We start from the raw sequence: 141,751 nt of genomic DNA, 5'->3' as shown, positions 1-141,751 counted from the left end.
CAAAGCCTTGTGGCAAATGTCAAAGTGCCGCTAATCACCAAGCCTGCTGGTGCATCGCAGGGGTGTGTGTTCTCCACACTTCCGCGTGTATTTTTCACTTTTGCAAAATAAAAATAATTTAAAAATCAAGGTCAAAGGAAGATAAAACAAGAGCTTGTGCAACACATGGAAGGAAATCCCCCAGAGAGACCTGGGCCCCTCGAGGATGGGCCCCCAGTAGGGAAGCGAGAGCCAGGTGGGCCCCACAGGTACCCGGGGCTTTGCAGCACTGTCCACCATCCCGGCCAGAAAGACAAACGGAGAGAAACCGGTGGCCGGTCTCACTACGCAGACTGAATGGAGGCCCAGTGATGGCTATGGGGTGTCCTCTGCCCCTCCGAAGGCCACTTTCTAACCAGGTCTGCCTTCCCGGGGGATCTGAGGGGTCTCCGCATGGTCACACCCCCACCCCTAGTGTCATCAGCAAGAATGTCCTGCCGAGAGGGGAGGGCGCCAGGAGACAGGACGAGTGTGCTCAGGAGACGTCCCAGGGGAAAGACAGAACTGTGGGCTCGGGAAGCAGGGGGTGAGGGAGAGAAACGACAGGCCTGTCGGAAACCCAAAGTAAAACTGGTGAGAAGGCAAATCCCGAGCGGATTATGAGACGTTTTTCTCTTTCTTCCCGGTGCTTTGCTGAGTTTCACATTTTATGAAGTGAGTGTATGTTACTTCAGAAAATGTGAACTTTAAAAAAAAAAACAACCTATCAATTCAGAGTAAGTGTTCTAGTTTGCTAATGCTGCCAGATTGCAAAACACCAGAGATGGATTGGCTTTTATAAATGGGGTTTATTTGGTTACACAGTTACAGTCTTAGGGCCATAAAGCAATTGGGTACCTTCACCGGAGGATGGCCAATGGCGTCCGGAAAACCTCGGTTAGCTGGGAAGGCACGTGGCTGGCGTCTGTTCCAAAGTTCTGGTTTCAAAATGGCTTTCTCCCAGGATGTTCCTCTCCAAGCTACAGTTCCTCAAAAATGTCCCTCTCAGTTACTCTTGGGGTATTTGTCCTCTCTTAGCTTCTCTGGAGCAAGAGTCTGCTTTCAGCAGCCACCTTCCAACTGTCTCTCATCTGCAGCCCCTCTCTCAGCCCCTGTGCGTTCTTTGAAGTGTCCCTCTTGGCTGTAGCAGCTGGCTCCTGTCTGAGCTTATATAGGGCTCCAGTGAACTAATCAAGGCCCACGCTGAATGGGTGGAGCCATATCTCTGTGGAAATTATCCAATCAGAGTCATCACCCACAGTTGGGTGGGTCACATCTCCATGGAAACACTGAAAGAATTACAATCTAATCAACACTGATATATCTGCCCACACAAGATTACATCAAAGATAATGTGTTCTGTGGGGCATAACACATTCAAACCAGCACAGCACCTGTCTCATCTGATCCCCCATCTGTGGGAACCCCCCTGGCCAGTCTATGGGCATCCCCTGTCCTGTCTGCGAGGACCCCTGTTCCGTCTGTGGGGACCCCCTTTTCCTTCTGCAGGAACCCCCTGCCCCGTCTGTGGGGACCTCCATCCTGTCCTGCTGCCTTCCCCCTCCCACGCTGTTGCCCACCCAGGGCCTCTCCTGCAGCCCTCCCCGCACACCCAGGGCAATGCTTTTCCCCAAGAATTTCATGAAGTCGCACTTGGAAAGTTCAAACTAATACAGATTAAGAAAAATTGTATGAGCCCAGAGAAAATACCAGTTGGAAGAAAAGCTTCCACTTGTAGAATCTCGGGTCGTTAAGTCTATTTTGCAAGTGGCTTTCAATGCGTGTCGGAAAAAGCACGGCTGAGGAATGTGTTTTCAGAAAGCGTCTCTTCCGGAAGGTGCACGGACGCTGCCAGGGTTCAAAGCAAGTTACTTACTTGGTGTCAGTTACGTGGCAGTCAGGACAGGCAACATGCAGCTACTTTTATGGGGCTTTTAGGCCAAATTGAAGGGGGCTATGTCCTTAGAAATGAGTCTCCGGAGTTGGTTTTAATTTCTCTGATCAGAACAGGTAGCGAGGGGCTCCGGGCCTGTCCGCCTCCCCGCGTCCCTGCAGCTCCAGGTCCCGGCTCGTCGCGGTGGCAGTGTCTGAGGCACAGTCGATGCCTCTTCCCCCACCCAGGAGGGGCTGGAGAGGGTGGGCGCCCCCTGCCTCCCCCATCCAGATCCCCCGGGGGCGCAGGTGCTGGCTGCAGGCGTGCGCTGCGGCACCGCCGATCCCGCACCTCCGGACAGCACCACTGGGGACACTCAGGCCGGTTCACGGGGGTCAGTTCAAGCCCTCTCCAGAGGGGCCGAAAGCCCGGTGCCCGGCCGCTCCGGTGGGCACGGTGGGGACATGGGTGCAGGACATCCCCGACGGCCCCATGCTGAGCTCCCCGGACGCCAGCTCTGGCGCCTGCGGAGAAACGCAGCAGTCGCAGCTTCTCTCCCTCTTGGGGTTTGCTGGGTCCGTGCGGGGGGTTCCCCTTCGGCGAGCGTGTCCCTCTGTGGACGGGAAGCAGATACCGCGCGGGGTCGGCACCAAGGCTGGCTCAGCCCCGGCCCCGCGCCTTCCCTCACTCCCCAGGATCGCGTCCGCAGGGTCGCCCCTAAACCGCCCTTCAGCATCGGGTGGGGTTTTCAGGACTCTGGCCTCGGAGTTGGCTTTGTGGGGAGGCTCATAATTTCAGGTGCGGTCCTCCTGGTTGTAGGGGACTATTTATAATTTTTTTGGTCCATCTTCGTAAGTTGTATTTTTCTGAAACTGTGTCCACATCACCTGAGTGCTCAGATGCATTGTTGCGGGGCCGTGACAGCCTCTTACTATCTTTTTAACGTCTGTGGCTCTGTCGGGAGTCCGTTTTCGTCTCTAACCTCGGTTATTCTCACCCACTGTCTTGTCTTCTTCGTGACACATTCGCCAGGGGCTCAAGGTTTCACTAACCTGCCCTGAGCGGTCCGGGAAGCCGGCTGTGACTCGGCTCTGCTCCTCTTGCTCACCGACCTCCTCCTCCGTCTCTCGCCTCCTCGCTGCCCCTCGCTCTTCTCTCACGTCCTGACGAGGTGCCCCCTGTGTCCTGCCTGGTCCCCGGCCCCGGCGGAGCTGCCTCCAGCCACGTCTCCACGGGCTGCTGCTCCATCCCACCTCGATAGCCTGCGCCGACCCGTCCACCCAGGGGGCTGCCGACGGGCAGGAGGCTCCACGCAGGCCCCGCCAGGCCCCCTCCCTGTCTGCATCAGGGCTAAGCCCCGAATAACCCCACCTCCCAACCCCCATGCGGCTGTGTCCCCGCCCGGCCCGGTGAAACCCTGAGCACGTGGCGGTCAGCGCCCTGGTGGCCCGCAGTGACCGTGTGGAGGTGGGATCCCAGCCGGCCTGGTGCCCAGTGGTACAGTCCTGAGAGGGGGGTCCAGGCTCCGCCCCGTCCAACCCACTGAGCAGAGCCCCAGCCGGATAGGGCTGACGGGCCTTGCGGGCTGGGACTGGACCCTCGAGTCAGCAGGTCTCCAGGGGTCCGGCGAGCATGCCCGGGTGCCACCCCCAGCCCCAGCAGACCCTCGACTGGGTGCGCTCGGCCTCCGGGGGATCTGTGACCACAGTGGCCTGGCCCCCGAGAGCTGCACCCTGAGGTTTGCCCCACTCCGCACCCTTGGCCGACTCAGGAGCACATTTGGGAAAAGACCAAGAAAGCGGCCGTTGCTCCCAGCCTGGTGGCAGCACAAACACACACCAGTGAGAGACCTGCTCTGGACCTGTGGATGTGTCACCAAGGCTCATCAGGGCAGGTGGGGGGACAGGAGACCCAGCGTGGTGTCTCCTCGGGCCCCTGCACCCCGGGAATTGCCATGGGCTGGGGATCGGTCAGCACCCCTGGTCCCCTTCCTGGGGCGGCCGGAGGCCAGGCTGGCAGGGGCTGCCCCCAGGGCCGCATGTACTCGAGACAGGCAGGGAATCGGGCAGCCTTGAGCCCAGCTCCTCCCCTGGGCCCCACAAAACAACCAAGGGGGGACCCCAAGGTCAGCGAGTGTGCGTGGAAGGTGCCCTGTGGGGACGACTGCGTGGTGACTGGGCTGGGCCTCCCCTGTGTGACAGGATGCCCTCCGTCAAGGCTGGGGTGCCAGTGGGGGCAGGCAGCACCCCGAGCTCATGCATCCTCCATGTCCTTGGCTCCCCCAGGCTCAGCTCCTGGCCAGGCAGCGCCAGCCTCCCCGTGCCCAGGGGACACGAGAACGACAGAATCGCTTTCGTCACCCGCATGCTCCCTGCCCGCTTCCCTGCAGCTGTCGGGTCCTCGGCCACCGCCTTGTTGCCCACGGACAGGGGCTCCGTCTCCGAGGGCTGAGGGGCCACCGGCCCCCCCAGGGCAGCCCCGGGCTCCCTTGCCTCGCAGACTGCAGCATTCCCCACCCTGAGGCTGCCTGGGCACCGCAGGGCTCATAATCCTGTCCTTCGATGCCCTCAGAGGCACATCCTCGAGCAGGAGGCCGTCAGTGGTACCCGACAAGCCTGGGAGCCTCAAGGCAGTCAGGAGAGAGAGCCAAGGCTGGCAGAGAAAATCACCTCCCACCCTTTGGAAACGTCCCCGAGTTCAGATCATGTGAGCAGAAGTGTGTGGATGGGGCCTCAGTGGGGGTGGCCTCCAGGCACAGACGCCCTGACCCGGGACGGACCAGCCCAGGCCCGGCTGTGATGGATGCAAGTCAGGCAGCCACCCCTGCTCCCCCCGGGGTCATGCCTGTCTCCTGGGGGGCACAGCTCAGGCCCTGCCAGGTGCCCGCAGACCTGCCCACAGTACCCAGCGACGGGCGCATGCCCCACAGGGAGCCGGGAGGTCCTGAGGGGGCCCCGAGCCTGCCCCAGCACCCAATTTCCTTTTATGCCTTGGGTTTTGATTTTCTTATTTTTCATGCATGTATTGAAGAACTTTCAAGGCGTTACTCAAACATGACAAATATAACAAAACCAATTCTCAAACCAACCTTCTTCTTCTCTCCTAAACAGCCGTTAGCTGAGAAACCACTTCAATCCAGGGCCTTGACATCAAATGTTTGCTCTAGTTTTGTGGGCACAGTCTGTTGGCTCTGCAAAAATTTCATGCGCTGCCTTTTAAAGCAGGAGTAAGTTTAAAATATGATAGTTTACTTAGCAGGTTTTCTTTTCCTCTTGATTTTTGGTAGAAGTCATCTCTGGTTACTGCAGTTGATATTTAATAAACATTATAGTCAATTTAATAAACATTATAGTTAAAGGGAATGCCAACCCACTCACCATGAAGCTGCGAAGCAAATGGAGAGCCAGGGAAGAATAATGCCAGAACATAGTTGTTAAAAATGGTAGAATTGGGAATGTTTAAAATAAAGGACTCCTTGAGGCCTTGCAGAGTGTGTCAATCTTCTAAGACACACCTTCAGGGAAAACTGGTGCTACTTCCTCTTTCCAAGACCTGAGCCCATTCTGGTCTGGGAAAACCTGACTGGGGTAACCAAGGAAACCAGAGGCCTAGACAACAGAAAACTACAACCTAAACTAAGAAAAACAAAGTTATGGCCCAAAGGAACAACCTTACACTTCAACTGAGATACAGTAATTGAAACAACTAATGCTAAATCAATTCAAAAAGTTTAGGGAAGATATGGCAAGAGATGACATGTATAATGAAAACACTGGGTGTACATAAGGTAGAAATCAAAATTTCATTAAAACAACTGGCAGAATCTATGGAAATGAAAGGCACAACATGAGAGTAAAGACACAATGGAGACATACGACAGAAGATCTCAAGAGACAGAAGAAAACACTCATGAACTGGTGAGCAAAACACCTGAAAGCCTACACACAAAAGAAGAGACAGAGAAAAGAATGGAAGAATATGAGCAGTGTCTCTGGGAACTGAATGACAACATGAAGCGCATGAATGTACATGTCATGGGTGTCCCAGAAGGGGAAGAGAAGGGAAAAGGGGCAGAAGCAATAAGAGAGGAAACAATCAATGAAAATTTCCCATCTCTTATGAAAGACATAAAAGTACAGATCCAAGAAGCACAGCATACCCCAAACAGAATAGATCTGAATAGGCCTATGCCAAGACACTTCATAATCAGATTATCAAATGTCAAAGATAAAGAGAGAATCCTGAAAGCAGCAAGAGAAAAGTGATCCATCACATACAAAGGAAGCTTGATAAGACTATGTGTGGATTTCTCAGTAGAAACCATGGAGGCAAGAAGGAAGTAGGGTGGTATATTTAAGATACTGAAAAAGAAAAAACACCAACCAAGAATCCTATGTCCGGCAAAACTGTCCTTCAAATATGAGGGAGAGTTTAAAATATTCTCTGACAAACAGTTAATGACAGAGTTTGTGAACAAGATACCTGCTCTGCAGAAAACACTAAAGGGAACATTACAGACAGATGGGAAAAGACAGTAGTGAGAGGTTTGGAACACAATTTTGTGTGATGGTAGCACAGCAATGTAAGTACATTGAACAAAGATGACTGTGAGCCTGGTTGAAAGAGGAAGGTTAGGAGCATGTGGGACACCAGAAGGAAAGAGGAAAGATAAAGACTGGGATTGTATAACTCAGTGAAACCTAGAGTGTTCAACAATTGTGATGAGATGTACAAATATGTTTTTTCATGAGGGAGAACAAATGAATGTCAACCTTGCAATGTGTTAAAAATAGGGAGGTATTGGGGAAAAATAAAATTAATGCAAACTAGAGACTATAATTAGCAGAAACATTGTATTATGCTTCCTTGAATGTAACAAAGGCAATTTACCAAAGCTAAATGCATATAAGAGGGGGACATAAAGAAGGGGATGAGACTCTTGGCATTGGGGATGTTGTCTGGCTCTTTTATTGTACTTTAGTTTAATTCTCTTTCCTTTTGTTGCTTTTTAGTTGTCACTTTTTTCTTTTTCTCTTTCTTTTATCTCTCTACCTTCCTTGACTCTTCCTCCTTTTTTGTAGAAGAAATGTAGATGTTCTTATTTAGATAGTTGTGATGGTGGTAAATGCATAAATACATGATTATACAGGGAACCACTGATTGTTTACTTAGCATGGAATGTATGGTGGGTGAACAAAACCATCTTAAAAAAAAAACAAAAACAAAAACAAAACAAAAAACAAAAAAAAAAAAGGGTTGATGAAGAAACCTTGAGGGCACCATATTGAGTGAAGTAAGTCAGACACATGAGGACAAATATTGCAGGGTCTCACTGATATGAACTAATTATAATATGTAAACTCATAGACATGAAATATAAGTTACCAGGATATAGAACGAGGCTAAAGAATGGGGAGCAGTTGCTTATTATGAGAAGAATGTTCAACTAGGTTGAACTTAAATGTTTGGAAATGGACAGAGGTGATGGTAGCACATTATGAGAATAACTAACAGTTCTGAATGGTGTGAGAATGTGGTGGAAAGGGTGAGCTCAGAGTCACGTATGTCACCAGAAGGAAAGTTGGAGGTTAAAAGATGGGAATGTATAAAACAGTGAATCTTGTGGTGGACAATGTCTGTGATTAACTGTACAAATATTAGAAATCTCTCTCATGAACTAGAACAAATGTATGACACCATAACTAGATGTTAATAATAGAGAGGCATATAGGGAAAAAATATATACCTATTGCAAACTATGTACTATGTTAGTAGTAATTTAACATTCTTTCATCAATAGTAACAAATACACTTTACCAATACTATGAGTCAATAATGGAGGGGGGTGATTAGGGGTATGGGAGGATTTGAGTTTTCTTTTTCGTTTTTCTTCCTTTTCTGGAGTAATGAAAATGTTCTAAAAATTGAAAAACATTTCTTGTGATGATGTATGCACAGCTGTATGATGGTACCAGGGGCAGTTGATTGTGCACTTTGGATCTTTGGATGATTGTATGGTATGTGAGCAATCTCAATAAAATTGAACTAAAAAAAAAAAAACCAACCAGCCAAACAAATGGACGGTGATACTGATTGAGAGAGAAGAACCGAAGGGGACGAGGCGGCTGCACGGGGCCTGCGGTCTGCTCACGTGCCAGCCTGCGGGACCTGGCAGCGGCCGTCACGGGGAGAGTCCATCGAAAGGGGGTGAGGAGACCCCGGGGCTCTCAGAACGGAGGACGGGGGGAAGCTGTGGGCCTGCAGAGCTGCTCCTGCGCCCCTCAGCCCCTTCCCCCTGCACCAGGGGGTGGAGGGCCGCCCTGGGCACAGGCCCCCTGCTCAGGCCAGAGCCACGGCCCCTGCTGGGGACTGACTCGCGCCCCCACAGGAGGCACGTCCAGGTCCCAGCCCCTGGTCCCGAGGGTGGGGCCCGTTTGTAGAGGCGCTTTGAAGGGGTGATGAGTTAAGGTACCCAAACCGAAGGAGGGTCCTTCTCCCAACGGTCCTTAGGAGCAAAGGACACTAGACACGGAGAGAGCAGCCCCGGGGGGCAGCCAGAAGCTGGAGTCAGTGGACCCCGGAATAGAAAGGAGAGGGCACCACCACGGGCATCGCCATGTGACGGAAAAGCCAAGGAAGCCCAGAGACGACACCGACCCCGGGAAGATAAACCTTCTAGCTCTGAGCCCATGAGCCCGTAAATCTCTGCTGTTAAGCCAGCGCATCGTGTGGTATTTGTTTTAGCAGCCGGGAAATGAAGAGAGCTCCCAAACACTGCATTTCACACATCCCTCGTGGCCCTCAACCTCCTGCTGGCCCCTGCTGCTCAGAGGGCTGGAGAGCTGATTATCTTCCAGCAAGAAAGAGTCATCTGGATGCTCACCTGGAGGCCCGATTCCAAACAGGGTTCTCCACTCACAGATGTGCACACAAATGTCCATCGCAGCATCATTCACAATAGCCGAAAGGTGGGAACAACCCATGTCCACAGACAGATGATGGGGGGACGAGAGTTGGTCACAGCCGGTGGAAAGCGTTCTGACACCTGCTGCAACAGGGACACACCCTGAAGACGCTAAGTGAAAGAGGCCGGACACGAAAGCCCACACGCTATGTGGTCCCATTTGTACGCGGTGTCCTGAGCAGGGACATCTGGAGCAGCAGGAGGTGGACTGTGGCTGCCAGCGGCCGAGGGGGACGGGGGTGGGGGCTGCCGGTGATGACACGTATCGGAATCTCCTGAAGGCCACTAAACTGTACCCTGCAGATGCTGAGCAGGGTGGCAGGTGTTTCAGTTTCTTGGCTGCTCAAGCAAATACCATGCATGGGTTGGGTTAAACAATGGGAAATTGTTCACCCACGCTTTGAGGCTGTGGAAAAAGTCCAAGTCAAGTCGTCATTGAGGCAATGCTTCTTTCCCAGAGACCGTGGGGTCCTGGGCGGCTGCCGGCCCTCCTTGGTCCTTAGTCTATCGCATGGCGACGCACACGGCGGGTCTCCTGGCCTCTCCCTGCTCTTCCGCTGATTTGTCTCTGGGCGCTCCCTCTGTGCCCCCCACCCCCCACTGTCTGAATTCCATTCGCTCATAAAGGATCCGGCAATAGGGTTAAGTCCAATCCCGCCTGGGCCGGGCCCCACCTTGGCTGAATTGTCCTCATCCGAAGGTCCTATTTGCAGGGGGTTCACACCCACGGGAATAGATCAAGTTTAAGAACATGTTTTTCTGGGTGCACCTGGCTTCAAACCACCACACCATGTGAATTACGTCTCTTTGCAGCTGTTTTTAAAGCATTCCTCTTAGTTTCTACAACGTGCTCAACGTGGGGGACAACTTACAGAAAAGGCAGGCTCCAAACCTCACTGTCGTTTCATCGCATGAGAAGTTGGGCTGTTCCCAGACATGAGGGTGCACAAGGGTTTCTGGGGTTCCCTCAGGAGGCCGCACTGCCCAGTGTCCAGTGCAGGAGTCCTGGGGGCCCAGGTGGTCCCAGTGCAGGCGGTGACACCGCTCTGAGGAAGCGGTTAAGTCCCCTCAGGGCTGCCTGCAGCTGTACAAACAGAGCAGAGGCAGCAGGGCTCGGGGGGCTCCTTGAAGGGGTGCCTTTGGGCTGGTGCAGGGAGAAGGGCCAGGGGCCCCTCCAGGCCTGGGCATTGCGGAAGGGCACAGGAGGCTGGCAGGCCAGGAGGAGCTCCACCCGTCCCCTGGCTGCCCCCTTACGCCCCGGCTGCCCCCTCACCCGCAGCTGGCCGGGCCCACGTCTCCGCTCTGCCCCTCCAGCCCTGCAGCTGCATTTCTCTCCCTCTGGGGTGCTGCCCCTGGGCTCTGTCCCCCTTTCTCAAGGCTGCCTTTGACCCCATGGCCGCCGGGATCTGTCCCTGGTGCTGGGAGGTCCCAGCCCCGACACAGGGTCTCCTTCGGCCTCCCCCCCCACCCCCAGGAGCTTCCCCACCGCCGGGCCCTGGCAGTGAATCCCCCCAGCTCCCCAGGCCTCAGGGTGCAGGTGGTCCCCTGGGGACGCTGCCGCGGGGTCTGGCACCTGGCTGGCCCTCTGACCCCAGCCCCACCCGCCCCTCCGTGGGGAGCCGTGAGCTCTCCCGCCCTCATCTCGGGAGGCGCAGCCGGGGGCTCAGCCCCAGCCGTGGACACACAGGAATTCTCAGCACACGTTTATAAAGCAGTGAAGAGCTACAAATGTTAACATTCTGACTGATTTTTTTAAGCCTTTTTGTGATTAAATGTGTCCCACGGTTCACACTCACCTGGGCTGAGGGCCACGTTCACGGGGGCGGGTCTAGGGTCCTGGGGCCACATGTGGGTGACCATGTCCTGACCACGCCGGTCACCCTGGGGGGGGTTGGCCCCCTCGGCCACCAGCCTGGCCGCCCCGCAGCACCTCCCCCCAGCCCCGGGACTCAGGCACCCTAAATCCCTCGGTCACCTCCAGCCCCGTGGGCTAAGTCACTCGTAACAGCCCCAGGGACACACCAAACCCCTGGCAACCCCCACCCCCACCCAGTCACGTGCTAAATCTCTGGTAACCCCCCCAGGAACATGCCAATCCCCGATAACCACCCCACCCCCACCTCCACACCCGCCCCCACCCCCACCTCCACACCTGCCCCCACCCCCGCCCCCCACCCCCACCCCCACCCCCACCCAGTTGTGCTAAATCTCTGGTAACACCCCAGGAACATGCCAAATCCCCGGTAACCACCCCACCCCCACCCCCACCCCCACCACCTGCCGGGAGAGCTGCCTCCTGCCTGCCCCTGGGCCCCGGGAGACACTTGGGTCTGTGTCTAATGGGGCCTTGGTGGGCCCCCTTTAGAAGCTGCTCGTCATCCTATTCTGTGCCGTGCCCCTCGGCCATTAGGCCCTTCCTCTTGCCCGGTCACCACCATGGCAGGCGTGGACCCCACAGTGGGTGGGATGGGGCTGGGGGTACCATCCTACGGGCAGGTGCCGGTCACCTCAGCAGAGCCCCTGCCCAGAGAGGAGCCGAGGGCGGGGGCAGAGGGCAGGGCCAGGCCATGGGGTGGGGGTGGGGAGTGGGGGGGTGGGGGGGATTGGGGGGTGGGCAATGGGGCAGGGAGGGGGCAGCCTGGCAACTAACTGCAGAAGTAGCCAAGGGGAGTTTGCTCCAGGAGGGGCTCAAACCTGAGCACCCAACCCCTGTGCCGTCGAGACGGGGCCACCCTCTCTGCTATGGTGGACGTGCGAGGACAGTGGGGCCGAGGGACCAGGCCTCGCCGGCAAAGCAGAGTGTACCCCCTTAACTGTCAGCCCTTGCTGTTGGGGGGAGTCTCACCCACGTTTCTGATTTGAAGCATCAGCATCCGTCGGGGAAGCCTGGAGGCCCACGGGCTCTTCTGAGACATTTAAAAGATATTTTTAAAGAGCAGTTCTCTTTGGAAGAGAAAGTCACGATTTGCCAAGAACAAACACACTCCACACAACTTGGTCAAAAAACCTCAAAACTGCAAGCCCTCGAAGTGGAGGTGGTGCTTGATCTTAGTAAGACGCACCCACCTGCCTCAGACCCTTTGAACTTGGCATATTTAGAGCTTAGAGAAGATCCCAGTGAGTTCAAGTTCAGGTTAAGGTTTGGCAGAGTGTGGGGACGATCCCCATTTAAATCAGAAAGCAGGGGCGCGGTTGCCAGCTGTGGATCCCGTGTTACCCGCCTGATTTCTGCCACCCCCCGGGATCCCTCCCCCAACTCTCCTGCTGTAACTGGAGTGGGGGGCTGGGGGTACAGGGCGGCCTGGGTGTAGGCCTCAGGGCGGGGCCAGCAGGTGAGGCTGGGCTCCTGCTCTGTTGGTGCCTGGACACATCGCTGCACGGAGCGTGTGCACCGCCTGCCTGAGGTATGCAGCCCACCTGCCCCAGGTGCACACACCCCGACGGCCCCAGGTACACACCCCGACTGCTCTAGATCCCCACACCTATGGCCCCAGGGACAGACCCCACCTGCCCCCTGCAGGTCTGTCCGGTGCGGCGGACATCCCAGGAGACCTGTCCTGCCTGCCTACCTCACCTGAGGTGGGGTGCGAGGATCCCAGTGGGGTGCAGGGTCTGAACAGAGGGCGAAAGCCCAGGGCGCTGCCCCCCAGAGGGCCAGGCCATGGGGACACGGCGTCCCCGGGCTCCCGGGGCCTCGGATGGCAGGGGACTGCCGCTCTGAAGAGACTCGGGCGCTGGCTGACGAGTTCCCCCAGGCACAAGGCCCCAGGCCCCTGCCAGCTCCGGACCCCCACACTGTCTACTCCAGGAGCCGAATGCTTCGGGGACGTGCGGCAGCCACTAGAGTAACTGGGATGCAGGGGGGACGCCCTGCTGGGCCGGAAGCGGGGTTGTTAGCGGTTTACTGGGACCGAGGAGACGCTGAGGAGGAAACTGGGGGCCCCCATCGAATGGAGGTTTAAAAACAGGTTTTAGGGGTGCCCTTCCAGCCTTCAGGACAGCGGGCATGGGGGGCACTTCCAAACAGTGCCGTCTCAGGAGGGGCTCACTTTCTCTAGGGCACGGGGGGCCTGGAGGGGCGCTGGGGACTTGGCCGAGGTTGTGAGTGGCCCTGCCAGGGCTGCTCCCCAGGCTCGGACCCGGGTCCCCTCCTGCCTCGGGGCCCAACACCAACCGCAGGGGCACTGTGGGGTCCCAGCCAGGTCCCCTGCTGTCTGTACTCGGGGTGCTGCTGGGGAGGCTGGTGGTGGGGGGAACATCACCATCAGCTGCCCTGAACCCCAGCAATGTGGGGTGAAGCCTTAGAGCAGAGACTGCATTTTTCCAGAATAAATTCTGCCTGAGACCCAGCTCTGCTCCTCTTGGGGTTCCTGGCTGCCACCCCCCTGATTTCAGACTCAGCTGCCCCACGGCCGCCTGGGCCAATGCCTTAAAATATACAAATCTCAGTTCACCGTCGGGTCTGCGTCTCTGCAGAACCCTGATGGCACGAGCAGGCTCAGGGGAAGCCGGACTCCCCTCCGGGGTGGCTGTGGTGTCAGCCCCAAAGCCCCCCAGGAGGGCGCGACCCCGGCCAGGGTGGCTCCCGGCCCCCACCTCTGCTGCTGCCCCCGCCAACCCAGAGCACCCCAAATCACACTCAAAGCCGGGATCAGGGTCCGCAGTCGGTCCACACGCTCACTGGGACCCCCCAAGCCCAGGAGCCTGCGGGGACCACGCAGGAGAAAAAAAAGACTCCCCAAACCCTGAATTTCCACAGAAAGCCAAGAAAGTCATGAGGATATTTAGATAAAAAGAGAACACTGCTACTGTTTTATTAGTGGGTGTGCAGCGAAAAGAAGATGGTTCTGTGAAATCAATCATCAGACCTGCCCCCGCCCTCCCCAGCTGGGGCTGCTGCCCCCCAGCCTCTGATCGGTCCCACACCTCCCAGCGGCCCCCATGCCCCCCGCCAGGCAGGGCCCCCAGCTAAGGGGACCCCACCAGCACGGTCACACCTCACGCCTGCCCCTGAAACAACCCCTCGCCCCACTCCCACCAGCGGATGGCCCCTCCCTCCCAGGCCCGACCCCACATGGAGCCATGTGGTTCCGTGTGGACCTGTGTGGTTCCGTGTGGACCTTTGTGGACCCATGTGGACCCATGTGGTTCTGTGTGAACCCCATGTGGACCCATGTGGACCCTGTGTGGACCCATGTGGTTCCATGTGGACCCTGTGTGGACCCATGTGGACCCATGTGGACCCATGTGGTTCCATGTGGTTCTGTGTGAACCCCGTGTGGACCCATGTGGACCCTGTGTGGACCCATGTGGTTCCATGTGGACCCTGTGTGGACCCATGTGGACCCATGTGGACCCATGTGGTTCCGTGTGGTTCTGTGCGAACCCCGTGTGGACCCATGTGGTTCTGTGTGGACCCGTGTGGTTCCGTGTGGACCGTGTGGTTCCATGTGGACCCATGTGGTGTGGTTCCATGTGGACCTATGTGGACCCTGTGTGGACCCATGTGGTTCCATGTGGACCCTGTGTGGACCCGTGTGGACCCATGTGGTTCCGTGTGGTTCTGTGTGAACCCCGTGTGGACCCATGTGGTTCTGTGTGGACCCGTGTGGACTGTGTGGACCCTGTGTGGTTCCGTGTGGTTCCATGTGGACCCATGTGGTGTGGTTCCATGTGGACCTATGTGGACCTGTGTGAACCCATGTGGTTCCATGTGGTTCTGTGTGAACCCCGTGTGGACCCATGTGGTTCTGTGTGGATCCGTGTGGTTCCATGTGGACCCTGTGTGGACCCGTGGACCCATGTGGTTCCGTGTGGTTCTGTGTGAACCCCGTGTGGACCCATGTGGTTCTGTGTGGACCCGTGTGGACCGTGTGGACCCTGTGTGGTTCCGTGTGGTTCCATGTGGACCCTGTGTGGACCCATGTGGTTCCGTGTGGTTCTGTGTGAACCCCGTGTGGACCCATGTGGTTCTGTGTGGATCCGTGTGGTTCCATGTGGACCCTGTGTGGACCCGTGGACCCATGTGGTTCCGTGTGGTTCTGTGTGAACCCCGTGTGGACCCATGTGGTTCTGTGTGGACCCGTGTGGACTGTGTGGACCCTGTGTGGTTCCGTGTGGTTCCATGTGGACCCTGTGTGGACCCATGTGGTTCCGTGTGGTTCTGTGTGAACCCCGTGTGGACCCATGTGGTTCTGTGTGGACCCGTGTGGACCGTGTGGACCCTGTGTGGTTCCGTGTGGTTCCATGTGGACCCTGTGTGGACCCGTGTGGTTCCGTGTGAACCCTGTGTGGTTCCATGTGGACCTGTGTGGACCTGTGTGGTGGTAGTGTGTGCACTGTGTGGACACTATGATGACCCCATGTGGATCCCTTGTTGACTCACTCGTGGACACCAGGTGGACCCTCCATGGACACCTGTCTTGACCTGACTTGATCCTGGGTGGACACCAGTGTAGACCCTGTGATGACCAGTGTAGACCTCTGGTGGCTCAGCGAGGCCCCCGTGGCCGCCTGCTCCCCGTTTCCCGGCCTGACTGAGCCCAGCACGGCCGGTCTAGTGGTCACCGTCTCGTCTTTCAGAGCAAGCACAAGCCAGTGGGTCTGTCTCCCTGGAGTACTGCAGATGGGATCCAAAATCTCTACATTGTTCCTCTCGGCTTTTATTTATGAAAGGACAAATAAATTTATTCATTTCTAAGTAGATAAGCATTCTGGGAAGAATGTTTTAGAAAACATGAAATTAAAAATGTTTCTTGTGATTTAAGTCAACACATAGAGATAAACAAGCCAGGCTCTTTTACCAAGAATCTTTCCAAACAGTAAATTACGTTAACATAAGTCATTAAGACACAACTTCTAATTGTTTCAGTAGAAAAATGTGCAACACATTACAAACACGTCTAGGGCAAATCTCTCAGTGGTCCCATAATATTTCCTCCAAGCAAAATGGAAGATGCTTTTAAATCTGTCTTTTAAGGTTTGTCCTTTTCCTTTTTTTCCTTATAACTTTATTGAGGTATAACTAACATGCAAAAATGATTATATTTAAAGTGTACAATTTGATAAGTTTTGACTTAACAGAGTTTCTGTGTTGGGTAATAGAAAGTTTTGGTGTGGACGGTGGTGATGGTAGCATGACACTGTGAACATAATTAGACTGAATTGCCTATTTGAATGTGGTTACAGGGGACGTTTTAGGTTGTATGTATGATACTACAATAAATTTTTTTTAATCCCATAGGACTGTACAACACAGTGAACCCTAAAGTAAACCATGGACTATCATTAACAGTACAATGATAATAATCTTCTTAAATCAATTGTAACAAATGTACCAAACTAATACAAGGGGTTAGTAACAGGGGGGATTTATGGGAACTCCATATTTTCTGCATGATTTTTTCTATAAACCTACAACTTCTCTAATAAAAATATTATATTAGAAAAATGACATTATTGTACATATAAAAAAATTGAAATACAGACTGTAAGCTTTAAATCAATGTTAAATTTCTTGAACTTGACAACTGAACATAAGTGAATATCCTTGTTCTTCAGAAATGTACCTGGCAGTATTAAGTGTTAAAGGAGCTTGATGTACACAACCTACAACCAAGTGTGCAGAAAATGCATTGGTAAATTCACAGACAGACACAGACACATAGATGGACAGAGAGAGAGGTGGATTGGTGGAATGATGGAGATATATATATATGTGTGTGCGTGTGTGTGTGTGTGTGTGTGTGTGTGTGTATATGCACTAAAGATTAAAATACAAAGAGATTTTTTTAACAAGGCTCATGGTGTTCCTGGGAAAATCGACTGTGAACAATCAATGCTGAGATGCCCCAATAAAAGTATCAGACTTTAAAGATAAGGGGTGGGGGGGATCCTTTGGACAATCAAGCAGAAGAAAATCCAATTTATTTCCAAAAGAAAGAACACAAGATTAGCATCAAATGTCTCAATACCAATTCTTTGTTAAAAACCAATGGGGTTGAGGAAGAAACCTTGAGGGCACTATATTGAGTGAAATAAGTCAGACACATAAGGACAAATATTGTGTAGTCTCACTGATATGAACTAATTATAATATGTAAACTCATAGACATGAAATATAAGTTACCAGGATACAGAACAAGACTAAAGGATGGGGAGTGGTTGCTTACTATGAGCAGAATGTTCAGCTAGGGTGAACTTAAATGTTTGGAAATGGACAAAGGTGACGGTAGCACATTGTGAGAATGACTAACAGTGCTGAAAGGTGTGTGAACATGGTGGAAAGGGTAAGCTCAGAGTCACGCATGTCACCAGAAGGAAAGTTGGAGGTAAAATATGGGGATGTATAAAACAGTGAATCTTGTGGTGGACAATGTCCATGATTAACTGTACAAATATTAGCAATCTCTTTCATGAACTAGAACAAATGTGTGACACTATAACTAGAAGATAACAATAGAGGGGCATTTAAGGAAAAAATATACCTGTTGCAAACTATATACTACAGTTAGTAGTATTTTAACATTCTTTCATCAACAGTAACAAATATACTACACCAATACTATGAGCCAATAATGGAGGGGGGTGGTTAGGGGTAGGGGAGGATTTGAGTTTCCTTTTTTGTTTTTATTTCTTTTCTGGAGTAATGGAAATGTTCTAAAAATTGAAAAAAATTAATTGTGGTGATGGATGCACAGCTGTATGATGGTACTGGGGGAAATGGATTGTACACTTTGGATCTTTGGGTGATTGTATGGTATGTGAACAATCTCAATAAAATAAAAAAAAAAAAAAAAAAAAAAAACAACCAAGGGGGAAAAAGTTAAATATACTCCAGGGAAGGAAAGAACAGTGAGCCGAGAATTCCGTGTCCAGCCGAGCAGTTCTCCAAGAATAAAGGCAAAGCCGGCCACAACCCTGCAGGAACTCGGGGAGTCCCTGTGAGCCCTTCCCCCAAACCCACAAAGAACCAGCTTCAGACAACCACAAAATAATTGGAGACACTTTAGTATAAATTCTGGGGATGGGCCTAGAAGATATTTACGTGTAAAACTAAGACTAAAGGATTTGGATAAGGATGACAAATGGAATGCAAATGGTTTAGATTTTGAAATATAGAACCAAAGCGACCTACAAGCAGAGGAAGCATCATGGGGGCCTCCCCTGGGGCAGGGCGGGTGCCCCGACGCTGTCACTCCTGTGGCAGAGGCTCACGTGACCGAGGGGAAAAGACCAGCACGAAGAATTCTAACGCCCACGCCAAAACGGTGAAAATAAATTAAAATTGAATACTATGAAATGATCAAATAGCTCAAAAGAAGGCAGGAAATGGGAAGCAGAAGAATGAAAAAGAAAGGGAAAAAACAAAAATCAAATAGTAAAATGGTAGACCAAGATCCAAATGTATAAATAATGAAGTTAAATATAAATGTTCTAAACATGCCAATTAAAGACAAAGATATTCAGAACAGATTTAAATAAAAGAACCAAATATATGCTATCTTTGAGAGGCATACTTGAAACATAGCAACATAGGTAAGTTAAAAATAAAAGAAATTAAAAAGACATACAATGCAATCACTAATCAAATGCTGAAGTGACTATGTTAACATGTGACTGAAGAGCAGACTTCAGAACAAAGAAAAAGGGATACTGAGGACATCACGTAATATTGAAAAGGTCAATCCCCCAAGAAGACATAACAGTCCTAAATGGACATGCCCTGAGCAAGACAGGGTCAAGATACATGAGGAGGAACTGATGGATCTGAAAAAAGAAAGAAAGAAATCCACAATTGTGGTCGGAGACGTCAATACCCTTCTCTCAAAAATTGATAGAAACAGTAGGAAGAAAATCAGCAAAGCTATAGAAAATTGAACATCATCAACCATTTCCAGTTGCCAGTTGCAGGACACTCCACTCACCAGAGGCAGAGAGCAGCTCTTTTCGAGTGCGCCTGGAACAGCCACTAGGATAGCCCATATCCTGGTCGTGAAACAAACCTCAGCAAATTTAAAATAATTCAAATCATATGGAGTGCGTTCTCCAGCCACGACGGAATTAGCCCAGAAATCAATAACAGGCAGATAACAGAAAAACCTCCAAATACACATAGATTAAACAGCACTCTACTAAATTATCCATCGGTCAAAGAGCAAGCCTCAGGGAAAATTTTAAATGTATTACATTAAATAAAAATGAAAACATAACCTATCAAAACTTGTGCAACGGAACAAAAATAGTGCTCAGAAGGAAATTTACCACATTAAATGCTTCCATTAGAAAAGCACAAAGGACTGATTTCAATAATCCAAGATTCCACCTCAAAAAATAAGGAAAAAAAGAAGAAAAAGAAAAGAGAAAATCGATGAAACAAAAGTCATATTTTTAAAAAGATCAATAATTGATAAATTTCAATCAAGACTGACAAAGAAAAGAAAGGAGAAGACACAAACTGCCAATATTTGGACTGAAAAAAAGAGTATCACTAGGGACCCTGCAGACATTAAAAGGATAATGCAGGATACTATGGCAGCCTGGAGCGTATAATGGAATAACTTAGCTGCAGTGGATCAACCCCTCTAAAACTACAATCCACCAAAATTCACCCAAAAAGAAGAAAATAACCTGAACACTACTATAACTATTAAAGAAATTGAATTTGTAATTTTAAGCCTTCCAAAAAAAAAAAATCTCTAAGCACAGTTGGTGAATTTTACCAAACATTTAAAGAATTAAGACCAATTTTATACAATCTATTACAGAAAATAGAACAGCAGGGAATTCTTTGCAAATCATTACATTAAGCCAAACTTACTGATACCAAGACAATGGAAGAAAGGAAAACTTACAAGAAAATAAAAGTACACAAGAAAATAGACACAAAAATCCTTAATAAAATAATAGCAGATTGAATCCAACAATATAAAAAAGAAACACAGCATAAGAAAATGGGATTTGTTGCGGGACTGCAAGACTGGTTCAATATTTGAAAATCAAGCAATATAATAAGCCATATTAATATCAATAGGCTTTAAAAATGATGATATTGATTATTGAAGAAAAAGCATTTGACAAAATTTAATACCCATTCCTGATTAAAACTCTCAGCAAACTAAATATAGAAAGTGTGCCCCCAAAACGTCATGTTCTTTGATGCAACCTTATGGGGCCAGTCATATTAGTGTTGATTAGGTTGGAACCTATTGATTGTTTCCATGGAGATATGATTCAGTCAATTGTGGGCGAGACCTTTGATTGGGTAATTTCCATGGAGGTGTTACCCCACCCATTCAGAGCGGGTCTGAATTAAATTGCTGGAGCCAAATAAAAGAGCTGAGAAACAGAAGGAACTCAGAGCATCTGTTAGTGACATTTTGGAGAGCAACTGAGAGAGACATTTTGGAGACAACCATTGAAAGCAGACTTATGCTAGCCCAGAGTTTGCTCCAGAGAAGCTAAGAGAGGACAAAACGCCCCAAAAGCAACATTTTGGAGAATGCCATTTTGAAACGCAACCTGGGAGCAAATGGACGCCAGCCACGTGCCTTCCCAGCTAACAGAGGTTTTCCGGACGCCATTGGCCATCCTTCAGTGAAGGTACCCGATTGCTGATGTGTTACCTTGGACTCTTTATGGCCTTAAGACTGTAACTGTGTAGCCAAACAAACCCCCTTTATAAAGGCCAATCCATCTCTGGTGTTTTACTTAAGAGCAGCACTAGCAAAAGGGAGCAGAAGGGAACTTCCTTAACCTGATAAAGGGCATCTGCGAAAAAACCTCCTGCTAACACCCTCCTCAATGGTGGAAGCCTGAAAGCTTTCCTCCTAAAATGGGGACAAGACAAGAATGTCCTCTCTCCACTTTCACTCAACATTGTATTGCAGGTTTGAGCCAAGAACTGGACAGGACGAAGTTGAAGTATCTTTAATTGCCGACAAGATGGCCGTCTGTGTAGAAGATGCAACGGAATCTACACACGCGCAATAAAGCTGCTAGAACTACTAAGTGAATTTAGAAGAGTCACAGGCTATACGGTCAATAAACAAAAATCACTGTATCTCTAAACGTCATCAGTGAACAACTGGAAAACAAGACTGAAAAAACAATACAGTTTGCAACAGCTTAAAAAATTAAATACTTAGATATAAATCCAACAAGACCTGGTCAGGATCCGCACACTGAGAACACCAAAACGCTGGTGACAGAGACCCAAGAAGGCCTAAGTGATGGAGGGGCACGCCGTGCTCCCGGCCCGGAAGGTCCCACGGGGAGAGGGTGCTGGTTCTGCCTGCAGGAGCCCATAGGTTTAAGGCACCTTCAATTCGAAAAACCCACAGGGGTTTTTTTGGAAGGTAAAGAGCAGCTCATTCTAAAAATTACACGGAAAGGCAAAGGAACTGAAATACTCAAACCATTTGAAGATAAAGAATACCATTCCATTTTTTTTTATGAGTAAGCAAAGAACTTCTAGTTTTTATTTTTAAAAAATCATTTATCAAGAAAAATATTCAATCAAATTTAAAAAAATCAGAATGGATTGATTTACAATAAAATAGTCAACTTAAAACATCAGCCCTTTTATTTAGGACCAAGGAGGCCAATAGTTCCCATTTGAACAGCAGAATTGCACAACTGATATTTTACCTATAGTTGATGGCACAGAAATATAAGTCACACAACTTCCATTGAGAGCCTCCTCCCCCTCCAGAACAGAGTTCATATAATTGCTTCTTAGGCTTTTTAAACTCATGTTATATTTTGAAATATACCCGCAACTACTCTGATAATGAGAACACTTTTAAAACAATTCTTACAGAAAACAAAAGATCTTAAAATAAGAAACTTAGGAAAGATGAAAAGTAATGTACAAGAATGATAGTTCCTTGTTTATAGCAACCACTCAAATAAAATATTTTCCCTAATTAATTATCCTCGCTTCCTGTAATTTATCAGCAAAGATGAAGTACAGGAAGCAGAATGCACCATTTTTTGGTTTCTGGTTGTAGCTGCCAGCTACTGTGTTCATGGCTGTAAATGTGAAGCAAAATACAATTATGCTCAAAAATTCTGGAATGGGAAAACCCCAAAATATCTCTTTAAAGTTTTTCTCTGTCCTTGCTTTCAAGTCAAGACAAAAAATTCACAGCAGTTGAAAGGATGGTGAAAGACTATGGGGCCCAAGAAAATAAAATCATGATTAATTTTACCTGTTATACTCCTAAAGTGCTAATTGTAGTTAAGTATGAAATTTTATTACCAAGTAACATTCTATAGTAAGCTTTGAGTAAAACAGCACTTAATAGATTTATTAACAGATTAGTTATGGTAGCCTTTAGATAAACAGAACATCTTAATTTTTACTCTTTAACTTGCAACCTTAAAAAAAAAAACCATACATGAAGGAATATGTAATTTATGACAGCTGGCCAGGCACTTAACTTGCGGAAAGAGATTTTCAGATTTCGAGGTAAACTAACATTGTTTTCAGCAATCACAAACATATTCAAAACACCACATTTTATGCCACACTAAATGAAGTTACTCAGCTCTTTTTTAAACTATAGTTTTGTCACACTATTGTGCCAAAACTCACACCCAAGTTCAACTTTTTAAGATGATAATAAAAGAACATTTTCAAGTCTGACTTTTGGCCCTATTTAGATACTTCTGTGCTTAGAACATACTTGAGAAAACTATAAGGAGATAAAGGCACAAGAGCCTGAAATGAATCACTATCTCTTTCTCCTTAGTTTCACATTAAATTTAACAGACTTTTTAGGAAAAGAGTCAAGCTACCAGTCATACAGACACTTTAAAAAAGACGATTGGTTGCGGTGGTGAGCCTCAATCAAGCCTCAAGGAAACAGAGAGCGATGCTCCAAAAGGAGCAGAAATAAAGGAGAGAGCTTCTGTTTTCAGGTGCTGATGGTGCTGTGCAAGCCCCCAGAATCAGCACTGGGGAGCACACAACTCTCCGGGTTGATTTTGCTCTGGGCACAGTATATTTCTTCCCCTCTTCTGAATTCCTTTCAAGGTAATATCAAGTTTGCTTATCAAATGAAGATTCAAACTAGATGGAGGACCTTAGTAAGTATTTAGAATTAGAAAATCAGAACAGAGAGTGGCCATTTGGAATTATTCTTTTATCAAAAGTTATCCAAGTCTATTTTGTATTTTCTCTTCCTTTCTCAAACAGCAATTTCAACTCAAAGACTACTTATTTTGAACAAACTCATCAGCTTTGGCTATCGGGTATGCATAGACTAATCAAAATCTGTTTTAAATCCTTCAGAGGACATTATGTATAAAGAAAAACTTTTTAGTTTTGATTTGAGGCATTCTCATTCTCAAAAAAATATTTAACACGAAAAAACTACTGGCTTAATTTAGAATTTCTACATGGCTTAAAAACTTGTCTAAATACTTTATTCATAAAGAATTCTAAACTGACCTTCCTTAGTAAGCCAAGTCACGGTGAAGGATTTGTGCTGAGCAACCTCTTTCCTTGCAGGGCCTACAGCATCTGGCAAAACTACTAGCTGGAATTACTGGTTCAATGTGCTAATGTGGAAGAATTTCTCTCTCTGTGATGCTAACCAGCTTGTTCAAGTTTTGAAACTGTGACCCTGGTTCATTAGCGCCATACTTAACCCAAGTGAAATAACTAATCAAGTACCTGTTGATGTGGGGTGAGGGTCACAGGGTGGGATGAGAAGGAGATTGAGAGCAATAGTTATTACATCATCAAGACACCATGATATGCAGTGAAAATGTAACTTGTCTGTTAACATACTGCATTTGAGGCTTGAAAATAATTGATCACAGATATTAAACAAAACTGCACCCAACTTTTTTACCGTATCTGAACACCTGCAAATGTTGAGCTCTCTGGTATGACCCAAATTTGAATACAAGTGGAAGCTAGAAGAAACAAATAACATACAATTTATAGGTAGTAGCCTACAAAAAAATGTGGAGATTAAGTAACAATTAAGTGAGATTATTCATAATTGTTTCCAGTTACCTTTTTCTCTTTGGAGAGCCCAAAAACAGGCCTCTGGAAGACCAACTTAATACTGTAAGAAATGGCATCTGCTACCATATAGATGTATGTTTCCTTCAAAGGACAGACTGATCATAAATGTATCTCAGTGTGAGAAACAGGCAACTATTTCTAAAAAGGAATAAACGCTCACCCGATTGTGGAGAACAAAAGAATTTATTCACAATCTTGCAAGAACGGGCTCAACCAAAATGTGTGGGGGTTGGCGCCCAGAACAATAGACCCAGCAGTATTTATTCCCTACACCTAACTGCAAGTCCCTCCCCTGTTTCTCCATTGGCTGGATACTTCAGAGGTTACATTCTATTCGACAAGCCTAACTAGCTCATGCAAATTTGAAACATGCAGCCCGCCCAAATTGGAAACATTTGAAAGAAAACTCTCCTGTGCAAACTTGGAACATTTGAAAGAAGTCTCCACCCCTCTTTCCTTTGTTCTTGAACTGCAGAGCCAGTCTGAGCTAGTTTGGTAACAACTTATGAAACTGTTTAAGGAACCCTCCCCCCACCCAGTCTCCACCTTGCAAGGACAGTGGGCGGATAAACAGGAGGACTGGCCACCGATTATAGCTTGGCTTCTTGATCCTCTGCCATTCCCCTGAGCTGCCCCCACCCTGTGTGAAAGCTAAACTTAATCTAATTCTCACACTCAGACATTCATTTTCATAATGTTTTTTGAGACATCAACTCCACTGAAGTATTGTAAAGGAAGTCTATTGTAAAGGAAGTCTTCTAGGAAAAAGGCACTTTGTTGTCAAAGTTGGATTTAATTACATGAAATTGAGAAGACTAGGATAGACTCAAAAGTCAGTATTCACTTTTGTATTTATGAATACAGAGCAGATGCCAGTTTAGAGAATGTAGCTGATAACATAAACAAACCAAACAGCAACATTAACTATATTCTCTGCAAAACAGTAACTAATTTATGACATTTCTCCAAAAATCAACATAGTTCCAAGTTCAACAGTAAAAAGAAAAAAAAAGTCACTAGCAGTTGCAACTTTAGAGTTCAAGACACTGTTTTCAACAGAATTTCATGTCTACAGTTTGGTTCTCTGTTTCGGAGCATGATTGGCTTTTCAGATGAAAACCCTGGGGTGGCGGAGGGAGGAGGTGGGGTGGGGGAAGGAGGACACTTAGGGCAGAAAATACTGGGGAGTAGCAAGAGGTGCATTTCTGTGGTCAGACAACCAGGTGAGGAGGTTGTTATTCTGAGAACTTCTCAAATAAAGAATATTGTGCCGATCCACTGAGAGTTAGGAAGCAGCGGGAGCTTCTCTGTGAGACTGAAGACAGCAACAGGAATCTTCTCCTCCAGGGAGGTCAGGAGCAGGTGTGAAAGTGGCTCTTTTCTGATGATAGAACTTTATAAGTATCTGGTTACATCACCACTCATGGCAACCCCATACACCTTGAGTTCCATCGTCACTGCTGTTGGGGTTTTTCATTTGGCACTGACGTATTTCTCTTACTAGTGTGTAAAAGGCATCTTCCCCACCCTCATGGTGGGATCACACTCATCCACGAAGTGGTTCTGGGGTTGCTGGATTGTCAGCGCTTTTCCCAACGTGCTCCGACCACCACCTGTCTGTACTCAGCCATCTCTCACCAGCAATGATCTCACGCTCCGCTGCCTCCGTTTCAGACCGAGTCAGGTCTACAACCGGGAAAAACACTGGAGACCCCGGAACCACCGTGAACAGCCCCCACCAGGGAGAGGCACTACTGGCCCCGCCCGCTACCACCATTTCATTGTAAGACTTACTATGTAGACTTAATTACACTTTGACAAAGTGCAAAGGAATTCAACGGAGAAAGAATAGGGTTTTAAGCAAATAGTACTAAAACCATGGTACACAGGCAAAAAGGACAACACAAAATCTCGAAAAACTTCACACATAAAAAATTTACTGAAAACGGATCAGAGACCTAAATGTCAACAGCAAATCTATAAACTACTTAGAAGGAAACAAACATAGCAGAAAATCTTCCTGGGCTGGAGTTCTTGGTCACAAATGAAAAGCATGATCCATAGAGGAAAAAATTGATAAGCTGGACTTCATCAAAATTAAAAACTTCTACTTTGTGAGACACACTGTCAAGAAGATGAAAAAACAAACTATAGACTTGGAGAAAACACTGGAATAACAGTTATAATGTACTGAGAATATATGAACAACTCCCAGAATTCAAGACTCGGAGACAATTCCCCCGCGAGGACAGACAGATGCAAATGAGCACAGAAAACATGTTCCACCTCGTGGGACACTCAAGAGAGGCCGGTGACAGCCACAGTGAGCTGTCAGCGCGCACCTGGGGGCGGCCACCTGCAAACTAGGCCCGCCGGGGCGCCCCGGGCAGCAGGTGAGGCGGCAGGTGGGCTGGGGGCGGGGCGGCAGGTGAGGCGGCAGGTGGGCTGGGGGCGGGGCGGCAGGTGGGCTGGGGGCAGGGCGGCAGACGAGGCGGCAGGTGGGCTGCGGGGCGGGGCGGCAGGTGGGGCGGCAGGTGGGCTGGGGGCGGGGCGGCAGGTGGGGCGGCAGGTGAGGCGGCAGGTGGGCTGGGGGCGGGGCGGCAGGTGGGCTGGGGGCGGAGCGGCAGGCGAGGCGGCAGGTGGGCGGCAGGTGAGGCGGCAGGTGGGCTGGGGGCGGGGCGGCAGGTGGGCTGGGGCGGGGCCGCGGGGAGTCACCGCCCTGGGGTGAGGGGCGGCGCGTCCTCCCGGGCACAGGCGACCCGGCCCCTCCGCCGCGGACACCGCCGGACTCCTCGCCCGGGGACGTGGGGGCCGCGCAGGACTCGGGGTCCGGGCGGATGGCGCGGGGCTGGGAGCGGCGCCCAAGGCCGGAGAGAAGAGCCCGTCCGCGCGCGGGCCCCCCGGGAACGTCTCCGCGCAGGGGCCTCGGGTCTTGAACACCCGCCAGCACAGCGCGGCGCGGGCGGAGCGGACGCGCCAGGGGACCCAGCCCCGCCTGCAGGGCCGGTCCGAACCGGTCACAGCCACGCCCCGGCCACGCCCCCACGCCCCACCCCCTCCCACCCCCACGCCCTCCCCTCGGCCCCTCGCCCACCCCGGGCGCGTCCCCCAGAGCCCTCAGAAAGGCGCCTTCAGCCCGTCACTCCCTGCTTGGGGAGGGGGCGCCTTCTCTTGGGGGCTCCCTGGCCCACCCTCCCTGCCCTGCACAGACTGATGACCCAGGCGGGACTCCCTGCGCACCCCGCCCCCCGCAGTGGGTGAGCCCCCTGGCCTCTTGGGGTCCTCGCACAGAGCCTGGAGCCAGAAGGCAAGCGGCAGTGTGGCCGCCCCCGTCCCTGGAGGCAGGAGAGTCTGTCTGTCTGTGTGTCTGTCCATCCTGTGATTGTGGTCCTCACCCCAAATGTACCCTGCGACCTGGCCTCTCTGCCCAGCTCCCCATGAGTCCTGAGCCCCCAGATGCCTGCACCCCCGAGGAGGGTGAGCTGTGTGCGAAGCTGCCCCCCACACTCTATGTGAGGTGCCCCCTCCCTCTTAAAGGCCTCGGGTGGGTCCAACAGCCATAGAGGCCACCCGAGGTCCCCAGACGCACAGCCGGCCCCCTTCCCAGAGCAGCGGGGCAGGCGCTCAGTGGGACCCCCGCCGCCTCCTCACCGCCCCAGCCTGGCTCCCACAGGCCGTCCTGGGGTAGGGGTCAGAGACCCCAACCACCCCGGTGCCCCCATGGCAGGGCGCCCACTGCGGGGGGCTGGCCTCCTCAACTTCTCAGCAACAGCAGCTGTGTGGTACTGCAGGATGGACCCACTCTCCCTAATGCACCGTGGGCACGCTGCACACACAGCGCACAAGGGTGTCCATGTGTGCATGAGTGTGTGTGCTTGTTAGTGTGTGCACTGTGAGTGCATGTCAGTCTGTGTGTGTTTCAGTGTGTGGGCCTGTGGTGTGTGTGTGCACACATGTGAGGGTGTGTGCATGTGTAAATGAGTATATGAGCATATGTACCTGTTAGCATGTGTGTGTTTTTGAGTGTGTTCATTATCATAAGTCCGTGTGGTGTGTGTGTGTGTGTGTGTGCATGTTAGCATGTATGTGGACCTGTAGGGGTGTGTGTGTATGTGTGTGAGGACTTATGAGTGTGTGTGTGTGCCTGTTAGCATGTGTGTGTGTGTCCATATAAGCCCAGGACCAGCACTCCCTCCGAGATGCAATCTCTAAATAAGATTATTTCATGTTTATTTGTACTGAGCCATTACCACCAGCCTTTCCATGCTGAACCAAAACCAAAACCCTTCAAATTTCCTTCCAGCTAAACCCCATTACCCTTAAAGATGTAAGTATTGAGTTCCCTACAGGTTTTTTTTCTGTCCGGTAGAAATATAATGCGAGTCACAGATGTAATTTTAAAATTTTCTAGTAGCCACATTTACAAAAGCAAAAAAGAAACAGATGGTAGTAATTTCAATAACGTGTGTTATTTAACTCAATGTACCCAAAATATTACTATTTCCATTTCTAATCAAAATTTAAAAATTGCCACTGAGATGTTTTACATTCCCTTTTGCATCGTGGCCCTCCCCAGCGAGTGTGTGTTACGCCGGCTGCACATCTCCTGCGGTGCTCGCCGGCCGTGGTGGACAGCACAGCCACCCCCCTGACTGCAGACCCGGCTGGGGGGCGCGGGGCCACGCGGCTTGGGAAGGACCCGTGTCCCCAACTCTGCAAGGAGACAGCGGTGGGGAGAGGGCCCGTCGGAAGGTGTCCACGTTGACGGGGGCCAGCTGAGTTGGGCGCTCCTTACGTTTTCCAGAATGCTGCCCAAAAAGCTGGGGAGCAAGCTGGGCAAACTGGAAGTTGACGGCTTGCAGGGCCGTGCCATGGCTGGGAGCAGAAGCCGCGGGGCCCTCGGCAGTTTTGGCAAATTGCTGGGGGCTGGGTGTGGGCGAGGGAGAGAGCAACCCTCCTGGGGGGCAATGTTCGGGGCCCCACTCCTCCCTGGCACTTACCTTCAGGAACGCACTAGGGCCCCCTGCTGAGGACTGAATGAAGACCCCCTCATGGCGCTAGCGGGGGGGGGGGGGGGAAGAGCAGAGGCCAGCACCCCCCCCTCAGCACCCCCTGCCTGCCCGACTCCCCTGTGGCTGAGAGAAGCTTCACGGGGAAACACCCGGGAGGGTCATGGGCCCAAAGGCTGCGGCCGAACTATGCGGTTGCAGTACACAACCCCCGCCCCGGACCCCCACCACCCAGAAAGGGCTGCGGACAGACTGAGGAGCCTCAGGGAAGCCACGGTCAAGAGGGGGCACCTACAGCTCCAGCAAACAGTAGACAGGGCCCAACTCCTGGCCAGATTAATATAAATCTTCTCACCGCAGGCCTGTTTAACTCACGTCCTGTTACCCAATACAACATGTCTGGGTTGCAAAAATTTACGAGGCTAAAAGGCAAAACAAAACAAAACAGAACAAAAACATTCTGAAGAGACAAAGCAAGCGTCAGAACCAGACTCAGATATCAGACAGGTAATTTAAAATAATCATGCTGAATATTTTCAGTGCTCTAAAGGAAAGAACAGACAAGACACAAGAACAAATGAGTAGTTTCGTGGGCAAAGTTCCTGTGCCGGTAGCAACGGATAGTTGGAGGTCATTGGGGGATCCTCATCCTTGATCTGCATGGCTCAACCGGGGACTCTGAACCTTAATAATGAGGTTGTGAAGCTAAGGAAAGAAGTGAAGAGAATCCGAGTTTTGGTTATCCGAAAACTTGTCAGGAGTGTCGCCAGACTGAAGTCAAAAAAGGGTACTGAAGATGCACTGTTAAAAAACCAAAGACGTGCACAACGATTACTTGAAGAAATCCATGCCATGAAGGTCACGGCCCTGGAAACTGAAAATGACTGGGGCTTTCTCCACTGAGCCAAAAAAGAAACAGATAGTCCCCTTCAGACCCAGTCTGAGGCAACCCTCCGGCTCTCCCAGGAATTGAAACCTGATGTAGTAACTAAATCTGCTCTTGGTGATGATATTGACTTTGAAAAAATCTGCAAAATGGTATAACTGCAGTTCATTTACTTGTTTTATGAAAAGTTCCTTATTTTTTGCTTACTTGCTATTTTCTTGTCACCTTTCTCTTTGAAAACTTATCAAGAAGTCAGTTACTATTAATATATTATGATTTTCCCCACTTGAGCTCTAAAATTGCTACTGAAAAATATTTTTATTGTAATTTATGAGTTTTACTTTTCTGTGATACTGCATTTCTAAGTTCTATGAAGGTATGTTAAACTTAATATGGTATTTCATGTGTCAATAACAATTAGTCCATTAATTTTACTAGCTAGAACAAAGAATCTTTATTATTATTCTTTGCAAAGCATTTTTATGAATATCTCATTTAGTTCTTGCATTCACAGTATTATTTTAATCTTCAAAAAGAAGATTATTTTCACTCCTTTTTTACAAATAAGGAAACTGAAGCTTAAAATGATTTAGATGTCTTAAAACTATATCACTATTATGTGGCAAAGTCACTACTTTCACCCAGATTATCTGCTTTATGGACTTTATCACTCCTCCTTCTTCCTTACTATATCCCCCTTTTCATTTCCACCCATTCTTTTAATACCTTTCCAAGACAATTCCACTTTAGAACAGTATTTGGATTCATGGATTGTTCCTATTGCTTCTCTCTTCTTTCATTGATTTCTGCTCTAATCTGTATCATTTCTCTTGGTCTTCTTACTTTATATTTAATTTGCTCTTTTTGTAGTTTCTTAATGTGGAAGCCTAGATTACTAATTCAAAACCTTCCTTCTTTTCTAATATAAGCATTTAATGCTATAAAATTGTCTCCAAGCACTATTTTAGCTGCATCCCATAAATTTTGATATATTTTATTTTCATTTTCTTTGGGTTTAAAATGTCTTTAATTTCCCTTGGACCTTTCTCTTTGGCCCATGGTATTCAGAAGTGGGTATATGTAATAAGTAAATAGAGGAGATAAAAAGGAATCAGAAAACAAATTCTCAGTTAACCCAATAGAAGACAAAAAAGAAAAGGAAGAAACAAAACAAAGAACAGATGAAACAGAAAACAGCTAAAAAGCTAGGTACAATCATATTTAACTTTTTGATCTTTTCAATTCTAGCGGAAAGGTTTTAGGTTGGAGGGAATTATATTCCCAACTGTACAAAATAGGAAAATAAAACTCAGATTAATATATTTTAACTATATAAAATAAATTCTTATTCTTGGCTTTTGTTGAAAGTCCTGAATATATAGGAGGGAATATTTAGATTTAGAAACATGTATTATGAAAGAATACTTGAAGAATACCACATAGTTCTTCCTTTCTTTTCTAACACACCTAAAAGGAAATCACCAAACCACTCACATCAGCAGTAGTTCATGGCAGTAACTATTAATTGTCTTCACAGGGATTTGAGAGGTTGTTGAATATTAGAATCTCAAAAGTTGAGAATATATGTTTCAGGAGGAATTCAAGCATCAATGATGTGGTTGAACTGGATGATATTTAAGGTCTGTTCCAGCCTTAATATGCTCTAATTCTACATTTTTATAGACTAGCATTCACTTCTCTACAATTAATTGGTATTGGACATGCTAAAATATCATATTATAAGGAGGCCAGAATATGAAGGTGTACAATTTGTTTGTTTGGGTGGGAAAGGGGGTATTTGTTGTTATCATCATCTTCAGAAAAGCAACACCAAAGTCATGAGAATGATTTTATAGTATCTTTATTTTATACTAGCATGATTTTGCAGTAAATATTCTTATTCCATAGGATTTGTTCATAAAAAGAGAAAATTTCAGGACTTGTTCATTTTAAATTCGTGTCTAGTCTATGTCTCAGACAAAATGATGATATTGAATAAAATAGTAATAATTGTATAGAAAATGGCAGTATATATGTTTTCTATTGAGAAATAAAAATAATAATTTAAAAAAAAAAAAAAAAAAAAAAAAAAAAAAAAAAAAAAAAAAAAAAAAAAGAACAAATGAGTAATGTGAGTGGAGAAATGGAAACTTGAGGAAACAATTGAAAGGAAACTCTAGAAATCAAAAACACTGAGGAATGCAGAAAACCTTTGACGTGGCTGAGGAATGAGTGAACTTGAGGGTAGATCAGTAGAAACTTCCAAAACTGAAACTCCGAGAGGAAACAGAACGAAGGAACAGAACATCCGAGAACTCTGGACAGTTTCAAAAGGTGTAACATATCCGCAATTGTAATACCAGCAGGAGAAGAAAGAGCAATAAAGAAAGAGAAATATTTGAAATAAGAATGGCTGAGACCTTCCCAAAATTAACAACCAATACCAACCCACAGATCCAGGAAGCTCGGAAAACACCAAGCAGGATAAGCCTACAGCTGGGCACAATATACTCAAACCATGGAAAACAAAGAGACAATCTTGAAAGAAGCTAAGGGGTAAAAATAACTGTATTAGTCAGGGTTCTCCAGGGAAACAGAACCAACAGGAGAGATCTGTAAATCTGAGATTTGATAAAAGTATCTCATGCAATTCTGGGGATGCACGAGTCCAAACTCCGTAGGGCAGGTGAGCTGGCAACTCTGAAGAAGGTGTTGGATGAACTCCCCAGGACAGGCTGGATGGCTGAAGTGGGGAGAGAGAGATTCTCTCTTCTGACTGCTGAAGTCGTCACCTCCCCCTTAAAAACCTTCAACTGATTAGATTAAACATCTCTCATTGCTGAAGACACTCCCCTTAGTTGATTGTAGGTGGATCAGCCATAGAGGCAATCAATTTGCTGATGATTTAAATCCATGAAATATCCTCAGAGTGATAGGCCAGTGCTTGCTTGACCAGACACCTGGGCACCATCACCTGGCCAAGTTGAGACATGAACCTAAGCATCACAGTCCACCCCTTGTCAACTTGGCAGTTGTACACATCACCTTAAACCATACTTAATCTCTAAATAGGACACAATAACAGACATGTGCATCACCTAACAATGCTCAGCTGTCCTGCGTACAACCCTGTCTCCAGAACGGGGTGCAAGTCCTTGGGTAGCATCCACTCTTAAACTTGATATCCTGTAAGTTAAATACTACAAAATGAACAATACAACTTACATCATTTGATAAGGGGATAAGACAGAGAAGAAAACAAAGATATTTGCTTTACAGACAAATACAAATATACCCATAACAAAACAAGGAGGAAATATTCATGCCGTCATAGTCCTCATTTCTGTAACTGGTCATGTGGTTGTAGTTCATATTCATCACTACCTTCTTCCACTACCCATTCCATGTTCCCTTTACCCTCAGCAAGCACTTCAGCTGGCCGTGGTTCTTTGCCTGGTGGGGTGACCCAAACCTTCATTCCTGAAGTTTCTTGGCCATTGGTAGTCCTGCCTGGATTGGGTTGTTGCAGTTTTCCATTGACTTGAATCACGGGGCATGGTAGGACTAGGAGACGCCCCAGGGGATCTCCTGTATTCCAGGAAAGCTCTTCTTTACCTCCATTGTGTAGTTGCAGTGCTATTTCCCCTTGATAGTCAGGATCAATCACCCCAGCCCCTACAGTAATTCCCTTTCTTGCCTGTTGATTCAGAGGCATAAGAAGCCCAAAGTGGCCAGGTGGCAGCCTTAACTTCTAGTTCAATGGGATTATTGTTGTGTTTCCTGGTGGAAGCACTCCTCCTTTTGGGACTAAGACTTGTAGCCCAGCAGACCTTAAGTTTGCACAGACAGGAAGCAAAAATTTCCCTAGTGGATCACTAGGAGTGATAGTGAGTGGTGCCACTCCTGTTTCCACCCCTTGATTCCTGGACCCATGAATCCTGGCTATGGGAGAAACAGCACCATAGAGTGGACGCTGATTCAGGGCATACACAGCCTCCTGGAGAACACTGCCCCAGCCCCGAAAGGTATTGCCACCTAGTTGGTGCCGTAATTGAGTCTTCAACAGGCCATTCCACCGTTCTATCAACCCAGCTGCCTCTGGATGATGGGGAACATGGTAAAACCAGAGAATTCCATGAGCATGTGCCCATCCCCTCACTTCATTTGCTGTGAAGTGGGTTCCTTGGTCTGAAGCAATGCTGTGTGGAATACCATGACGGTGGATGAGGCATTCTGTGAGTCCACAGATAGTAGTTTTGGCAGAAGCATTTCTTGCAGGGAAGGCAAACCCATGTCCAGAGTATGTGTCTATTCCAGCAAGAACAAATCGCTGCCCCTTCCATGATGGAAGTGGTCCAATGTAATCAACCTGCCAACAGGTAGCAGGTGGATCACCCCGAGGAATGGTGCCATATCGGGGACTGAGTGTGGGTCTCTGCTGCTGGCAGATTGGACACTCAGCAGTGGCTGTGGCCAGGTCAGCTTTGGTGAGTGGGAGTCCATGTTGCTGAGCCCATGCATAACCTCCATCCCTACCACCATGACCACTTTGTTCATGAGCCCATTGGGCAATGACAGGGGTGGCTGGGGAAAGAGGCTGATTAATATCCACAGAATGGGTCATTTTATTCACTTGATTATTAAAATCTTTATCTGCTGAAGTCACCCTGTGGTGAGTATTCACTTGGGACACACAAATATCCTCATGTTTTTTTTGCCCACTCAGAAGGGTCTATCCCATACCTCTTCCCAGACTTCTTTGTCACCAATTTTCCAATCATGCTCCTTCCAAGTCCCCGACCATCCAGCCAAACCATTAGCAACACAAATGTAGTCACTGAGTTTTAGCAAGAAAGCAAAGGCAATTAATGGAGAAAGGATACTCTTTTCAACAAACGGTGTTGGAGCAATTGAACGTTAATGTGCAAACAAATTAAAAAAAGTGAATCTAGACACAGACTTTATACCTTTCACAAAATTTAACTCAATATCATAGGCCTAAAGGTAAAATGCAAAACTATAAAACTTCTAGAAGGAAACATAGTAGAAAATCCATGTGAACTTGGGTGTTGGGGTTAGTTTTCAGTTTTCAGGTAAAACACCAGAAGAACAATCCATGAAAGAAAAAATTGATAAGTTGGGCTTTATTACAATTAAAAACTTCTGCTCTGCAAAAGACACTGTTAAGAGAATGAAACAAATATTTGGGAAAAAATATTTGCAAAAATGTATCTGATAAAGGATTTGTATCAAAATTTCCAAGGAATTCTAAATATGCAAGAATAAGAAAACAAAAACCCAATCAAGAATGGACAAACGAGCTAAACAGATGCTTCACTAAAGAAGATGTGTAGATGGCAAATAAGTACCTGAAAAGATGCTTGATGTTACTTGTCATTAGAAACTGTAAATCAAAACAACAATGAGGTACCACTACATACTCACTAAAATGGCTAGAAAACAAAAATAAAAACAAAAACAAAAACTGAAAACACCAAATGCTGACAATGAGGAACGGAAATGAGAAGGACAGGGTCTCTCACAGTGCTGGCGGGAATGCAGGATCGTGCAGCCACGCTGGAAGACGGCCCGGCGGTTTCTTACAGAGCTGAACGTCGTCTCACCATGTCATCCCACAATTGCATCCCAGGGCATTGACCCAGCGGATTGGAAAACCTACACCACACAGAACCTGCACACAAATGTTTACCACAACTTTAATTCATAATCGCCAAAACTTGAAAGCAAATATGATGGCTTTCAGTGGGTGGATGGATAAACATCTGTACAATGGACTATTAACTCAGCCATAAAAAGAAATGATCTGCCAAGCCACACAAGTTAAAAACGCATCTTGCTTAGTGAAAGAAGCCTGTCTGCAAAGGCTTCGTGCTGTGTGGTTCCAATTACAGGGTGTTCTGAAAAGACCAGTGGTTGCCGGAGAGGGTGGGTGTGGGACAGCAGAGCGCAGAGGAGTGTCCGGGCACTGGCACGATTCCGCACGGTCCTGTGGTGGCAGATTCAGGGCGCTGAGCGTTGGAAAAACCCACAGAACCTGACAGGTGCAGAGTGAACCTGAGCGCGTGCAGTTTAGGGGTCCCAGGACGGAGTGCAGACTGTTACCAATCACTAGCGAAACAGAGCAAAACAACACATCTCGCTGAGGAGGTCGGGGACTTGGGGGCACAGGGTCTTGCTGCTCGAGTGGAGCTCGGGTTCCTCAGCCAGGGCCCGGCGCCTGCTTTGGGGCTGGTGGAGACACATGCAGGGCATGTGCCCTGGGCCTGAGACAGAGCTTCCGGCCGGAGCGGAGCGCCGGGGCCCGGCCGGTTTGGGGTGGGCCTGTGTGGAGCCCCAGGACTGCCCGTGCACGAAGGCGCTGGGAGACGTCTGCCCTGAGACTCTCCACCGCGCTCCTCCTGCAAGTCAGGGGACAGGTGCTGGGTCCCACGGGCACGGAAGGCAAGCCCTGGTCCCCAGGCACCCGCTGGTGGCAGCACCACGCCTCGTGCCGACGCCGGCCTCTAATGAAAAGCCACCACGGGGGTGTCCCGTGCACTCCCAGGCAAGAAAGGGCCCTCCGGCACCCACCAGCCCAGGAGCGGGCACGCTCCGCCGCCCTCACAGGGCTACAGAGGCCCAGGAGAGAAGTAGACCCTCGACCTCGCCTGCCCCACGCGAGGGGATCAGAGCTGTGTGCGTCGTGTCCGATTCCAGCCGAGGGCTTCCCGCGGCTCTGCCTGGATCTACCGAGACGCCCTGAGCTCCGGGGAAAACCTTCTCCTCTCCCATCTGGGGAACCCGTGTTCCCAGGCACAAAACAAAGTGACTCTCCCGGCGGACGCTCACAGTCCCCGTGGGTGTTTCCGGGACGTGTGATTAAACGCGGTCCATCGATGAGGACACCGAGTGTCAGTGCGGAAGGAGGCACAGACCCACGGGGGACTCCTTTGGGGTGTAACAGGGTCTCACTCCATTTTCGAGGTCTGCTGAGAGCGTTCAAGCCCCGGCACCCCGCCTTCCCTTTCAGCCCATCTGGGCAAGCCGAGGAGCAAGTCTGGGTGCCCCCTCCCTTGGCGCCATGGGAGCCCCAAACCACACAAGCCCCTGCCATCAGGAACCCCAAGCCCTTCCCAGCTCCCCGGAGCTGTCTGCAGGTCGGGGTGGGGGCAGCCTGCCCTGCGCTCCCCTGCAGCCCGGAACGTGAGTGATAAACCCGTGTCTCAGCATCCGGGCAAATCTGGGGGTGTCTGTCTCCCCTGCACATCCCTAAGAAGAGGATGCTATCAGCTGTGCGCATCACAAACCTCTAAAGGTTCAAAAGATTCAGGAAGTGTTTTGAAGCCCAAACTCCTGGCCGCAAGCCCCAGATTTGAGGAGCAGCTGCGTCTACACGGATCTTGGTGCCCGAAAAGCTCTCAGCCGCTCTCTGGCTGGTTGACCCCTCGCAAATCACTCAACCTCTCTGGTCTCCGTCATCATCAGTGAGATGAAGGTCTGGACTGAAAGGCCCCGCTCCCCACCAGCCCCCACCTGTGCTGCGCCTGTCCAGGTTTGACAGGGCCCCCGACCTGCTCCTGGTGTTGACCTGCGACTTTTGGGGTGTGCCTGTTTGGACTGGGGTGAACTGAGGGTCATAAACTGCAGAGCTGGAGAGAATCCCGGGGCTCCCATGACACCCGGGAAACTCGAGGCCAGGCTCCCTGCTGTCCCCAGGGCCTGTGTCCACGTCCATAAACCAGGGTGCAGTGGGTCGTTGTGAGGAGCACGGAGCAGCACCTGGCCCTGGGTGGGTGTCGGGTGGTCCGGAAGCCTGGGGGGCTCAACACCCCCATTTGCAAGGAGGCAGCAGGGCTCTGGGAAGCCACGTGAGCTCTGGAGGCCACCGCGTAATAGGCGGACGGCTCCCCCAGAAGACGTGCTCGAGGCCTGAGCCTTGGTTGAAAGTGCGACATTATTAAGGTGCAAGCCGAGGGTCCCCAAGGACCGAGGCCACCCCAGAGGGCCGCAGACCCCAGGAGAGGGCCTGGCCACCGAGGCTCGATCCTGGACTTCTTGCATCCAAAGCCGCGAGCCAACAAGTCGCTGTTGTGCAGCCAACCTACTGTGTGGTGTCTGTCATCGCGGCTCCGGCACACCGGGCGAGAAACCCGGGGGAACCACACAAGGAGAACAGGCGGTTCAGTCAGTCCGGGCTTCCGGGAAGCAGGCTCCCGGTGGAGTTTGGGAGCAGCGTGTCCATGAGGTGGCCCTTGGGGAAGGGGGGGAAGCAGGTGTTGGGCAGCGGGAGAGGCCGAGCTGCAATGCAGCCCCCAGGGGAGCCTCGATCCCCCACGGCAGCCCCGATCTCCCAGGGGAGCCCCGATCCGCCCAAGGGAGCCTCGATCCCCCACAGCAGCCCCGATCCCCCAGGGGAGACTCGATCCCCCAAGGGAACCTCAATCCCCCACAGCAGCCCCGATCCCCCAGGGGAGCCTCGATCCCCCACGGCAGCCCCGATCCCTCAGGGGAGCCCCGATCCGCCCAAGGGAGCCTCGATCCCTCAGGGGAGCCCCGATCCGCCCAAGGGAGCCTCAATCCCCCACGGCAGCCCCGATCCCCCAGGGGAGCCCCGATCCCCCACGGGAGCCCCGATCCCTCAGGGGAGCCCCGATCCGCCCAAGGGAGCCTCGATCTTTCACGGCAGCCCCGATCTCCCAGGGGAGACTCAATCCCCCACGGGAGCCCCGATCCCCCAGGGGAGACTCGATCCCCCACGGGAACCTCAATCCCCCACAGCAGCCCTGATCCCCCAGGGGAGCCCCGATCCCCCATGGGAGCCTCGATCCCCCACGGCAGCCTTGAACCCCAACAGGAGCCTCGATCCCCCATGGCAGCCTCGATCCCCCAGGAGAGCCCCGATCCCCCACGGCAGCCCCGATCCCCCATGGCAGCCTCGATCCCCCAGGGGAGCCTCGATCCCCCACAGGAGCCCCGATCTCCCAGGGGAGCCTCGATCCCGCACGGGAACCTCGATCCCCCATGGCAGCCCTGATCCCCCAGGGGAGCCTCAATCCCCCACGGCAGCCTTGAATCCCGACAGAAGCCTCGAACCCCAATGGCTGCCTCGATCCCCGTGAAGCACACACGGCTGCTCTAAGTCGGGTTGGCACGGTCCACACACTCTGTCCTCAAGACTGTGAAGTTAGAAATAAATAGCTGAAGGAATGATTTTAAAGGCATTAGAAATATCTCGTGGATCAAAGAAGAAATCATAATGAAAATAAGAAAATTTTCCATGATAAACATACCTACCTAGCAAGCCCCTGGAGGCAGGCAGCGTTGCGGTGAGGACGTGTCAGCTGCGGAGGGCGATCTCGGGCGCCCAGCGGGCACCTGCGCAGGCTGGAGCGGGCGCAGCCTGATGGAGGAGCTGCTGTTCCGAGCGGACCTTCCCCGCCTCGATCTTCTCCATCCTCGACCTGGGCCCCAGCCCTACATGCCGACCTGCAGGAGCACGGGGGCCCCGTCCTTCCCCAGAGCCCCCCTTCCTGCAGGCAGCCTGTCCCTGAGAAGGCGGGCTGGGGTGAACACCAGGGATGGGGCCTGGGTCCCGGGGGGCGGCGGCAGCCCTGGCCCCCAGAATCCTGCAGGTGAGGGAGCTGCTGTTTGCTGAGAGGGGCCCCAGCTTGGCCATGTGCCGGCCGGATCGCAGATTCCAGACCACTGAGCACGGAGCCGGGGACCCCCCTGGCTGACCAGCCTTGTCCCAGATGGAAATGTTAGCATCCAGCTCAGCGCCCACACTGGGCCTGCCGAGGGGCACTGCCCACCACACCCTGGGAGCGGCTCTATGCCTGGACGTGTCAGGGGCTTTATCCTGGACCCCACCTGGCCGCAGGATGCCCGGGCCTGCTTCCCGGGCTGCAGGTGGCTCCCCTGAGGTGCGGTTACCCCCACGCCCGCCCTGGCAGGTGGTCTTGACACTGTTCTGGGACTTGCTCCCCCTGCACAGCACACCCCCTCACCTGAAACAGAAACCTGCCACAGCCCCCACCCCACCCCAGTCCAAGATGATCCCTGAGCCCTGGTGTAGAGGGCGATTAAGGTAGCATGCATGAAGTCCACCTTCATCTATGCCGGAGATGTGCAACATGGCCGCCAGGGCTGATACAACAATAGCTTAAGTTACCCTCAGCCCTCTTTACGGAAGTAGTTCGCGCCAAAAGTGCTAGTTCGCGCCAAAAATGCTAACCCTACATCTGCCATCCGCCCTAGCAACAGCAGCCACCAATCCTAGACTGCTAGGCCACTTCCCCTTCTCCTAGAGTATATATGCTCTGCCTCTTCAATAAAGTTTTGCAGCTTGATCAGAAACCTGTCTTGCTGTCATTCCTTGTGTCTCTTGTCCCATACCATTCTTCCCTCGCAGGAGTCAGAGCCTCCGTTGATCATCCCGTGGGCCGGGACACCCTGGGACCCGCCATTTCCGGTTGTCTGAACTCGCCCCTGGAGGCCGGCTTCGAAGGAAAGGTCCCTTCTGGCTGGTGGGCTCCATATTGGGCAAGGGGGCTGTGGGGCCCAGGGTTCATGGCCACTGAAACAGGTGGATGAGGGACAGGGCAGCTGCCCCCAGGCCTGGGCCTCCTCTGTCTGCCCCCAAGGTGATGAGAAGATTGCAACACTCCCCAGGAACTCGGATCCAAGCCTTTTCGGGGAGCCAGCCCCAGCTGTTTTCCCTGGAACCGCACTCCGCCCGTTATCTTGTTTTTCCCATCACAGACGTCCAGCCACAGAAGGAACGGAGCCCTCCCAAGGGCAGCCCGCAGGGGAGGCGTGGCCTGCCGGGCGCCCCAGAGCCCAGGCTGTCTCGGATGTACCACAGAGGGGCCGTGAGGGGTCACCAGGGGCCATGAGGGCCATCAGGGTCATGAGGGGCCACGAGGGGTCATGAGGGGCCATGAGGGGTCACCAGAGCCATCGGGGTCATGAGGGGCCACGAGGGGCCACAGAGGAGCATGAGGGATCCACAGAGCCACCACAGAGAAGGCCACGTGGGGGTTTTCACAAAGGAGCCACTGAGGGGCCACGAACGAGACCGTGGAGGAGACGAGAGTCACCACCTGGGGCACCACGGAGGGGCCTTGGGGCCACGTGGAACAGCCCACCGTCGGGTGATGGACCCCCACAGAGGGTGATGTCACCTGTGTCACCCGCCCCTTCAGCCAGAGCAGTTTTGCTGTCATTTCATTTGCAGATAGCGCTTCCTTGTAAGATTTCATTTTAAGGAAGTTTCCATGGATTTTTAAAGTATGAAAACCACTGGAGAAAGGCAAGGAGCTGACCTCTCCAGCCAGAAAACCTAGTTTCCAAGCCCAGGCCCCCGCTGACCACCTGTGCCAGCTCGAATGCTGATGCCCTCCCCGGACCCCAGCCCCTTGCCTGAGAGATGGAGGAGCCGCCATGGGCAGTGAGGAGCTCAAAGGAAGGGTCAGCAAATGTGTCCCCCTTTGCTCGTGTTAGCCCTCCCTGGAGCCTCGAGTACCTGGGCACACGGCGACACCCAGGAGCACCTGCCTCAGTGGATTCTACCTGAGCTCTGGGCAACCAGCCGGTGCTGAGGTACTGAACTGGAGAAAACAGAGCCACTGCCCGCACCCAGGAGCTCAGATTCAGGGGAGCCTAGACAAAAAGGAGAAAAACAGCTGGATGAGATGAGCCCCGATGGCCAGCACAACCCTGATTTGAGTGGTCAGGTCACACCACGAGTGGGTGGGCCTCTGCGGAGCTAAACCCCAGCTTCCGCTGTTGTTCCGTCTCCGTGAGCCATGGCTCCCTCTGCTTTCACGTGCTCAGTGTTTTCCAGTGCTCCCCGTGCCCGCTCTCTCTCGCCCACCAGCCTGAAGCCCAGGATGGGAGAAGAGGGAAGACGGCTGGAGGAGCGACACAGAGAGCCACAACTTCATCGGGATTTCTGAGAGGGGCTCTGCCCGTGCCTCCCCCTTGAGCCAAACTCAAGGACGCAGCAGTAGGACCCACTTCTGTCCAGGGATCTGAGGTGACATTGGCCCCACCCCGTGAGGACCCAGGGATGGCCCTGCCGCGTGCCGCTGGCAATGGGCTCCCAGAGGACCTGAGAGTGATGGCCACAAGGCCGAGTGTGCCAGCCCTGACCCTCACCCCACACTGTGGGCCGTGCGCCGAACCCAGGAGAGCAGCTACAGAGAAGGAAAGACGGCCAGAACGGTGGGACATGAGTCCACAGTGCACGTGACAGAGGTCCTCAGAGAACATAGGGGCAGCAGACGGCAGACCAGGTGTCTTGCCAAAAACAACCAAAATACTGGGCAACACTTTAAAAAATACCTCTCAAAGGCAAGAGATGCCTCGGAGGCTATCAGCCCTGCAGACCCAGGCTTAGCCTCTGGCGTGTGCCACTAGTGTGCATCTGCGTGCAGTTTCTATGCCGCCGTTGGAGCTCAGGCCAACCCAGAGGGTGTAACAGGAGATGCCCCAGAAAGCGAGGGCAAGGGCTGCCGCTCGTAAGAGTGAACTGGCACTGGCTCTGCCCCCAGTCCCAAGGACTATGGGAAAGTGAGTAAGGGCAGCGACACCTCCTCTGGGGATTTTTAACAAGTTAGGCAGCGTGTGATATTGCTGCCCGAATTCACACTTCCTGGGTAGTCTGAGAAACCAAAAGCAGAGAATTTGGTTTACAGTGGTCCTGGTACGGTATTTTCCATAAGTGTTCAAAAGAAGCAAAATGCCAATCCTCTGCTAGGGAAATCTACCTCCACCTCAGGCCTCTCTCAAAGGACCCCGCTAAGTAAAGTTCCAGGGAAAATGAGTAGCTCACAATAAAAAAATCACCAAACACAAAAAGACAAGGCACCGCAAGCCAGAACAGGAATAAACAACAGGCAGAAGAATCGAATCAAACTCAGAAAGACTACAAATATCAAAGTTAAAAAATAAGCCTATGCAATATGATTCAAGACATAAAGAAGGGGCTTGAAATGTTGGTAAACAGCAAGCAGATCTGAAGAACAAACAAACAGAGCTTCGGGAAATTTAAAAAAGGAATGTGTTAATTCAAATTTTAAATTCAGTGGCTTGGTTTAGCATCAGATTATATGAGAGAACTAGAAAAATGGAAGAAGGATGCAGACCAGGGAACTGAGAATAAGGAAAATATGAAAGCCACATTAAGAGAGATGGAGGACAGAGTGAGAACTGAAACCCCAAAAAGAAACGAGAGAGAATTGAATAGCTAATGGCCAAGAACCTGAAGAATGGATTAAAGCCAGGAATGAACTGATCAAAAAGAAATGAATCCCAATCAGGACAAGGGAGAAGAAACTCTTATCCAGACACACTCTAGTCAAGCTGCAGAACAGCAAAGAATACGAGATTATCTCAGCAGCAGCCAAAGAGAAGCAGCCAGCTTTCAGAGGCGCAGCCAGTCTGAACTCACCTCCAGACTGCAATGTGGATGGCAGAAGGCATCCAAGTGCTGAATAAAACACCACCAGGCCAGAGCCCTACAGCCAAGATGCCCTTCAGGAGGGGGATTACTGGGGACGAATCACAACAGGCATAAAGACAAGCCAAGTCCCAACCCCTGTGCTGCGGGTGAGCCCTTTGCAAACAGGACCTCTGACGATGACGTTATTAGTTACGAGTGGGCTCATCTGTGGACAGGACCTTCGAACATCCAATTTGGATGAGGCCAAATTGAAGCAGGGTGGGCCCCCACCCATGTGGGGAGTCTCTGCGAGCAGAGGGAATTTGGAAGCCACCAGTAGCAGCCATAACCGGAAGGAGCCAGAGAGAGGGTCCGCCGTGGGGGAGGACCACCGTCACCGGAGCACTGTGGACGGAGACGGCATCGCCTTGCTAACGCCTCCATCTTGGATGTGGCAGTTTGAAGCTTATGGTCCCAGAAGAACATGTTCTTGATCTAATCCATCCCGGGTGTGGATGTTTCGATGAGGTTGCTTCAGTGAAGGTGTGACCCTCCTCATTCAGGATGGGCCTTAAGCCTCTTACAGGAGTCCTCTGCAAACAGAAGTCAGTACAGAAGGAGAGAGAGAAAGCCGTGGAAGCAAGAAGCCGAAATCAACGAAACCCAGAAGGGAAGGGAGAGGCTGACAGATGCTGCCACGTGGCTGAGGAGCCAAGGACCCCCAGCAGCTGGTCTTCAGGATGGAGCGAAGATGATGCCATGAAACGGACATTTTCCCGGCCTCAGAACTGTAATCCAGTACATTCCCAGTGCGTAAGCTGAACCCACTGCATGGTAGCTCCGTGAGCAGCCTGGGAAACTAAAACAGATTTTGGCACCAGCAGAGTGGGGCACTGGGTTTGCAAACATCAAAAAGGTGGAAATGGCTTTGGGATTGGGCAATGGGCAGAGGCTGCAGGAATTGTGAGGAGCTTGGTAGAAAAGGCCTCGATGGCTTTGAAGAGTCTGTTGGTGGAAATGTGGACACTGCAGGAGCTTCCAGCGAGGCCTCAGAAAGAATGACGAACGTGTCATTGCAAACTGGAAGAAAGGTGACCCTCGTTTGAAAGCGGCAGAGAACTTGGCAAAATTGAGCCCTGGTGTCAGATGGAAAGCAGAATTTGAGAGCAGTGAGCTTGGATATTTAGCTGAAGAGATTTCCAAAATAAATGTGGGAAAAGTGCAGCCTGGCTTCTCCTTGCAGTTTATAGTGAAATGAGAGAGGAAAGGGACAAGCTGAGAAATGAACTGGGCACAAAGAAACAAGGAATGGATGGTTTGGAGAATTCCGAGCTTCCGGAAAGCGAGTCCCTGGAGAACAGTGCTCCTTGTGAGGCTTTAACTGAACATGGAACCAGTCGGCCATTTCGGTGTGCACCAGGCCTGGAGATGGAGTTATCCGGGAAGGGTCTGTGGAGAGTCCTACTGTCGGATGGTTGGGGCCCCCGTGTGCTGCATGCAAAACCGACAAGTTATTTTTGAGAGATCTGTCTGATGGAACCACTGCCAGCCTGGACTAGAAGAGGCAGAAAAGTGACGACTGGAGGAAAATCACATCAATGGCAGGACCGTGCAAGCTGAGGGCAGAAGTGAAGAGACGTCCTCGGGCCAAGAGAGGGCCCCCCGTGTGTGTGGGAAGGGACTGGAAAGTGCACAGAGACCCAACCCTTCCTGTTGAGTGTAAAAGGAGAAGAGGGCCCGGCCTGCCATCCAGGGGTCTGTAGGTCTTTGTGTTCTTTCCAGTTTGTTCCCGTAGGAGATGAACGGTTCGGTGTTTACAGTGTCAGAAGTGAGTATAATTACGGACTTCAATTTCTTGCCGGCAGATGACAAGCTGCCAGTTTAAAATAACCAAAGGCTTCGACCTTAAATTTTGTGCATGTTAACTCCGCACAGACCCTCATCTCGCCTTCGCGAGGAGCTGGAGCCGGTACCTTGTTTACAAGGCAGAAATCAGTTGATCTCTGGGATCCTTGGGAAGCTGAGTGCTCCCAAGCAAAGGCACAAACAGGGGTCCTGGAAGCCCAGGCCCACCCCCTGGGCCCACATCCCCCGGGGCAGGCAGGAGGGGCCCTGGCTGGGGCGAGATGCACAACCGCCCCGGCCTGCAGGGACCCTCCGCCCTGGCGCTGCATGGGTGACGGAGGCCACCTGAGTCACACGGGGGCCGATCCCAAAGGCGCCCGGAAACGCTGGCTGCAGTCGCGGTGGGCGCGGTGGGCACAGTGGGTGGTGCCAGATCTACCTCCATAGTAACTGGTGGCCTGCTCCTGTGGGTGTGACGGACACACCAGCCTCTGGAGCGGACACCTTCGGCTGCTCTGAGTTCTGACGGCTGCCTTTCGAGGTATGTGCTGCTGGTGTTGTGGTTCTGAACTTTTGTGACCCCACATGACATCGACAGAGACTGTGTTCAGGTTCACTCTCATATTTGCCATTTCCTTTACTTTCTTCTCCTTCTTCACTGTGGAAAACGCATTTGCAATTCCCCCATTGGTGTGTCCAACTTTACTACGTGGCTCAATATTTTCCTTTCATTCCAGAATTCAAGCTGAATAAAAACTAGCCAGAACACTGACCAATTGTTCTCCAAAAGGAAAATAAAGGCAGAACACGTGACCCCCTGCTCTGAGCTGCGTGGACGCAGGGGCCGGTTTGCCCTCGGGGCTCCCGCCCTTCTCAGACCTGGTCCCCCAGGTCGGGGCAGCCCCTGCCTTGCTCCCCACAATCGTTGGCAAAACCCCGCGGGTGCCTGCATGGCAGTGCCTGGTCCAGACGGCGGCCCCAGGGCAGCGCTGGCAGGTGCCAGGCAGGGGCCTGGGCGTGTTCTCGTTTGGTTGGTTTTGGTCAATGTCGTCACTTTGTGATGATGACGTGTTCTCAGAGCTACCCCAAGAAGCTCATCTCAAGGCTCTCGTCTCCTCTCCCAGCTGAAAGCTGCCCCTGCTGGTCCCAGGAAGGTCCGAAACGCGGCCTGGGGGTGGGGGGCGCTGCTGCCTGGGGGGCCGGGGGTCGCCTGGTGGCCAGCTCGTTCCCCCAAGAGCCGGCAGCAGCTGCCCGTGTGCCGGCATCACCCACCCACGGCGCCAGCGCCCGCCATCCTCCTGCCCCACACCCCGGCCTCCCCAGCCTTGGTCCCCCACTCGGCCGAAGCCCTGGCCCAGCTCTCCCACCCCCCCGCTGTGCCCACCCCGTACCTGGGCATTGCACCAGGGAAGGCACTGCCAACGTGGGCTCTACCCCGACACCGGGGGCCGGCGTGTGTCCGACATCCCCAACCCGTTCTGCAGACCCAAGTTCAGAAATTCTTAAAGACAGACTCTCAGCCAGTGTTGCCGACTATGGAAAGGAAAATAAACCGAGCCAGAAGCAGCCAGCGCCGCAGGCCGTGAACCCCCCGAAGCTGGCCTGCCCCTCCATCCCCCCTGCCTGGAGGTGCCCGGCGGCTCGTTCCCACCTTGGGAGACGCCCACCCGTGCGGCTCCCGGAGCAGCACCCCCCGGGGGGACACGGGGAGGTCTGCTGCTCCCTGCTGGGTGCCCCGAGGAGCGGCTGGGGCGGTGCTTCCTGCCCCCTGTGGTGACCGGGAGGACACCGACAGACATCCCCGGGGTGCCTCCTGATGCGCCCAGAGAGCGTGAGAAAGGGGCTCTTCTCCGAAGTGACCGGAAGGAAAGGGATTTTAAAGCAATGACGGACTTGGATCCGTAAGCAGTGCTTGGAGCCGGCCGAGGGAAGGGCAGGCAGCAGCAGACATGCGGGAGCCAAGGGTAGCTCCAGAGCTCTAGGGCGGGCAGGAGAGCCAAGGGGGCCATGATGGGGGGTGGCCCAGGCTGTGCCCACGGAGGGGTCAGAGCCTCCAGCCGTGGGAGGAGGGCAGCCGAGCCTTCAGACAAAATGTGCCAGGAAGCCAGACTGGAGGCCCCAACGTGCACCCCAACATGGGCCAGGAGAGAGGGCGGCATAGGGGGCTCTCAGCAGGTCACATGAAGCCCCCAACGTGAGTCTACGGACCCCCAGCCATTCGCCCGGCTGGCTGTACCGAGGGGTATCAGGGTGCCCTGCCCACGCGGCCCCTGAGGATGTGGTTCTGGCTGTGCGTGGCCTTGCTCATCAGCCTTCCCCGCCCGTCGGCCTTCGCCGCCCGTCGGCCTTTGCTGCCCGTGGCCACAGCTGTGGGAACATCCTCTGGGAGCAGCCCTTGGCCCGGGGCCTGGCTGGAGCGGTGGAGCCGGTGGCCCTGCCCTGCGCTGGCACCTTGGTGGGCCTCAGGAGGGGCCGTCGAAGCCCAGGCCTCAGGCCGCAGAGGGGGTTATGGGCAAAAGGCCCTGACCACTGCTCCCTCCTCCCCCGGGATAATCAGGGGTGAGGCGGCAGCTCACAGCCCGAGATCAGAGCACACGGGGCTGGGGGCAGCTTGGGCTGTGAGCCTACAGATGGGGTGCCGGGACACCCAGGGCTGCACCGTAAGGAGAGGCTGGACAGCGCTGCCCCCACCCGCTGTCACTGAGACATCAGTGGGTCAGGGCCTGCTCCACTTTCCCTGTCAGCTGCGGGCCTGGCTGCATTAGGGGACTCGGCTGTCCCTCCACCTGGCAGGTGTGTGGTTGTGTGAGTGTGTGATCATGTGTGCGAGTGTGTTTGTGAATGTGAGTGTGTGACTGTGATTGTGTGATTGTTGTGATTTGTGTGATTGTGCTGCAGCCCTGACCCAGACGTGAGCCCACATGCCTGTGAGTGAAGCAGAGTGACCGCCAGCCCGCCCCTTGCACGCATGGCTCATGTGGGGTTCACACCAGCCGAGGGCTCCTGGAGGGGACAGAGCCCGGAGGTGCCGTGTGCCGGCTCCGGCGACTGGCCCCGCGCTGGGCATCCCCCATCAAGAGCACACGCTGCGCTCTCCCGGAGCCGTGTGGGCACAGAGCAGATGCCCCGACGTCCAGCCTTCCCCATGCTGCAGGGATGGGGGTGCCCCAGCAGGCCCGGCCCGCCTGAGGCGCGGGGCAGGCTCCGACCTGGATGGGGGTGCATCCCCAGTGTGCGGGCGAACGGGCAACCCCCTTCCCCCAACCTCGTCAGGACCTCGCTGGGGACGGTTGCTGAGGGCGTCTCCACACCAACCGCGTTTCTCCTCTCTGAAGAAAGTTCACAGACACGGGGCTTGGAAGCCCCAGTATCCTCGGGGAGCATGGCCGCATGGGGACGGGGGCGGCACCATCTGGGCCTCAGCCCCACGGAAAGGTGAGGGGCAGCTTACAGGTGAAGTCCGAGCCGGCCTTGTCCAGGGCAGCTGAGCCCGCTGGTCCTCTGGGGGAGTGGGAGATGGGGCGGTGGCTCCTTCCCTTCACAGGTGTGATTCCGGCTCCTTCCCTTCTCAGGTGTGATTCCGGCTCCTTCCTTTCTCAGGTGTGATTCCGGCGCCTTCCCATTCACAGGTGTGATTCCGGCTCCTTCCCTTCTCAGGTGTGATTCCGGCGCCTTCCCGTTCACAGGTGTGATTCCGGCGCCTTCCCTTCACAGGTGTGATTCCGGCTCCTTCCTGTTCACAGGTGTGATTCCGGCTCCTTCCCTTCACAGGTGTGATTCCGGCGCCTTCCCTTCACAGGTGTGATTCCGGCGCCTTCCTTTCTCAGGTGTGATTCCGGCTCCTTCCCCTTCACAGGTGTGATTCCGGCGCCTTCCCCTTCACAGGTGTGATTCTGGCTTCTTCCCCTTCACAGGTGTGATTCCGGCTCCTTCCCTTCTCAGGTGTGATTCCGGCTCTTTCCCCTTCTCAGGTGTGATTCCGGCTCCTTCCCTTCACAGGTGTGATTCCGGCGCCTTCCCGTTCACAGGTGTGATTCCGGCTCCTTCCCTTCTCAGGTGTGATTCCGGCTCCTTCCCCATCACAGGTGTGATTCTGGCTCCTTCCTTTCACAGGTGTGATTCCGGCTCCTTCCTTTCACAGGTGTACCATGTGAAGGAGCTCATGGTGTTAGCTCCCTGGGACACTGTGAAGAGGTTGGATATTCAAACACCCGCAGTCAGTGATGACGTGTGATTAGATAAACCTCCCGGCTGTACAAACACAACATTTAAATGGTCTGAGTAGAGCTTCCTTGTGCTGCTGCTGACACAAGCAGCCATTTCTCCTTAGCCCCAAGTGTAGCTGGATCTGGTTCCCGGGGTATAAATTATATTGGACTGAGGTGGCTCTTAAGCAACAGGGAAATTAAGACGTCCCAGAAGGTGCCTGGCTTCAGTGTGTTTTTCCAAAAACTAACAAAAGCTGTGCCCTGGCTCCCCGAGAAACGAACGTGGGGGAGAAATGCGGCCAGGCCAGTGTGAGGGGCTGAACCTGGCACTCTGAGAGCAGGCTCCCCAAGCCGGGTGCCCCTGGCCACACGAGCTGCACACATGCCGGGGACAGAAACGCCAAGGTCGGTGCCTTAGGAATCAGAACCTCACCCAACGGGCTGAGGTGACCCCTCCCTGGCCAGCAGAGGCCCACGGCTGCCTGTGCCAATGCCAAGCCCCCGGGCAAGGGATTGGGGAACAGCTGACAATTCCTGTTGGAGAGCAAGGCTGAGCTGTCCCGCTGCAACGTGGTGTCGGAGAAGAGAGGCCAGTCCTGATGGCCGGTGGGTGGAGACCCCAGAGGGAAAGGGGGAGCTGCCTGCCCACACACGCAGCCCAGGCAACAGGAAGTGGATTCGCACAGGTGTGTGTTCCCTGGGGACATGCTCTCTGGGGTCTCACAGCCAAGCGAAGCCCCACACCCCTCCAAGGGAGCTGGATTCAGCACGTTGCCTGCCAAGCGCTTTAGTCCAATGATCACGAAGCAGAAATGCTGACAAGTTTTAGGGCACCGTGGCGAGTGCCAGAAAACCAGCCTGCATTTCACGTCAGTTGTTCCGTGGCTCCACGTGGCTTGGAGTGAATAATTTAGGGCTGAGAATCTGAGTTTCGCCTTTGGTATGTGGGGTTGTGATGGCGTATCCTAAGGGGCTGTGAGGGTCCTGGGTGCACAGTTCCTCCACCCCCAGCCCCGAGAGCTGAGTGGGTCCCACTGCTCAAGGTCCAACTCCAAGTGGGAGCAGGACAGCAGGACGGCAGGACAGCAGGGCAGTGAGACAGTGCAGACAGCACAGATGATGGGACAGGACAGCGGGATGGCAGGACAGCGGGACAGCAGGACAGCGCAGACAGCGGGACAGCAGGACGACACAGCAGAGCCCAGCGACCTGGTGAGTGCAGGCGAACAAATGCACAGGGCGACTGGCTCTCATGTCCTGAAAACAAACAAACAACAAAAAACCCAAGCTTATGCTGGAGCAATTACTAACCTAAACTCAGGTGGTGCAAGGAAGTTTTCCTTTTCCTCAGCCTTGGGAAGGCTAAATACATTGGGAAAAACTGGGAAGTTCTTAGAATAACCTGATAAAATATTCTGTTGCCCTCATCAATTTTGCCTTGTACTTTATTTGGCATGGCTGGGGAGTCTATGTTATTGAAAGAAATATTTGGAGAGACAGCTTTTCCAACTTCGCCTGCAAAGAAAAATAAATCCAGGAATAAAAATAATGTGTGCCTCAAACTAACTAGGGAGGAAAGTTCAGAACACATGAGTTCAACAGCTTTTCTCCCCTTAGGCTTTTAATTTAAAGCTTTTCCTTTCCCCAAGAAAAACACTGCTGAGTTAGGAAAATAAAAGCATTAAAATTCACACTCACGGTCTACCTGTCCACAAGAGGGCAGAGTAAGCTGCTCCTGTAAACATACACATCAGAAACAGCGGACACCAGGCAGAATCGGTCCGAAGCAACTTTCCCAGAACTCTGGAACACTACTGAGGACACACAGCCACCAGGAAAATGATAACCCAGGAGAAGAGATCCTACAATGGGAGGAAAGCTGCCCAGGTACCCGTGGCTCGGAGCGGCAGATGGGAGGCTGAGTGCTCGGTGGCCCTCAGTCCTGGCTGTGCGCTGCATCCGGGACGGCATGGTGCACACCCAGGGCATGTCCCTGGTGTCAGCTAGAGCACACCTAATTTGGCAATTTGGTATATGTGCACGTCCACTCCAACCTGTTCCCAGGAAAATCAATGGAAGGTGCTTGTTTATGGTTGCCTAAGCTGAACTTTACCTGAGGTGGAGAGCAGTGCAGAGAGGAGGGAAGAGGTGGGTAGACCACAACCCCATGGGGTGGACGAGGGGCAGGTGGGGGGACCACAACCACGTGGGGTGGAAGAGGGGTGGAGGTGGGCAGACCACAACCATGTGGGGTGGACGAGGGGAGGTGGGCAGACCACATGGGGTGGACGAGGGGCAGAGGTGGGTGGACCACGTGGGGTGGACGAGGGGCAGAGGTGGGCAGACCACAATCACATGGGGTGGACGAGGGGAGGAGGTGGGCGGACCACAACCGCGTGGGGTGGACGAGGGGCGGAGGTGGGCGGACCATGTGGGGTGGACGAGGGGCAGAGGTGGGCAGACCACGTGGGGTGGACGAGGGGAGGAGGTGGGTGGACCACAATCACATGGGGTGGACGAGGGGAGGAGGTGGGCGGACCACAACCGCGTGGGGTGGACGAGGGGCGGTGGTGGGCGGACCATGTGGGGTGGACGAGGGGCAGAGGTGGGCAGACCACGTGGGGTGGACGAGGGGAGGAGGTGGGCGGACCACAATCACATGGGGTGGACGAGGGGAGGAGGTGGGCGGACCACAATCACATGGGGTGGACGAGGGGCGGAGGTGGGTGGACCACAATCACATGGGGTGGACGAGGGGAGGAGGTGGGCGGACCACAATCACATGGGGTGGACGAGGGGCGGAGGTGAGCGGACCATGTGGGGTGGACGAGGGGCGGAGGTGGGTGGACCACAACCGCGTGGGGTGGACGAGGGGCGGAGGTGGGCGGACCACAACTGCGTGGGGTGGACGAGGGGCCAACCTACTCTAAAATCCTGGGGAGGGGGGAGAATCTGATTTCCAGAGTTAACATACCAAAATATTCAAATTTCTGAATATCCAGACTTCAACAACAACAAAATCATAAGGTATACAAAGAAATAAGAAGAGATGACCCATTCAAAGGAACAAAATAAAGCAACAGAAACTATCTTTGAGGAAACTCAGAAACTGGAACAACTAATCAAAGACATTAAGTCAACTCTCCTAAATAAGTTCAATGAACTTAAGGAAATCAGGATAATGAAGCATGAACAAAAGGAGGAATTAGAAATGTCAAAAAGGAACCTAACAAAAATTTTGGAGATTAAAATCACAATAACAGAAATGAAAGTACACTAGAGGGGTTCAATAACAGATTTGAAGATGCAGAAGAAAGAATCAGTAAACTTGAAGATAGGATAACTGAAATTATCCAATTTCAGAAGTAGAGAGAAAAATGAAAAAAAGTGAGCAGAACCTAAGGGATCGGTGGGGTACCATGAAGCATATACATATGCAGTATGGAAGTTCCGGCAAGAGAAGAAAAAGAGAAAGGGACAGAAAGAGTACTGAAGAAATAATGGCTAAAACTCCTCAAATTGGACAAAAGACCTACACACACACACACACACACACACACACACACACACACATCCAAGAATCCCAACAAACTCCAATTAGTATAAAGTCAGAGATCCACACTGAGACATATTATAGTGAATCTGCTGATGACCAAAGACAAGAGAGAATCCTAAAAGCAGCAAGAGATTCTTGTGACATTCAAGGGATCCTCAATAATATTAAGTGTCATAATCTCATCAGAAACCATGGAGGCCAGAAAACAGCAGGCTGACATGTTTAAAGTGCTGAAAGGAAAAAAAAATGTTAACCAAGAATTTTATATCCAACAAAACTGTCTCAGAAAAATGAAGGAGAAATCAAGATATTCCTAGATAAACAAAAGCTGAAGGATTTCATTACCACTGGATCTGCCCGACAAGAAATGTTAAATTGAGTTCTTCAGGAAGAAAGGAAAGGAATTAGACAGTAACTTGAAGCCATAAAAGTAAATAGAATACTACAATAAAAGTAAGAACATGGTAAATATAAATGCTGTATTATTGTATTTTTTGTTGTATAATTCTACTTTTTACATCTTATAGGATCTAAAATACAAATGCAGAAAAATAATACCTTATGTTACTGGACACACAGAATATAAAGTTGTAATTTGTGACAACAATATGAAAAGAGGACAGAGGGGTACAGGAGCAGAGATTGTGTAAGCTGTTAAAGCTGACATCAATTCAAACTAGACTGTTACAGATTCTGGATGTTAAACATAAACTCCATGGCAACAACAAAGAAAATATCTAAGAATATTCAGAAGAAATGATGGGGGGGTCAAAGTGTTTCACTACAAAAGAAGGACTTTGTGTAAAGGAAAGCAGCAGTGGAGGAAATGAAGGACAATAAAGATATAAGACCCCACACACAAAAAAAAGGCAAAATAGTTGAAGTAAGTACTGCCTTATTGGTAATTACTTCGAATGTAAATAGATTTAACTCTCCAATCAAATGACAGAAAGGATAAAAAAGAAGCAACTATATGTTATTCACAAGAAACTCACCTTAGACCCAAAGATACAAACAGGTTGAAAGTGAGAGGATGGAAATTATTCCATGCAAATAATAAACAAAAGAGAGCTGAAGTGGCTATATTAATATCAGACAAAATGAACTTTAAGTCAAACTCTGTAACAGGAGACAAAAAGGGACACCATGTATTAAAAAGGCTCAATTCATAAAGAAGATAAAACAATTGTAAACATTTGCAACTAATTAGAGTCCCAAAACACATAAAGCAAACACTGACAGAATTGAAGGGAAAAATACTCAGTTCTAGGATTGTTGGAGAATCCAATGTGCCATTTTCAATAATGGATAGAACGTCTAGACAGATAATTACTAGGGAAACAGGGAATTTGAAAAATACCATAAGCCAACCCGACCTAACAGGCATTTATAGAACACTCCACCCAACAACATCAAATTACATGTTCTTCTCAAATGCATATGGATCATTACCCATAGATCATGTGTTAAGTCACAAAAAATCTCTATAAATTAAAAAGATTGCAGTCATACAAAGCATCTTCTCCAACCACAGTGGAATGAAGCTAGAAATCAATAACAGAAGGAAAGCTGGAAATTTTACAATATGTGGAAATTAAACAACACACCTTTAAATGACTGTTCCAGTTTGCTACTGCTGCCATCTTGCAAAACACCAGAGATGGATTGGCTTTTATAAAGGGGGTTTATTTGGTTACAGAGTTACAGTCTTAAGACCATAAAGTGTCCAAGGTAAGGCATCAACAATCGGGTACCTTCACTGGAGGATGGCCAATGGTGTCCGGAAAACCTCTGTTAGCTCGGAAGGCACATGGCTGGTGTCCACTTGATCTCAGGTTGTTTCAAAATGGCATCCTCCAAAATGTTGCTCTTGGGGTGTTTTGTCCTCTCTTAGCTGCAGCTCCTCTTCAAAATATCACTCTCAGTTGTGCTGAGGTCCTTTTGTCTGTGAACCCCTTTATATGACTCCAGTGATCCAATTAACACCCACCCTGAATGGGCGGGGTAACACGTCCGTGGAAAGTATCCAATCAAATGTTTCACTCACAGTTGATTGAGTCACATCTCCATGGAAACACTCAAAGAATTCCAATCTAATCAACACTAATACATCTTCCTCCACAAGATTGCATCAAAGAACATGACATTCTGGGGGACACAATACATCCAAATTGGCACAATGACCAATGGGTCAAAGAAGAATCACAAGAGATATCAGAAAATCCTTAGAAATGAATGCAAATGAAAACACAACAGACCAAAATGCATGGGGTGCAGCAAAGCAGTACTCAGAGGAAAATCTATAATTGTAAATACTCCCTAGAAAAAGGAGAGAAAAAAAAGTTAGTAGAAGAAAGGAAATAATAAAGATTAGAGTGGAGAAAAACAAAATAGAGAATAGAAAAAGAAAAGAGAGAATTGATGAAACCAAAGCTGTTTCTTTAAAAAGATCAATAAATTGACAAGCTGTAGCTAGACTGATTTAAAAAAAAAGAGAGAGGTGAAAAAAAACAAAAACAGAAATGAAAGTTGGGACATTACCTAAACTGACTGAACAAGAGATAGACGGTTTCAGTAGGGTTATAACTAGAGATTGAATAAAAAAAACTCCCCCAAAGGAAAAGTCCATGATCATATGACTTCATTGGTGAACTCTACCAAAATATCAACGAGGAGGGAACTCTTTCTAACTCATTCTGTGAGGCTAGCATTACTCTGATACCAAAGTCAGCTAAAGACATCACAAAAAAGGAAACTGCAGACCAATTTCCCTTATGAATATACATTGAAAATCCTCAATGTAACACTAACAAATCAAATCCAACTGCATATTAAAAGGATTATACACTATAATCAATTGGAATTTATCCCAGGAATGCAAGAGTGGTTCAATATAAGAAAAATCAACCAATGTAATACGCCACATTAATATGATGAAGAGAATCCACATGATCTTCTCAATTGATGCAAAAAGGCATTTGACAAAATCCAACTCTTTCATGATAAAAATACTCAGAAAAACTGGTATACAAGGGAACTTCTTCAACACAAAAAAGGCATTTATGAAAAACCCCCAGCTAACATCATATTCAATGATGGAAGACTGAATGCATTTTCCTTAAGATTAGGAATAAGACAAAGAAGTCTGCTATTTAATATTGTACTGCAAGTTCTAGCCAGAGCAATGGGGTAATAAAAAGAAATAAAAAGCATCCAAATCAGAAAGAAAAGTAAAACTCTCTATTCACAGATGAGATGATCCTATATATAAGAAATCCCAAAGAATTCACAAGAAAACTAGCAGAGCTAGTAAGTGAATTCAGGAAGGCTGCAGGCTGCAAGATTAATATGCAAAAATGTATTGTGTTTATATATGCCAGCAATGAACAATCTAAAATGGAAATTAAGAAAATGATTAAGATAGCACCTAAAATAATAAAATACTTAAGAATAAATTTAACCAAGGAGGTGAAAGACTTGCATGCTGAAAACAATGAGACACCTCTGAAAAGTTAATGAAGACCTAAATAAATGGCAAGACATCCCATGTTCATGGATAGGAAGACAATATTGTTAAGACGTCAATACTATCCAAGCTGTTTTAGTTTCCTTGGCTTCTTAAGCAAATACCACGCAGTGGGTTGGCTTAAACAATGGGAATTTATTAGCTCATGGTTTTGAGGCTAGAAAAAAGTCCAAATCAAGACATCATCAAGGCGATGCTTTTTTCCCGAAGACTGGCTTTCTGGGGCCGGCTGCTGCTGATCCTTCGTTCTGGGCTCCCCTGCCACATGGCCGTGCACATGGCGGCCTCTCCTTTCTCTTCCGGGTTCCATTGATCTTCAATTTCCTTCTTCCCATGGCCTTCTCTTTTTTCTGTCTGAATTTCATTCTACTTATAAAGGACTCCAGTAATAGGAGTAAGACCTATCATGACTGAATTGGGCCACATTTTAACTGAAGCAGCCCCATCAAAAGGTTCTGCTTACACTGGGTTCACAGCTACAGAAATGGATTAAGTTTAAGAACATGTTTTTCTGGAGTAGATAGTTCAAACCACTATACAAGCTGATCTAGAGATTCAACTCAATCCCTATCAAAATTCCAGCAGCCTTTTTTTTTTGCAGAAATGGAGAGGCTGATTTTCAGATTCACATGGAATCACACGTAGCCCCCAGTAGCCAAATCAATGTCACAAAGGAAGAACAAAGTTGGAGTCTTACATTCTCTGTTTCAAAACTTACCACCAATCCATAATAATCAAAAGTGTGGCACTGGCATAAAGAAAGATGTAAAGACAAATGGAATACAATTAAGACTCCAGAGATGAATGCACATCAACGGCCAGTCACTTTTCAAGAAGGGCGCCAAGTATGTGCACTGGGGAAGAGAATCGTCCTTTCAACAAACCGTGCTCGGAAAACTGGATGCCCATGTGTAAAAGTGAAGTTAGACCCCTAACTCACACCAAATACAAACTTAACTTAAAATGGATCAAGGACCTGAACATAAGAGCTAGAACCCTAAAACTTTAGAAGAAAACATAGGAAAAACCTTCATGACCACAGATTTGACAATGATTTCCTAGATAAGATGCCAAAAGCATGAGCAACAAAAGAAAAACTAGATAAAATGGGCTTTAACAAAATTAAAAACTTTTGTGTGTCAAAGGACATTATCCAGAAAGTGAAAAGACAACCTATAGAATTAGAGAAAATAATTGCAAATCATATATCTGAAAAGAATTTAATATCCAGAATATATAAAGAACTGCCACACATCAACAACAGAAAGACAAACAATCCAATTTTAAAATGGGGATAGGACTTGAATAGACATTTCTCCAAAGAAGATACTCAAATGGCCAATGAGCACATGAGAAGATGCACATCATTAGCTATTAGGGAAATGCAAATCAAAACCTCAATAAGATGTTATTTCACATCCACTAGGATGGTTATTATTTTAAAAACGGAAAATACAAGTGTTGGTGGGGTGGAGAGAAACTGGAACCCTTGAATATGGTTTGTGGGGTTGTGAGATGGGAAAGAACAGCACTGGAAAAGTTTGGTGGCTCCCCAGAAAGCTGAGCACAGACTCCCCTAGACCCTGGCAACCCCTCATCCGGGCTGGGGCTGACGGCAGGGGCAGTGGTCTCAGAGCCTGGTAGCTGCAGGGCTGAGGCTGGGGGAGGTAATTGACTGAGAGTGGACTTTAGGGGGCAGGTGATGAACTGGGTCCTGGCCCGAGTGTGGCCTTACCGCAGGGGCAGCAGCTGCACAGGCTCCAGGGGCATTGCCCAGCTCGTGGGTGTACTGTTGGGACTAAATGCCTGGCAGCTGGAGAGACCCCAACACTGGGTCCCTGGCTGTGGGGTGAGAGCCATCCTGGTGGGGAAGGCCAAGTAGAAACCTGAGAAGCTGCTCCCCCAAAAGAGGAAATCAAACCCATGTGGGGGGAGGGCAGGCTTAGTGCCGCTCTAGTAGGTAAGGGACATGGTGCTGGCCGCTGTCCATAGTGGCCGCTGTCCATACTGGCCCCTGCCCTCACTGGCCCCTGCCCTCACTGGCCCCTGTCCACACTGGCCCCTGCCCTCACTGGCCCCTGTCCGCACTGGCCCCTGCCCTCACTGGCCCCTGCCCTCACTGGCCCCTGTCCTCACTGGCCCCTGTCCGCACTGGCCCCTGTCCACACTGGCCCCTGCCCTCACTGGCCCCTGCCCTCACTGGCCCCTGTCCTCACTGGCCCCTGTCCGCACTGGCCCCTGTCCGCACTGGCCCCTGCCCTCACTGGCCCCTGTCCGCACTGGCCCCTGTCCGCACTGGCCCCTGTCCGCACTGGCCCCTGCCCTCACTGGCCCCTGTCCACACTGGCCCCTGCCCGCACTGGCCCCTGCCCTCACTGGCCCCTGCCCGCACTGGCCCCTGCCCTCACTGGCCCCTGTCCGCACTGGCCCCTGTCCGCACTGGCCCCTGCCCTCACTGGCCCCTGTCCACACTGGCCCCTGTCCGCACTGGCCCCTGCCCTCACTGGCCCCTGTCCACACTGGCCCCTGTCCGCACTGGCCCCTGCCCTCACTGGCCCCTGCCCTCACTGGCCCCTGTCCGCACTGGCCCCTGCCCTCACTGGCCCCTGCCCTCACTGGCCCCTGTCCTCACTGGCCCCTGTCCGCACTGGCCCCTGTCCACACTGGCCCCTGCCCTCACTGGCCCCTGCCCTCACTGGCCCCTGTCCTCACTGGCCCCTGTCCGCACTGGCCCCTGTCCACACTGGCCCCTGCCCTCACTGGCCCCTGCCCTCACTGGCCCCTGTCCGCACTGGCCCCTGTCCACACTGGCCCCTGCCCTCACTGGTCCCTGCCCTCACTGGCCCCTGTCCGCACTGGCCCCTGTCCACACTGGCCCCTGCCCTCACTGGCCCCTGTCCTCACTGGCCCCTGTCCGCACTGGCCCCTGTCCACACTGGCCCCTGCCCTCACTGGCCCCTGTCCTCACTGGCCCCTGTCCTCACTGGTCCCTGTCCACACTGGCCCCTACCCACACTGGCCCCTGCCCACACTGGCCCCTGTCCACACTGGCCCCTGCCCTCACTGGCCCCTGTCCACACTGGCCCCTGTCCGCACTGGTCCCTGCCCACACTGGCCCCTGTCCGCACTGGTCCCTGTCCTCACCCTGTTAAACATGCCAGTGTGGCCCAGGAAAGTGGAGGCTCCTGGACATGCACACGGACTCACAAATGCCCGAGCGTGCGTACAGACATGCAGACAGACACACGGTGCCTCAGTGTACATGCACACACACATGCACACGGACACAGATGCCCGAGTACACACACAGATGTGCACTCATGTCCACAGAACACAATCAGCACGTGCACACATGCTCTCAGACACTTGGTGGCTTGTGGGGAAGGTGCAGAAGGCAGGCTCAGTGTCACCAGTGGGCGCCCTGGCCCCGGGGCGAGACCCCCCTTCCACCTGGGCTGCCGGCAGAGCCAGGATGGAGCTGCCCTCTACTGGCCCAAGGGCAGACATGCGCTGAACTGCCAGCAACCACGTCTGGGAAATGGGGTTCTGGGGTCTGGTGGACCCCCCAGCTCTCCCCTGCTGCTGCAGGCCCTGGCTCTGAAGGCCCCCCTCTCCCGTCCCCGCCCAGCTCTCCATCTCTCTCTGCACTCCCCCATTTGTGGGTGCAGTCCCTACCTCCTGCCTCTCTCCCTGTCCTCCGGGAGACCCCTGGTCTGTCATTTCCATCTGGGTTCTGGACTTGGCATTCCCAGGAACGGGGGCTGCTCTGTCTTCACCAAAATTGGGAGATGATGTTGTTTCAGGGCCCTCACCACTCCAACCCTTGGTGATGACTCCCCAGTTCCAGCGCACGGAGCCCCCTCCTCATCCCCCCCACCTGCCCAGAAAAGCAGCACCAAGGGAGGGGCCAGAGCCCAAGAGCTCAGCAGCACCCAAAGTGCCCAGGCCTGGGGTCTCCCTAGTGCGTGGGAGGTGGGTGGTCACCGCACCCGTCACCCGCTCACTTCCAGGAACTGGTCTAGCTTAGGGGCGAACTTTTGCTGTCAGTGGCCAGACTGTAAACACTCTCGGCTCTCGGCTCTGTTGGCCATCAGCTCTGTCTCAACGACACGACCTGCTGCTGCGAGCAGTGGTAGAAAACAGTGACTGACTGGCTGTGCTCTGACACGTCACAAAAGCAGGCTCCTTCCCGAATTCCCGGCCGTCCTGCGGCTGCTGTCGGCGCGGGGCCTGCCTGTGGGACCCCCTGGTCTGGCCCGACCCTGGTGCTCTCCTGGCCTCACAGGGGGTCCGTCCACCCCGAAGGCAAACCCGAGCCACGAGTGCGGCCACAGCTCCGCAGCCTCTCACTCGGGACCGAGGTTCTGCCGCAGCAAAGGCAGCGGATTGCCAGCCGGAGCGGACACTGCTTGGGCTACAGGGATAGAAAATGACTGTTATCCACAGAAAGGAAGGCGGTGTGACCCCCACTGATTGGACGAAGTGATGTCCGTCCTCCAGAGGTTGGCTCGGGGCAGGTGGGCTTCATTTTGCATGGGGTCAAATGTCATGAACCAGGGTTGACTGGCTGTTGGGGTCAGCCCCTTGGTGGGGACTTCAGATTTCAAAAGATAAAGAGGAAACTAGAGAGAGAGTTCTGGGGGGCAGTGGGGCCTGCGTTCTGTACAATCTCAGCAGAAGCACCGTCCCCTCCCTGCCCCAGGGGCCACAGAGCCTCCTCCTTAACCTGAGGAAGGTGTCAGCACATAAAGGTGGGGTGGGGGGACGGTGGATTTAAATACCTCACCTCGGAAACAGAAAGCTGAGGAGGGGACTCCCACCTCCAGAAAGGCCCATCATGCCCAAGGCCAGAGAGGAAAACACGAATGAAATGAGGAGAGAAGAGGAGAGCATAAAAGGGCTGACCAGAAGGTACAGAAGGGAAAGTACAGAACCTGGAATGGAGATTTCACAGGGCTGCTCTGACAGGTTAGACACTGCGGGAAAGAAGTCTGCAAACCTGAAGACAGAGCAACAGAAACCTCCAAAGTGACGCAGAGGGGGAAGAGTGAAAAGAAATGAACAAAGCGTCGACGGCCTGTAGGACAACCCTGAGCAGCACAACATGCGTGGAACAGAGTCTCAGACAGGAGAGATGGGCCCTCAGAAAGAAATATTTGCAACGGTGGCCAAGTCTTTTCCATATTTGATGAAAATTAGGAATCTAAAGTTCCAAGAAGCTCAACAAACCCCAAGCAGGATAAACACACACATACACACCCACATTCACACCAGAGCACGTCATAGCCACGTTGCCGAAAACCTGTAATAAAAAGAAAGATCTCAAAAGCAGCCAGAGTAAGAAGGTCACATGAAGAGAGGAAAAACAGAATGGCCACACATGTCTCATCACAAACGGTGCCAGCCAGAAGACAAAGGAATGACATCTTTAAAGGGGTAAATGAAAAAAAAACTAGCATCCTATAGCTGGAGAAAACACCATGCAAAGCGAGGCCCGACAGCCCTTCCACGCACAGGGGTTTGCGTTCCCTCTGGGTGACTAAAGAGAAGTCGTCAGCGGAAGGAGCTCACGCCAGACAAGGTCCCGAGTTTGCACACTGGACTGAGGTGCCCCAGGGCACTGACCCTACAGCATTAACAGGGGGATAAGGGAATATGACAAACAGTATTTCAGTAAATCTGATGGTCTAGAAATAAATTCCTCGAAAGACACGAACTACTGAAACGTACTCAGGAGAGACAGAAAGCCTGACTAGCCTTCCACCGGTTCTGAAAACCAAATTTGTACCTAGAAGATTTCCCACAAAAACTCTAGGCCCAGACGGCTTCGTCGGCAAATTCCATGACGTGTAAGGAAGAAATGACAGAGATTCTGCAAATTCCCAGGAGCCCCCATTCATGCACGAGGACAGCAATATCCTGATTTCCAAAGCAGACAAAGGCATCGGAAGCAAACCACAGCCACTTCCCACGGATACAGACCCAGAAAGCTTGAACAAAATGGGAGGAAACCCAGGCCAGCAAAATATGATATAAACCCAGATGGGACTTTTCCCAAGAGTGACAGATTAGCTCACCATTCAAAAATCAGTGTGATTCACCATGCTAACAAATGAAGAAAAATTGTATCGCAATAAACCCATTTTATCATGTCACAAAATTCAACTCACCAGTGATAAAAATTCTCAGAAAACCAGGAAGAGAGGAGCTTCCTCAACCTGCCAGGGGCCTCTAGGGGAAAACAACTGTCTAACGTGCAGACAGCCAGGTGCTTGCCAGAGACGGACGCAGGACGGGCTGTCCACAGACGTGGTGCCTGGCGTGCCGGCCGGGGCCACGAGGCAGGGAAAAGGGGAGAGCAGCAAAACGAAATATGCAGATTAAAGAGGAGCACAACCGCCACAATTGTGAGCATAGAAAACCCTATGAAATCTTTCAGGAGAGCTACTAGAAGATGAGTTTGGAAATTGCATTGCTATTAGTTTTCAAACCACATTTCCTTAAGGAATCCACAACCCAATTTTCAGGGGTTTGGGTACTGTTTCTGAACTAAGGCAAGAACTTCGTTCATTATGGGTTTACTCTCATTTCCCCACTTTAAAAAGCTCACAGACTCAAACACAGCAACTGTCCTGACCACCGTGGGCATCTGAGGATTTCAGAGGCAGATCACATAAACTGGCAGGCTTGTTATTTCTTACTAATATTACATGATAAGTAAATAAAATGGCACGGACTCAAAGACCTAAGCAGTTTTCTGACAGGGCAAGTGTGGCGCGGCTGCAAAGTCATGCCTCATGACGCGGACCCGAGCACCCCAAAGCCTTGGGGGGCCGCAGTAACTCCTGGGCACCTGCCGCTGGCCAGCGCTGGACTCACAGTCCTCTTTCCTCCCCAGCGGGAACCCTGACGTAAACCTGCAGGGACTTCCAGATGTTTATCTTCCCTTGTTCACTAGCTGCCCCGAACCGTTTTTAAAATGTACGAACTGCTTCTCAAAAGAGCTTGTGAGTCTGAGGGCCTCTTCCCTGTGGATCTCGGATCGCGAGGAAGCGGCGTGGCGGGCTTCCTCCTGAGGCAGGAGCTGCTCTGAGATCTGCCCGAGTCAGGAACCCGTGAGGCTGCAGTGACGCGGTGGCTGCGTCTCGGGTTGACCCCTTCTCCTGCTGCAGAGAGAGCGTTTCCTCGAAGCTGTTAGCTCAGTTTCCATAAAACAGGCAGAGCCTTTTCTGGGTGATGAAGGTACACAAGGTCCTCAAGACGTGAAACAGGCCTGAAGATAAGTATTCACGTAGCAACCGTTAAAACTCAAAGCATTTGGAGTTGCTTGTAAAAGATTCAAAACGAGAAAATTATGGAAAAAAAAAGAATTTTAGTACTTCAAAAGTTGTATAACAAAAGATATCACATTCTTTAAAAAATGGACTTCATGTACAAAACAGTAACATGAAATTTATTTTAGCACACGATAAAAGTAAAACATAATATTCTTTGAAATACATCAGTTAGTGACCAATTTATTTTACATTCTGTTGATGCAAATCTTCATTTGAGACGTGAGAAACATCACTGAACAAATAAAACAGCTGGCAGAGAAACGCCTGAGGCAGCGAGTGGCAAACGGGCTCCAGGGCCCCTGACTTGTCTGCTTCTTTCCCACGGGCCGTGGCTCACTGCTGGGAAGAACACTCCCCCACAACTTTTTTTCTCAATTTCTTTAATATAGGAATAAGTTTTTCTTCTCCATGAGTCTCCAAACCATACTTGTGCTAAATAAAATAAGCTCGTGAGAAAATCTCTCCTACATGACGTGCACATCTTTAAATGCTATGATTGTTTCTTTCTTACGGTTATGTAGTTTCTCTTTTGTGTCTGTAAGATCTACATTCTTCTTTTTTTTGTTTTTAACAAAACGTGTTAGCATCTCTGCCAGGTCAACCAGAAGTGAGGTGGGAAAAAACACCAGGGCAGTTCTCTTGAAAGAGGCAAACAAAACCCGACGACCGTCACCCACTTTCTCAGGAGCAGCAAGAACACAGGCCTGTCATCCCTGACTGTGCTTCAAAGCCCCGTCCCTCCAGCACCCGTCTCACGGCAGAGCTGGCATCACCCCAAGCGGCGTCCTGGAGAGGCTGCAGAGGAGAGCCAGGCCCTCCCTGGCCCCTTGCCGCCAGGACCTGCCAGGGGGGCCCTGGGTCAAATGCAGGGGGACAGTTTCCCCTTCTCTTCAAACTGCTTGTCCACGGCCAGGGACAGGGCCCGGAGGAAGCCCTCGATGGTGACAGTGGGAGCCTGAAACGGACACACAGCATTAGGGGTGCCCAGGCAGCTCACCCTTTACGTTGGGTGATACAAACCAGTGTCCTGGTCTCAGCCAGCTGCCGCCACCCCAAGAAGGAGCAGAGTCCGCCAGGAACCAGACCTCGCTCCGCTCAGCTACCCCAAGAAACCAGCACTGGGTCGGGGTTCCGCGTCTCCCATCTGGCCAAGTGCCACCACCCCAAGGCTGCGTGCCCCTCGACCCTTACCACCGCACACAGCCCGGGCTGCTCCGGCAAGGCGCCCAGGGCCTCTGCCTTTGCCCCGAGTGCAGCCCGCTTTCCCGCCCAGGTCCCTCCTCCAGCCCGATCTCGAGCCCTGTCCCTGCCCCCAGCTGGGGAAGGAGCGGGGAGTTGGGCCCCCATGGGCTGACAGGGCTCAGCGGTGAAGCGACGCCAGGCAGCTGTTCTGGGGGACCCCGAGCCCCGGCCCGAGGGAGGGCCCCATGCAGGGGGAGTGTGGGAGCAGGTGGGTGCGTGTGGGCGGGCAGAGGGGCGCTGGCCATGCCCTGCCCACCCCAAGGACCCCAGGCGGTCCCAGCGTGGAAGGACCCCGCGGTTAGGAAAGGGGGGCCGCTGCAGACCCTCGCCTTCCCAAGGGGAGCCCTGCAGAGGCCTGGCCGCACCGGCAGGCGACTCACCTGCACGTACAGCGCGTGCGCCAGGAAGGGCAGCTTCCGCAGGACCCGGCCGCTGAGGCCCTCGCTCTTCCTGCAGGAACAGCCCGGTGAGTGACTCGGTGTCCCCGTGGTCCCACACAGCCCTCCCCACGGCCCCGACCCCAGTCCCCTCCGCCCCAGCTCCTCCCACCTTCGGGCTCCGACGGGCTTGCTCGGGCCGCAGGGGCCAGAAAATCGCCCCCAAGCCCCCAGGAGGTCCTCACGACCTCATGACCCATCAGTGCTGAAAGCCCCCAACGCTTGGGATGGGCAGAAGCCAACTCTCCCAAAAGCCGAGGAACGCGGCAGGCAGACACCTCACCTCACCCCGCTGCAAGGCCCCCCCCACCCCGAACCTGGCTCTCCCTGGGGGGCTACGGGAGGGCTGCAGCCGGTAGGCACCAGGCCCCCACAGACCCCACTGCCTGGCCCTCCCAGCGTCGGAGCCCCACGGCCAGAGGACGCTTTGCCTTCGCCATGGCAGTGTCCGAGGCACCTTCCCTGCAGCCTGCGTCCCAGCGACCCCCACCTGCCTCTCCCCGGAGCCTGGCAGCAGCCCAGCACCCTGACTCTTATCCCAGGGCCCCCCCCCCCCCCCCCCCCCGCCGCCCGCACCCTCTCCCCTGGAGGACCCCTGGGTCCCGGACCCTCGGCTCAGCCTTCTCTCCTCCAGGCCCCCACCCGGTGCTGCACAGGCGTCCATGTCAGCACCTGCGTCAGCACTCCACCACCCAGGAGACACCTGCTGCCGAAGCCCCCACCCCTCCCACGTTGGCCCCCACCGCCCCAGCCGTCCTGGTCCACACCCAGCAGGTGGCTCCCCGCCTGGCGTGCCCCTGCCCTCTCCTCTCTCGGTCTGGATGTCCTCCCAACCCAGACACTCACCCTGGACATGCCCCAGGAGCACCCCCAATCCCACCCGCTGAACACCTCCCTTTGTGCCCACCAGCTCCGTGCCCCTCCCCGCCCCAGGGCAGAGGCTTCTCAAGGGGACCCAGGCCCTGTCGGTGACAAGTGTGCTGACGGTTGCAGAGGCCTGGCCGCTTCCCTCCCGACTGAGTGAGGATGTGCCACAACGGCCCAGGAGGCCCGGCTCGGGCTCAGGGACACCAGGCACCGCGGTCTTGCCCTCGCTCAGACAGCCTTATGGACAAAGCCACCTCAGGGGAGACTGTGCAGAGGGCCCAGGGCAGACGGGAAGGATGAGGGTTTGCAGCTGTGCAGAGGGGCCGAACTTATGGTGAGAGCGGGGCGCAGGGGAACGGGGCACGCAGACAACATCAACAAGCAGAGGGTCCAGGCCCAACAGCCCCACTGAATGCTGGACGGACGGAGACTGCTTCCCCCTTCCCTCTGCGCCGCGCCACCACCGGGAGCGTGAGGCCGCCATGGCCGTGGCCAGAAGGGACGCTCCGGGCAGACCTGCCAAGTGAAGCAGCCGTGCCGCTGCCGGGTCCCGACACTTCCCAGGCCTTTCTGTGGCTCCTTGCTGCCCCTGCCCCCACCCAGCAGTGCCCCCAGCCCGGAGCCCCCCCATTCTTCCTTCCCCACCTTTTCCTCCTGCCTTGGCAGGTGGCCACGGCCCTGCAGCCGCATCTCGGCCTCGGACGCCGCGCCACCAGCGCAGAGCTGGCCTCTGAGGCCGACGGGGCGAGGTCTGCCCGAGCAAGCGAGCGAACAAACGTGTGTGAACAGACACCCCAAGCAACCAGGTTGTTCTCAGCTTTGCTGATTTCTGCAGAAGTCTCTGAATTTCTTCCTTGCTCGTATCTCAACCAATTTCAATCTTTTCAACAGACACTCTTTAACAAGGGGTTCCTCACGCTGCCACTTCATAAAGCCATCCAGGCTCACGTCCCTCAAAGGACAGTCCCCAGCGCTCCCCCCACACTAGCGGCTCTGCAAGGCCTTGCTCTACTGTCTTGTTTCCCCCTTTGTCCTCCCTGAACCCGAAAAGGTCACTCCTTCTCCTGCCTTTGCACCTGGGGGTGCCGTCAGCCGGGAGCCTCATGCACACGGCCCACGATTCCCACTGCGCACGCTGCCCATTTCTCCGCGTCCAGGACAGCCGGACCACAGGCCTTGTTTCAGGCCCCAAAGCACCAAGCAGAAACCTGCAAGTATTTATTCGTGGTTCTGAAGCAAGAGCCTCCACTGTATCACACTTTCTACTTGCCAGTTTGTAAAACTTTAATGGTTCAGGAAAGTCTAGGTTTTGAACTTCAATCTCCTTGAAATGAAGAACGTTATTTTATATGTAACATGACCCCACGGCACCCCTGGGGGAGCGCTGACCTCCCTCTCCAGCCCAGGAACCCGCGGCACACACGATACTGTCAAGTTCAACCCCCGACTATCCCGCCCCAAAACACCACCCAAGATGCCAAGTCAGGTATGACCCCCAGTTACGGGGGGCAAAAAAAAAAAAAAAAAAGCAAGTGGGCTTTTCTTGGGGTTCAAAATTGAAATTCACACCTTGAAATTTCACTTAAGAGGAGACTCAACTTGGTCACGTTGTTTTCGAGGAAGCCGATCATCTCCAGCTCCCGGAGGGTCAGCAGCTGGTGCCGAGGGTATATGATCTGACACTGGAGAGAGACACGCACGAGTGATGCAGGAAAGGCCCGAGAGGCGGGTCCCAGGGCACTACGGCAAGAGGCAAATGTAAACTGCACACAGCAGGAAGCACGCAGCTGAGGACACAGCCACTCGGAAAGGCACTTTGGCCGTTTCCCCCAAAGCCAAGCAAGGTTTCACCACGTGACCAGCCGTCGTGCTGAGGTCTTGACCCAGAGGAGCTGGAAACTTTTGCCCACCCAGAAACCTGTCCACGAGGGTCTACAGCAGCAGCATTCGTAACTGTCCAAAACTGGGAGCAGCCGACGTGTCCTTCAGTAGGTGAAGGCACAACTAAACAGGTGCGCCCAGACAATGGACTGTTATTCAGCAACAAAAAGAAATAATCTAGAAAAAGGATTGTGGGAAGATGGCGGAGCAGAAGTTCTAGGAACCAGTTCCTCCACCCAAACTGTCAGGGAAGTGGCGGGAACTACCTGAATCCACTCCTGTAAGTGCAGCTGGAGCCAGGGTGGGCTGCTAGGACCTCATCCTCCAAAATCCAGGAATGCGGGCTCACCGCTGGGGGCCACTGTGTTACCCCAGAGGCGGAGAAAGTACCTGCCTGAGCTTAAAGAGACAGTATCTTTTCTTCTCCTTTCCCCCTTTGGAAGCAAAGAGTAGTTTGGAAAAGTCACAAACAGATGACTTCAGCCTTCAACCAGCAGTCCCAAAGAAATGGGATAATACTCAGAATCTAGTTCTCAACAAAAAATTTAAAAACACACAAAGAAACAGGAACAAATGGCCTATTCACAGGAAAAATAGAATTTGACAAACCATTCCTGTGGAAGCTCGTACATTAGAACTGTAAGAAAAAGAGTCTAAGTCAACTGTCTTAAATATGTTCAGTGAGCTAAAGGAATTCACAGACAGAGAACTAAAAGAAGTTAAGAAAGCAAGGTCTGAACAAAATAAAGAGATGGAAATTATAAAAAGGAACCAAACAGAAATTCTGGAGCTGAAAAGTACAATAGTTGAAATGAAAAACTCACTAGAAGGATGCAACAGCAGATTTGAGCAAAACTGTTCAATGCAAATGAATTAAACTCTCCGATTAAAAAGCAGAGATTGGCAGATTGGATAAGAAATATCATCCATCTACAAGAGACTTACTTTAGAAGCAAACACACAAAAAAGTTGAAATAAAAGGATAGAAAAAAGGTATTCCACACAAATAGCAACCAAAAAATAGGTAGGGTGGCTACATTATTTTCAGACAAAATAGTCTTTAAGGCAAAAAGGTTATAAGAGACAAAGAACATCATACACTGATAAAAGGTTCAATCCAACAACAAGATACAACAATTATAACCATAGACACAGCCACACCTAACAGAGCCCTAAAATGTAAGCAGCCAAATTTGATAGGACTGAAGGGAGAATTAGACAATTTGACAAAATAACTGGAGACTTCATTATACCACTCTCAATAATTGACCGAACATCTGTCAGATCAGGAAGGAAAGAGAGGACTTCAACAATACCATAAACCAACCAGACCTAACAGATACGTGTGGAGAACGTACCACCCAACAGCAGCAGGACTCACGTCCTCCCCAGGTGCACACGGACCGCACTCCAGGACAGATGAACCTAGCCATGGTAGGCCAGAAACCAAGTTGCAATAAATCTTAAATGCCTGGAATCAAAGTATCTTTGCTGATCAAAATAGAATGAGGATGGAAACCAACAATAGAGGGAACACTGGATAATTTACAAATTGTGGAAATTAAACAAGCTCTAAAACAGCCAATGGGTCAAAGAAGAAATCACAAGGGAAATGGAAAATATTAAGAAATGAATGAAAAAGAAAGCATGTCATATCAAAACACATGGAATGCAAGAAAGGCAGTGCTCAGAGGGAAATTTATACTTACAAAAGCCAACATTAAAAAAGAAGAAAGACCATGAAATAATAACCTGACTTCAAAGCCAGGGGAACTACAAGAAGAACAAATTAAACCCAAAACTAACAGAAGGAAGGAAATAGTAAAGATTAGAGTGGAGATACATGAAATAAAGAACAGAAAAATAGAATCATCAAAACCAATGAAAAGTTGGCCCTTTGAAAGGATTGATAAAATTGACAAATCCTTAGCCAGACAGAAAAAGAAAAAAGAAAGAAGACACAAATAACCAAAATCAGAAATGAAAGTGAGGACATTACTACCAACCTTGCAGAAACAAAAAGGACTATAAGAGGATACTATGAACAATTACATGTCAGATTAGACAGATATAGATATATTAGGAAACTTAGGTGAAATAAATAAGATTCCTAGTAGCTCTCAAATTACATAAACTGACTCAAGGAGAAACAGCTCCACAGACGTATATGAGTAAGGGGATTAAATCAGTAATAAAAAATGTCCCAACAGAGAAAAGTCCAGGGTAATATGGCATCACTGAATTCTAACAAACAGTTAAAGAAGAGCTTCCATCGAGCCTTCTCAAACGCTTCCAAAAAACGTCTTAGGAGGGATGTTTTTCTAACTCATTTTAGCCAGCACTGCTCTGGCAGTAAGTCAGATAAAGACAGAGTAAGAAAAGAAAATTACAGATGGAGATCCTTTCTGAAATAAATGCAAAAAAATCCTTAACAAAATTCAGGCAAACCTATTTCAAGAGTAAATTAAAAGGATTATACACCATGACCAAGTGGGATTTATTCCAGGAATGAACAGGTGGTTCAACATAGGAAAATCAATGTAATATTCCACATTAATAGAACAAAGGAAAAAATATAACTGTGCCACTTTGAATGTATTGTGTCCCCCAAACGCCATTATCTTTGATGTTACCTTGTGTGGGCAGATGTATCAGTGTTGATTAGATTGTAATTCTTTGAGTGTTTCCATGGAGATGCACCCCACCCAACTAGGGGTGATGACTGATGGGATAATTTCCATGGAGGTGTTACCCCACCCATTCTGGGTGGGTCTAAATTAAATCACTGGAGCCATATAAATGAGCTGATAAACAGAAGGACTCAGTGCAGCTGTGAGTGACATTTTGAAGAGCAACTGACAGCACATTTTGAAGAGGAGCTACAGCCAAGAGGGACACTTTGAAGAAAGCACAGGAGCTACAGATGAGAGACAGTTTGAAGATGGCCGTTCAAAGCAGACTCTTGCTCCAGAGAAGCTAAGAGAGGACAAATACCCCAAGAGCAACTAAGAGTGACATTTTTGAGGAACTGCAGCCTAGAGAGGACCGACCTGGGAGAAAGCCATTTTGAAACCAGAACTCTGGAGCAGACGCCAGCCATGTACCTTCCCAGCTAACAGAGGTTTTCCGGACACCATTGGCCATCCTCCAGTGAAGGTACCCGATTGCTGATGTGTTACCTTGGACACTTTATGGCCTTAAGACTGTAACCGTGTAACCAAATAAACCCCTGTTATAAAAGCCAATCCATCTCTGGTGTTTTGCATTCCGGCAGCATTAGCAAACTAGAACAATAACCTCAATTGACGCAGAAAAGGCATTTGACAAAATCTGACATCTTTTCATGAAAAACATTCAGAAAATTATGACTAGAAGGAAACATTGTCAATATGATAGAGGGCACATATGAAAAACTCACAGCTAACATCATCCTTAATGGTAAAAGGTTGAAAGCTTTTCCCCTATGATCAGGAACAAGAAAGGTGCCCACAGGCACCACTGATATTCAATACTCTTCTGGAAGTTCTAGCCAGAGCAGTTAGGCAAGAAAAAAGAAATAGAAGCCATCCAAAGCAGAGAGGATTCAGTAAAACTATATCTGCAAATGACATGATCCCATATAAAAAAAAACCCAAAGAATCCACAAGAAATCTACTAGAACTAGTAAAAGAATTCAGCTAACTTGTGGAGCACATGATAAACACACAAAAACCAGTTGTGTTTCTAAACACCAGGAATGAACAATGCGAAATGGAAATTAAGAAAACAATTCCATTTACAATAGCATCTAAAAAAACAAAATACCGAGGAATAAATTTAACCAAGGAAGTGAGAGAATTGTGCTCTAAAAACTACAAACACTTCTGAAAGAAATTAAAGAAGACTAAATAAACAAAAAAGACACCAGTGTGCAAGGATTGAAAGACTTAATATTGTTAAGATATTAATACTATCAAAAGTGATCTACAGATTTGATGCAATCACGCTTAAAATTCCAGCAGCCTTTTTTTCAGAAATGGAAAAGCTTATCTTATGGTTAGAGACCATGCAGAGCCAAAGCCATCTTGAAAAAGACGAACACGTTGGAGGTCCCACACTCCCTGATTTCAAATCTACCATAAAAACCTCAGTGACTAAGACTGTGGTCCTGGCGTACGGATGGACTTACAGACCAAAGGGGTAGAACCGAGAGTCCAGAGATGAACCCACACATCTGTGGACAATTGATTTGCCATAATGGCACCACGTCTGTTCGATAGAGAATAATAATCCCTTCGACAGTGTTGCTGGGACAACTGGAAATCCACATGCAAAAGAACAAATTTGGACCTCACCTCTCTCCATAGTCAACAATGATAGCAAAATGGATTAACAACCTAAATATAAGAGCTAATATGATAAAACTCTGAAAGAAAACAGGGGAAATCTTTGGGACCTTAATTATATAATGGGTTCTTAGATACGACACCAAATGCATGAGCACGCTGTTGGGGGCAGTTTCTGAAGACGTGGGAAAGCTACACAACCTCGTCGACATAAAGGCACAGACTCATCCACTTAAGAATGGTTAGGATGGGTTTTGTCATATTTATACTTTACTACCAAAAAATTTTTAAAAACCGCACAAGAAACCTACTGACGGGAATAGAGAAAAGTAAACATACCTTCATTAACTCTTCCAGACAAGAGAGATATATTTTGAAGATAGCTGCTGCTGAGGGAGGTCCTATGTACTGCTTGATGTCGGCTCTGTCCACGAAGGCCACGTCGATCTGCTCGGTGATGTTGGAAGTGGTGAGAATCACCACGTTGGAATGTCTGTGGGGAGAGAAGCAGGCGCCGCCATCACTGGAGCTCCAGGCTCCACCCCGCCCCACTGGCTCTAAGACAGCCCTGCGAGGGGCCTCCTGGCCATGCTGCGCTCGGTGGCATGCAGGCGCCAGCCCGAGCCTCACCCAGCCACCACGGCTCCCAGTGCTCCTGCCGGGCTCTCCTGGCTGCTCCTGGGCACGTCAGGCAGGCCGTCCCCAGAGCCTCTGCCCTGACTGTTCCACCTCTGGAGCCTTCCGAAAGGCTCTCCTAGACCTCCACGTGACTCGCTCACTCAGCAAGCTCGCACCTTCATGACGACCCTCTCTTACTGCAACCTTGTCCCGTCCTCACCTCCTGGGCACCCTCACTCGACTGTTTGCAGTCAAGAAAAACTTAGCAGAAAACTGAGCAACCTGAGCCAGATCTAACAAGGAAGAGGAGGAGGAAGGGAAAAGCCAAGTCATTGCGGACCGAGGAGCAAACGGGCGAGAAGGAAACAGAGGCAAGGAGTGTTTCCTCCTGCATGAACTGGTCTGGAAAAGAAGGCAAGAGGCAAGGGTGACTTTTCCAGCTGACTCCATGGGACAAGTATTTTTCAGGAAATAAAGAGATACACCGTCATCTGTAAAATGACACAGTCAACAAGCAAGCTTCTGATTAACACCTTGGACTTCCAGGTACCAGAGGACAGAATATTCTGGAGAGGAAGTGTGGGAATTCTGGCCAGCAGAGGGCGAAGTGAACACACTGCACGGATGGGGAAGTTACCTTCTCACGGGCTCTGTCGGGGGGTCAGCCCCTAAGTAAGGCTGGACGGCTTTGGGTGCAGGACTGAGAGGCCCCCCGCCTGGGGCTGGCAGGTGAGCACACACCCTCACCCTGACAAACACTAGTTCTGTCAGCACGGATGCTCAAACGCATTACTCGTATTTTAGGCTTTTCTGTACGGTGCAAAATTTCTGTGAGCACACACCCTCACCCCGACAAACACTAGTTCTGTCAGCACAGATGCTCAAACGCATTACTCGTATTTTAGGCTTTTCTGTACGGTGCAAAATTTCTACCAAGCCCATGATCTGTTTTATGTTTTTTAAGCTTTAATAGAGTAACAAACATTCACTTTCTAAAAAAAACCATTCAATATATGCTGCCTCAAATTCAAAAAATTCTAGCCAACGCTTGTTGCCAAAAGCCTTTTTGGTGGAGGAGCTGGGCAGGGAGGCCTAGAACCATGCCCGGCCAGGTCGCGGGGGGCAAGGGAGCGTTACCTTTTAATCTGGTCGATCTGGGTCAGGACGGCGTTGACCACGCGGATGGCGTCTGAGGGCTCTGTGCCTGCCCTGCAGGCATTGCGGGCTGCTGTGAGGCTCTCCACCTGAGGGGTCAGGGCACAGGCTGACGGGGCCGGGGCCAGGGAATTGTCGGCGGGAGCGTGAGTGAAGGAAGGCACGCGTGTGAGTGTGCCCGCCTGCTCCCAGAGCCCGGTAACGGGAAGCTAGGGAGGGGGTGACCACCCCACACAAGCACCGGAGCACAGGCTGGACAAAAGCGCAGGGAGGGCCGAGCGCAGCACGAACGCCATGAGAGCAGTGCATTCAGCAACGGGAAGAGGCAATGGGATTATTTAATTGCCTTTGATCACAAGGCTCAACATCTGAAATTCCTACCTCATCTATCAGCACAAACACCAGGGCATCTTTGTCGTCAATCAAATCCTGGATCTTCTGGAACATCTTGGTTACCAGCTTGCCGCTCTAGAGTCAAACACATTCTTTAGCCGATCTGCACGAAACACACCACTGGGTACACTCATGCGAGGAAGACCCAGGGGCCGGGCGGCAGCACAAGCACCCTGCCGGGTCTCAGTTGGACAAGGCCTGCACCCTCTCGGACTCCAGGCCCACCCCGTCCTGGACCGCATCCCAGAGCACACCCGAAGAGGAACCAGGTCAGCACGTCAGAGGCCAGCGGAGATGCTTGCCCTTTCTGTGCAGAGCCAGGAAGCTGGGTCCTGACCGCACAGCACACGGCAAGGAGGGCGTGACTGCAGCGTGTGGTTTCCTCCTCGTACCCCTTGCTGGCCTGCTGGCCTCACTGACCGGGCACGAGCAGGGGCAGATGTGCACACGGGCTGGGGCTCCCCACATAAAGGCACTGTCCCAGCTTGCCTGATCCCTGATGCGCCCCCACAGAGGCCAGCAGCCCGGTGAGGGGGAGACTGGTCACCTCGCATCTCAAGGCGGCCAAACGAGGCTCAGCCGGCAACAGAGCCATGCTGGGTGGCAGCCCAGGGTGGGGGGACAGGGAGGCCAGAACCAGGTCACCCCTGCTCCCACAGCAGCACTCGGCAGCCCTGCTCTGCCAGGGGCCGGGGGCCTGGTGGGCCTTCTGGTTTCTGCAGTCACTCTGTGATGGAGGCAAAAGGGCTGCAGCCAGTAGGTGGACATGGTGGCCTGGTGGCCCAGATTTGCCAGCCTCTCACCCCTAGTAACTGCTTGGTGGTTTGGGTACCTCGTTTCGAGATGCATTACTGCACTAAGGGGGCACCAGTGGGGATGCCGCCCTTGTCTGGCAGTGACAATGTGTCTGAACAACACAGGCCAGTACACAGGCAAAGTGGGGAAATGCGGAGTCCCAAATCCCACCAACCAAAATAATGTTTGCATTACATGAGCTGCCACGTGAGCCACTATGAATAAAAAGTGGAACAGACTACGTGTGTTTCTAATAAAATCCATTAAATGGTTTTACTTGGTCTAACAGCTTCAAGTAAACATTTCTGCACCATATTTTTTTTAATATTTTTAAAGACTCGTGGTCTCACAGGTGCTGTGCCCTTGAACGCTTCCCTAGCCGAGGCCGACGGGTCACCTTTACGTGCGGCTGACATCTGGTCTGGGCGTAACACTCTCGGCCGCACCTTCTCTCTCCCAGGCCCCGAAGCCACCGTCCAGCTGAGCTGAAGTCTGAAGCCCAACTTATTTTCTTGTCAGGATTGTTTCATTCTCTTTAGCGCTCAACCTCTAACTAGGGTGCGAGACCAAATTCTCCTGGGACACCAACAACCACTCCGCTCTTGCTCTTTCCCCGCTCCAGGGAAACTTTCACACAGCCTCCAAAGCTGTTGTGCCAAGTCTCGTCTGGGGGCACCAGGCAGCCTGGCGTTGGGCTGCCTTGATCCACCCCATGCCAGAGGCCCTCCATCTGCTCCGAAGGTGGGTGTCTTCTAAGCCCCTCTTTGCCACATGGGAGGCTGGTGTTTTCCCCTTTGCTAACTGTCGTTTAAAGGACAAGAGCTAGGATTCCAGCCCATATTCCGAGGCCTGCGGAAGTGCCAAGGGGGAAGCTGTGCCGTGGAGCTGCGTCTCCCCCAGCCCCCGAATGGCCTCTGCCGGGCCCCTGGTGACTGTGCCAAGGGTCTCGAGGTCAAAGGGTCTGCTGAGGCCTCAGCCCTCCCAGCACGGGTCTGCCCGGCACCCTCCAACCACCGAGTCCGCCCCCCGAGCACCTCCTGTTTCCCCTCTTTCCCTCCTGAAACATTCTGGAGAGGTTTATCTACTACTCAGGACATTTTCCAACCACAGTGGTTGACAATCAGAGAACGAGAATTAATATTTAATACTCACCTCTGAAAACCACTTAGAAAAGAGGCTGTGGCTGTTGATTTCAATTAATTGGCCATAGCGGTACCTAAGATGATAAGAGAATAAAAGGAAATTATTTTGCAAATTACTAAAATCTTGTTGCCGTCAGTGGCAACCCTCTTTGCTTCTTTAGTTCACCTCTCAACTTCCCAGCACACTGGGAATTACGAACTCATTAAACCAATAAAATTACTAATATTAGAGAATTTAAAGAATTGAGGAACCCAGCACACTGTGCACCAAATCACTCGGAAAACTCAGGATGCAATCAGTAGTCATGCATTGCAGCAAATGAAGTTTTCAAATTGAATGATGGCCTCATTTAAATTTAAACAAGAATAAAAAACCTCTTAGCCCCATGAAATGCAAAAATAAAATGTGAGCTTAATACCAAACTAATTTAACCCAACCGGTGCTTTTTTGATGGACTCATAACTTAGGTTTCAATGTTTAAAAGGGATTCCAGTACAGCAACAAGAGAGAACATCAGATTCGGCATGAGCTGAACCCAAGGACGGCAATGACTCATTTTAGAACACAGAATCACTTCCTGCAAACCCTGAACCAGGGAACACCGAGAGGAGAGCTCGTCGGCCATTCCAGGCACACAGCAGACCCCTGGAGGGCCACGTGCTAGTGTTAAGGCCACACTGAACCTCCCTCGCCCCCTAACTAGGCTTAAAAAACAAACACCAAAAGGATCAAACCAAATCCCAAGGACTGGAGGTGTCTACAAAACAAAGCCCAACACCCTTGAAGGAAGACAACAAAATACAGACACACCGAATCACAACGTAGAGCCTTTGGTTAAAAATCCACTCGACATCCCAAGGGGCACAAAAATGTGATCCATAACCGGAAGGGAAACCAGCCACCGAAACAGACTCAGAAATGTTGACGATGAACCTTGAAAGAGCGGCTACGAAGATAATGGATTTTAACAAAATCAGGGGAGACATGAAAAGTACAAAGAGCCAAATGGAACCTCCAGAGGAGAGGCTCAGAAATGACAATTTCACTGGACGGAATTAAAAGCAGATTAGTGGCTGCAGAAAATCAGTGAACTTGAAGATGTAGCAACAGAAACTGCCCAAAATGAAACACAGACAGAAATTTCTTAAAATTAAAAAAAAAAGAAAACACATCAGTGGCCAGTGGGACACCATCAAATAGTGTAACATGCATATTAATGATCTCCCAGAAAAAGGGCAGCGGGCAGGGGAATTACTTGAAGAAATAATGGCCAAATATTTTCCAAATTTGTTGAAAACCGTAAAACCTAAAACAGTGCAAGGAGAAACAGACAATCCACAGCCATAATTACAGGCTTCGGCCCTCCTCCCGGTAAGGGGAGGAACAGGGGGCAGAGGTCAGCCAGGACGTCAAGCAGTCTGCGCTGCCATCGTAAGAGCCATCCACGCGACAGCGGTGAGCACGCCATCCTGAGGGCACCAAGACGGGCCACACGCTACGTCATGAGACAAATCTCAGTAAACCCTAGAAGACTGGACTCCTAATCCAAGACAGGCTATGCTGAATGTGAAAGGACTGACCATTATATTGAAAGGGAAGAACCTATTATTCATGCAAAATGACTGAAAAACTAAAAACAAGAAGGAAATGTGCTGGTTTGAATGTATTCTGTCCCCCAGAAAAAGCCATACTCTTTGATGTAATCTTGTGGGGCAGACATATTAGGGGGATTAAGTTGGAACGTTTGGATTAGGTTGGTTGCATGGAAATGCACCCCACCCAACTGTGGGTGATAACTGATGGGATATTTCCATGGAGGTGTGGCCCCGCCCATTCGGGGTGGGCCTTGATCAGTGAAGCCATATAAATGAGCCGACAGGCAGAGGGAACTCAGTGCAGCTGTGAGTGATGTTTTGAAGAGGAGCTACAGCCAAGAGGGACACTCTGAAGAAAGCACAGGAGCTGCAGATGAGAGATAGTTTGAAGATGGCTGTTGAAAGCAGACTCTTGCTCCGGAGAAGCTCAAAGAGGACCAATACCCCAAGTGCAACTAAGAGTGACACTTTTGAGGAACTGCAGCCTAGAGAGGAACGCCCTGGGAGAAAGCCATTTGGAAACCAGAACTTTGGAGCAGACACCAGCCATGTGCCTTCCCAGCTAACAGAGGTTTTCCGGACGCCATTGGCCATCCTCCAGTGAAGGTACCCGATTGCTGATGTGTTACCTTGGACACTTTATGGCCTTAAGACTGTATCTGTGTAACCAAATAAACCCCCTTTTGTAAAAGCCAACCCATCTCTGGTGTTTTGCATTCTGGCAGCATTAGCAAACTAGAAAAGCAAACAATCCCATTCTGCTGTCCCGCTCTTTCAAATTACCAAAAGTTACCTGCTGGAGAGCCGAATGGTCAATTTCTGGGCTAGAGCTTTACACAGGGATGTCTTCCCAGTTCCTGGAGGGCCTGTAGCAAAGTCAAGCAAATATGTCTTTAAGTCAGTATGAAACACTGGGGTGGCCCTGTCCACAGGGTCTGCGAAGAGACCTCATAGCTGCTGATGTATTGGCCCAAGTCCTGCTCGCTCCTTACAAAGCCTGCTGGCAACTACGAGGCATCATGGCTCTACTTGAGAAACCTGCGCTGCGGCCTGCAGACCTGCCTTTTCCCTAAGGCTTTCCCTCCTCCTTACTAGTCCTCCACTTCCATGCCTTTCATCAGCCTCACTTTGGAAAAAGAGTTGAGGGAAGGGATTGCGTCCCTCTGGTTGACTGAGCAAGGAGGAAAACTTAAAAATCATTGCCTATTTATGAGTTCCCTGAGCTAACAGAAAAGCAGCAAAGTTTTCAGAACAGCCCTCCAGCATGTACTAAAGAATCCGCTGTGAGAGCAGCAACTGAGGGGAAAACAGTGTAATTATTCCGTGAGTTATCCCCACATTCCCCGCCTCTCCACACCTGCCCTGAGCCCTGTGCCACATGACCCGGCTCTACCGGAGGGCCTCTGCCCCCTTCCCTGGGGCTCTCAGGACCCTGGAAAGACAGGGCCTGTCCCCGCACTTTCTGGAACACCTCCTCTGCCAGCCCTGCTCTGCCTGTCCGTCTGTCCCTGTCCCTTCCTTTGCTCTGTCTTAAGCCTCCCTCGGGGGGAGCCATTCTCTCCTGTGCAGCCCCTGGTTCTATTCTCTCGCTGGCCCTCTGCACCTCAGGCTCTGTCTGTTGGTGTGTGCTTTCTGTTCCGTGGAAGGCACCGAGTAGGCTGTGGTTGGCAGCTGCTTGTGTGCAGCTCCGCACACAGCCAGGGCAGGCCCTGCCCGGGCACGCCGGCCTCAGGCACGCACAGGATGCTCGCATCCAATACGCCCCCACCGTGGGGCTTGGTCAGCTCTGAACGGCCGCCTCTCAGAAAGCTCCAGATGAGACCTTGGCTACATGCTGACTCCTCTTTCTTCCTTTCCCACCCTGGTCCCAAGCCAATCACTTTTTCCCCCAAATCCTTTAAACTGCCTGTTAGGCCCATCCTGTCCTCTCCGGGCACCAACGCCCGTGGCCGAGCCCCACTCGTCCTTGGTCTGGCTGTGGCACCTGAACGCCCCTCAGGCACTCAGCGCCCTGAGTGTGATGGAACGCCTGCGTGCGTCTCCCCACGAGCTGCTACAACTGCCGGAAGCAGACTCGGCTTCGCACGTACTCTGTCGATTCACCAGCAACTAACTGGACACCTGAATCTCCACGCCCACCCTGATGGAATCTGGACCCCTCGGGGACCCCTGGTCTCAAATACTCCCTGGCCCCAGCTGCTCTCTGGCCCCGGGTCTGGTTCAGCATCCTCGGGCTTCCGCTGACACCAGCCCAGCTCGGTGTCCTCTTCCCCCCACTCCCTGAGGCACCGTTCAGACCCCACGGAGGGCAAGCACACCTTTCCTGATAAATGGAGGCAGAGGGGTCCCCCTTGTCAGGACCCACAAGGTGTGGTGCTTGCTGTCTGCGCAGCCCCTGGTGCCTGCCGTTTTCCCCGGGAGAGATTTCTAAGCGGGCCTGGCATCCTACACTAAACCACAAGGCTGCCTGAGGCAAGGAGCCTTTGCTGTACAAACCCCTGCCCTACGTGCCACCAACACCAGCCTTGTGGAAGGTCTGAGCTGACCCAGACGGAAGGATGACGGCATCTAACAGAAAGTGGAGACAAGCCTGACTTTCTGCAGGCAAGGGAAATAACCGATCCCAAAGGAAAAGCACAATTTACTTCACTAATTACAATATGCACTGCCCACTCTGATCTTGGCCATTAGGACAGTGTGCCGAGGAGATCTGCTATTTAAAAAATAACCTTTTCTAAGATCATATATGAGCATATACTCTTAATTGGTATAAAAACTAATCAGAGCTTCTACGTTGCTGCAATTGAAAGTTTCTTTGAATTCCACTCAATTCCTTTGCCCCTTGCTACCCAGTGACATTGAAAAAATCACTGGAGTTTTCTTCTGTGACGAACCACATAGCTCCTTTAAAAGATGGTTTTTGCAGTTTCCTATTCACAAAGTGAAGCTCTGTGAATACTACAAAGAAACATATGGCAGTTTCTATCCTAAAGACTACAGTCAGTCGGTGAAATGAGCCAGAAAGTTATTTGAAAAGCTCCATAACAACACAAAAAAGTCACACAATAGTAATCAGTTAGCCGTCAAATGAAGGGCCAAATAATAGGTACCAGGACTAATGGATTTGCTTCATGCAGAGGGAACATTCCAGGACAACTCTGGCTCCTTCAGAAAATAAGAAGTTGTAACTTCCTGGAGAAGGACAAAGGTATAAGCGAAAATCTCATTTTACAGAGTATGTCTTGAAGATGAAAAACAAGCCTTACCGTGCAACAGCACAACTCGGTTCCAGGTTATCAAGTTGCTGTTGACATTTCTGTCTGAAAACAGTGAGGTCGTCATCACATAATCAAGGAGCTGATGGAAGAAAAGAAAAAAGATAGAAGTGCACAGAATCCAGTAAGGATGTGCTGACAGGGCTTGGCTCTCAGTGAACAGAACAAACAAGAGGAAGAGACGCCACCTCCAAGCCCTCAGTGAACATGTGAGAGGATCAAGTTTGGCTGTCACTGCGCTGAGAGGACAGGCAACCCCAGGGGGCAGATACCCAGGACGGGGCTGTGGGGGTCAGGGTCCCCCAAAGCCCACTTGGGTCTGAGGTGCTCAGAGAGGTTCTGGAGAGCAGCCCCATCACTCTACTGCCAGCGATGGGGCTGTCTTGGGAAAAAGCGTAGCACTTACGTGTGATTTAACTTCTACATCATACACCAGGCTGTCCCACAGACCATGGAATTCAGCTGTAAGATAATAACCAAAGCTACAATTCTAGAAAAGCAGACTTTACCTTTAGCAGGCAGGTCTGCACTAGATCAATGCTGGCTACACACCCGAGCCTGGTAGGGTAATATTCTGATTACAGGAAAGTTACATTTGCAAAATGTTTTTAAAAATTAAAGACACAAAATAAATGTCAGTCAACTGTGATCAGTTAAATTGAGTAAGATAATTAGCTTTGGTTACAATGCACAATTGTCTTTTACGTAGTTGTCCTTAAAACAAGCACAAAAACAAAGTTCCTCCATGGTGTAAATGCTCAGAGAGGCAGCTGAGTCCAGCCATCGGACCCCAGGCTTACCACCAGGCGGCTGAGTGAACTCCAAGCTCTGCCTGCCAGGACCATCGGCAAACCCCATGGAGAGGCACAGACAGGTCAGGAGCGGCCGGCAGGGACCCCGAGTGAGACAGAGTCAGGGGAGAGGCCGGCAGGGACCCCAAGTGAGACAGAGTCGGGGGAGAGGCCAGCAGGGACCCAGAGTGAGACAGAGCCGGGGGAGACTGGCAGGGACCCCGAATGAGACAGAGCGGGGGGAGAGGCCGGCAGGGACCCAGAGTGAGACAGAGCCGGGGGAGACCAGCAGGGACCCTGAGTGAGACAGAGCCGGGGGAGACCGGCAGGGACCCCAAGTAAGAGTGGGGAGGGAGCGGCCAGCAGGTTCCCTGAGTGAGACAGAGCGGGGGGAGAGGCCGGCAGGGACCCCGAGTGAGACAGAGCCGGCGGAGACCAGCAGGGACCCCGAGTGAGACAGAGCCGGGGGAGAGGCCGGCAGGGACCCCAAGTGAGACAGAGCCGGGGGAGACTGGCAAGGACCCCAAGTAAGAGTGGGGAGGGAGCGGCCAGCAGGTTCCCTGAGTGAGACAGAGCGGGGTGAGCGGCCAGCAGGGACCCCGAGTGAGACAGAGCAGGGGGAACGGCCAGCAGGGACCCCAACTGGACGGAAAGAAGTGCGTCGCCAACATCCTCGTTGGACACAGCCTGAGATGCCTGTCCAAGAGAACAATGCAATCTTGGACTGGCAACTTTTACTTTGCCTTTTTGTGCCGTGCTTTCCCTTTCAGAGGAGACAGAACACCTGGAGAGTCCCAACAGCCAGCTCACCCCCTCCCCCCCGCCCCGGAGGTGCTCAGCAAACCCAGGCCAGGCTCACGACCCGCTGTGCCCTCCCCGTGGCTGCAGCCCCTGTTCCAGCACCAGTACACCACACCTGTAGGCAGAACCCAGTGGTTTGCTGCAATTATGTTTTCTGCCTCCTCCTCCAGGTTTTCACTGCTGGGGCCGTCTTCGTTCAGCTGGAAGATGTGAAACGCAATGGTGCATGTGCTCAAATCAATGGGCTGCAACGAGAGGGAAAAAGTGACCAAACGTGCTGCGTCGAACACGCCTCACATTAGAGCTGTGAAAACTAGACACTAAAGTCCAAAAATAAAGAGTGACTATACAGCATGTTAAAAACTAGTTCTTCGGAAAGGAATATTTTAGTTCAGATTTAGGATTGGCTCTTTTAAAATACATATCCCCCCCCTTGAGGCCTCGATCTATTTAATAAAAAACTTTGTTTTTTAATAATTTCAAAGGTAACACATGCCTATTGATACAAATACAAAGAACACAGAATGTGGAATATAAAAATCCCCTATGATCCGACCAAGTAGGTCTTAGGTATATATCTAACATGTATATGTGTGTGTGTGTGCACATACATGCACATATACTCGTTAAATAAAAAATAGAATTCTACCAACACATGGTTTTGTACCTTGAATCTTTTCCCACTTACTACAGCTTGGAGACACTTGTACTTCAATAGATAGAAATCTACTTCATTCCCCTCAATGGCTGTATCATATCTTATCGTGTGGGTGGACAATCTGTGATGGACAGTTACAATATCTCAAATCATGCTGCTGTTGACAAGTGTAATAAACACTTGTTCGCCTGTCTCTAAACAATCATCTGTTAAGGAAGATCCCTGCGGGTGGACCTGCAGTGCCAAACCCCTCCAACTAGGCTGTGCCAGTTTGTCCTGTTGCAAGAGTGTTGAAACCTCCTGCTTTCCCCTTATTCTGACCCAAAGCAAGGGTGATGGCATCAGACGCTGGAGTCGGAGAGGTCAGCACGGTCACTCAGCCATTTTCACAGCAGTGACAGAACTGTTCCATGGCATCCCCCCATTTCCAAACATGAACCTTGTGAGATGGTGGGTAAGTGGTGTGCCCCAGGACTAGATTCCGAGCTTCCCGAAGGCCAGCCCTCCCCTGTGTGCCTAACCCTAACCCCTTGCTCTCCACCACCACTCTCCACTCACAAATGATGCAGAGTCGGGAAGGAGTGCGGCCTCAGGAGCACAGCATGTTGTCTGTTGACCATTCCGTCTCCCCATTACTCAGAGCACCCCGCCCCCAGGGCCATGCCTTACTCCCAGCACCAGCTGTTGACAGAGCAGAAATCCACCAAATGCCCAAACAGATGAGCCAGCAGGGACCCGCAGCACAGTAGCAAACAAATACTGACTAGTACTGTTTTTATGCCACAAAGAGTTAACTGTTAGCATTATGAATTAGTAAATTACCTGTGGGTCTTTAACTTTTAACTCTGTGTCAACAACAGCCACAGATTGCACATTTCTGGCCAGAAAATGGTCATCAAATTCAGTCCACATATAATCACCAAATACAATGTTATGTCTGTTTAGTAGCTTCTTAACACTCAGCTTTATGTCTTCCTTTTTTGCAGTGCTAGTAAAACAAAAAAACCACTCAGATAAGAACTCCCTTAAAGAAAAACTTTAAAACCCAGTGTGAGGGCAGAGGCTGGGCCTGCAGGGCCCCAACCCCGGGTGGGCCCCAGACTGTCAGCACCCCAGCGATGCAGCCCCCAGGCCCCCAGCGCCCCAGGCCCCCAGCGCCCTGTACCCACAGACCCCCCCCCCAGGCCCCACGCCCGCAGCAGCCCGAGCTACGTGGCGGGGGAGCACTGGCTTCCCCGGGCCCCGCCGCCCAGGCCCTCTGCCCCCACGCGACCCTGCCTTCCTTAGCGGGGAACCCGCTGCCCGCCCTTTGGGCCCCAGCGCCGGGAGTGGACTGACCCCCGGGTCGGACCAAGAGGCCGGGGATTTAAAGGGCCCGAGAAACAGCGCCCGAAGTGCAAACTCGGAGTTCACAGCCATGACTTAGGGCCCTTGGTGATCCGGGTCGCTCCTATTCCCAGGCTCGGGCGGAGGTGGGCTCCGGTCTCCCGGGCCGCGCGCACCTGCTGCTCCGCTGATGCACCTCCACGTGGACCGTCGGCGCCTCGGCCACGCAGGGCAGCGCCTGCTTCAGGTCGCCCACGGCCTCGTCCATGGCGCCGCCGCGGGGCGCAGCGGGGGCCCGTCCGAAGCGCGTCCGCCGCCGCCTCGCGTCCCCGGTGCCCGCCGCCGCCGCCAACGCGCCCCGCCCGCCTTTCGAATCTGCCGCGCTCGGCGCACCGCCCCTTGACCCGGAAGCGCTCGGCTCGGCGGGCGGGCGGCGCGGCGGGGCCACTTCCGGCCGCTCGAGCCTGGTTCCGGCGCGGCCCGGGGGCTCGGCGACCTCGGCGGGGCGAGCGCGGGAGGCGAGGCGGCCGCTGGACCCGGGCTCGCTGCTGCTGCGCTCGGCCCCGCCGCCGGCCCCGCCATGGGCAAGAAGCACAAGAAGCACAAGACCGAGTGGCGCTCGTCGTACGAGGGTGCGGGCGCGGGGCGGGCGCTTTGTGACGCGCTGCCGGGGCCGGGAGTTCGCGGCGGCCGCGCGATGCGGGCGGGGGTGCCGGGAGGCGGGCCGGGGTCCCGGGAGCGCGGCTGGGGGATGCCGGGCGCGCGGCGTCCAGTCCACCTCCCCCGGCCCCGTTTCGAGAAGGGAGCGAGCGTCTTTTTCTTGGCTTCTGATCGTCTGCGAAGTTCTCACTGCCGGATATCAGGGGTGCTCGGGGGCTGCAGCAGTACAAGAAGCGGGGGACCCGGGCCCCTGGGTCCTAGCCTTTTTCCTTGCTTCTGACAATGTTAACAGTCTCCGGGGAGGTTTCCCCTGCGGATAATGTAGTTTGAAATGTAATTCTGGGGACGCCCCTCCATCCTTTCCAGGTGGTTTTGCAACCCGTTCGCTGTCTTAGTTCTCTCCCGGGGGAGGCCCGAGGGGAGCAGCCCCTAGCGGGCAGTCGGCTGTGCTTGCCCGCTCAGCCGAGGTTCTCCAGGGCTGCACCGGTGACCTCCAGGGTCTGGGGATTTGATGCAGATTACACAGACAAGCCCCTGGAGAAGCCCCTGAAGCTGGTCCTCAAGGTCGGAGGAAGTGAAGTGACTGAACTCTCAGGCTCTGGCCACGACTCCAGCTACTACGATGACAGGTCAGACCACGAGCGAGAGAGGCACAAAGAAAAGAAGAAGAAAAAGAAGAAAAAGTCAGAGAAGGAGAAGCATCTTGATGATGATGAGAGGAGGAAGCGGAAGGTAAAAAAGAGCAGCAGCTGGGTGGGGTAGGGAGAACCCCCAAGTGGGTACTAGCACTTTCCCTAGGAAAATGGGTATTTCGGTTGTAGCAAAAGGTAGACTAAGTGTTATTCATCTCAGGTTTGGGCTCATAGTTATCTCTAGGCCCACCCCTCCAGCGGGCACTTAGGAGCTAGGGATCTGGAGTGAGACAGGGCTCCGGGAGAGGATCTTCCCTCATGGCTTCGTTTTTCCCCCTTAGAAACAGAAGCAGAGCTGTTTAAATTCCGGGGTGAGAACCCAGCTGCTTCCATTGCCTCATTGCCTTGACTCTGTCCAACAGGAAGAGAAGAAAAGGAAACGCGGAAAGGAGCACTGCGACTCCGAGGGGGAGGCGGAGGACTTCCATCCTGGGAAGAAGGTGGAGGTGGAGCCTCCCCCGGACCGGCCCCTCCGAGCATGCAGGGCTCAGCCAGGCAGGTGGCAGCATTTCAGCGGGTGGTCCCGGGGCACCGGAGCACGACATTTCAAACCGGAGCGACACGGGGCACCTAGCCTGTAGGAAGAGGGCTGGTGTTTTACTTTTTCTTTCAGGCCATCGGCCTTGAATTTCTAGAACAGGACTTGGCAAATTAATGCTCATGGTGTTTTTTTCTTTTCTTCTTTTTAACTGCCCACGAGCTGAGAATGATTTATGTATTTTTCAAAGACTTGTAAAAACATACCCCGGAAAAGGAATATGCCACAGAGACCAAGAGTATGTGGCTCGTGAAGCTTAGACTTTTTTTTTCTGCCTGGTCTTTATAGATACAATTCGCCATACCCCCGTTTACACCTTTGGCGTTATCTGCCCTTACCGCCTCAGATACATCTGCTGTAGAACAGCACCCCGCGGGGTGAAGGGAGGACTTGCTTCTGCTTAGGGGGCTACTTCCTAGCATCCCATCCACTTAAAGTCCCAGATGACAGGTCTCCTTGCTTAAGGCAAGCAGAGACTGGGCACGAAGGAAGGCGGATCTTCATTGGGATCCCATCATGAGGACGGGGAGAGAGTGCCACCTGCCAGCTAATCCCAACCCATGGTTTCTTGCCCCCAACTTGACACGCACAATTCAAAGCACTTGCACTTGCTCTGTCAGTGGAGACATCTGTGCCTGCAGCGAGGGGCCTGCAGTGTCCTTTTGTTGGGGTGGTGGGGAAGCCGAGTCAGCAGGGCCCGTACCCTAGAGGCCAGAGGTGGGTGGTTCTGGAATGCTCCCGTAATATTATTCTGTGTGGGTGCTTCCTCTCGGTCTTTCAGGTAGTCACATCCACCGGGTCAGCTGCAGGTGTGCTCTTCTGATGTCTTTTCTTGATTTTGGGTTGAGCACCTCCGGTTTGCCAGGGTGCTGTTGTGTCATGGTCATTTAGAGGGGAGTGCTGTCTTCAAGCAGCTTATTTTAGAATATGCGGTCGCGGTTACTACTTCTAGGGGGAGAGGCGGCCGGTAGCCGAGCCCTCAGCTCTCGGGGCTGCTTAAAGGGTACCGGCGGCGGGGGCTCTTTCCCGGAGGCGAGGGCGAGGCGGAGGACGTGGCCAGGGTCCTCGGCGAGAGGCGTGCAAGGAGGGCGGCGATAGGGACAAGACACTCTTCATCCAGTAGGAGTATGCGCCAAAGAGATTTATTTAGGGGTGATTACAGGTTATATAGGCTGGTAAGAAGGGCAGGGCTGGAAAAGAGGTGAAGTAGCCTTAAATGGCAATATTGAAGGGATAGGGGCTAGGATTGGTTCTGAGAGAACGCCGGAACCGTTGCAGCGGGGCGGGGGTTGTTCTGGCCACGGGCATGCGCGCTGGCGGTGGCAGGAGTGGCCTTGGCACCAGGGAGTGAGTGGGTAAGATAAGGAAAGTGGGGAAAGGGCAGTTGGGAGAAAGGCGGTTTCCTCCGGCAAGCCTCCCCTGCCAGTGACATTTTGGGTGAGGAAAAGGGAGCTGCCTTGACCTCGCTCCCCAGGCTCGGGGGGGCTGCAGAGGGCACTCACGCCCGTACCTACTACCCTCCCCAGGGGGTGATATCAGGTCCCCTGGCCCAGGCCTGGTAAGTTGAGGTACAAGCTCAGACACCCGCAAGAATATCCCCAGTGTACTCTCCAGTGCAGCTGAAGCACTGAGATTAGGTGGTGCTAGCTCGGGTCAACCCTGGGCACCTTGGTTGTGTCTTACTTTTCTGAGTGCTTCCCCTCCCTCGGGGCCTTTCTCATTATACCCTGAGCCTGACCTTCAGGAGCACGTTCCCCACTCTCTGGTATTCTCCAGGAAAGCACTGATTGCTTTCCGTCAAGAGTGTCATTCTGTAGGGCCCAGTCCCATGGGGGCTGTCTGTGAGCCCAGGGGTGTCATTGGCCGTGTCCTCCCCGGGACCCCAGGCAAGGACACAGGGTGTAGGCATACATTTAGGAACTTGTGGCAGTGAAACACTGATCAGTGAAGCCAGGGTCCATTTAGCTCTTGTCCATCCTGTCTCTAGAACTCGCTAAGCCCATTCACGGTGGGCTGAAAGCACACTGGCAAGCAGTGCTCCATGATGTTTTAAGGGAGAATGGGACGTTTTAAGGGGCTTTTGAGACTGATTCTTTGGGTGCCCTTTCCCGCCAGTTGAGATTTGTGAGTGCAGAGGCTGAATCTGACTTACCCCTCTACCCCCTTTCTTGCTTGAGCCTGAAATAGTGTGAGTCTCCAAACAGAGTGTGAGATCCAAGGTCTCTAATGAGATGACACCAAAATTGTTTTACTCAATTTTATTTTTTTTTATTTTCTTTTTTGATTATCAGCTGAAAATGAGAGCACACCTATTCAGCAACTACTAGAGCATTTCCTCCGCCAGCTCCAGAGGTAAACATTGAGTGTTTATAAAGAGCCTGTGTTTGGAGATGTCTGTCTTTCTGGGGTGTTCTCCCCCCACCCCAGTCAGTGTAGCACACTTTACCCTGGTTTTTGTTGTCCATTCTATCAGTTTAGTCCAGCTAGGGCCAGGGCTCCCCGTCACCTCTGCACTTTGTCTCTTGTAACATGGAGGTTGACTTCTTAGAGATGGGATTTCATTAAAATTTTGTGTCTGGGAAAAAAACAAAGCTTTGTTGTGTGGGGTCTGAGAATCACCACGTTGAAAGATACTAATACATTTATGTCGTATGCCTTAATTTATTACAGCATTTGATGTTTACTAAGAGTTCTTAGTTTGTGAAATTTTTAGTGCTGAAGGTTTGCTGTAGCGTTATCTTTAGATCTGTCACCATGAGGCTGCTACAGTGGGGGACTCCACTGTGGTTCTTTCTTTAATTTGTTTTTAGGGGTTGCAGTGAAATTCTAGCAATAGCAGTTTAAAACCATAATAGGTAAAAAGATTGTGCTTTATAATATCAACGAAAACATAAACACACGTACATGAAATCACCCAGATAAACTTAAGAAGGAAAGAACTATTGATTTTTACTGACAGGCAAAAGTTTTGAGTAAGTAGAAAGAAAACGTTTTGTGTTAGAAAACCATGTATCAACTACTGCTGTGTACGGCCACCCCCTACACTTGGTGCTTGAATAACTGGTGCTCACGGTTGTGGGTGGGCAGCTTGGGACCTCAGCTGTGTGGCTCTGGTCCTGGCTGGGTTCCCTCTCACGTCTGCAGTCAGCTGTGAAGTGGCTGTTGGATGGGGTGCCTTGGTTTCCCTGTGAGTTCCCCATTTGTCAGGCAGTGGCCACACAGATCCAAGCTGTCATGGGTTCTCTTTGATGCCCTCAGGCAGCTTTCTTTTAGGGTATTTCATCCATCTTTATGGTTTTCTTGGCCCACAAGTTGGTGTGATGCCAGCCACTCCATATTGCTCCCAGCAGAAGTCTCGTGATATTTTCGTTCCTGTCATTTGTATTCTTCAGCAACTGTAGTTCTGAAATGACCAGACCTGCTTGGGCATTTGACCTTTAATAGGCCTAGATGTGCCCTGGTGGCTGCCCCAAGGACCATGTTAAGAGGCTTTTACCCTCAGCTTACACCTAGAGTCTTTGACTTAAGAAACTCAACTCGGATCTCTTTGGCTTCCCCTCATTTGAATGAGACGTGCCTCTCGTGCATCCCATAGCTTTACTCCAGGGAGGCATGAGGAGCTTCTGGATACAGCCTAACCTGTTATTGGAGGATGAAGAGAGGCAGTGATCGGACGTCTCTTTGAGCTTTTCAGGAAGTGTTGCCCGGTGGCGTGGTCAGCAGATAGTCACCTAGCTGCTGCTTTCCCTTGCCTTTCCTGAGGACAGGCTCGTTCCTCCACTGCCAGGAACCAGCTACGATTTTATCCTGTTGAGTCAGTGAAGGGGGTGGCCTGCACCATGCAAAGTGACCCCAGGGCCATGAGAGCAGGGAGCGCAGGAGGAGCAGCTTGTGAGCTCAGGAGTGCCCCTGGTTGTTGGGACTTGGACTCTGTCTGCTCCGGCTTCACTGGGCGTGAGGTTGAGTCCAGGGCCTTGTCAGGGGCTCCCACGGAGGGAGCCCAATGTCTCCCAATGTCTCCAGAATGGCTGGTATAGTGACAAGCAGGAGTGCCATCATGGTCTACTTGTAAGAACCAAAATTTAGTCTGTTGTGTCAGATTTTTCGATTGTAAGGGATTTTGTGCCATTTAGAAATATCCATTACAGGATGTCTCCAGTTTAAATAAAGATGTCTCCTTGTTTCTAGGAAAGATCCTCATGGCTTTTTTGCTTTTCCTGTCACGGATGCAATTGCTCCTGGATATTCAATGATCATAAAGCATCCAATGGATTTTGGCACAATGAAAGACAAAATTGTAGCTAACGAGTACAAGTCAGTCACAGAATTCAAGGTAAATGACTTTTGGTTCTTCCGATGATTGTCCTGATGCTCTGCGCATGTGATTATGCCCGTGAAACACTTCACTGTCCTAGGCTGTTCCCAGTTGCAAGCTTTCGTGTGCGTTTTTTCAGTTTGATTTAATGTTTTACAAACATAGCATTGTGGAAATGAATTGGCTGTAGTTTTCTTGGTGTATTTGGTTTAGAAGCTGGACCAGCTGTCACATGCTATAAAAATGTTTTCTTTTTTTTTTTTTTTTTTAAGTTGCTTTGCTGGCATAAATGGGACATGTTGGTTCAAGTAATGATGTATCCAATTTGGCCAGGTACAGAATGGGTGGTTTTACAGCTGTCATTTTCTTAATTCTTACTTTTGTCCTGTAATAACTGGATGTTTCATTTTGTTGTAATAATAAATTGGAATATTTCGTGAGTACTTTGCTCCTACCTCTCTATGTTTCTTGGGTACCAGCTGTGAGAGTTTGAAATTGCTTATTGGTTTTGAAACCGGGGTGGGGGTGGGGCAGTTACTTTGTTAGCGGAGTGAATGCTTGATAAGATTGGCGATAATATTTAGGAGAAGGCATTAAGTTTCTTCAGTGCCACTGACTTTGGAAAAGCTTGACCTTCCTGTTTTACTTACTGGAGACACTGACTGGAGAGACCCAGCTGGCAGCCTGGCCAGTGGGCAAGAAGGAGCGTGTACACAGTGGGGCCAGGGAACAGGGCAGGCTGGCTCCATGCCCGGCAGGCCTCGGCCTCCTGGCGCTAGGCTGCCAGCTGGTCACTCTCTGACAAAGCCGTGGGCTCGGTGTCCACACCCTCCCTGAGCAGGGATGTGTGCTGAGGCTGTCACGGCCCTACCCAGTCGGGACCCAGGGTGGGCGGGTGGCTCCCCAGCCTGGGGACACTCCACAGCCCACAGCTGCCGGATGGACCCGGGACAGGGGCCCAGGAAGCACGTCTAAAACAGTGTGGCTTGAGCCTGGGGGAAAGCCTTCAACACCCACCGTGGTGGTTCTCCATTGCAGTGTCAGAGCACACCAGGTGACAGGTGTGTGCCAAGAAACACACCTGAGCTGCACACACCCAGGTTCCAGGGAACTTAATTTTAATGTAAGCTGTCATTCAGTGAGGCTCTCCTTGTTTCTGATGGTGTCAGGACCTCCTGTAGACACTTTCAAACTCTTTTGTGGAGAATCCCAGAGAGCAGGCATCCCTGCCCTGTCCCCCTGCTCTCCCTCAGCCTCCCTCACAGGGACCTGACTGTAGGTCCATGTTCTCCTCAAAGGGGGTGACGAGGGCTGGGGAAGGAAAGGAAGCTGAGGAAATGCTCGTTTTTCTTATAAAGTGTGTGCGGTATCTCACAAAGAATGTACAGATCTTGACCAGCTCTTTACTGCAAAGCTTTTTGTGCAAGTAAAGACCAAGGAACAATTGTGGGAACTTCTATGAAATGTTTAAAAGAAGTTTATCATACCTGAGATCCAAGATAAACTCTTTCTATTCGAGTCCGGGCTTTTCCTTTTGGCCTCCTTTTCAGACCTGTTGACTTCTCCCCTTCCCCGCCCTTCCAGGCGGACTTCAAGCTGATGTGTGACAATGCCATGACCTACAACCGGCCCGACACTGTGTACTACAAGCTGGCCAAGAGGATCCTGCTCGCCGGCTTCAAGATGATGAGCAAAGTAAGGCCCCGCGGCACAGGCCGAAGCGGGCAGGGCTGGCTCTGCTGGGATTCTGGCGCCTGAGCAGAAGCCGCACCATGAGGGAATGGCACACTCCCACCGCCATCCATCTGTCCTTGTGGTCGTGGGGTGGCCCCGGCGCTAGAGTAGGCGTCCCCTGGCCTCCAGGCATACCCCCGTCCGCATCTGCTCGTGGCCAAGCATCGGCTGGGGTTGGTTGAAAGGTGCGGGTCCATCAGTCTCATTGGATTGCAGTCGGTTGCCATTCACGGAGGTCCCGGTGGCTTTCCACACCTGTCCTGCGAGCCAGGTTGCATGCATGTGGGACCATTTCCTTGTACCTGATTAGCCTGTAAGGTAAGGTGAGGCACCGTCTGTGCCCGGGCTCTGGGCGGTCACGAGCCAGCTGCACAGCCTTGGTGCCGAGTTCCCGTGATGCTGCCCGTGGCGTGGCACGGCGGGGTAGCTGCTAGGCCAGGTGGGGTGGTGGCATCCCCATCACATCCCATTGTCATGGCGCCCTGGCTGTGAGGGCACGGTAAAGTCCCTGCTGCTCTGTGCTTTCTGATTCTAGGAACGGCTGTTAGCGTTGAAGCGCAGCATGTCGTTTATGCAGGACATGGATTTCTCTCAGCAGGCAGCTCTTCTGGGCAACGAGGACACAGCTGCTGAGGAACCCGTTCCTGAAGTGGTACCCGTACAAGTAGAAACTGCCAAGAAGTCCAAAAAGCCAAGTAAAGAAGTGCTTAGGTAAAGGTTCGGCTGGAAGCGTGTTCTGCTTGCTGGGGAACCAGGGCGGTCCTCCCGTTGAGTCGGGTGGCAGGAGGAGGCCCTGGCTGCGCGAGCCTCCACGGAGCAGGGGTGGCCAGGGGCCTCCGCGGCCCAGTGCAGAGAGGGCAGCCTTCTGAATGCGCAGCCCTCTAGAGTGCACTGTCTGCGTTGCGGACCCAGGGCTTACAGAGCACCGAGGAGGTGACTTGGCAGGCCTGGGCTGGGCCGTGCTGTCGGCCTGGGGTTGGAGCGAGGTGGCTGCCTGCCTCCTCCCGGCCCGCCTTGAGCCATCGTGGGGCCCGTGCTCCACACTGCTCCTGCCAAGGCCGCGTTCCGGTCAGCGCCAGAGGGAGTCAGAAGACCCTGCGATCCCACGGAGCAGGGCTTCAAAGTCTGCTGGGGCCTTTTGGCCTGTCTGGGCCTGTCCGGGCCTGGTGAGGGCTGTCTGGGTCCGCCCGCAGCCCGGCTGTTCCCCTGCCTGTAGCCTGCTGGCACCCAGCTTCCCTCTACCCTCCTCATGTGACCTTTCTTGGGGGCAGATGCCTGTGTTGGTGGCATGGGAGACCTCCCACATCCCCTCCCCATGACCCTGCAGTTCCTTCACAGCCCTTCCCCTCCCCCGAGGAGTCCCCTCTCCTGCAGAGCGCGTGCGGGCGACCCCAGCCTTGTCCCTTCCCACAGCCGCCCGCTGCACCCACCACGGGCCAGCGACCCTCAGGGGCTTCTTCCTAGCCGTGTCCGGGCCACACTTCTCCAGAGAGAGGAGCCCCACGGCCATGAAGGGGTGGGGGCTTCCGGCACACTGCTGCTCCCTCCCCAACAGAGAGCAGCCCTGACAGGGATGGTCCCTTAGGGTGCCAGAGCCCACAGGGCTTGGCAGGGTGTCCCTTTGCCCCACCTCCTGGTGGCCAAGCAGTGAGATCAAATTAAAATTGGCACCTTTGCTTCTTGGTATTGAAGAGCTTTGGAGACGTTTTGAGAGACCATCAACTGCCATGTTTTATTTTCTCTAAAACGTGGCCCTTTTTGCAGACCCTCCTCTGGTTTGGATCTGTGTGGGGGCTCTGGGTAGAAGGGAGAGGCTGGTGGTGGGGGCAGCATGCCAGTGCAGGAGGGGCCTGGCCTGTCTGCACCCAAGCCTCTTCATGGCGGAGTCACATGGGGAGAAGAGGGCCACCTCACGCAGCTTCTTGACCGTGGGGCCCCTTCCCTCTCCCTCTGTCGTGCGCACTGCACTTTGCCTCGCTGGTGTGTGCCATGTGCAGTCTCTGCCCCCGAGTCCACAGAGACCCACGCAAGCCCTCAGCCTGGGGTCGGGGCAGCCTGGGTGCCAAGCTCCCACCTGACACGCGAGGGAGCTGTAAACTTGGCCATGTTTTCTCCGAGTTTCTAGATCGGAATCCACAGAAGTTACCCCTGTTCACACATCATGGGCCCCGTTTCTGGTGCCTTGGTGGGTGCCTGCTTTTTCCTGGCAGGGAGTCGAGCTTGCCAAAAGCAGCAGCTGAGGAGCCCCCTCCAGGGACTGAACTCTGCCACCCTCTTGCTGCTTCCTGTGCTGGGTTGCAGTGTGTCTGCTGCTGTTCCCGGCCCCTGGGGTTCTCGGCCACAGGGAGAGACTCCTGGGTGCACTGGTCCCTTGGCCAGTCCGCCTCGAATGCAGCACATGCCTGGGGCAGGCTGGGGCCTTGAGAAGTCCTGGGGCAGGGCTGGGCTCCTGCACTTCCCAGAGGGCCCCTCCCTTGGGCTCCGGAGCGAAGGCTGGGAGGGGCCATGACCTTCAGGCACTGCCCCCTGAGCTGCAGCTCTAAGCCACCGGGATCCCGAGTCCCTCCTGCGTTCCAGCCCTGGCCCCAGTCTGGCTGTGAGTGTGGGATTTTGCCTCTTCTTCCTAGTGGCACCTCTTAGGACACTGTCACCAGTGAGGCTCGTGTCCTCCTTTCTTTGTTGCTCTCAAGTTGACTGAGATGTTTTACTTGAGACCTGGGAAACCTCAGGTGTCTCCTTGGCTTGCACTTACTCTTCGTCTTCGTAAAAGCGTCATTTCATTGCGGTTTTAACTAAAAAGGGCGGCATCCTTTCTGCCGCTCCTGTAACTGTCCGGGTTGTGGAGGTGGTGTGTGGACTCAGAAGCTGGCGTTCGGGACCGAGCCTGCGGGAGGAGGGTGAGGAAGGGGGCATGTGGCCGAGCTCCTGCCTGACTGCAGTGCTCTCTGCCTTGCAGCTGCATGTGTGAGCCGGAAGGGAACGCCTGCAGCCTGACGGACAGCACGGCGGAGGAGCACGTGCTGGCCCTGGTGGAGCACGCGGCTGACGAGGCCCGGGACCGGGTTAACCGGTTCCTCCCGGGCGGCAAGGTGGGCCTGCTCTCCCCCGGGGCGCTGCCCCTGAGGTTCTCCCCAGCGAGGCGGCTGCTTAGGGGACGTGGCTTTTTTTTCCTGGCCAATGGGAAGTCTGTTTTAGGATGGTTTTTTTTTTAACAGTCTCAAACTTGAGAAAAGTTGTAGATACAGAACAAAGAACTTTTTTCCTGAACATTTGGGAATGAGTTGGGGACCCGATGCCCCGTCACCTTCCGGTAGTTGAGTGTGCATTTTCTAAGTCCCGGAGCTTTGGCTGGTGTGCCCGGTACAGCCGTCGCAGTCAGAAGACTAGCACTGACGCGTTACACCGTCTGGTCCTCACTCGCTGTGGGCCGTGACCCGTCCCACTTCAAGCGGGAATCTGGTTCTGACCCGTGCGTTGCTGGGTCTCCTTCAGCTGGGCTCACTTCCCGGGCTTGCTCAGCCCCGTTGACGACTGTGGGCTGGATGTGCCGTGCGTCGATGCAGCTTCCCCAGAGGGCAGCGTGGGCCCCGCTGGCAGGCAGGAGTGCCCGACCTCTGCCCAGTGGGCTTCTCATGGGCAGCCCTCGCTGTCCTGTGACAGGCATGGCGCCCTGCTCCCCTCTGCCCTTGCCTGTCGTGTCCTCGTGAGACCGCAGACTTGGGCGGCTGTGGGACCCGTCTGGCGGGTGGGCCCTGCCCTTCTGTGAGCATCTGCTGCTTTCTGTCACTCAGAGGTGTTCCAGACCGTTCCGTCCACTAGCGATACGCTGTGAGTCGGGGGCCAGGCCAGACTTCCCAGCACCGAGGTGGAAGACACAGGTGAACGTAACCTTCACAATTTTATTTGACCCTGTGTATCCAAAATACAGTCATTTCAGAGTGTAGTCAGTGTGACAAAATTGTGAGAAATCTACATTTGTTTCTTGTACTAAGTCTTCAAGTTGCATGTTGAGTTGTAGTAAAGAAGGTTGAGATTGTAACATTTTGGGTATATTGAGTAAAATTCAGTAGGTTTTTTGTTTTTGTTTTTTAATCATATTTTTTGTTGTGGAATATAACGTACATCCATAGAAGTAATAACTTTAACAAGTAGCTATGAAATTTCCAAAGATATTATGAGTTACAATTCCACAGTTTCAGTTTTTTCTTATCGTGAAACATAACATATGTACAAAAAGGTGGTAACTTTCAAATTACAATTTAACAAGTAGCTATAGAGCAAATTTCAAAGGATGCTATGGGTTACAGTTTCACCATTTCAATTCTTTTCTTCTAGCTATTCTAATACCGAAGCAACTAAGAAAAAGAAAATTATATAAAGATTCAGTATTCATAATCCTTTGTTAAATTCCGTCTTGTCTGTTGCTACCCCTTCCTCTAGTTTAATCACTTTCCCAATCTTTATGGATGTCTGAAGTAGTGACCACTCTAACTTCTTCATACAGAAAAGGTGTGTCAACATGGGAAAAGGAGACATGTCTGGTTCATGTTCTTGAGACTGTTGCCTCTGGGTTTGGGGACTCAGCTGGCACAGGAGCCCTCTGAAGGATTTAGGTTTGTGAAGAAATTAACTTAGTGAGTGAAACTTTATAGAGTCAGATAGGGATCCGGGTACAATATGTCTTCAAGGCGAATTTCTTCTCTTTCTTTTTGTTTTTTTTGCTTGCTTTCTAGACCTTCCGGGCAGGGCTGGTCTGCACCCAGGCCGTGTGCCCACCCTGGGTCTGCTGCCCTCACCCCGGACAGGCCGAGATGCAGGCGCTGGTGGCCTCTGCCCCCTGCCCCTGGGTTTCTCACGCACCCCCGCTCAGTTTATAGAAAGCGATGCAGCATTTACTACTTTGCCTGCATTTATTGAAAACCATGCTTTCACCCTGAAACCTCCGATTCCTGTGCAACACCAGGGGCTGTTCTAATTGTCTCCGTTCCGTTTTCTGTAAAACTGACGGAACCTGATTCCCTTCCCCTTCACGGGCGTGTCTTCCATCAATGCCCGTGGAATCAGAGCCCACGTCGCTGCCCTGCACTCTCGCCTCCCGAGGGCCGCGGGCACGGAGCCTGCGGGGAGGCGCCCGTGTCGCTGGGCCGGGTGGGGTGAGGCACGGCGGATGCTCCGGGGCCGTGGCAGCAGTGCCTGTGCCTCTGATGTGGTGCCAGCCACTAGCTCTCAGCTTGTTCAGGGTTGGGAATGCTTTCTGAAGTTTGCCTCTGGGTCGGCTCTTCTTTTTCAAAAGTGCTTCTTGTAGGAGAGGTCACGGGGAGCTGTCTAAGGTCTTCTGCTCCACGTGTGAACTTTGCCATTTGCCGACTCCGGGGAGTGGTCAGGAGAAGGAAAAGCCCTGGCCTGCCGGGTCTTCCCGCTCCTGTGCTCCAGTTGAAGCCTGGGCCGTGGTGCTGGCCGGGCCCTGGAGCAAGCGTAACCGGCCACTCCCTTGCAGATGGGCTACCTCAGGAAGAGCGGGGACGGTGGTCTGCTCTACCGTGTGGTCAATGTGGCTGAGCCTGAGGCTGAAGGTGGGTCCCGTCTTCTTTCTTCCCCATGCACTTGCACTGGTTTAAGAGTGAGGTGCGGCCCCAGGTGCCTCATCAGGCCCCTCCCCGCACCTCACCCCTCGACGGCCGGCCGCTAAGTGGGTGCCCAGAGAGGTCCCCATTAAGGCTCACCGTGAGACAGCGGGGTGCGAGGTCGGGAAGGGTCAGCACTATACGTTCAGTGGGGCCTTTTCATCAGAACCCAAGAGCTTCTGTTCCTCCAAGCTTCAGAGAGGAACATCTTAGCCCAGATGGGAGTTCTAGCAAAAAGCTCCGTTTGCTAAAGAAAGAATCCATGGGCCCAGTGAGTGCTGGGTCCACCCTGCTGATGGTGATCGTTCGTGATCTTTAGAGAGGTTTTTACACCCTTCTGCCTCCTGGAGAAGAAGTCAAAAGCATGTTCTTTGAAGAAAAGCCAAACTCGCTTGAATTTGAGATACACAAAGATAGAAAACGCAGCTGGTGGTGGTGTTTCAGTTTTCCCCTTTCCCTTGGGTCTCGCCGGCCGGGTTGTGGGCTGCGGTCCTCCCCCAGCCCGCGACAGGCAGAGCTGCCGGCTGTTTTCAGCACGGACCGGACGTGACCGTACCGATCTTCTAGTCGTTAGGTGGAATGAGTCATGGATGTTCTCTCTAAGAGGGAAGAGACAAGTTGATCAGTAATAGCTTAGAAAGAACAAAAATAGGGGTTTCCGGTTCGGGGAGTGAAGAATACCTACTCAAATCCCAGGAATTTGTGTGTGAATGATGAATTCAACCTGCAAAACAAACCAGGAGCATCATTCCAGTATTTTACTATTATACTGTATAGGATGAAACGTAGAGGTAATGGAGCAGTCAATTTGAAAATGTTAAAAGTATTGATGATATAATGGTCAGAATTGTGAAATGTTTCATCGTACTGACTCTGGGGTAATTGTAGAATAAGATTCGAATGCAGTTCCGGTTTGAGAACGGAAGTTCCCGTTGAACAGAAGTTCTCTGAGGGCGTTGTAGGACCCGCTCCCCACGCACATGTCCCCCGGGGTGTGGAGAAAATGCCGACAGCCCTGCCCTGGGGACCCCGTGTGACCTGAGCGCGGCTTCTCCCTAGAGGAAGAGACCCACCCAGTGGACTTGAGTTCGCTCTCGAGCAAGTTGCTCCCGGGTTTTACATCGCTGGGCTTCAAAGACGAGAGGAGAAACAAAGGTGAGTGTGCCCTTGCGGCCGCGCGGCTCCCGGGGGCTGGGGGGGGCGTTCTTCCTGGAGAGGACTCGAGGTGAGCAGTGGCACGTGGGGACATTGCGCCTCTCCTCCAAGGTCTTCCTGACTTACTTGTGCTAATTACTCTGCCCCATGCAGATTTTAAAGCTGCTGATAAGAATAAGGTTATTGGAAGAGAAGGGAGTAAGAGTCATATTGGGCAAGTTGCTCATTTGCCATTTGGCCTTCGTAAATGCCTCCCTGGCAGGCGGCCGCTGTCCCCGGGGAGGCCCGCACTCCGCGGCGGGAGGGAGGTGTGGGCCAGGGTTATGCACGGCACGGGTGGGCGGCTCGGCCGGAGGAAGGGGTGCTTCCAGCTGCCCGGGGCAGTTAGGGTCGGTGTGTGTCTGCGTTGGAGGGGTGTGGGTGTGAGTGTGTGTTTGAATGAGCGCTCCTGGAGGCCGGCTCTGGAGAGGGCTGGTGGTTGGGGAGCTGGTGCCCCCTTAGGTCCACCGCAGGAAGGAAGATGCTCTTCATCTCAGAGGGAAAACGGCTGGCTCGGAGACCAGCAGGCTGCCGACTTCACCCACAGCCAGTTTTAACTCAATTTTTTTTTCTAACTTTTATTTTGGGAGATTTCACAGGGGCAGGGATGTTTTAAAGTGGTACAGAGAATACCTCTATTCGCAGCCTCACTTCTCCCTGCTCAGAACCCTTCGGTGCCTTCCCCCAACCTGGCATAGAGGTTCCTCCTAGCCACCTGCCTCCTTTGGAGCCACTGTGGCCACCCCCTCGGTCCCCTGCTTGTGCAGCAGCTCGTGTGTCCTGCAGACTAGGGCCCTTCTTTCTGGAATAGCCTTTTCTCCTGCTCTGGTGTTAAAATTTTGCCTGTGGAAGGGGCCTGGGTAACTCTGAGGGCTCACCTGCCTGAGCCCATGTGCGGCCTCCACCCCGGACCTTCACCTCACTGGTCAGACTTTCCATGTTTTGTCTTTCTGTTTTGTTACTTGTCCTCATCCTCAGCCAGTGGCAGTTTTGTCCCCAGGGGCATTTGGCAGTATCTGTAGATGCCGAGAGGGTAGAGACCAGGGAGGCCACGGGACCTGCAGCAGTGCACAGATGGCCCCTCACGAAGAAGGGCCTGCCCCAGGCTCCAGTGGTGCCGCGGCTGGGGCCATGGCTGCCTCACGTTTGTACTCCCTTCAGCAAAGCCACGCTCTTGGAGAACAGCTTCCCAGTGATGCTCGCTGAGTGGAATTCCTTGAGTTGATCCGTCAGTGCCTCTTGAGCATGTCATGAGTCCTTTCTGGTTTTCAGAGCTCACTTCCTTTCCAGAAAGTTAACTATTATTTCTCTGCCATAGTTGGCTGAGGAGGGTGAACCAAAAGTATTGGATTGACTCCTGGTTATGGATGAGAAGCTTCTGTTGCTTTGGTTCTACTCAGGAGCAAGAATGTGCTGGCGAGGAAGGAGAAGATGGGGTGCTGGGCTGTGCGTGGTGCTGATTGTAATTTGAAAAGTCTGAAAGAACTTTCTTCTGCTTTTCTGTTTTCTTTCACTCTTAGTTACATTTCTCTCTAGTGCAAGTACTGCACTTTCAATGCAGAATAATTCCGTGTTTGGTGACTTGAAGTCAGACGAGACGGAGCTGCTGTACTCCGCCTACGGAGACGAGACGGGCGTGCAGTGCGCGCTGAGGTGAGCGGCAGGCCCTGGGTCGGCGTTCAGGCCCGCTTGTGCGCCTGCTAGGGAGGGGCCCCCTCTGGCCGTGGTCCCGGTGCGGGAGTCCCGGGTCTGGTCACATGTGGGCCCGCTGCAGGCCCTGGGGTCCAGCTGTGCCCCGACCACAGTTCTGAGGCAGCAACCTGAATGTGTGTGTATCCCGACTCTGCTGTTCCCAGGGCTCTGCTCCTGGAGCGCCCCTAGGATCTCGGGGTCCTGTGTAGGCAGTGGGAGCAGTCGTGCCGGCCTCTGTGAGGCTCCAGGAAAGCAGAAGAGCAGGGCCTGTGGTGGGGGAGAGGCCAGTGCTGAGGCAGGGGCTGGGGCGCCTGCACCCTCCTCCCGACACGCTCCCCAGGCACAGGCAGTCCGCCCCGAGTTGCCTCCGAATCATGTTCTGATGATCGGTTATTCGCTGCTCTTTTACAGTAATCAAGTAAGACTTGTGGTGGAACTATTTCTGTTAGAGAATTTCGTCTTCTTGCAGTATAACTTCTAGACCAGCTGTTTGGTGTTCTGGTTCTAGGACTGTGGATCTTGGTTCCCTGCCCCCTTTTTGCATTTTTCGTGTTCTGATTTTTCTAAAAGGTAATACATTCATACAGTCCCCAAATCTAAAAGGTAAGAAATGTGCGTTGGCCAGTCTCCTTCTGCACCCGCACACAGGGTTCCGCTGACCCTTTGGGTCCTACCACAGCCACTTGTCAAGTCGATGGGGTTACATGTTCCTGTTGTGCCCTCTTGCGTACAAGGTAGCACGATGCAGTGTTGTGTACGTAGGTGTATACACCGTCTTCGCCTTGTTCTAAAAAGGAGAGTACTCTTGCCTGGCGCTTTTTAACCTTTTTGGGTCTTGGCCACCTTGAAACTCTCCCGGAGGCTGTTGATCTGCTCTGCAGAAACACCCACCTGGGAGGCTCACAGCTCTCATTAGGAACCTCTTCCAGACCGATGTCTTAGGAGGTTTGCTGATTCCAAAGACCCCAGGCTTCTGGAATCCAGCGTACCCAAATCAGTAGGAAAGCCTTGACATTTTTGGAGCACGTGGGATGTTTTCAGAACGTTCTCTCACCCGGGCCCTTTCCAGCCTGCAGGAGTTCGTCAAGGATGCCGGGAGCTACAGTAAGAGGATGGTGGACGATCTGCTCGACCAGGTCACGGGCGGGGACCACTCCCGGGTGCTCTTCCAGCTGCGGCAGGTAGGCGGCTGGCGGCTGGCGCCAACCTGTGCTGGCGCCGTGTGATGGGCTGTCCACACTCGTGTGCCCGGAGCAGAACGTGCTAGCTCTAGGTAATCACTGGCTAGTCCTGCCTCTTTGCTTCCTGCTTTTTGTGTTTGACTTTGAAAAGAACTTTAAAAATGCAAAGAAAAAGGTCTCTGCCACGTATTTACCATCTTTGGCATTCTTCATATCTTTCTGTAGATCAAAGTCTCTTTAATCTAGCATTTTCCATCCTCCTGAAGAGTTTTTCTAGATGTTTCTTATAGCGTAGACCTGCTGACAGTGAGTTCTCTTGGTGTGTTTGTCTGAAAAAGTCTTTATTTTTGCCCTCATTTTTTCTTTAAATACATGTATTTTCCCCGAATCTGAAATTCTGGGTTGATAGTTTATTGCCCTTTTCTGCAAAGATGCTATTCTGCTGGCTTGTGTGGCTTCTTAAGAAGTGTCAGTCATCTCCCTCTTTGCTTTCCATGAGTAACATGCCTTGTTTTGTCTGGAGCGAGGGGTGGTAACCTGCAGCCCGCAGCCCGCCTTCATGTGGCCACAGCTGAGGATGTGTTTCACAGTTTTAAAACATTGAGAAGAAAAGAAGAATACGTGGCGGCAACCATCTGTGGCCTACAAAGCCGCAAACATTTATTCTTTGGCCGTTTACAGAGAAAGTTTGCTGCCTGGTCCTTCAGACGGTTTTACCTTTGTGTCTGGTTTCCAGCAGTTTGCTTTGCTGTGGCTTGGCGTGGTTTTATTCCTGGTTGCCCTGTTAACAGTTCTTGAGCTTGGATCTGTAGTTTTACAGTTTCCATCAAATTTGGATAATCTTTAGCCATTATTTATTCAAATGCTATCTTCTACCCTTTCTTCTTGTGTGTGACTAATTCACTCCTTGATCATTTCTCAAGTTATTAATGTTCTATTTTTTCCCCTAGTCTTTTTTTCTCTCTCTGTTTGAATAGTTTTTATTGCCATGTTTTCCTAGGCGGTGTCTAAATCTACTGTTAAATCCAACCAGTGTTGTTTTTTTCGTTTCAGATACTGTAGTATTCATTACTGGGATTCCATTTGGTTCACTGTTGCATTTCCCATTCTCTCATGTTACATTTGTGGTTTCCTCTAGGTCTTGCACGCGTTCACAGTATTTATAATGACTGCTGTTTTAAAGTCCTTTTTCACTAATTCCGCATCTCTGTCGTTCTAGATCTCTTTCTGTTGACAGATTTTCTTCTGGTCATGGCTCACAATTTGCTGTTTTGTTATGTGTCTAGTAATATGTTGTTGGATGTTGGACATTGTGAATGTCAGGTTGTTGAGAACCTACCCCTGAACTGATCCCGCAGCCACTAGCACATGTGGCTGCTGCGTAATTTAAACGTGACTACTCCAAATGTAGGCGCGTGAGCTGCACACAGAATTCTGAAGGCGTCTACAAAGGGAATGTAAAACGTCTCATTAGTCGCTGTTTTATATGGATTACGTGTTGGCAGAAAATACTTCTAATATGTTGGTTAAATGAAGAATATTATTAAAATTAACTTTAGTGTGGGCTCCTGGGAAACTGCACATTAGCTTTTTGCTTCCATTATGTTTCTGTTGAACTGTACCGGATTTAAACAATGTTGACGTTGGTTTGGCCGAATTGGGTTCCTGTGGATTGCCTGGTCCTTGTTTGGGTTTGTGTTTAGGCTTGTTGGGGCAGGCCTGAGGTGGCTGTTACTCTGGGCTAGTTTACCTCACTGCCAAGGAGTGGCCTTCTGGGGTCTCTGCGGATTGCCCAGTTTTCGGTGAGGTCCCTGCTCTGCTTGGCTGGGCTCGGGCATATCTCCACCCTGGTGAGCTCTGAGGGTGTGTTGGCACACAGCCCCTGGCATTTACTCTTTGGCCTCGTGGATCTTATGAACGTGCACAGCTCAGTTCTGCCCGACTCGAGGGGAGCCCTGAGCAGGGTTCTGGGGCTCTTTCTCTAAGCACCCTCCTCTTCCAGGTTCCACCCCAGGCCTCCGCTGCCCTGCCGGGGCCACTCCTCCCCAGTCCCCGGGAAGCTGTAGCAACTGCCCATCTGCCCCCTCGTTTCTCTTTTCTCTCCGAGTTCCTGGTTCTGTGATCACTTTTCCAAAAGTGAACTTGTTTTATGGAGTTAAAGTAATTTTGAATGTGTCACATCATGTTAAATAGTAGTTAATACTAAATGGACCTTTTGTGTCCTTTAATGTTTAGTGTTAAAAGAGGTTTATTTGAGGGAACAGATGTTATAATAATAGGTGTATTTGTTTTTCTGATTAAAAACTTGTAAAACATCTTTATAATGTGAATGAATCTCAAGACATTATTTTGAGCAAAAGATCCCAGATATAAAAGCATGCAAACTGACAGATTGTTCATTTTTGAGGCGCACTGCCTAGACCAGAGGCTTTTGAAGGTGGGCTGACAGCACCTGCTGGGAGAGGCGCCTTTGTCATTTAGCGCACATCTCATCTTCCAGGTCAAACTGCCTGGCCCTGTTTCTTTTCTGAGCTGCCCTTTGGAATCTGGGGTTTGCCGTCAGCTGCCTTTTCTGGGTGTTACACCCCCGAGGCTTTGGAACCCCTGGGCTCTCGGGCAGTGCATTACAGCCCCCACTGCTGGGAAGCCTAGAAAGAGCCCTGGCTTCATTAGCATAGCGTGAGAAAGCAAACAGGACTCTGAGTATTGGTGAGTGTTTTACACGCGTGTGCATACTGTGAACAAATTGTGCTTCCATCTAAACTGTTTTGAACAACCTTGGTTTCTTGCCTGTTTCACCTTGCAGAGGAGAAATGCTCCGATGAAGTCTCCAGATGAAGTGAAGGTGAGTTTTGTGGGAATGTAAGTGAAAATCTGATCATGTTTTTCAGCCTTTGAGATGGGGTGGTCAAGAACAGTTCCCTGCGTTGTTTACTTAGATTAAGTTTCTGACGGATAAGACAAGGCAGCGCCGTTCCTCAACCCCCCGACTCCAGGTGAGGGACTGACAGCCACAGGCCGTCCTTCCAGCTCTGAGGCTGGGTCTCAGCTCAGACCCCGCAGGGCGCTGGGCCTGGCAGGATGCTTGGAAGGGGTGGGCAGGGCCTCGGCCCGCTCCATGCAGAGCCGGGCACACAGGGAAGCCGAGGCCACCGGGGCCCTGTGCGCAGGGTGCTCAGGTGGGCTTCCGCCTCCTCCGCGGCCCAGCACCGCCGCCCGAGCGGTTCCTGAGTGCCCTTTGAAGGGACCTTCACAGGGTCAGGCCTCGTCTTCCCTTCTCTGACACGTCACATTAGCAGCCTGTTCACTGCCGTATCTGAGGAGCGATTCCTTTTCAGAAGAACATGGGGTGAGCGTGCTCATGTCACAGAGCACTGCAGACGGGCCGGCAGTGGGGGCGCGGCACGGATGGGCGCCCCGGCCTCTGGCTCTGCCCACAGCCGCCGCCTGGACGTGGGTGGTGGGGGTCGGAGAGTATCGCGAGGAAGCTGACCCCACCCAGGCCAGCATCTCCTCTAGGAGCTCGGCCTCCTTTCGGCTCTGGACCCCAGCTTCCTGTCGCCTGCCCCGTGGCTGCAGGAGTGGTACCCCATCACCCTGTGCGTGACCCTCTGGAGCCCAGGGGCGTCTCTGCGTCCTCGTCCAAGAGTGAAGAGTGGCTTTTTCCGGCTGCTCTGGGCCACCGGTCAGCATTCCTCTCCAGAACTCGGGAGGCAGCGGGCGGAGGGGAGGGCTGCGCCGTGCCCTCGTGGCATCTGGGGGCTTCCGTTGGCACCTCGGGCAGCCACAGGCTGTGTCTGCTGACTTTTCTGCCAATATGGTTCTCACAGTTTTATGAAAGTTTAAATTATACTTAGAAGCATGATTTTAGTGGTTGTCCTGCCTTGGAAGTCTCCACTTTGAGTAAGTGAGCTGACAGGCTGACAGGAAAGTAGGGAACCCTGGCGCAGTCTCATGTAGGTGAGCCTGAAAGGGTCTCGCTGGGGAGCTGCTTTTGTTGTTATTTGTGTTTGTGGCTTTTGTTGTTGCCTTTGTTTTGGTTTCCAGGCATCTGTACTTCTAAAACACTCTTTTATTGGAAGAATAAAACGAGAGGAGACTGATTTTTAAATCTTGCTTTGCCAGCTCTCAGTTGCTTTATGCTTAATGACAAGCAGGTAAATCTGTGTGATTCTTGAAAGCGTGAGATGTGGCCTGACCCCACAAGCTTCTGACGTGCGGTGAGGGCCCTGGGCGCATGGGTGAGGCAGGGGAGCGACGGCCCTGAACCCCAGTCTCTGGTTGGGAGAGGGGGTGAGCACCGGGGGCTATTGGCAGGGTTCACGAGGATACTCGGCCCTGGGCCTGGCATGCTCTTGGGACTCCACGTGGGAGCTCAGCTTGCAGAGTGTTTCCCAAAGTCATCAACTGTTAGCACAGAGCACCAAGCAGGTCCTCTTTGGAGAACTATTTATCTGCACACAGAAAGAGGTGGGTTTTGTGAAAGCCAGGTACAGGAAGAAAAGGCCCTTTTGTCAGGTCACGAAGGTCGAGTCGAATGCCACAGCAGGGGCCCAGTTTCCCTGCTCATAGCTGGGGGCCCCCTTCCCTCTGGCCTGGGGGCTGTGGGGAGTCGTGGGCAAGCTAGAGGCTGCCCCTGCAGGTCACTGGCCCAGACTGGGTGCCCAGAGGCATCCAAGGGCTGTGGGAGGGTGGGGCATCCAGAGCTCGCAGCAGGGCCTGAGGCTGGTGGGAGCTTCTGTCCCTCGGGTGCGTGGAGTGGGGACGGGGCCAAGCAGTGGAGGTGGGCTGTGGTCTGACAGGAATTTTGAGGGTCTTGGGGTCTTATGTGATACTCCTTCCCCAAAATACTAGAAACAGTCTCAAATATTTGTAAAAAAAAAAATCAAGTGGCTACTTTTTAACCCGAAAATCTTACAGTTCTGAGAGCACAGATTGGGATGGGAGAGGACCAGAATCTGAGGACTGTCTGGTGGTGCGTGAGTGGGAGGGGTCTACATGGCGCACACTGATGATGGACAGAGGACGGACAGGACAGAAGGACGCCAAGGGGGTCAGAACCGAGGGGAGAATAAGGTGGGGGGGGCCCGCTGCCGCAGACCAGTGGAGGCCATGGGCCGGGGAAGGGGCTTGGGGTTTGGGACCCTCGAGAGAGCAGTTAGCAGGGGCTGAAGGCAGAGGCCAGACTGCGGGAGGTTCATGGCGCGTGGCAGGGGTTGCTGTGGGCAGTACGGGGTGCACAGGGCCAGGGGAAAGGGAAAGTCAGCTCAGGGATCGCCCCGTGACTTGAGGGACCAAGTCCCAACCTTCCCTCTGCCCACCTGGCCCGGGGCCTCGCTCCACACGCCCTCGGCCCCTGGTGGGTCCCCGAGGAGCTGGTGGCCTTTGGTCTGGGTGGGGGCCTGTTGGTCTGCTGCACCCATCCGTGTGCTGAAGCCTGAGGTCCTTTGGGCTGCAGCAGAAGCTGATCGGCAGCTCCGTCTCGTCCCCTTATGGGGGCGTCTGCCTGACCTGTAAGGAATGGGGTGTTCAGGTTCCAGTTTTCAGCAAGTCAGTGATTCCAGCAGCTGGTAGTGTTTGCCCCGTGAAGGAGCCGCACATTTCCTTTCCTGCTCCCCGAGTGTCTTGGTCCTCAGCTGAAGGTTGATGTCTCTGGTCCTCTCAGGCTGGGGGCTCACTTGGAGACGGCAGCGGCTCGGTTCTGGATTTTATGGCAATGAAACCGTACTCTGATGTCTCTCTGGATATTTCCACGCTCAGCTCCCTGGGTAAGTTTCACAAGCACTTTCTGGGCGTCCACCCAGGTTCAGGCCTGGCCTGGGCGGTCTCAGGATCAGAATGTCCTTGCACGCGCGGCAGCCAAGTGAGAGAGCAAGCGCAGCAGAGGGCCAGGGTGCATGGGGGCAGGCGCGGAGGAAGTCAGTTCCAGCATCCGAGGGCTGCCCCCTCCAACACCTGTGAGGTGCTGGGGAAGCTCCCCGAGACTTGGCCCGGAGCTCCTGCTGGTGGCCGCGGCCCGACACGAACTCCAGTAGCAGACCCTGGAAGAAGAGTGGGGGCCGCGTCACCACGCACAGCCCAGGAAGCCCCCTCTCAGTTGGGCAGTGGGAGCCCTCCGGAATCAGGTTCCCGACAGCAGCCAGGGCCAGCCTTGAAGCAGACCCCTCCAAGGACGGCCCTCGGCCTGCTGGGCTCACTTTTCTGTACACTGTTCTTTTTCCCCCAGCTCCTTTTAAGGTTTAGCAGTTTCGTGGTGAGCCTTGCTTGGTTTGGTTTTCTTTATGTTTGTTATTTTCAGGTTTTTGTTAAGCCCCTTGGTGTGTGGGCTCACAGCCTTTATCAAATTCGGCTGTAATTTCAGCAATCACCACTCCCCTTGCTCTTTCTGTGGGACTCAAGTTCTCATGTGTTGGACTCCATGAAGTTGCCTGGCTGCCCCTTGGGTCTCAGTTCACTTTTTTTTGCCTGTTTTCCCCGGGGCCACTGTGGGTCCCCCCGGCAGCTCCCTGCGCCTCCCCACTGGCCGTGCCTCTCAGACCTGTGCCCTTCACTTCCGGGAGCTGCGCTCGGGGGCTGGTGCCCCCTTCTCACACTCCCCTCTCCCTTCTTGTTTCCGGTGGCTCTAATTCCCTCATCCTGTTTCCTGAGGTTTTCCCTGGATTTTGGGTCATGTTTTCGTACACCAGGTGCTGGACTTTTGATTCGTGTTGCTGAGCTGTGGGCTTGTTCCGAGGGCCGCTGGGTGACCTGGAATCTGTCGGGCCCTTTCAAGGGCTCTGCTCCGAGACACAGCCTGTGTTCCCCCCAAGCCCAGCTGATGGCTCCGCGCCGCATCTGCTGTGAACCCACACAGCTTAACCCAGGGCAGTTGTGTTCTCAGAGTGTGTGGAAACATGTGAAAACAGGAAGTAGTGTAGAAAATGAATGGGGCCACAGCCACGTGCAGTCGGGTCTTCCTGGGGGCTGGCTGGCTGGATTGAGCTTGGCTGATGTCTTCCCATCCACACACCTGCCCAGGGAAAGTGAAGAAGGAGCTGGACCATGACGACGGCCACCTGAACCTGGACGAGACGACGAAGCTCCTGCAGGACCTGCACGAGGCTCAGGCCGAGCGGGGCAGCTCCCGGCCCTCTTCCAACCTCAGCTCTCTGTCCAATGCCTCTGAGCGGGACCAGCACCACCTGGGTGAGCTTGGGGAGGGCAGGGGGCCACCTGGGGAAGGTTGGGGAGGGCAGGGGGCCACCTGGGGAAGGTTGGGGAGGGCAGGGGGCCACCTGGGGAAGGTTGGGGAGGGCAGGGGGCCACCTGGGGAAGGTTGGGGAGGGCAGGGGGCCACCTGGGGAGCTGGAGCCATGTGTTCTTTCCCGTGGGTCTCAGCCTCAGCCTTAGCCTTGATCTCTGTCCCTTGCTCACTGATATGTGATTCCCCCAAAGTTCTCCAAGTAATGTTTCTCTTAGGTACAGAATAGTTGGCATTTGGGAGCAGGGCAAGAATGTTGGTTTCCTCAGAGGGTTGAGCTGTGTGTCCCTGAGTCTGGCGTGTGGTTTGCTGCCTGTGGCTTTCCCCACAGACCGAGGCGTGTGCCTCCCTTGTCGGGCGGCTACGTCTGAGGTGTGGCCGTGACGTGGAATGCACCGTGATGGCCGTTTCCCCGTGGCCACGGTGGCAGCAGTGTCTTTGGAGGGGCCGTGCCCTCATCTCCTTGGCCCTAGTTTGCAGACGAGGGGGTGGCTCCCCCTGGGGGACCTGCAGCTGCCACCTGCACGCTGGACTCTGCCACGGCGTTGCCCCTGGAGCTGCTTCTTGGTCCTCCGCGCAGTGCCCAAGCCTGGCCGTCAGGTGGCACAGCGGTCGGCACACTCTTCCCCCGTGGACCCTGTCGTGGTGGGGCAAGGGGTCCCCTGTGCTGAGCATGTTCGGTGAGGGGCTGGGAGAGCCGGTGCGTCCGGCCTGGGCCATGGGGCTTGTGCTTTTTGTGCTCCCTGAGCCCGCGTCCCCATGTCCCCTCCTCCTGTTTTCTCAAATATCAATATTTGCTGACTCGTCGTTCAGCAGAATCAACCTTGAATGTTTCTAAGAAGCAGGCACTCGGCTACTGAGGCTCACTTAAAGCCTGTGATGGCCGCTGGCTGCTGTGGGTCCCGTTAACCTGTGACTCAGGCAGGAGTTTAGTGCACGAAGGGGGTTCTGAGAGGCCCCTGGCTGCTGGGTTCTGAGGGACCCAAGTCCCTGGGTGATCTGGGGCCTGAAGCTACCTGGGTGACCCGTCATGACACCTGCTTCCTGTAGGAGCAGCAAGTGCAGGGCTGGCTGCACGGCGTGCGGGGCAGGTGGCGCTGTCTGAGGACGCAGCCCCCCAGGACTGCGTGGACTGGGGCACCGCCGGGGACTGCACAGGAGTGCAGGGCTGGTGGCTGGAACTGGGCCTTGGTCTCACCATGGCAGGAAGGAGAGTGTTCCAGCGCCTTGGCAGCTGCCGCCGTCAGTGGGGCCCTCTGTACTGACTGTTTCCTCCACTCACAGGCAGCCCCTCCCGGCTCAGTGTTGGGGAGCAGCAGGATGCAGTCCACGACCCCTACGAGTTCCTGCAGTCTCCAGAGCCTGCGGCCTCGGCAAGCAGCTAGCCCCACGTGGCCTCGGGTCGGTGTTTGTTTTTAAGATTTACTTGTACGGAGCTTTTGTCAGGAGACAGACTCATTTTATCCCCTTTGGAGTGAGGGAAGTTATGTCCGTGATGTCATGTTGGCGGCTTGCCGCACTCGGGATTTCTAGGTGTAGCCTGATGCCCCTGAGTGTGGAACTGGAGGTCCATGTGTGTCTGCTCCGGGCACAGGCGCCGGCTGCGCTGTGGCTTGTCCTGCCGCCACGAGCCCTGTCCAGGAGGCCCCGGGACACAGTGGCAGAGCAGGCCGGGGCGGGTGCTGTGTGTACCCGTGCACATTGTCCGATGTCCAAGGTTGTGGCTCAGGAGCCCCCTGCCCTGTTCCCGCAGCCCCTGCCAGTGGCAGGAGGTGCACTTTGTGACGATGGAGGTCGTGGCTCTGGTGCCCCCCGGCCGGTGGCAGGACCAGGCCAGCACTCCTGTGTGTCTGGTGTGTGCAGGAAGGCGGGCACCCTGCTGCAGGGGAACACGTTGTCCTACCTTTTAAAATGAAGTGTTAGTGTCCATAAAACATTTTTTATCCTGGATGTGTTTACTGGATGACTGTCTATATTTGCAAAACGTTATAAATGCAGATCTTAATAAAATGATGTAAAAGAGTGTGCCTGTGTTAATTATTGACACCAGCTTGAAGGCCTCTTCAGTTGGTCATGTGCCACGCGACTGACACATCCATCCTGCCTGCTTCCTCACCAGCTTAGGCGCCCACCATGGCACCCCTGGGCAGTGCCCATGAGACTGAGCGCGTCCATCCCGAGGGCCTGCTGGGCGCCTTGCTGTGGAAGGCAGCAGAAAGGGGGAGGCACGGTGTGATGGTTAGGTTCATGGGTCAACTTGGCCAGGTTATATTACCCAACCGTCTGGTCAAGCAAACACTGGCCTAACAATTGCTGTGAGGACTTTTGAGGCTGGTTAGTAAACCTCCAGGCTGGTTTATTAAATCATCAGTCAATTGACTGCAGCTGTGACCGATGATTCACTAAAGGGTGTGACTTCCTCAATGAGAGAATGCAATTGGCTGGATTTAATCCAAGTAATCAGTTGAAGACTTATAAGCAAGACAGATAGAGGACCTTCACTTCTTCAGCCGCCCAGTGAAGCATTTCCTGAGGAGTTCGTCGAAGTTGCCGGTTCGTTTCCTGAGGCGTTCATTGGACATCTTCCTTGGAGTTGACAGTTTGCTGACTGCTCTACAGAATTTGGACTCGTGCATACCCACAGTTGCATGAGTCACTTTTACAATTTGATTGTCAGAGATACCTCTCATGGATTCTGTTCCCCAAGAGAACCCTAACTAATACATACGGGTAATGTGGGCGCTGGGTGGGCAGCAGGGGGTGAAGCCATCCTGGGCTGGGGGTCCTCTCAGACGCCCCCATGGAGCCCAGTGAAGGGAGAAAATGTGTTTCACCAAGGAATCCTCTGGGCCAGGCCCGGTTGACTTAGGGGAAGCTGAAGGCAGCCAGGAGCCCGAGCCCATGGTCTTGCCGCAGGGGTGGGCCCACAGTGGCCCCAGGCCCCGGACCCCACAGCTGGCTCTGCTCACCATGGCCACATCTCCCTGCAGACTGCCCACCCCCCACGGGATGCCCTCAGCCCTGGCGTCCGGCCTGGGCTGGGTCTGGAACTCCCACCTGTAGGTTTGGAGGTGGGCTCTCCTCTCCAGGACTCAGCAGGCACAGGTGGGTCTCAAGTTTCCAGCGGCAGGTCACTGCAGCTGGTCTCCTGGGGGCGTGATCTCTGGGCCAACACACAGTGACCTTATTGTGACCTCAGGGCAAACACAGTGGTCTTATGGCTGACCTCAAGGTCAGGCACAGTAATGGCGTCACCTTCCGGATCACTAGTTTTACTCTGTAGTTTTCGTTGTCTCGCTACAGGACGCGGGTGACCTTGCAGCTGGAACAGGAGGCCAGAGGGGCTGAGAGCTGTACCCAGGCAGTCCAGCAGGGCTGCACTCCCCTGGGGGGCTGCGTCCCTCAGGGAGGCCTCAGGACACAGAGGGATGCATGGACACGGCCCTCGGCGCACAGATACGCCCTGCTCCAGAGAGGCCTTTCCACGCAGCAGCCAGCCCGGCTTTCCCGGGTCTCACCTCGCTGGCTGGGGCAGGTGGCAGTGCCATCTGGGAAATAAGGCACAGTCGGGAAGGGCGGCCGCAGGGCCTCTCAGTCTGGAAGGGGCCATCCGACCCGCCTAACTTTCTTTCAGTTCCTTTTCTTTTATTCCTTTTATTTTATTGCAGCAAAGTTCACATAAGATTAAAGTCACCGGTTTGGGTTTGCAACTCGGCAGCATTTAGTTAGGTGCAGGGTCGTGCACCCTCACCTCTGTCTGGTTCCAGCACACTTTCATCCCCTCAAAAGGAAACCTGGACCCATTACACAGCGCCCTCTGCTCTCCCCATCCCCCCAGCCCCTGGTGTGCCTTGTCTGCTGTCTGTCTGTCTAGATGTCCTATCCTGGATGCATATAAATTCGTTTCCTGTGGCTGCTTTGGCAAACCATGAACCTGGTGGCTGGAAACAACCTGCAGTTAATACCCACGCACTGGGCCTGTGTCTCTTGGGGGTGGGTGCTCCGGTTTGCTAAAGCTGCCATTACGCAAAATGCCAGAAATGGATGGACTTTTTTTTCTTCTGTTCCACACTGATTTCTCATGATACTTTTTTTTTTTAATATTTTTTATTGTGGGATATAGCATACATACATAGAAGTGATAACTTTCCAATTTAACAAGCAGTTAGCAAATTTCAAAGAATATTGTAGGTCACAATTCCACAGTTTCAGTTATTTACTTATGGTGAAATATATATGCAAAAAAGTAATAACTGTAAAGTACAATTTGACAAGTTGTATAGGAAATTTCTAAAAAGTTTATGACTTACAGTTCTGTATTTTCAGTTATTTCCTTATTGTGAAATATATATACAAAAAGGTGATAACTTTCAAAGTACAATTTAACAAGTAGCTATAGGACAAATTTCAAAGGATGCTATGAGTTACAGTTCCACCATTTCAATTCTTTTGTTCTAGCTATTTTAATACCTTATTCTAATACCCTAGCAACCAAGAAGAAGAAAATTATATAGAGATTCAGTATTCACAGTCCTTTGTTAAATTCCATCTTGTCTGTTGCTGCCCCTTCCTCTGGTTTAATCACTTTCCCGATCTTCAGGGATGTCTAGGCAGTGACCACCCTAACCTGTTCATGTTGAAAGGGGTGTTGAGTTTATGGGAAAAGGGGACACATCTAGTTGATGTTCTTAAAGAGGCTATTGACTCTGGGTTTTAGGACATAGCTGGCATAGGAGTTCTCTAGAGGATTAAAGTTTCTGAAGAATAAACTTAGTGAGTGAAACTTTTATAGAATCTCAGGGATCCAGGTATTCATTAAGGTTTTCAGGACTACTGTTGACTTGGGCTTGCCATATTGTGGTCATTTGGCATATCTAGGTGAAGCTTGCATAGGAGTAACCTCCAGGACAGCCTCTTGACTCTATTTGAATTCTCTTAGCCATTGAAACCTTATTTTGTTGCCTTTCTTTTCTCCCTTTTGGTCAAAAAGGCATTCTCAGCCCCTGTATGCCAGGGTCAGGCTCATTCTCGGAATCCATGTCTCATGTTGCCAGGAAGGCTCATTCATCTGAGGGGTCCTATAGCACATCCAGGAGAGGGTGATGAATTTATCTGCCGAGTTGGGCTTAGAGAGAGGAAGTCCACATCTGAGCAACAAAAGAAGTTCTCTGGAGGTGACTCCTAGGCATAATTATAGGTGGGCTCAGCCTCCTTTTTACAGCCATAAGTTTCACCAGAACAAGCCTCAAGGTCAAGGACTTGACTTATAAAGTAGCGAGTTCCTAAGTTCACACAGCATATGTTGTGTCCACAATCATCCGTATCTCACATTATCATCACTTAGTTGTACAATCCTCATCACTCTCCATTTTAAACAATTCTTGTGACCCCAAACACCCCATAGCTCTTTTTAGCCCTTAATTATTTGTCCCTAGTATTTGTGTGACACTAGTAAGGTATTCCTATTAATTATAGTCCCTAGTATGCAATAGGTAGATTTTTCCCATATACTTTTCTGTTGTCAGCTCTCTGTACCAGTGTCATACCTTAGAGGTAGATCGTGCAAGCTCCTGTTTATATTTGTAGTGCTGACCTGTGGGTTAAATGCCTTTAAACAACCCCTTTCAATCCTGTTCGACTTCATGCAGCTCTGATACTTATAATCCCATTAACAACCAATCATCACTTCTATCTGTTCCCATGCCTTTAAATTCACCCTCATTAACATATTTGAACATATTAGGTTATCTTTCCCCCTTCACTAGCCTCTGTCTATCTCTAGGTTCTCGATATTCTACATTATGAGACATTGATTTTACATTATTCAGGGAGTTCATAGAAGTGGTAACATGCGATATCTCTCCTTACGTGTCTGACTGACTTCACTCAGCATTATGTCTTCAAGGTTCATCCATGTTGTCATGTTTCAGGACCTTGTTCCTTCTTACTGCTGCATAGTATTCCATTGTATGTATGTACCACATTTTGTTTATCCACTTGCTTGTTGAAGGACAATTGGATTGTTTCTATCTTTTGGCAATTGTGAACAGTGCTGCTATGAACATCAGTGTACGAATGTCTGTTCATGTCACTGTGTTCAGATCTTCTGGGTATATACAGAGAAATGGAATTGCCAGATCGTAGGGTAACGCGATATCTAGTTTTCTGAGAAGCCATGTTCCAGTTTGCTAGTGCTGCCTGAATGCAAAACACCAGAGAAGGATTGGCTTTTATCAAAGGGGGGGTTTATTTGGTTACACAGTTACGGTCTTAAGGCCATAAAGTGTCCAATGTAAGTCATCAACTATCGGGTACGTTCACTGGAGGATGGCCAATGGTGTCCGGAAAATCTCTTAGCTGGGAAGGCACATGTCTGGTGTCTGTTTCAAAGTTCTGGGTTCAAAATGGCTTTCTCCCAGGGTGTTCCTCTCTAGGCTGCAGTTCCTCAAAAAATGTCACTCTTAGTTGTTCTTGGGGCATTTGTTGTCTCTTAGCTTCTCTGGAGCAAACTGTCTTCAAACTGTCTCTCATCTGCAGCTACTCTCTCAGTTTCTGTGCATTCTTCAACGTGTCTCTCTTGGCTGTAGCTCCTCTTCAAAATGTCACTCTCAGCTGCACTAAGTTCCTTCTGTTTGTCAGCTCATTTATATGGATCCAGGGATTTAATTTAGACCCACCCTGAATGGGTGGGGTAACACCTCCATGGAAATTATCCAATCAGAGTTATCACCCACAGTTGGGTGGGGCACATCTCCATGGAAACACTTTCAAAGAATTACAATCTAATCAACATTGATAGGTCTGCGCACACAAGATTACATCAAAGATAATGGTGTTTTGGGGGACGTAATACATTCAAACCAGCACAAATCACCAAACTGTCTTCCAGAGTGGCTGTACCATTATACATTCCCACCAGCAATGAATAAGAGTTCCAATTTCTCCACATCCTCTCCAGCATTTATTGTTTCCTGTTTGTTTAATGTAGTTTTGATTTGCGTTTCCCTAATAACTAGTGAAGATGAACATTTTTTCATGTGTTTCTTAGCCATTTGTATTTCCTCTTTGGAAAAATTACTTTTCATATCTTTTGCCCATTTTATAACCGGACTGTTTTACTGTTGTTGTGTTGTAGGATTTCTTTATATATGTAGGGTATCAATTTCTTATCAGATATATGGTTTCCAGATATTTTCTCCCATTGAGTTGGTTAGCTCTTCACCTTTTTGACAAAGTCTTTTGAAGCACAGAACTTTTGATTTTGAGGAGTTCCCATTTATCTATTTTTTCTTTTGTTGCTTGTGCTTTGGGTATAAGGTCTAAGAAGCCACATTCTAATACTAGGTCTTGAAGATGTTTCCCTACATTATCTTCTAGGAGTTTTACTGTGCTGTCTCTTATATTAAGGTCTTTGATCCACTTTGAATTAATTTTTATAGGGTGTGAGGTAGGACGGGTCCTCTTTCATTCATTTGGATACGGATATCCAGTTCTCCCAGCTCCATTTTTTGAAGAGACAGTTCTGTTCCAGTTATTGGATTTGGGTCCTTTTCAAAAATCAGTCAACCATATATCTGGGGGTCTATTTCTGATCTCTCAATTCTATTCCATTGATCTATATGTCTATTTTTGTGCCAGTACCATGCTTCTTTATAGTAGGCTTCAAAGTCAGAAAGTGTAAGTCCTGCCACTTCGTTCTTCTTTTTTACAATGTTTTTGGCAACTCAGGTCTCCTTTCCCTTCCACATAAATTTGATAACTAGCATTTCCAGGTCTGCAAAGTAGGTTGTTGGATTTTTGATTGGAATTATATTGAATCTATGAATCAGTTTGGGTAGAATTGACAACGACATTTAGCCTTCCTATCTATGAACACAGATTATCTTTCCACCTCTTTAGGTCGCCTTTGATTTCTTTTAGTAACAATTTGTAATTTTCTGTGTAGAGGTCTTTAAATCCTTGGTTAAATTTATTCCTAAGTACTTGATTTTTTTTAGTTGCTATTATGAATGGAATTTTTTTTGATTGCCTCTTCAGTTAGGTCATTACTATTGTATAGGAACATTACTGAGTTGTGTGCATTAATCTTGTATCCTGCCGCTCTGTTGAAGTTGTTTATTAGCTTAAGTAGCTTTGTCGTCGATTTGTCAGGATTTTTCAAATACATGATCACATGATCTGCAAATAATGACAGTTTTACTTCTTCCTTTCCAATTTGGTTGCCTTTTATTTCTTTGTCTTGGTGAATTGCTCTGGCTAGCACTTCTAGCACAGTTTTGAATAATAGAGGTGACAGTGGCTTCCTTGTCTTGTTGCCGATCTTAGGGGAAAGGGTTTCATTCTGTCATCGATGAGTACTGTGCTGGCTGTGGGTTTCTCATACATGCCCTTTATCATATCGAGGAAGTTTTCTTCAGTTCCTACATTTTGAAGTGTTTTTGTCAAAAAGGGATGCTGAATTTTGTCAATTGATTTTTCAGCATCTATTGAGATGATATTTGATTTTTCCCTTTCGATTCGTTAATGTGTTGTATTACATTGATTTATTTTCTTATGTTGAACCATACTAGCATGCCAGGAATGAACCCCACTTGATCGTGGTGTATAATTCTTTTAATGTGCCTTTGGATTCAATTTGCAAGTATTTTGTTGAGAATTTTTGCATCTATATTCATCAGGGAGATTGGTCTATGGTTTTCCTTTCTTGCAGTATCTCTACCTGGTTATGGTGTTAGAGTGACATTAGCTTCATAAAATGAGTTAGTGTTCCATTTTCTTCAATGTTTTGAAAGAATTTGAGAAGGATTGGTGTCAATTCTTTTTGGAAAGTTTGGTAAAATTCCCCTGTGAAGCCATCTGGCCCTGGGCTTTTATCCATAGGTAGATTTTTGATGACTGATTGGATCTCTGCTTGTAATCGGTTTGTTGAGGTCTCCTATTTCTTCTTGGGTCAGTCTAGGTTGTTCATGTGTTTCCTGGAAATTGTCCATTTCCTCTAAATTTTCTAGCTTTTTTGTGTACAGTTGTTCATAATATCCTTTCATGATTTTTTTTATTTCTTCAGGATCCATAGTAATTACCCCACTCTGATTTCTGATTCGGTTTATTTGGGTCTTCTCTCTCTTTGACTTTGTCAGTCTAGCTAAGGGTCTGTCAATCTTGTTTATCTTCTCAAAGAACCAAATTTTGGTTTTATTTATTCTATTGTTTTTTTGTTCTCCAGCTCATTTATTCTACTTGCTTTAGGTTAGTTTGCTGATCATTCTCTATCTTCTTCAGTTGTTCAGTTAGGCCTTTGGTTTTAGCTCTTTTTTGCTTTTTGATGTTTGCCTTTAGAGCTATAAATTTCCCTCTCAGCACTGCCTTCACTGCATCCTGGATTGGCTTTTATAAAGGGGATTTGTTAGGTTACAAATTTACAGTCCAAAGGCCGTAAAAGCATCCAAACTAAGGCATAAATGAGAGGTTGTCTTCACTGAAAAATGGCTGATGACATCCAGGACACCTCTGTCAGCTGGGAAGGCATGTGGCTGGCGTCTGCTGGTCCTTTGCTCCTGGGTTGCATTTCAAAATGGCTTTCTCCAAAATGTATCTGGTTTTCTGTCTCTCTTAGCTTCTCTCAGCTCCTGTGCATCCTTGCTTGTTCTCCCAGGGTATTTCTCTCTGAGCATCTGGGGGTCCTTTCTTAGCTTCTCTGGGGCAAATTCTGGGTTTCATCTCTTAGCTTAGCATCTCCAAATGCCCTTCTGTTGGCATCTCCCAGCATCTCCAAGTATGTGGGCCTGTGTCAGCCCCTGAGCTCTTTTAAGGGCTCCAGTGAACTAATCAAGACCCACCCTGAGTGGGCAGGGCCCACACCTCCATGGAAAGAATTCAGTCAAAACTTCTCACCTACAGTTGGGTGGGTCCCATCTCCATGGAAACAATCAAAAGGTCCCACCCCAGAAGATTGGATTAAAAGATCATGGCTCTTCTGGGGTCCATAACAGCTTCAAATCAGCACAGGGGCACAGTCCAACCCAAAACACTTGTCCCTTTGCATCTGGGTTATTTCACTTGGCATAACATTTGCAGGGTTCATCTATGTATCATGTATATCACTACTTCATTTCTTTTTATGGTAAAATAATCCATTTTATGGATAAAGCACATTTTCATCATTTGGTGGACAGTTGGGCTTTCGCTTTTGTGACTATTGCTGCTATGAATGTTTGCCTGCAAGTTTTTGTTAGAACCCCTGTTTTCAATCTTGGGGGTCCTAGATAGCCAGAATGGGTTGCTGGTCCGGTGGTGATTCTTTGTACCTACTGAGGAACCACCAGACTGTTTTCCACAGCAGCTGCACAAGTTTGCATTCTACCAGAAATCCATTCTCTGTATCTGTACCAGTGTTTATTTTCCATATTTCTTCTTTGCTCTGTTTTTGTTAGCTAGGTATAGCCATCCTAATAGGTATGAAGTGGTAGCTCATGGTTTTGATTGGCATTTCCCTACTAATCAGGCATTTTCTCACTTACTTATTGGTCATTTGTACACTTCTTTGGAGAAATGTCTATTCAAGATCTTGGCCCATTTTTCAACTGGGGTGCTCCCTGAACCTGTGCTCCCCAAACTGAAATTCTAAGACTCCAAATGCACACCTTTGTTGCCTTGTAGCTTGGTTTGTTACTTCTCTGCTTCAGAGCTGAGAAGTGGCTTTGAGTGCCGGCTCCCGGGCTTGTCCAGGCTGGCCCGCCATGGATGCTGCGGCCAGGGGCCATGGGAAGCAGCACTCCCCGGCATGGAATGGTGACACCCCCTGTCCTGGGTGCCCTTGATTCTGATGACCCTTCTGGACCCCACCTTGGGTCTAAGAAACTGAAAGGAGAAGGAAATGAAATCCAGGTAAGCAAGGAGTGAGAATGGGGAAGGGGCCACAGGGAGGGGTCAGACAAGGAGAGAAACGACAGCCCCTGGGTGCCAGTCTGGGCCAGCCCTGCCCGCCAGCTGGGGTGTTGCCCTGGGGGTCTGCAGCCACCCCAAGCCTGGGCTGCCACGGGGCCGGCCTCTGTGGCTGCTGTCCCAGGAGGCCATGCCCTGGACTGAGCTGGAGGGCGATGAGTGTGGGCTGCTCTTCGCGCAGATGGGCACAGCCTCCAGTGGGGCAGGGCGCCTCAGGAGCACCCATGGATGTTCTGTGGGATGCCAGGAAGCCCCCGCCAGGTGCAGCAGCCTGAGAAGACTGTATGGGCCCCAGGCCCAGGAGATGGTGTGGGGGGTGGGGTGGGTCGCACGCACTCTCCAGGGGACTGGAGACCCCCTGGCACAGAGAAGCACACACCAACTCTGCCAGGAGAGAGCCCCCACCAGGCAGGAAGGCACAGAGTTCGGCAGGAGCTGTGTGCTCCTGTGGATTGGGAAGGTTCCACCGGCCAGGGTGGGGCGGGCAGGTGTCTCTGATCTCCCCAGCATGAGCAGGTTAAATCGATGGCCATTGGGTACATGCATCTGCTCTCTTGGGGTTCTCCTTGCTAAAGGAGCTCCCTACTCCACACTTTTCACACATCTGTGAATATATTCACCTGGTTCCTTCCAGCCTCTTGCACACTGGGCCTGGCTGTACAAATGCCTAGGATCCCCTGGGGAAGTTAAGTCACTAGGCATGAGCGTGGGGAGATTGACAGTTGCTATCCCTGTTGGGTCCAGGAGCTCCCCAAGTTGGGCGGCATCCCTGCCATCCCTAGGACTGTCCTCATGGTCTCACAGCGGCTGCTGCAGTGCAACCATCACACCTTTGAGGCCAGAAGGATGAGGCTGCCATGTCCGTGTCTCCAACAGGAAACCGGAAGCTTTCCAAGAAGCACCTCTGGTGGGCAGAGCCTTGTGTTTCAGGGCAGAACCCATCTTGGGTCACCTCAGCCCCAGAGAGCTGGGATGTGGCAGCTTTGCTTTCACTGCCCCTGCAGGGGCCTGGGAGTGAGGGAGCAGGAGGAGGGCTGTCTCTGGAGCCTGGATGGTCCACATGAAGCTGCGAGATCTGGGGAGTCCCAAGACCCAGGAGCTTGCTGTGGCCTGGGCTCGGTGGCTCGTGGGGGGTGGGAGGGAGGTGGCATCAGCAGGCAGAGGGGTGCCGGGTGTGGTCCGAGTGCAGGAGGAGGGCCGGCCCACTTCTTGGGCAATTCGACTTGAGGGTGAGGGTCATGCCCCCTCCTTCCCAGGTGCTGAAACACGCAGCTGCGAGACAGGTGGTGTTTGCCGTGGGGCACCTGCCATCACCTGGAATGGTCCAGTGGCCACGTTTCCACAGATGAGGAAAGCGAGGCACGGGGAGGTGGTGGGGGACCGGCTCAGGGTGCCACCCCAGCTCACATGGGAGCCAGGGGCTGGCCATGTGCACACACACCCCACTCACCCCTGCAGACCCCTGAGGACCTGTGCACCGTGCTCCGGACTTGTGGATGGGGAAACTGAGGCAGGTGCCCCCCCCCCCATCTCCGACCCAGGCACTATGAGCAGGCGGCACGATGCCCTGGGTTGGGGCCTCCCACCCTGAGTGAGGAGCCTCTCCAGTTACCCAGGGCCTGGCCGTGGCCGGGCTGGGGTGTCCTCAGTGGGGAGGGGTCAGAGCCAGACGAGGCTGCCGTGCTTTCCGGTGCATCCCTGGAAGAGCCGCTGGGGATGCTGACTGCAGACCCGGTGGGGGCTGCCAGCCAGGTCCGGCAGGGAAGCATCGAGAACGCCCGTCTGCCTTCTGGTGCCGACGTTTGCCGGCGGGTCTGTGCTCAGTTCACACCCGCGGGGGGGCGCAATGAGGGCCAGAGGGGACACGCAGCTGTGAGAAGGTGGCGTTTGCCCTGGGGGACCTGCCACCATCTCTGGTGGCCCAGCGACCGCACAGGCGCCAAGCTCTCCTAGCGCCATCCAGGATGCTTTCGGGAGGCAGCCTCCCTGCAGAGACCCCAAATCCCGGGGAGCCCAGGGTGCACCCTGCATCAGGCTCCACGTGCCGCTGTCCGTGGGGAGCCCCCGGCCCCCACCCCAGCAGGGCGGCCACGCTCACCTGGCAGGCCTGCCCCGCCCATCACGGGGGGCTGCGTTCCCACGGGGCCCTGTGGCCAGGCTGCGGCGGACACCCTCGCACTTGGCTCCTCGTGAACTGGGCCCTCTGTCCACGGGGGCTCTCGGGAGAGAAGCTGCGGGAAGCACAGACCTTTCCAGTCTCATCTGCGCCAGCAGTGCGTGACAGGCTGCTCGTCTTAACGAATGTCCGTTTCGTTTGAGTAAGTTGCTCTGAATGCGCTCACCCTTCGAGTTTGCATTAGGAATGGCAGCTGAATTTTAGCAAATGAAATGACATTTTAGCAAATTCTAGCCTCTTTGGTGTCTATTGATCAGAGGCTTTTCCTCGTTTAATTCACTGAAACGGTGGCTTTTCTTGCCATTGGTGGCTCTCCTGCTGAACCAGCCTTGCGGTGCTGGCGTAAACCTGCCTCCATCAGCTGCTCTCACTTTGCCCTGGGCCTTGCCACCCTCTCCCAGGGTGACCTCTGGCCTGTATGACTCCGCCCTCCTAGCCCAGCATCTCTGAATTTGGGAATGGTTGTGCGCCAGCTTACCTGAAGAAAGCACCCCGCTCAGAGGTCAAGGCTTCCTGGGAGGCGACTCGTACCCACCCCCTTTCCTTCCTCCTGATGCGTCTTCCCGTGGGCCATGCGCCCTTCAGCCCCTGTGCCGTGTCCCCTCTCGGGTCCCTCACTGGCAGCACAGCCACAGTGGAAAGGCTGGGGAAGGGGCTTTGGTCCCTGGCCTGATGGCCCCCCCAGACAGCACCTTGGCGTTCGGGAGGCAGCTCCCCGCGCAGGCACCCTGCCCCAGCCCTAGGCGGGTTGTCCCGGGGCCCTGCTGGGTCTCAGGGGACACCCAGGCCCCTTGGGACGGGCTGTGTGGTGGGCGCTGCAGATGGGAGCCCCCTGGGGCTGGCTTTCTCCCAGGCCCCGGGCCGTGAAGGGGCAGGGCCCGTAGGCCAACTCACCCCATGCAGCTGCCCCCAGAGCGCCCCTGCTGGCCCCATCCCCCATTTCCCTTGACCACTGAGCTTCACACTTGCCCTTCCCTTCTGGGTCTGCTCATCCTAAAGCCTCTGGTGACCCCAGCGGCCTCCAGGCCTTCTGCAGCCAGGCAGACCCTCTGTGGGTGCTCCCAGCCTGGGGTCCGTGCCTGCTCTGCCCGTCACCTCCGCCCTCCTGGATGGGGCCATAGAGGCCAGCATTGGTGAGGCCGAGGGCGTAGACCAAGCAGGGCTTGTCCTGGAAGGCCAGGGCGGCTCGGCCCCGGGAAGGCCATTTTGTCGCAGTTACGGGAGGAAAAGCGCCGGGACCCTTGCTCCCCCTCGGCCTCCCGGCCCTTTCTGCCCCGCTTTCTCCACAGGTCCTGCCTGGACTTCCCAGAGTCCCAGCTTGGCAGCCCCTGGGATGGCTTTCCTGTGGCTTCCGACCGCCTTGGAGAACCGGGATCCGGCCCTCCCCGGGAGACCCTCCGTGGCTGCCGAGGGAAGGTGGGACCTGGCCCTTCTCTGGCCACGACGGGAGACGTGAGGTGGTCCCAGCAACCAGCCCCTTCGCCACCAGCAGACAGGAAACCGCGAGAGTCTGGAGTTTGGGGGACAGTTGCACAGGAGGCTGGGGACCCACCAACAGGAGCCAGGACTCTTGAGCTCTGGGATTGAGACCCTTAGGGAGGGTGGGGTGGGGAAGGGGGCAGACTGCTGTTAACCCCGTGTGTGCTGGCCATTCTCTGGGGGAAGCCCTGCCCCCCCTTTTCCTGGGGTATGCATGGTCTGGGAGACAGACGGACAGAAGGTCCCCACCTCTTGCCCCTGGCGACTCCGTGGACTGTGGGTCCTTCCGACTCTCAGGGAAGCTCAGGGAGGACAGCTCGGCCATCCCGTGGGGGTGGGCTGGGGCAACGGCCTTGGGGCCTGTGTGGGGAGCCCACCCCTCTGTGCCGGTGATGTGGGGGTGCTGCTCCTCTGTGCCCATGGAGGGCAGCTCTGGTCAGGGGCGCTCCTGTCTATGCGGGGGCACGCTCTTATGAGTTTCTTGGGCAGACTCCTTTGTATTTGTTGGGGGCACTCCCCCGTCTGTAGTGGGGGGCACGTTCCTCTGTGTTGTGGGCTGGGGGCTTCTCTGTGCCTGGGGGGTGACTCCCAGGTTCTGAATCTGGAGAGAGAGCATGAGGGTGTTGGTTTCTGGAACCAAGCGGAGCCCCTTGGGGTGAAGTGCGCTGAGGGGAGTTGGGACCGTGCCCCCCAGCTGTTGATGTGTGAGCAGTCAGCCATGTTTCCACTACGGGGCAGTTTTCCAGTTGTGTGTTCATTCGTGGAAAGAGAGCAAAACTCGGGACCATGAGAGACAGATTCAGATTTGTGTGTGATGGGGGCGGCCCTATGCTGGGGTCCCACCCATGGAAAAGGGGGCTTCCTTCCATTCTGCCCCCTCCCCTCCTCCACCCCACAGCTGCCTCAGTGCTGGGGGCAGGGGGCCGTGGCTCCTGCTGTGGATTATGAGGTGTTGGGGTCCCGCTGCCGCCACGCCAATGGGGGCAGCCTGCGTGCTTTCTGTCCGGCTCGGGCTGACACAGGTTCACCGCCGTGTCTGTCCTGCCTGCACTGACCTGGAAACTTTATACCCTCGTCCACTCAATCTCAACCTCTACTGGAGGTGAGGAGGATGCAGGGGGCCCCAGAGGGATCTGGGAAGGGCCGGTGGGTCCCCAGGGGGTCTGGGAAGGGTGTGGGGGGCTCTAGGAATCTAGGAAGCATGCAGCGTGCTGCTGAAACAAATGCCATGCAGCAAGTGTCCATAAATAATGGGAATTTATTGGCTCATGGTTTTGAGGCTGGGAAAATGTCCCAAATCGAGGTATCAGCAAGGCGATGCTTTCTTCCAGAAGATTGTGGCATTCCGGAGCTGACTGCCTGAGACCCATGGTCCTTGGCTTTTCCGACATGGCACCTGCTCCTGGCTTCTCTGGGTTCCCTTGACTTCCAGCTTCTTCCCGCAGAGCGCGCTTCCCCCACCCCCACCCCTCCCCTCCCCCTCCCCCTCCCTCCCCCTCCCTCTCCCCCTCCCCTCCCCTCCCCTCCCCTCCCCCTCCCTCTCCCCCTCCCCCTCCCCTCCCCATCCCCTCCCCCTCCCTCTCCCCTCCCTCTCCCCCTCCTCTCCCCCCTCCCCTCCCCCTCCCTCCCCTCCACCTCCCCCTCCCCTCCCTCTTCCCCACCCTCTCTCCCTCCCCCTCTCTCCCTCTCCCCCTCCCTCTCTCTCTCTTTTCTCTCCCTCTCTCTCTCCCTGTGTCTGAATTTCATTCTCTTGTAAAGGACTCTGGGAAGAGGATTATGACCCACCCTGGTCCAGCTGGGCCACTGCTTACCTGAAGTTCGCTTTGGGGCCATCCCCAGGGGCCGGGTGGAGGGTACGGGGTGCTGCTCTGCCGCGTGCACCCCAAGCTCCCAAGTACAAGCAGAGCTGCTCAGAGCCCTTGGGTACAAGTCTGCTGGGGGCATTTGTGCTTCCCGGGCTGGTGGGGGGGCCCCTGCCCATGGGGGTCAGAGAGGCTCCCTGGCTGGTGCTCGTGTGCTGCCCTCTGCAGTTCGCAAGGGGAGCCCCAGGCCCTGCGGGGAAGGGAACACTTCCCCAGCACCTCTTTGTGGATGATAAGGGGTTCCCCTTGCCAGTGGTGCGGCTCTGTCCATCAACTGGGCAGAGCGGGCCCCCCAGACGTCCTGGGTGGGCTCAGCAAACGCCGGGCCTGGCGCAGGCTTCTGGGTGGGGGTGGCTGCCATGCTGTCCCTCCCCTGGGGTCCCTTCCTCGGCGGCCGTCCCGCCCCCTCAGAGCTGTCCCCAGGGTGTGGCTGTACCGAGTGGGGAGAGGCAGGGGAGCCAGTCCAGGCCCCTGGTTCCCACCGACAGACCCCGCGGGTTCTTCCTCTCTGTCCTGTGTGGAGCAGGCTGGCTGGCTGCAGGGGCACCCCGATCCCCCATTCCCCCCAGAGCAGCAGCCTCTCACATGAATTGGGGAGCAGGGGAGCCCATTTGGTGCCCAGCCCCTAGTCTGGTCCCGTCCTAACTGAGCTACTCTCCTCTCCCAGGACATACAAGTGAGAACTAGAGGATTGCTCTGCTCTTCTCTCTTACAGGGTTCAAACGGGGCACAAAGAATGTTGACTTGGTTCACGGAAGTCTGAGATCAGACCCTGCTGAGGGGGTGAGAGTGGGCTGGGAGACTGCAGCTACCTTGTCCCTGCGGACGGAAATCCAGCCCCTCTCGTCCCCCAGGTGCTCTTTATTGTCTCTGGACCTGCAGAGCCCACGGCCGGGAGCTGAGGGCCCGCGTGGGAGCTCGGAGGGGGTGTAGCCGCCATGTGCCAGGTACTGAGGGCGTCTCGGTGGGTCTGGGGGCTGCCCCGATCTGCTGGCGTGCACGCCTCTGATACCTGCTCTCAGTCTCGGCGCTGCAAGCCGCACTTAGGAGGTTTAGGTCAGCTGAGAATTCATTTGGGTTCAGTTACACTTCCACAATGACTTTTCTTCTGCTTGGTCTCTCCCCTAAACACTCGTGTCCACCCCCTTTCCCGCCAGGGTTTCCCAGCTCTCTTTAGGTCCCTCCCATCTCTTTTCGCCCCTTCCTGGTGATAAACGTACACTCCAGGCACCCCACAGAGACTCCTCCACACCAGGTTTGCTGCTTCCTGACGCTAGCAGGTGGATTCCTGACCTCACTTGGTTCCTCTGAGGATTCCATCTCACTCGCTTCACATCTTCCTGAAGGCTCCAGGGCTCCTGTGGTCACATGCACATGCAAACCTGTGTGTGTGCATTTATCTCTGTGTGTGCATGTGTGCTCAGGTGTGCACATATGTGTATGTGCATGTGTGTGCACGTGTGCATGCTTAACTGCACATGGTTATGTGTGAACATGTGCAAATGTGTGCACGTGTCTGCACACGTGCTAGTTTATCTCAGTGTACACATGCATGTATGCGTTTGCATGTGCATGTGTGCACACGTGTCTGTGCATGTGTATGCGTGTTTCCCCTGCCAACTCAGTGAAATTGAGATGGAGGGTGAAGCAGTTGCCTCCACAGCCACCCTGAACCAGGGATGGAGCCCATGAGCCGTGGGGAGCCTGGCTGAGGTCTGGGATCAAGATGCAGCTCTTAGCGCCACCATGAAGGCCCTTGGGAGGGAGAAAGGGAGCCCAAAGGCTAAGAAGGATAAACGCCATCTGTGCAGGGGCCAGGGTGGGCTGCACGAGTCGCGGTGTGTCCTGGGCAGTGCAAGGACAGGATGGTGCCTGCTGGGCCACATGAGGCGGAGGGGCCACGGCCGAGCGTCTGTCTCCAGAGGGGAGGATGGAACGGAGACTGGCTCGGGATCGGCGAAGGTGGCTTCTTGGCTCCTGTTTTCCTGGCTCTGGGTGCTCATCGGGGCGTAGAAATAAATAACACCAGCTCTGCCCTCTAGACCTCATGCTCCATGATGATGGTGGATGTGCTCGGACAAGCGGGGGGCCCCACCCCCACCCCCACCACAAGGCCCTGCTGCCTGGGGCGGGGGGCTGCCGAGCAGAGCAGGAGCCCCTGGCGGAGCTCATTTCCCTTCTGCAGTTCATTTGGAGAGGAAGGAGGGTTGGGAGCTTGTCAGCTCAGTGTTGACAGGTTAACTGTGAGGAGCCTCTGGGACATCCAGGAGGAGTGCCCAGATGGGCGGGGTGGACATGGAGGACCCCCAGGAGGCTGCGTGTGGGGACAAGAGCACTGGGCCTGCTGGGCTCAGAGGAGGCTCTAGGCTGCCGGAGGCTGGTGTCCCCACTGCCCACCGGGGGTCAGGGTTGGCTTCACCCTCCTACGAACCAGGCCTGGGAGGGTTGGCGGCCAGGGGCCCAGACTCAGCAGGTGGGTCAGGGGTCTTTCCCACGACTTGCCCCAAGCCCGCGTGCTCGCCATGCCAGCCCCCCGCTTGGTGACGCAGGTGGTCGCAAAGCCCTGGGGAACCCGGGGACCACAGCCCACTTGCTGTCCCACCTGCTGTCCCACCTGCCGTCCCCCAGGTGCAGGACGCTGGCCCCGTGTCCTCACCCCTCTCCGACTTGCAGGTGGACATCCGTGGCAGGTGATGGCAAGGGAGTGCCCCGGAAGCCCGGGCCGGCCCGGCCAAGCGGAAGCCCCACTGCACCCCCGAGTGAACGGCTGGTCCCAGCCCCTGCACCCCTTCCGGGTGGCAGCCTGAGTCACACTGCTGACCCTGGCCAGCGCCACCTTTGGGGTCTTCATTCCCTTGCTGCCTGGCGTCTGGAAAGATGTGGCCTACGGTGTATCATTTACCTGTGTGGTCCTGCGGGCTTTCTGCCTGCTGGGGGAAGGGAAGCCGCGGAGGGGCCTAAGAGGGCTGGCTCCTGGGGTGCAGCCCACCTGCGGCCCCCTCACCCATGGCCCTGCCTCACAATCCGCCCTCCAGTCCCTGGGTGCCCATTGGCTCAGGCTCCTTGTGGAAATGCTCGCACTTTCTCATGAAGTGTCTTCCCGGAGTCTGAGGCCACCCGGCCACTCCAGTGGGTGGAGGGGGTGGCTCTGCTGGGCGGTGGGAAGGAGGGTGGGTGCAAGGAGGAGAAGGGGGGCCCAGGAAAGGGAAGGAGCCCCCAGCCCCGGCGACTCCAGCTGCACAAGGGGCAGTTGTATCATCCAGTGGAGAAGAGCAGGTTTTAAAAAGAGGATTCAGTACATGTCAAAGCCTTTAGGACGTGCAGCGGAAGTGTCCGCCCTTCCATAAGCCTTTGTCAAATGCATAACCTGCCAGGCAAGTCTTCCCGAGCCCGCCCCACGTCCTGAGGCGGAAGGTGACAGGGCTTGGCCCGGGCACGGCCGTGACGCTGGGTCACTGGAAACCGGCTGGGTGGGGTGGGTGGCCCGGTGGCTGGGAGGCGCCTGCCTGGCCTCGCCTGGCGTCCTGGGGGCCCCCGGGAGCCCGCAGCCCCGAGGCTGGCTGTGACGGGGCAAGAGCAGGTGGGCCAGGGCTGCGGGCACCACACATGCAGGGTGAGAGGTCGGAGCTGCCTGGCTGGCCTCAGCCTCCCCTCCGCCGAGAAGCAGGCCCGGGAGCGCCGTGGGCTCGATGGCAGGGGCCGCTCCCTGGTCTGGAAAAGAGAACCAGGCACGTGGAGAGCCGGGCAGGGACGTGGGGAGCCCGGGTACAGGCGTGAGCCGGGCAGAGCCACCTCCAGAAGCTTCCAACCGCTCTCCTGGGCCTCAGCAACCTGCAGCCAGGGGTTCTGCTTTTCCTCAAACTTGTTATTTTGGGATCTTCTGGTGTTCGGAAAAGGTAGGGGACAGTAGAGTGGACCCCGCGTGCTGGCGTCTGTGTCTCAGCCCCCTGGGGCTGCGGAAACCAAGCACCTGCGCCGGCTGACCTGAGGACAGGAGCTGTTCCTCAGCTCGGGGCCGGACGTCTGAGGCTGCGCTCCCGCCGGGGCCCAGGGGAGGGACCTCTCGCCTCCCCTGCGTCTGGCGGTGGCCGCCCTCCCTGGTGCCCCTGGCTCCCACCCAGAGCCTCCATGGCATGGCCTTGGCACTCTGTGCCCACGTGTCCTCATCTCCTGCTAGCCGAGGGCCCCCTGCTCCAGTGCAGCTGCCTCCAAGGGCCCCATTTCCAGATGACGCCCCCCCAGGATGCGGTTCAGCCCCACACTCATCTTCCATCACACTCACCTGGGTGTCACCTGTAGATTCTGTAGCTCGCTTCCCTGAAAAAGACTTTAAAAAACAGCTTTTACTTTTGAAGTACTTTCAAGCTTACAGGAGAGTTACACACATAATACAACCCCACCACGGAACCCCCACCCACCCTATCCCTCCAGATACCCAGAGCCACCAGTTGTAACATTTTGCCACCTTTGCTATATCGTTCTCTCTGTCCATCTACCTGTCTGTCTGTCTGTTTACCAGTCCATTTTCTGAGCATTGGGTGTAGGTTGAACACATCCTGCTCCTTGAACACCTAATACTCCCATGTACATTTCTGAAGAACAAGGATATTCACTTGTGTAACCACCATATGACCAGTTGTCAAGTTCAACAGATTTAATGCTGATATAAAGCTTACTAACTATATTCCAATTTTTCATATGTTCCGCAAATGTCCTCTTCAGCCTTTTCTCCTCCCTTGATAGCTCCTGAACAGAGTCACGTGTCAGGGTCCCTTGAGGTGCTCACTGTTTTTCATCTATGGGAGCCCCTCCTGTGCACACCACACAGTGGGACGAATCGCATTCACAATGTGATACCTTCACTACCTTCCATTACTAAAACTTTCCCAACTCCCGAACAGAAACCCGACACCCATCGTGTGTTAACTCCCCATTCCCCCTGCCTCCCACCCCTGGCAACCTGTGCTCTAATTTCTGTCTCTATGAAATTTTTCCAGTAATTTATTTGAGGGCACTATGGGCTTAAATTCAGCATCCTGGGTCTACAACACTCTCACTTGCTTAGATGTCAGCATACACAAATTATGTTCCTAGCCCCCTCTTTCCCCCTGTGTGGCGGTTTGGAGCTGTATGTACCTGTTCTGGTTTGCTAATGCTGCCGTTAGGCAAAATACCAGAAATGGACTGGCTTTTATAAAGGGGGTTTATTTAGCTACAAATTTACAGTCCTAAGGCCATAAAAGTGTCCAAACTAAGGCATCAACAATCCGGTACTTCACTGGAGAAAGGCCGATGGCACCCAGAATAGCTCTGTCAGCTGGGAAGGCACATGGCTGGCATCTGCTGGTCCTTTGCTCCCTGGTTGTATTTCAAATGGCTTTCTCCAAAATGTCTTTGGGTTTCTCTTAGCTCCTCCGGGGCAAGCCGTGGGCTTCATCTCTTAGCTCAGCATCTCCAAACGTACTTCTGTCCACGTCTCCAGGGTCTCCAAGCGTCGGCGTCAGGAGCATCTGAGCCTGGTTCTTAAGCACTCTGCTGAGCTAATTGAAACCTGCCCTGAGTGAGCAGGGTCAAGTCTCCATGAAAACCTCCAGCCAAGGGGGATCACCCACAGGTGGGTGAGTCACAGCTCCATGGAAACAAACTAATCCCAGTATCCCACAAGATAGGATTAAAAATCCAAGCCAGCACAATACCCCAGAAAAACATGTTCTTAAGGTTAATCCATTCCCGTGGGTGTGAAGTCATTGTAAGTAGGGCCTTTTGATGAGGCGACTTCAGTTAAGGTGTCACCTGGCCCAGTCAGGATGGGTCTTAATCCTGCTGCTGGAGTCCTCTATGAGAGAATGAAATTCAGGGAGAAAGAGAGAGAGAGAAAGGCACAGATGGAGCAGCCGGAAACAAATCAGCGGAAGAGAAGGGAGAGGGCAGGAGACGCTGCGGTGTGCCTTGCCATGTGACAGACTAAGGACCCCAGAACCCCACGGTCTTCTGGGAGAAAGCAGCACTTTGATGATGCCTTGATTTGGACATTTTCCCGGCCTCGGAACCGTGAGTGAATAAATTCACATTGTTTAAGCTGAAACATTTCATGGCATTTACTTAGGCAGACTGGAAAACTAAAATACCCCACCTTTGTGTCGTTCTTATCACACATTACATGTTTATATATTATGAGTTTGACACTACTGATTTATCATCATATTTTACTCGTTTGCATTTTAGACCCTGTAGGATGCAAAAAAGTGAAGTTGCAAACCATATACTGGCATTTATATTTACCCATGTCATTATCCTCATTGGAGATTTTATGTCTTCATGTGGCTTCAGTCTATTGTCTAGTGTCCTTTCCTGTCAACCTGCACAACTCCCTTTAGCATCTCGTCTAGTGGTGACAAACTGCCTCAGCTTTTGTTTATCTGGGAATGTCTTCATCTCTCCCTTATTTTTGATATCATACAGAATTCTTGCTAGGAAATTTTTGTTTTCACTGTGTCATCCTATTGCCATCTTGCCTCCAAGGTTGCCGATGAGAAATTGGAAATTAATTTTACAGAGGCTCCCTTAGACATGACATGTTGCTTCTCTCTTATGGCTTTCAGATTCTCTGTCTTTGGTGTGTGACGGTTTAATCATAATAAGTCACGGTGTGGGTCCCTTTGGGTTTATCCTGCTTGGAGTTCCTTAAACATCTTGAGTTGACATATTCATGTCTTTCATTCAATGTGGGAAGTTTTCAGCCATTATTTCTTTAAATATTCTCTCTGCCTCATTCTCTCTTTCTTCTCCTCCTGGGACTCCCACAATGAGTTTGTTGGTAGAGTTGATGGTGTCCCACAGGCTCCTCAGGCTTTGTTCACTTTCCTTCATTCTTTTCTTTTCTGCTCCTCAGACTGGATGATTTCAGTTGTCTTACCTTCAAGTTCATGGTTTCTTTCTTCTGCTCTAGGACATGGGTCAGGGTAGTTGACAGTTTTGCCACATCTTCTGGGTCTTCTTTCTTGTCCAGGTTTATCCATTACTGAGAAACAGGTGTAACCTCCCCACCTATGATTCTGGAAATGTCTACTTCTTGTTTTTCCTCTGTAGACTTTTTAAAATTTAATTTTATTGAGATTGTTCACAAACCATACAATCATCCAAAGATCCAAAGTGCACAATCAGTTGCCCATGGTACCATCATACAGCTGTGCATCTATCAAGACAATTAATTTTTTCAATTTTTAGAACATTTTCATTACTCCAGAAAAGAAATTAAGACAAAAAAAGGAAATTCAAATCCTCCCATACCCCTAACCAACCCCCCCATTATTGACTCATAGTAAATGGTATAGTATATTTGTTACTGTTGATGAAGATGTACTACATAGTTTGTAATAGGTATATTTTCCCCTATATACCCCTCCATTATTAACTTCTAGTTATACTGTCATACATTTGTTCTACTTCATGAAAGAGATTTCTAATATTTGTATAATTAATCACGGACATTGTCCACCACAAGATTCACTGTTTTATACATTCCCATATTTTAACCTCCAACTTTCCTGTCCCGGCCCGCGGGACGATCAACCGAGGCTCCAGCTCCTGTGAGGGAGGAATGGTATGGGACAAGAGACATGAGGAACAATAGCAAGACAGGTTTCTGATCAAGCTGAAAAACTTTATTGAAGAGGCAGGGTATATATACCCTAAGGTAGAGGGAGTGGCTAGTACGAACGGGTGGCGGCCTAGGATTGGTGGCTGCAAAGGCGGGTGGCGGTCTAGGATTGGCTGCTGCTGTTGCTAGGGCGGATGGCAGATGTAAGGCTAGCACAGGATTGGTGGCTACTGTTGCTGGGGTAGAAGGCAGGTAGTAAAGCTAGCACTCTAGGTGCGAATCTTAGGCGCCAACGGCTATCACTTCCGTAGAAGGCTGAGGGCAACTTAAGCCGCTATTGCATCAGCCCTAGCGGCCATGTTGCATATCTCCGGCATCGCTGAGGGTGGATTTTATACATGCTACCTTAATCGTCCCCAACATCTCCTCCCTTTGTTTTTCAAAAGGATGGAGGAAGAATGCTGATGGAGCACTCTTTTGGCATTAACCTGCTGGGGGAAGTAGAGGCCTCATTCCCCAAGTTGTTTGTGGCTCTGTTTTTCTGGGGAGGGGAGTTTTTGGCAGAGCAAAACCCCTATGCAAATGAGGCATATTTCTCAAGGAGCTCGAAAATGGCCTTTAGTTGCTTTGGCCCTCCTTTGCAGTGCTTTGCCTCGCACCCAGCGGTACCAATCATAGCATACGCTAGAAGCATACTTTCGAGTTGTATGCTGCTCCCGTAGGAGGGGGTTTCTTACCCGTAAGGGTGGGTAGCAGTCAGATGATCTGGATCCAAACCCTGGTCAGCGAGGTGAAGCCGGTGATAATGCACTTGAATAGGCTTGCTTAGGGCAGAGTCAATTTGACCCTTAACTAGCTGTATTATTCTTTTTATGGCCCAAGGAGCAAAAGATATTATAAGGATTATGGTTATTAAGGGGCCTAGTATAGGGAGGAGGTAGGAGGATTCCATTAAGCCCCCAGGAGATACTTCCTTGGGTTTCTCGCTCACGTCTGCGATTTTCAATTCCTTCCCTAAGTTTGGTCATGGAATCCTTAACTATGCCAGAATGGTCAGCGTAAAAGCAACATTCCTCACCTAGCACAGCACAAAGCCCTCCTTGCTTAAGGAAAAGCAGATCTAAGCCTCTCCTGTTCTGGAGAACAACCTCCGATAGGGACGTAAGGGATTTTTCAAGATGAGTAATGGAGGTTTCAATGCGGGCTAAATCTTCGTCTATAGCAGCTCTTAGGTGGGAGAAGCCTTGGTTTTGGAGAACGATAGAGGCGATTCCGGTGCCTAGGCCAGTAATACCTAAAAGAGAAGCAATAGTAACAACCGTAACAAGTTCTCTTTTCTTTCTCAGCGTGGCTGGAGATTGTGCGACCAAGTGGTGATAAAGGTCTTCCTCTGTATGAAAGAGGACATGGGGTAACACAGCCACTAAGAGGCACATTTCCCCTGTTTCACTTATGGCTTTTGCTGATACGCAAGGAGTAAGCCCCGTGGAAGAGCACAGCCATTTTGCCCCTGTTGGGGGGATATAGAATTTACCAGGCGATGGAGAGGACGACTGTGCACAGACTGTTTTTAAGGAGGCAGAAATATTACCAATACAATGCCCAGAGTGAAGAACGGATTGCATAGTGAGACCAACTTTTCTTGCATTCCAAGGGCATTGGGAAGGATTGTCTTCATTAGAAGTATTAAATGTAACATTAAGAGCTATAGCATCATAATAAGGAGGCTTGGCAGAGAAACACAGCCAACAACTACGAGTAAAATTAGGTCGGGAGGAGTTTAGAGAGAGAAAGGTGGCTTGGAGTAGTGGCCAAAGCGGGCTATCAAACGATATGAACGGGCTTGAGGACGACAATATTGGAATGTTAGTAAAAGGGGGGGTAGTGGGGTGAATTTTGGAAAGATTTGTACTGGGCGTGCTCGGGACAGGAGAGGTAGCTGGAGGCGCGATGAGCAGGCATTTTCTGGAAGCGAAAGGGCTGCAATGCTTTGAGTTGCCGACCGGAGGTCGGCGAGCAAATCAGCGGCATGCTGCCGTTCCTGTTTAAAAGTTTCTCTAAAATTATCGGCGTGTAGCCGGAGATTTTCTGTGGCTTCTTCTAAAGCGCGAAACTGGGATAAGGGCGTGACTGGATAAGAATGAGAATATGGTTTGAGAAAATCGGGTGCGTAAGGGGGTGGCCGAAACGGAGGAAGGGAGTTATTTTCTAAAGAGGGAGAAATTTTAACCTCCGGTTCCTCCAAAGAGGGAGAAATTTTAGCGTTTGGGTCGATTTCGTGCTGATCGGGCGACAAACTGACTTGACTGGTTGGGGTGTTTGGCCTATCCCTGTTAGGATTTTCGTGTAAGGGATATTCAGGCATGTTAATAATTACTGAGCCGCACACTGAAGCAGGGCGAGAGTGCTCTCTCAAAGCTTCCTCTCCTAATTTACAGAGGTTTTGAACGTCTGGAGCTGAAGAGTGGACTTTTAGAATTTCATTAATTAGGTTCCAATAAGAAAAGGCAGTAACCGGGACCTTTTCAGGACCAAAGGTTCGAAAATAATCTTTTAAACAATCTCCGACTCTTAGCCAGCACTGGTGGTCTATAGTACCTTCTTGAGGGAACCAAGGGCAGGTTTGTAACAGGAAATTAAAAAAGCGCGTGAGATCTTTTTTCTTAACTCGTGTTCCTTGTGCCTTGAGTGATTGCTTAACTTGACTAACATATAATTCGTGTTGGGAAATTCCTTGTCCCTTGATGAGGGTGGGGGCTTACCTTTCGTTGCTTTCTTTCCTTCTTCTTCTTTCCTTTCGCCGGCACTGATCGACTGGTGAACGGATCTGTCTCGCGAGCGCGCTTCCCCGCGGCGATCCCGGGTGCGGTGAGTGTGAGAGGCCTCTCTCTCCTTGAGTGCGGCGTTCTGTCCCTCGCAAAGCTCGAGCCCACGTTGGGCGCCAGTTGTCCCGGCCGGCGGGACGTTCAACGGAAGCTCCAAATCCTGTGAGGGAGGAATGGTATGGGACAAGAGACGCGAGGAATGACAGCAAGACAGGTTTCTGATCAAGCTGCAAAACTTTATTGAAGAGGCAGGGTATATATACCCTAAGGTAGAGGGAGTGGCTAGTACGAACGGGTGGCGGCCTAGGATTGGTGGCTGCAAAGGCGGGTGGCGGTCTAGGATTGGCTGCTGCTGTTGCTAGGGCGGATGGCAGATGTAAGGCTAGCACAGGATTGGTAGATGCTGTTGCCGGGTAGAAGGCAGGTAGTAAAGCTAGCACTCTAGGCGCGAATCTTAGGCGCGAACGGCTATCACTTCCGTAGAAGGCTGAGGGCAACTTAAGCCGCTATTGCATCAGCCCTAGCGGCCATGTTGCATATCTCCGGCATCGCTGAGGGTGGATTTTATACATGCTACCTTAATCGTCCCCAACACTTTCCTTCTGGTGACATATGTGACTCTGAGGTTACCCTTTCCACGACATTCACAGACCATACAGCACTGTTAGTTATCCTCACAATAATGTGTTACTTTCACCTCTGTCCATTTCCAAACACTTAAATTCAACCTACTTAAACATTCTGCTCATAATAAGCAACTGCTCCCCATTCTTCAACCTCACTCTATATCCTGGTAACTTATATTTCATGTCTATGAGTTTACATATTTGTTCTAGTTTGCTAATGCTGCCAGAATGCAAAACACCAGAAATGGATTGGCTTTTATAAAAAAGGGGTTTATTTGGTTACACAGTTACAGTCTTAAGGCCATGAAGTGTCCAAGGTAACACATCAGCAATCGGGTACCTTCACTGGAGGATGGCCAATGGTGTCCGGAAAACCTCTGTTAGCTGGGAAGGCACGTGGCTGGCGTCTGCTCCGAAGTTCTGGTTTCAAAATGGCTTTCTCCCAGGACATTCCTCTCTGGCAAGCTTGCTCCTCTTCAAAACGTCACTCCCAGCTGCACTGAGTTCCATCTCCCTGAGTCAGCTCATTTATATGGCTCCGCTGATCAAGGCCCACCCTGAATGGGTGGGGCCATGCCTCCATGGAAATACCTCATCAGAGTCATCACCCACAGCTGGGTGGGGCACATTCCAAGCAAATCTAATCAGCACCAAAACGTCTGCCCCACAAGACTACATCAAAGATAATGGCGTTTGGGGGACACAATTTTGGGTGATGGTAGCACAACAATGTAAGTACACTGAAAAAAGATGACTGTGAGTATGTTTGAAAGAAGATTAGGAGCATGTGGGACACCAGAAGGAAAGAGGAAATATAAATAATGGGACTGTATAACTCAATGAAACCTAGAGTGCTCAACAATTGTCATAAAATGTACAAATATGTTTTTACATGAGGGAGGAAAAATGAATGTGAACCTTGCAAGGTGTTAAAAATAAGGTGGTATTGGGGAAAAAATACAATCAACGCAAACTAGAGACTATAGTTAACAAAAACATTGTATTCTGCTTCCTTTTATGTAACAAAGGCAATTTACGAAAGCTAAATGCCTTTAAGAGGGGGACATAAGGGAGAGAGCTATGGGGCTCTTGGCATTGGTGATGTTTTCTGACTCCTTTATTCTACTTTAGGTTAACTCTACCTTTTCTTTTGTTGCTTTTTAGCTGTCATGTTTTTTCTTTCTCTTTCTTCTTCTTTTTCTTTTTGCGGTCGCAGTTGACTCGTCTGGGGGGGGGGGAGGTGGCGGCCGGTTACCAAATCCTAGGCTCTCAGGATTGCTTGGAGGGTACCGGCGGCGGGGGCTCTTTCCCGGAGGCGAGGGCGAGGCGGGGGACTGGGCCCGGTCCCCGGCGTAGGCGTGCAAAGTATGGAGGGCGGCGAGAAAGGAACAAGCGGGACACGGTTCTTTTAGGGTGAAGAAGCCAAGAGAGTTTATTAGGGGAGAGTACAAGCTTATATCGGGCGTTTAGAGGGCGGGGTAGCTGTAGAGGTTAAAGGCTTGGATTGGTTCTGAGAGGGCGCGGAGGTTGATTGAAAAGGGGCGAGAGTTGCTCCGGTAACGGTGTCTGGCAACAATGTATGCGCACTGGTGGTAATGGGAGTTGCACTGGCAACGGGGAGTGTCCGGGCAAGATAAGGGGGTGGGGAAAAGGCGGTTCCCTCCGGCAAGCCTCCCCTAACAGTGTTATTTTGGGTGAGGAAATGGGGCCTGCCTCCGGCCTCACTTTCCCAGGCCCAGGGGGCTGTGGAGGGCGCTGTCGCCCGTGCCCACCACCCTCCCCAGGGGCTGATCAGGTCCCCCAGCCCAGGCCCGCCAAGTTGAAGCACGTAATCAGTGTCCCGCATCTTTTGTCTCTCTACCTTCTTTGACTCTTCCTTCCTCTTTGTGGAAGAAATGGAGATGTCCTTATATAGATAGTGGTGATGGTGGTGAATACATAAGTACGTGATTATACAGGGAACCATCGATTATTTACTTAGGATGGAATATATGGTGAGTGAACAAAACCGAGTTAAAAAGAAAAAACGATTTGATGAAGAAACCTTGAGGGCACTATATTGAGTGAAATAAGTCAGACATGGTCTCACTGATATGAACTAATTATAATATTGTGCCGGTTTGAATGTATTATGTCCCCCAGAAAAAGTCATATTCTTTGATGCAATCTTGTGGGGCAGACATAATAGTGGGGATTAAGTTGGAACGTTTGGATTAGGTTGTTTGCATGGAGATGTGCCCCACCCAGCTGTAGATGATAACTGATGGGATATTTCCATGGAGGCGTGGCCCCGCCCATTCAGGGCGGGCCTTGATCAGTGGAGCCATATAAATGAGCTGACTCAAGGAGAGGGAACTCAGTGCAGCTGTGAGTGACGTTTTGAAGAGGAGCAAGCTTGCTAGAGAGGAACATCCTGGGAGAAAGCCATTTTGAAACCAGAACTTTGGAGCAGATGCCAGCCACGTGCCTTCCCAGCTAACAGAGGGTTTCTGGACACCATTGGCCATCCTCCAATGAAGGTACCCGATTGCTGATGTGTCACCTTGGACACTTTATGGCCTTAAGACTGTAACTGTGTAGCCAAATAAACCCCCTTTTTATAAAAGCCAATCCATCTCTGGTGTTTTGTATTCTGCAGCATTAGCAAACTAGAACAAGCCCCTTTTCAGAGCCGGTCCACAGACGCCCAGTTTTGCACCAGTCCACAAACCCCCAGTTTTGTTCATCGGTCAGAAATAATATCCGGTCCTCTGGGCTCCCTTTCCCTGGGCACAGGCATTTTCTGGCTCTCTAAGATCAGTCATCTTTAAAAGCCTCTGTATTTTTCCTTCTTTTTTTAACTAATTTTTTTCCATCAGCCCCACCTCCTCTCCACTGGTAGGGACCTCAGTGCACTTTGCTGCTTGTTAGGGGTTTGTCTATGTTTGTAGCTTGTATTCAGCAGTCCACATTTGTTAATTAAAACCCCAGTTGGAGCTGGACTGAGCTATATTTGCTTGCTTTGGGAATGCTGCTTTCTCCCCCAGGGAGGCTCTGCAGCTCAGCCTGCCGTGGGGGTAGGGGCTCCTGGCACAGGTCCGCAGTTTTTCACTTACAGGTTTTATGCTGCGATCTCAGCCATTCTACCCCATTCAGGTTGGTGTACGATGTGTGGACAGTCACAGTTGTCCCCCAGCAGTTGTTCCAGATTATTTACTAATTGTTCCTGGTTGTTTATTAGTTGCTCCAGGGGACTATCTAAACTCCACTCCTCTCTTTGCCACCATCTTGCCCTTCGCCTTCTTCTGTAGATTTTTGCTTTGTATGTTTTGAAGCTCTGTTATGTGAATTCCCATTTGTAATTATTATATCTGCCCAATGAGTTATGAAATGTCTTTCTTATCTCTGATATTCTTTGCCTAATTTATCAGATTTTGATGTAGCCACTCCAGCATATGTCTTGTAGACAGCATAGGGTCCTCCTTTTTTTTTGCAAGGTGACACAAGGCTTTATTTGAGATGTTGTGGAGGGCACTGTCAGGCTGGAGCCTCTGAGTAAAGAGACAGCTCCTGGCAGGTTACAGCTTGGGCAGAGTTACAGCTCAGGATGGGACACGCCAAGAATGTCGGTGCAGGGGAACTCAAGAGAGTCAGGCCCAGTTAGTTCGGTCTTGGCCTTTTATTGGGGGTGGGGGTGGGGCTAAGACACTTGGTGGTTTTAGGATCGGCTGATTTTTATGCAATTAAGGGGGTGCACTGTAGTCAAATAGGGGACCAGCTAAGAGCAACTTGTGGTTAGTTCAACTGAAGGCCATTTTGATTGGTGCTTGCATTCTGGACTATCTTGACTGGTCAATCAAGGGTGGCTCAGGATTGGCTCATTTGCAATCCTAGTCCTGTGCCCCCCTTTCTGCCATCCCAAGGTTCCCTATTCCAGCCTGTCTCAACTCCCCCCTGAGAGAGTTGTACACCCTTAATCTTAAGGGGAGGTTGAGGGATGAAGATTCGTCTTCTGGAGCTTCTTTCTGCCAGAGTGTAGAACTCTCTTTGTGTCCTAGTGGGATCCATGGTGGCCTGGACCTCGTCCGGTGGTGGGGGGTGTGATGTGTCCAGGGCCAGCATGGGTTTGGCTTGGAACGCCTGTAACCTATTGGAGACAAATGTGACAAGGAGGTTAAATGTGCCTGGACCAAACAGGAGAGTGACAAAAAAAGGAGCAAGAAGACTCAGGAACGGGAGGATCCGAGCTAGATTAGGTAAGGATAGAAAAGGATTCCAGGGATTTCCAGCACTCCTTTTAAGCCGTAACTCTGTTCTGGTAGATCCTGTAAACTGTTTTGAAGTTCTCCCGAACGGTTAACATAAACACAACGCTGCTCTTGTAA

At 51.8% G+C, this 141,751-nt stretch overlaps 2 protein-coding genes across 5 annotated transcripts; one reads left to right on the top strand and one right to left on the bottom strand.

Moving 5' to 3' along the window:
* Positions 1-63,836: 63,836 nt before the first annotated feature.
* Positions 63,837-85,305, bottom strand: TRIP13 (thyroid hormone receptor interactor 13). Its single transcript, XM_037799256.1, has 13 exons — positions 85,185-85,305; positions 84,505-84,670; positions 83,140-83,269; positions 81,839-81,894; positions 81,424-81,514; positions 78,951-79,023; positions 76,572-76,635; positions 74,613-74,699; positions 74,214-74,320; positions 72,798-72,951; positions 67,822-67,934; positions 65,329-65,398; positions 63,837-64,661 (listed from the first exon to the last, which is right to left on the bottom strand). Exons 1-13 carry the CDS (start codon positions 85,274-85,276, stop codon positions 64,566-64,568), a joined length of 1,299 nt encoding a protein of 432 aa, XP_037655184.1. The 5' UTR covers positions 85,277-85,305; the 3' UTR covers positions 63,837-64,565.
* A 283-nt stretch (positions 85,306-85,588) lies between these two features.
* On the top strand, positions 85,589-111,903 carry BRD9 (bromodomain containing 9). 4 transcript variants are annotated; one of them, XM_037799133.1, is made up of 17 exons: positions 85,589-85,640; positions 86,186-86,400; positions 86,723-86,855; positions 89,190-89,250; positions 91,087-91,231; positions 92,798-92,908; positions 93,483-93,658; positions 95,904-96,036; positions 96,739-96,825; positions 98,445-98,520; positions 99,631-99,726; positions 101,286-101,418; positions 102,527-102,638; positions 105,445-105,483; positions 108,304-108,406; positions 109,656-109,823; positions 111,163-111,903. In XM_037799133.1, the coding sequence occupies exons 1-17, from the start codon at positions 85,589-85,591 to the stop codon at positions 111,261-111,263; spliced, it is 1,941 nt and encodes a 646-aa protein (XP_037655061.1). In that variant the 3' UTR covers positions 111,264-111,903. The 4 variants fall into 4 exon arrangements, with proteins under 4 accessions (XP_037655061.1, XP_037655063.1, XP_037655064.1 ...); XM_037799135.1 differs by lacking the exon at positions 96,739-96,825 and having other exon boundaries at positions 93,543-93,658; XM_037799136.1 differs by lacking the exon at positions 96,739-96,825 and having other exon boundaries at positions 93,546-93,658; positions 111,163-111,263.
* The last annotated feature ends 29,848 nt before the right edge of the window (positions 111,904-141,751 follow it).

This window comes from Choloepus didactylus, chromosome 11 (genome assembly GCF_015220235.1).
Source record: "Choloepus didactylus isolate mChoDid1 chromosome 11, mChoDid1.pri, whole genome shotgun sequence".
NCBI classification, from domain to species: domain Eukaryota; kingdom Metazoa; phylum Chordata; class Mammalia; order Pilosa; family Megalonychidae; genus Choloepus; species Choloepus didactylus.
This window is presented reverse-complemented; position numbering and strand designations above follow the sequence as displayed.

Bases quoted from the DNA above. Each gene is read 5' to 3' on its own strand.
- TRIP13 (XM_037799256.1), bottom strand. From the start codon at position 85,276: ATGGACGAGGCCGTGGGCGACCTGAAGCAGGCGCTGCCCTGCGTGGCC. The intron at 84,671-85,184 runs GTGCGCGCGGCC...TTGTTTTACTAG, and splicing joins GTGCATCAGCGGAGCAGCAG to CACTGCAAAAAAGGAAGACA. The intron at 65,399-67,821 runs GTGTGAATTTCA...CTGTTCCTGCAG, and splicing joins CTCTTAAGTGAAATTTCAAG to GAAGAGCGAGGGCCTCAGCG.
- BRD9 (XM_037799133.1), top strand. From the start codon at position 85,589: ATGGGCAAGAAGCACAAGAAGCACAAGACCGAGTGGCGCTCGTCGTAC. The intron at 92,909-93,482 runs GTAAGGCCCCGC...TTCTGATTCTAG, and splicing joins GCTTCAAGATGATGAGCAAA to GAACGGCTGTTAGCGTTGAA. The intron at 108,407-109,655 runs GTAAGTTTCACA...ACACCTGCCCAG, and splicing joins TTCCACGCTCAGCTCCCTGG to GGAAAGTGAAGAAGGAGCTG.